At 38.4% G+C, this 144,179-nt stretch overlaps 5 protein-coding genes across 6 annotated transcripts in view; 3 read left to right on the top strand and 2 right to left on the bottom strand.

Annotated features, from left to right (window-relative positions):
• Positions 1-19,676, bottom strand: part of LOC138316218 (probable D-lactate dehydrogenase, mitochondrial) — a 24,708-nt gene extending 5,032 nt beyond the window's left edge. The window contains exons 1-11 of one of the 2 annotated variants that reach the window (XM_069257805.1): positions 19,526-19,676; positions 18,523-18,647; positions 17,434-17,575; positions 17,058-17,199; positions 16,728-16,887; positions 16,224-16,329; positions 14,005-14,098; positions 13,655-13,783; positions 12,300-12,427; positions 6,220-6,310; positions 1,173-1,287 (exon numbers count right to left, since the gene is read on the bottom strand). In XM_069257805.1, the coding sequence (XP_069113906.1) occupies positions 1,173-1,287; positions 6,220-6,310; positions 12,300-12,427; positions 13,655-13,783; positions 14,005-14,098; positions 16,224-16,329; positions 16,728-16,887; positions 17,058-17,199; positions 17,434-17,575; positions 18,523-18,647; positions 19,526-19,612 (1,319 nt within the window). In that variant the 5' untranslated portion in view covers positions 19,613-19,676. Of the gene's footprint in view, positions 1-1,172; positions 1,288-1,313; positions 1,426-6,219; positions 6,311-12,299; positions 12,428-13,654; positions 13,784-14,004; positions 14,099-16,223; positions 16,330-16,727; positions 16,888-17,057; positions 17,200-17,433; positions 17,576-18,522; positions 18,648-19,525 lie in introns of both variants that reach the window. The other variant, XM_069257806.1, reaches the window with a different exon arrangement.
• Positions 19,677-27,806: 8,130 nt separating this feature from the next.
• Positions 27,807-35,986, top strand: LOC138316217 (large ribosomal subunit protein eL14-like). The gene is made up of 5 exons (XM_069257804.1): positions 27,807-27,852; positions 31,318-31,413; positions 31,715-31,909; positions 34,233-34,286; positions 35,843-35,986. Exons 1-5 carry the CDS (start codon positions 27,838-27,840, stop codon positions 35,936-35,938), a joined length of 456 nt encoding a protein of 151 aa, XP_069113905.1. The 5' UTR covers positions 27,807-27,837; the 3' UTR covers positions 35,939-35,986.
• Positions 35,987-41,188: 5,202 nt separating this feature from the next.
• LOC138317058 (cilia- and flagella-associated protein 90-like) lies at positions 41,189-47,661 on the top strand. Its single transcript, XM_069258681.1, has 4 exons — positions 41,189-41,399; positions 42,062-42,202; positions 45,665-45,781; positions 47,439-47,661. Exons 1-4 carry the CDS (start codon positions 41,304-41,306, stop codon positions 47,595-47,597), a joined length of 513 nt encoding a protein of 170 aa, XP_069114782.1. The 5' UTR covers positions 41,189-41,303; the 3' UTR covers positions 47,598-47,661.
• Positions 47,662-63,355: 15,694 nt separating this feature from the next.
• LOC138316792 (adhesive plaque matrix protein-like) lies at positions 63,356-65,435 on the bottom strand. Its single transcript, XM_069258449.1, has 2 exons — positions 65,070-65,435; positions 63,356-64,189 (listed from the first exon to the last, which is right to left on the bottom strand). The coding sequence occupies exons 1-2, from the start codon at positions 65,433-65,435 to the stop codon at positions 63,356-63,358; spliced, it is 1,200 nt and encodes a 399-aa protein (XP_069114550.1).
• Positions 65,436-70,151: 4,716 nt separating this feature from the next.
• On the top strand, positions 70,152-139,903 carry LOC138316216 (sodium- and chloride-dependent transporter XTRP3A-like). Its single transcript, XM_069257803.1, has 9 exons — positions 70,152-70,428; positions 81,353-81,825; positions 82,381-82,491; positions 121,597-121,838; positions 122,353-122,506; positions 125,859-126,066; positions 128,119-128,278; positions 128,639-128,801; positions 130,233-139,903. The coding sequence occupies exons 1-9, from the start codon at positions 70,230-70,232 to the stop codon at positions 130,551-130,553; spliced, it is 2,031 nt and encodes a 676-aa protein (XP_069113904.1). The 5' UTR covers positions 70,152-70,229; the 3' UTR covers positions 130,554-139,903.
• The last annotated feature ends 4,276 nt before the right edge of the window (positions 139,904-144,179 follow it).

Here is a 144,179-nt window from a genome sequence, read left to right as displayed (position 1 = left end):
TTAGCATATTTGACCTCTGTGACCTTGAATGAAGATCAAGGTCATTCACTTGAACAAATTTGGTAGCCCTTCATCCCAGCATGTCAAAGGCCCAATATCAGGTCTCTAGGCCTCCTAGTTATTCTCAAGAAGTCGTTTCAAGATTTTAACCTATTTGACCCCTGTGACCTTGAATGAAGGTCAATGTAATTCATTTGAACAAACTTGGTAGCCCTTCATCTCAGCATGCTGAAGACCCAATATATGTATCCTGGGCCTTTTGGTTCTTGAGGAGAAGTCATTTAAAGATTTTAGCCTATTTGACCTCTGTGACCTTGAATGAAGGTCAAGGTCATTCATTTGAACAAACTTGATAGCCCTTCATCCTAGCATGTCACAGGCCAAATATCAGGTCTCTAGGCCTTTTAGTTATTCACAAGAAGTTGTTTAAAGGATTTTTAGCCTATTTGACTCTGTGACCTTGAATAAAGATCAAGGTCATTCATTTGAACAAACTTGATAGCCATTCATGCAAGCATGTAATGGGCCCAATATCAGGTCTCTAGGCCTCTTAGTTATTAACAAGAAGTTGTTTAAAGGATTTTTAGCCTACTTGACTCTGTGACCTTGAATGAAGGTCAAGGTCATTTATTTTAACAAACTTGGTAGCCCTTCATCCAAGCATGCTACAGGCCAAATATCAGTACCCTGGTCCTTCTCGGTCTTGAGAAGAAGTCGTTTGAATGAAAAGTTTATGCACGGCGGACGACGACGGACGGTGCATGATGACAATAGGTCAGATGACCTAAAAAGCTAAAGCTTGTATCTTTTGTAAATAACTTGTGTGGAATAAATTCCATATCTAGCAACCACTTGTTGTTTTGAAACCTCTATATAATCAGCATTTTTTCATCTAAATTAGTATTAAAGCTTTTCTGTCTAGGTACTATTATTTTAAAGAAACTGTTTTGACCGTCTTTTTCGTCCAGTGTATTTACATATTAGATTATCTGACTTCACAGGTAAACACCGATTGTTGCATCAAGACTGTGTGAGCCTGTTACATCCTTTTTCTAAAAGAAACTTACAAACTGCACATGATGATGTCACATTGTGTACTATGGAAACCTCATCCTGTTTGCATGATTTCAAAATGATGTTTCGAGTTTAAATCAATCTTTCTTTTAACTTACTTAGCTATGGTATCTGCCAAGTCTTTAACCAAATCTATTTCCCCTTTATTTTCAGTGTCGATTGTAAACAGTGTATGAAAATTACCATCTCCAACATGGCCGACCATGGAAGCATCTACAAAAGAGATAGTTGACACTTACTCAGCCATATACACGGAAACATCGCTGATCTTCTTCACTTCCTCAGGATTGGAGCGATCCGTGGGGAAAAACACATGGAAATTACCGTCCCCAACATGGCCGACAATTGGACCTGGTAATGAGAAAACACTCGTAATCCAAAGGAGGCCACGGAGGGGAACGTCAACAGAGGCAATATGGTACACCGTATTCGAACCAATAAGCGCCCAGGGCGTTTAAAAAATTGAAAAAAATGAAAAGGTGCTAATAAGACGAAATCATTGCAAATCTAGACAGTATTTTGTAGTTTTGGTCTTTATTTATGCGTGGACAATTGAATTCGAGGCCTCAAAATGGGGGAGGGCGCTTATAGGGACATGGGCGCTTATTGGGTCGAATACGGTATATCACTTTGTAATACGGTATATATCACTTTTTATCCTGCAACTGTCCCACATACTGACCGATAACTACTGCCGGATAAACTTGTACTTTATCCGTCAATACGAAATGCTTTATCCATCAATACGATCACGTGAATTTGTTCCATATCTAACGGAACTTTTTCTAACTTGAACCAAAACTTGAACCTTCTAGTGAATGAAACGTCATTCAGTCCTGCTAAAATGTGACGTCACATTCATCGGAATGACGTCATTTTACGATATCGAAAATCTCGAATGGTGGTGTCGTCTTTTTCTTGGCTCATGGCAAATGTATGTATTGTAAAGTAATTCTTTCATGGGTATTTATTGTTTTTTGAGTGTTTTTATTTTGTTTCAGCGATATATCACGCTGAATAGGATTACGGTTACTGTTTGCGAATGCGCTTATTTATTTCCCATTGCAGTAAAAAGGAGTACACTCTCATTCAGTTTAGTGAATGAATCTTTACCTCCGCATCAAAGAAGTGTCTCGATTCGAACGAAACCAAGTAAATAACTGTCACTTTGCTTTCATTTGAATGGCATAATGGTTGCAGGATAAAAAGAATACACGGTTAGTATCTTACAATACAAGGTTTATTTTGGTGCTCGTCACGGAAAGCCGAGATGACTCAGCAAAGCCTCGTCATCTTGGCTTTCCTAAGTCTCGCACCAAAATAAACCTTGTATTGTAAGATACTAACCATGTATTCTCTATGTAATACGGTATATATCACTTTGTAATACGGTATATATCACTTTGTAATATGGTATATATCACTTTGTAATACGGTATATATCACAGGATAATAGCTGAAAATATTATATTTCCTCATATATAAATTGATGTAAACAAATTATGTAATAAATCACTTTATAATATGGTTTATTATATTTCTGGATTTTTTGTCACTTCTCATTGGTCAAATACATGCCACGTGATCACCGATAAAAAACTATATTGCACGATTTTTCCGGAAGTAGTTTATAGAAAAAGTATATATCACTTATTTTTAGATACCGTATACGTTACCAAAACCCTTTGTAATCCTGGCACTTTGACTTTGTAATACGGTATATATCACTTTGTAATATGGTATATATCACTTTGTAATACGGTATATATCACTTTGTAATATGGTATATATCACTTTGTAATACGGTATATATCACAGGATAATAGCTGAAAATATTATATTTCCTCATATATAAATTGATGTAAACAAATTATGTAATAAATCACTTTATAATATGGTTTATTATATTTCTGGATTTTTTGTCACTTCTCATTGGTCAAATACATGCCACGTGATCACCGATAAAAAACTATATTGCACGATTTTTCCGGAAGTAGTTTATAGAAAAAGTATATTACACGGTTATTTTTAGATACCGTTATCGTCTACGTTACCAAAACCCTTCGTGTTCCTGGCACTTTGAAACAAACGCTTTGATGACCTGAGTTTGAAGCGTAACCACAAAATGTGACAACGTTGCATTGATTGTTTCGGTTTCTAACAACGATGATGATGACTTCCAGCTGATGACTACAGTTTAAGTTTTTAAAGTTTCAATATAAACACGGTAGGAGAGTAGGAAATAATCGAATAACATTCACTAAGCGTCTGGAGCCATTTAATAGTGAATACGTTTGATATTTATTATTAAAATTCCACCTAGGCTACTTACAACATTAGGCCTAGGCTAATCCTACTGTATGTATACAATTTTTATTTTACGGAATGTAGTACTAAGCATAAGATAATGTATCTTAATGTCAATCTGAATCTGTTTATATATGTTTGACGTCGAAGTGTATTATTTCAACGCAGAACAAACTGTACATTTAACTGACTGTGTCCTTAAGACATGAAGCTACATGTATAATGGAGTACATGTACATGTATGCAATTTACAAACACGCATGCACTGGGTTCATGTAATAAAAGCTTGATGTGCATCAATTGATACTGTTTTCATATGTTGTTTTTGAATTATACTTGTTACTAAATCATTTTGTAAGGGGGCGAAGCCCGAGAGAAAATAACTTTTTCCAGGGAGACAATTGTATCCCGACACATAGGGACATAACTATTTTATAATAGCGAACAAAATTAAAAGAAAAAAATCTCTGGTAAAAAAACTCATGAAGATATTTTCAAACAACATTGCTAAATTCGTCGGGCTGCAAATAAATAAGCAACAGCATTGCCATTGTTGGTTGACGTTGCAGATGACTTCAACTTCCTATCATATGCGGAGCTTCCAAGGGGTTATTTTCCTGGGGTTATTTCCCTCAGGGGTTATTTTCCTGGTGTTATTTCCTTCGCCTTCCAATCTCGGTGAAACATTAACTTATTCAATTTCATGTGATCAAGTTTAATCCAAGCAGAACATTCCAAATGAAAGTGAGGTATAATAATTCACTATAATACATTTTTCAGTGAAATATATGGTTTTATTGAGAAAATATATGTGGTATTTTTCACTCGAGTGAAAATATCAGTTTTGAAAATATCAGTTTTGATATTTTCATTCAATGTTGACCAGTCAGAACACAGCATTTATAGTAAAAATATCGTTTTGGCCGAGTTACCATTTTTTAAAAATATTAAACAAATGTTACATGCATCTTTCCTATTTATATATCCTTAATATCGTCTCCTGGGGGATGTAAGGGCAGCAATGACAATTTAGCTTAAAACAAGGGTTGGGCTAAGCAGGTTTCCATGAAGTGAACTTCATCAGCATGCTCAGCAACAGAAATGCTTCCTTGATAAGATCAAACATGGAACAAAACAAGAGGCCCAAAGGGCCTGTATCGCTCACCTGGTTTGTAATGCCAAGTAATGTACTGAATACAGGTTCATTGTTTCTTTTCTGAAGGAATTTGAATATTTCCCTCGAAGTCCCCTATTGGGCCCCACCCCTCCTGCCCCCAGGGGGTCAGAGCCAAAATTTATACAAGTGATGTGCCCCTTCTCCCAAGGATGTTTGTGGCCAAATTTGGTTACAATCCATGCAGAGCTCTAGAACAAGTAGCGATTTATAAGATTTACCTCTAATTCCCTTATTGGGCCCCGCCCCTCCTGCCCCTGAGGGGTCAGAGTCAAAATTGATACAAGTTCTGTTCCCCTTCTCCTAAGGATGTTTGTGGCCAAATTTGGTTACAATCCATACAGAACTATAGGACAAGTAGCGATTTATAGGATTTAACTCTATTTCCCTTATTGGGCCCCACCCCTCCTGCCCCCAGGGGGTCAAAGCCAAAATTTATACAAGTTATGTTCCCCCTCTCCCAAGGATGTTTGTGGCCAAATTTAGTTACAATCCAAGCAGAACTCTAGGACAAGTAGCGATTTATAAGATTTATCTCTACATGTATTTCCCTTATTGGGCCCACCCCTCCTGCCCCCAGGGGGTCAAAGCCAAAATTTATACAAGTTATGTTCCCCCTCTCCCAAGGATGTTTGTGGCCAAATTTAATTACAATCCAAGCAGAACTCTAGGACAAGTAGCGATTTATAAGATTTATCTCTAATTCCCTTATTGGGCCCCGCCCCTCCTGCCCCTGAGGGGTCAGAGTCAAAATTTATACAAATTCTGTTCCCCTTCTCCCAAGGATGTTTGTGGCCAAATTTGTTTACAATTCCTGCAGAACTCTAGGACAAGTAGCGATTTATAGGATTTACCTCTATTTCCCCTATTGGGCCCTGCCCCTCCTGCCCCCGGGGGGTCAGAGCCAAAACTTATACAAGTTCTGTTCCCCTTCCCTCAAAGATGTTTGTGGCCAAATTTTGTCACAATCCATGCAGAACTCTAGGACAAGTAGAGATTTATAGGATTTACCTGTATTTTCCCTACTGGGCCCCGCTCCTTCAGCCCCCTTGGGCGTCAGAGCCAAAATTTATACAAGTTATATTCTCCTTCCCCCCAATGATGTTTGTGGCCAAATTTGGTCACAATCCATGCAGAACTCTAGGACAAGTAGTGATTTATAGGATTTACCTCTATTTCCCATATTGGGCCCTGCCCCTCCTGCCCCTGGGGGGTCAGAGCCAAAACTTATACAAGTACTGTTCCCCTTCCCCCAAAGATGCTTGTGGCCAAATTTTGTTATAATCCATGGGGAACTCTAGGACAAGTAGCGATTTATATGATTTACCTCTATTTCCCCTATTGGGCCCAGCCCCTCCTGCCCCGGGGGATCAGAGCCAAAATTTATACAAGTTCTGTTCCCCTTCTCCCAAGGATGTTTGTGGCCAAATTTGGTTACAATCCATGCAAAACTCTATGACTAGTAGCGATTTAAAGGAAATTTTGATGGACGGACGGACGATGGACGACGGGCCAGGTGAGCTAACAAAAACAGTTATAAATTGTTTCAGACAACTTAAGTTATAAAGAACAGATCACCATATATTGCAATAGAGTGCAGGTAGCACTTATTTGAACAAAGCATAAAGAAAGCTTATCCTAACTCAATAAGAGAATGAACAGACCTATGACCCCAGCCTTCTGTATAGCTTCTTTTGACCTCACCACGACCTCTGGTAAGCTGGAGATAGGTACACAGACATCTGTAGAGTATGGCTGAAAAAGACAAATTATCTGTAGAGTACGACTGAAAAAAAAATCAAATTATCAGTTGAGTATGACAGAAAAAGAAAAATCATCTGTAGAGTACAGCTGAAAAAGAGTCTAATTATCTGTAGAGAATGGCTGAAAAAGAGTCTAATTATCTGAGGGCCATAGAGGTATACATAATGTCATTGTCATGTGTACCTTATACCAGGTGTGAGAGCCATACAGGTGTACAGAATGTCACGTGTACCTTACTGCCAGGTGTGAGGGCCATACAGGTGTACAGAATGTCATGCCTACCTTACTGTCAGGTGTGAGGGCCATACAGGTGTACAGAATGTCATGTGTACCTTACTGCCAGGTGTGAAAGCCATACAGATGTACAGAATGTCATGCCTACCTTACTGCCAGGTGTGAGGGTCATACTGGTGTACAGAATGCCATGCCTACCTTACTGTCAGGTGTGAGGGTCATACTGGGTTACAGCATGTCATGTGTACCTTACTGTCAGGTGTGAGGGTCATACAGGTGTACAGAATGTCATACCTACCTTACTGCCAGGTGTGAGGGTCATACGTAGGTGTAAAGAATGTCATGTGTACCTTACTGCCAGGTGTGAAAGCCATACAGATGTACAGAATGTCATACCTACCCTACTGCCAGATGTGAGGATCATACAGGTGTAAAGAATGGCATGTATACCTTACTGTCAATGTCATGCCTACCTTACTGCCAGGTGGGAGGGCCATACAGGTGTACAGAATGTCATGCCTATCTTACTGCAAGGTGTGAGGGCCATACAGGTGTGCAGAATGTCATGTGTACCTTACTGCCAGGTGTAAGGGCCATACAGGTGTACAGAATGTCATGCCTACCTTACTGCCAGATGTGAGGATCATACAGGTGTAAAGAATGGCATGTATACCTTACTGTCAATGTCATGCCTACCTTACTGCCAGGTGGGAGGGCCATACAGGTGTACAGAATGTCATGCCTATCTTACTGCAAGGTGTGAGGGCCATACAGGTGTGCAGAATGTCATGTGTACCTTACTGCCAGGTGTAAGGGCCATACAGGTGTACAGAATGTCATGCCTACCTTACTGTCAGGTGTGAGGGCCATACATGTGTACAGAATGTCATGTGTACCTTACTACCAGGTGTAAGAGCCATACAGGTGTACAGAATGTCATGCCTACCTTATTGCCAAGTGTGAGGGCCATACAGGTGTACAGAATGACATGTGTACCTTATTGTCAGGTGCAAGGGTCATACAGGTGTACAGAATGTCATATGTACCTTACTGCCAGGTTTGAGGGCCATACAGGTGTACAGAATGTCATGCCTACCTTACTACCAGGTATGAGGTCATACAGGTGTACAGAATGTCATGCCCATCTTACTACCAGGTGTGAGGGCCATACAGGTGTACAGAATGTCATGCCTACCTTACTGCCAGGTGTGAGGGCCATACAGGTGTACAGAATGTCATGCCTACCTTACTGCCAGGTGTGAGGGCCATACAGGTGTACAGAATGTCATGCCTACCTTACTGTCAGGTGTGAGGGCCATACAGGTGTACAGAATGTCATGCCTACCTTACTGTCAGGTGTGAGGGCCATACAGGTGTACAGAATGTCATGCCTACCTTACTGTCAGGTGTGAGGGCCATACAGGTGTACAGAATGTCATGCCTACCTTACTGTCAGGTGTGAGGGCCATACAGGTGTACAGAATGTCATGCCTACCTTACTGTCAGGTGTGAGGGCCATACAGGTGTACAGAATGTCATGCCTACCTTACTGTCAGGTGTGAGGGCCATACAGGTGTACAGAATGTCATGCCTACCTTACTGTCAGGTGTGAGGGCCATACAGGTGTACAGAATGTCATGCCTACCTTACTGTCAGGTGTGAGGGCCATACAGGTGTACAGAATGTCATGTGTACCTTACTGTCAGGTGTGAGGGCCATACAGGTGTACAGAATGTCATACCTACCCTACTGCCAGGTGTGAGGATCATACAGGTGTAAAGGATGACATGTATACCTTACTGTCAATGTCATGCCTACCTTACTGCCAGGTGGGAGGGCCATACAGGTGTACAGAATGTCATGCCTATCTTACTGCCAGGTGTGAGGGCTATACAGGTGTACCTTACTGCAGGTGTGAGGGTCATACAGGTGTACAGAATGTCATGCCTACCTTACTGCCAGGTGTGAGGGCCATACAGGTGTACAGAATGTCATGCCTACCTTACTGTCAGGTGTGAGGGTCATACAGGTGTACAGAATGTCATGCCTACCTTACTGCCAGGTGTGAGGGCCATACAGGTGTACAGAATGTCATGCCTACTTACTGCCAGGTGTGAGGGCCATACAGGTGTACAGAATGTCATGCCTATCTTACTGCCAGGTGTGAGGGCCATACAGGTGTACAGAATGTCATGCCTACCTTACTGTCAGGTGTGAGGGCCATACAGGTGTACAGAATGTCATGCCTACCTTACTGCCAGGTGTGAGGGCCATACAGGTGTACAGAATGTCATGCCTACCTTACTGCCAGGTGTGAGGGCCATACAGGTGTACAGAATGTCATGCCTACCTTACTGCCAGGTGTGAGGGCCATACAGGTGTTACAGAATGTCATGTGTACCTTACTGTCAGGTGTGAGGGCCATACAGGTGTACAGAATGTCATGCCTACCTTACTGCCAGGTGTGAGGGTGTATACAGGCATGTACAGTCAATGTCATGCCTATCTTACTGCCAGGTGTGGAGGGCCATACAGGTGTACAGAATGTCATGCCTACCTTACTGCCAGGTGTGAGGGCCATACAGGTGTACAGAATGTCATGTGTACCTTACTGTCAGGTGTGAGGGCCATACAGGTGTACAGAATGTCATGCCTACCTTACTGTCAGGTGTGAGGGCCATACAGGTGTACAGAATGTCATGTGTACCTTACTGCCAGGTGTGAGGGCCATACAGGTGTACAGAATGTCATGCCTACCTTACTGCCAGGTGTGAGGGCCATACAGGTGTACAGAATGTCATGTGTACCTTACTGCCAGGTGTGAGGGTCATACAGGTGTACAGAATGTCATGTGTACCTTACTGCCAGGTGTGAGGGCCATACAGGTGTACAGAATGTCATGCCTACCTTACTGTCCAGGTGTGAGGGCCATACAGGTGTACAGAATGTCATGCCTACCTTACTGCCAGGTGTGAGGGCCATACAGGTGTACAGAATGTCATGCCTACCTTACTGCCAGGTGTGAGGGTCATACAGGTGTACAGAATGTCATGTGTACCTTACTGCCAGGTGTGAAAGCCATACAGATGTACAGAATGTCATGCCTACCTTACTGCCAGGTGTGAGGGTCATACAGGTGTAAAGAATGTCATGTGTACCTTACTGCCAGGTGTAAGGGTCATACTGGTGTACAGAATGTCATGCCTACCTTACTGCCAGGTGTGAGGGCCATACAGGTGTACAGAATGTCATGCCTACCTTACTACCAGGTGTGAGGGTCATACAGGTGTAAAGAATGTCATGCCTACCTTACGGCCAGGTGTGAGGGCCATATAGGTGTACAGACTGTCATGTGTATCTTACTGTCAGGTGTGAGGGCCATACAGGTGTACAGAATGTCATGCCTACCTTACTGCCAGGTGTGAGGGCCATACAGATGTACAGAATGTCATGCCTACCTTACTGCCAGGTGTGAGGGTCATACAGGTGTAAAGAATGTCATGCCTACCTTACGGTCAGGTGTGAGGGCCATACAGGTGTACAGAATGTCATGCCTATCTTACTGCCAGGTGTGAGGGCCATACAGGTGTACAGAATGTCATGCCTATCTTACTGCCAGGTGTGAGGGCCATACAGGTGTACAGAATGTCATGCCTATCTTACTGCCAGGTGTGAGGGTCATACAGTGTACAGAATGTCATGCCTACCTTATTGCCAGGTGTGAGGGCCATACAGGTGTACAGAATGTCATGTGTTACCAGTTTTGCCAGGTGTAAGGGTCATACAGGTGTACAGAATGTCATATGTACCTTACTGCCAGGTTTGAGGGCCATACAGGTGTACAGAATGTCATGCCTACCTTACTACCAGGTATGAGGTCATACAGGTGTACAGAATGTCATGCCTATCTTACTGCCAGGTGTGAGGGCCATACAGGTGTACAGAATGTCATGCCTACCTTACTGCCAGGTGTGAGGGCCATACAGGTGTACAGAATGTCATGCCTACCTTACTGCCAGGTGTGAGGGCCATACAGGTGTACAGAATGTCATGCCTATCTTACTGTCAGGTGTGAGGGCCATACAGGTGTACAGAATGTCATGCCTACCTTACTGTCAGGTGTGAGGGCCATACAGGTGTACAGAATGTCATGCCTACCTTACTGTCAGGTGTGAGGGCCATACAGGTGTACAGAATGTCATGCCTATCTTACTGTCAGGTTTGAGGGCCATGCATGTGTACAGAATGTCATGCCTACCTTACTGTCAGGTGTGAGGGCCATACAGGTGTACAGAATGTCATGCCTACTTACTTACTGTCAGGTGTGAGGGCCATGCAGGTGTACAGAATGTCATGCCTACCTTACTGTCAGGTGTGAGGGCCATAAAGGTGTACAGAATGTCATGTGTACCTTACTGTCAGGTGTGAGGGCCATACAGGTGTACAGAATGTCATACCTACCCTACTGCCAGGTGTGAGGATCATACAGGTGTACAGACTGTCATGTATACCTTACTGTCAATGTCATGCCTACCTTTCTGCCAGGTGTGAGGGCAATACAGGTGTACAGAATGTCATGCTATCTTAGTCATGTACCTTACTGCCAGGTGTGAGGGTCATACAGGTGTACAGAATGTCATGTACCTTACTGCCAGGTGTGAGGGTCATACAGGTGTACAGAATGTCATGCCTACCTTACTGTCAGGTGTGAGGGTCCATACAGGTGTACAGAATGTCATGCCTATCTTACTGTCAGGTGTGAGGGCCATACAGGTGTACAGAATGTCATGCCTACCTTACTGCCAGGTGTGAGGGCCATACAGGTGTACAGAATGTCATGCCTATCTTACTGCCAGGTGTGAGGGCCATACAGGTGTGCAGAATGTCATGTGTACCTTACTGCCAGGTGTGAGGGTCATACAGGTGTACAGAATGTCATGCCTACCTTACTGTCAGGTGTGAGGGCCATACAGGTGTACAGAATGTCATGCCTACCTTACTGTCAGGTGTGAGGGCCATACAGGTGTACAGAATGTCATGTGTACCTTACTGTCAGGTGTGAGGGCCATACAGGTGTACAGAATGTCATGCCTACCTTACTGTCAGGTGTGAGGGCCATACTGGGTTACAGAATGTCATGTGTACCTTACTGTCAGGTGTGAGGGCCATACGGGTGTACAGAATGTCATGCCTACCTTACTGTCAGGTGTGAGGGCCATACTGGGTTACAGAATGTCATGTGTACCTTACTGTCAGGTGTGAGAGCCATACAGGTGTACTGAATGTCATACCTACCCTACTGCCAGGTGTGAGGATCATACTGGTGTAAAGAATGGCATGTATACCTTACTGTCAATGTCATGCCTACCTTTCTGCCAGGTGTGAGGGCAATACAGGTGTACAAAATGTCATGCCTATCTTACTGCCAGGTGTGAGGGCCATACAGGTGTGCAGAATGTCATGTTTACCTTACTGCCAGGTGTGAGGGTCATACAGGTGTACAGAATGCCTACCTTACTGTCAGGTGTGAGGGCCATACAGCCTACCTTACTGTCAGGTGTGAGGGCCATACTGAGTTACAGAATGTCTTACCTACCTTACTGTCAGGTGTGAGGGCCATACAGGTGTACAGAATGTCATGTGTACCTTACTGCCAGGTGTGAGGGCCATACAGGTGTACAGAATGTCATGCCTACCTTACTACCAGGTGTGAGGGCCATACAGGTGTACAGAATGTCATGCCTACCTTACTGCCAGGTTTGAGGGCCATACAGGCGTACAGAATGTCGTGTCTAGCCTTCCAAAGATGGTTTCTTGCCTCAGGATCTGATGCCCACTTAAACTCAGATCCGCCGTTCATGGATACAATATCCTCTGCAAAGCGATACATTTACAGTTAAATAATCATTCAGGTTCCTGATCTTAACTTATTACAAATTTGCTTTAGTGACAATAAAGTGTTGCAAGGAATAAAATTGTTTGGTGTGTGTTATATATAGACAAAATAGTGATTGTATGCAACATCCGATCGGTGTGTGTTATATATAGACAAAATAGTGATTGTATGCAACATCCGATCGGTGTGTGTTATATATAGACAAAATAGTGATTGTATGCAACATCCGATCGGTGTGTGTTATATGTTATATATAGACAAAATAGTGATTGTATGCAACATCCGATCGGTGTGTGTTATATATAGACAAAATAGTGATTGTATGCAACATCCGATCGGTGTGTGTTATATATAGACAAAATAGTGATTGTATGCAACATCCGATCGGTGTGTGTTATATATAGACAAAATAGTGATTGTATGCAACATCCGGTCGGTGTGTGTTATATATAGACAAAATAGTGAATGTACGCAACATCCTACCTAAATCTAGTGAATGTATCCAACATCCTATCTCTAAACCTAGCGAATGTATCCAACATCCTATCTCTAAACCTAGCGAATGTATCCAACATTCTATCTCTAAACATAGGGAATGTATCCAACATCCTATCTCTAAACCTAGGGAATGTATCCAACATCCTATCTCTAAACCTCGCGAATGTATCCAACATCCTATCTCTAAACCTAGCGAATGTATCCAACATCCTATCTCTAAATCTAGCAAAGGTATCCAACATTCTATCTCTAAACCTAGCAAATGTATCCAACATCCTATCTCTAAACCTAGCGAATGTATCCAACTTTCTATCTCTAAACCTAGCAAAGGTATCAAACATTCCATCTCTAAACCTAGTGAATGTATCCAACATCCTATCTCTAAACCTAGCGAATGTATCCAACATTCTATCTCTAAACCTAGCAAATGTATCCAACATCCTATCTCTAAACCTAGCGAAGGTATCCAACATCCTATCTCTAAACCTAGCAAATGTATTCAACATCCTATCTCTAAACCTAGCGAATGTATCCAACATCCTATCTCTAAACCTAGCGAATGTATCCAACATCCTATCTCTAAACCTAGTGAATGTATCCAACATCCTTTATCTCTGACCTGTTGTTTATAACTAACATGGAAAAAGTTCAAGATCTTTTCATCATTCGATAATACTTGATCACTCAATTAAGCTGGACTAACTTACTGACAACCTCTGCCTGTTTATCCAGTGTGTCAGGACTTCCTGTGAACTCGAAGAATAAAGATGGCGCCACTTTCATGTCCAGCTTGCTGTACTTATTACATGCATCGACGGACACCTCATCCAGGAATTCTACGGCAAGGAAACATACACATATATAATATAAATCCTTTTTTTATCAGCTCTTCTCCTCAATGTCAAAATATTTTAACTAATTAAGAATTGAAACATCAGAAGGGCCCTTCAATGACTGTTAAACTGAAGCTTTAATCTAGAGTTGATTTTATTCTGGAATATAAAAATTAAGCTGTTAAGTAGAAATAAGGAATTTCCTTTACAGATTTTATAGTTACCTATCCTAGCTATAGGAATGCCCATCTGTAGGACCTGAACTGTAGAATCTACAGCCTCTTGTATAGTATTGAAGGAACAAACGGCTGATATTGTCTGAAAAAAATATGTATTTGTGAAAATAAGTGATATGTGATAATGTATTCTATAATCAAAGTTGTCAAATACATTACAACATCATATAGCAGCAGTGAATCAAAGTTGTTTTAATGGAAACATTACGCAATTGTTTTAATGGAAACTTTACGCAATTGTTTTAATGGAAACATTGCTCTATATTTTAATGTAAACATTACTCTATTGTTGTAAACATTACACAATTGTTTTAATGTAAACATTACACAATTGTTTTAATGGAAACATTACGCTATTGTTTTAATGCAAACATTACACAATTGTTTTAATGGAAACATTACGCTATTGTTTTAATGTAAACATTACACAATTGTTTTAATGGAAACATTACGCTATTGTTTTAATGTAAACATTACACAATTGTTTTAATGTAAACATTACTCTATTGTTGTAAACATTACACAATTGTTTTAATGTAAACATTACACAATTGTTTTAATGGAAACATTACGCTATTGTTTTAATGGAAACATTGCTCTATATTTTAATGTAAACATTACTCTATTGTTGTAAACATTACATAATTGTTTTAATGTAAACATTACACAATTGTTTTAATGTAAACATTACACAATTGTTTTAATGTTAATATTACGCAATTGTTTTAATGGAAACATTGCTCTATATTTTAATGTAAACATTACTCTATTGTTGTAAACATTACACAATTGTTTTAATGGAAACATTGCTCTATTGTTGTAAACATTACACAATTGTTTTAATGTAAACATTACACAATTGTTTTAATGAAAACATTACGCAATTGTTTTAATGGAAACATTGCTCTATATTTTAATGTAAACATTACTCTATTGTTGTAAACATTACGCAATTGTTTTAATGGAAACATTGCTCTATTGTTGTAAACATTACACAATTGTTTTAATGTAAACATTACTCTATTGTTGTAAACATTACACAATTGTTTTAATGTAAACATTACACAATTGTTTTAATGTAAACATTACTCTATTGTTGTAAACATTACACAATTGTTTTAATGTAAACATTACACAATTGTTTTAATGTAAACATTACACAATTGTTTTAATGTAAACATTACTCTATTGTTGTAAACATTACACAATTGTTTTAATGTAAACATTACACAATTGTTTTAATGTAAACATTACACAATTGTTTTAATGTAAACATTACACAATTGTTTTAATGTAAACATTACACAATTGTTTTAATGTAAACATTACTCTATTGTTGTAAACATTACACAATTGTTTTAATGTAAACATTACACAATTGTTTTAATGTAAACATTACACAATTGTTTTAATGTAAACATTACACAATTGTTTTAATGTAAACATTACACAATTGTTTTAATGTAAACATTACACAATTGTTTTAATGTAAACATTACACAATTGTTTTAATGTAAACATTACTCTATTGTTGTAAACATTACACAATTGTTTTAATGGAAACATTGCTCTATTGTTGTAAACATTACACAATTGTTTTAATGTAAACATTACACAATTGTTTTAATGGAAACATTACGCAATTGTTTTAATGGAAACATTGCTCTATATTTTAATGTAAACATTACTCTATTGTTGTAAACATTACACAATTGTTTTAATGTAAACATTACACAATTGTTTTAATGTAAACATTACGCAATTGTTTTAATGGAAACATTGCTCTATATTTTAATGTAAACATTACTCTATTGTTGTAAACATTACACAATTGTTTTAATGTAAACATTACACAATTGTTTTAATGTAAACATTACACAATTGTTTAAATGTAAACATTACACAATTGTTTTAATGTAAACATTACACAATTGTTTTAATGTAAACATTACACAATTGTTTTAATGTAAACATTACACAATTGTTTTAATGTAAACATTACGCAATTGTTTTAATGGAAACATTGCTCTATATTTTAATGTAAACATTACTCTATTGTTGTAAACATTACACAATTGTTTTAATGGAAACATTACGCAATTGTTTTATTACCACATGGTAAACACATATGCATTTGCTAAAAAAATGGAAAAGGGCCAATAACTCTATAAAGAATCCTTTGGTATGGGTCTTCTTGCTACACTTACAGCCTCTGGAATACCGTGGAGACGAAGTGTTGCCTGGGTGATAATTCCCAGTGTTCCTTCGGATCCAACAAACAGATTGGTGAGATTGTATCCTGCTGAGGTTTTTCTGTAAAATCACAGAAATGTATCATATCTATTCATCCATTCCATGTATAGGAAAATGTATAAAATGTAAACTTAATTATTTTGAAATATTTTTACTTTATAATACGACTATGTTAGCTCAATGATGAATTTTCACAATCACCAAAATTGTTCATATATCAGCAACATACAGAAAAAGAGCCATGTTAATTTTACATTATATTGAAGTTGGGATACTTCATTGCTTTAAAATGTCATGCAAATAAAGAGATTCTACAAGATGCTCAGAAAAATTCAGCCTTTTATATTGGAAACTCCTATAACTGAGCTTATGATATCTATAATGACCTCTTTCAACCAAACTCTTTGAATATTGCTATAACTCATTTCACAACACAAACCCTAAATACTGTATCTTACTTGGTACGCCTCCCTTTGCCAGCTGTGTGGATGATGCGGCCATCAGGGAGTACAACTTCCATGTTGAGGACATTTTCTCTCATTGTTCCATATCTCACTGCATTTGTACCAGAGGCACTCGTGGCACACATACCACACACAGAAGCATCTGCACCAGGGTCTACCAAAAACAGAAAAAAACCTGGCTCAAACTTGTGGTCCGATTTAACAGAATATTTGCCTGATATTGGAATACCTTAAATTATCTGTAGAGGTTAACTTGTCGGACAGCTTACTAAAAGATCAGTGGTACATAAGAAATATAAAGAAAGATAAGACAAGATAATTTACCAATAGGAAACGTAAGTCCAGTGTCCCTTAGGTAGTTGTTGAGCGTTACCCTGGTTACACCAGCCTCAACAGTACAGTCAAAATCTTCAGCATTCACCGACACAATCTTATTCATTTTGGAAAGATCTAGGCACAGACCTCCCTATAACATCAAGGTCAAATTTTTTAAATCATGTGAGAGAACATGTGTCTGTAGAATCTATGTTTAGTAGCTAAATATCAATGTAACATAAAGCACAAACCTGTTTAGACAAGACATTAATTCTAAAGATAGTCTGCATGCAACGATATGAATATCAAGTGAATCTACATTATACAATTTTAGAAACTCTATCCTAGTAGTAAAACATCCTAATCTTTTACTGTTCATACTCACCTTCAATGCATTGATGCCCCCTTCTAGTCCCGTACCACTCCCAAACGGGATGAGAGGTACCTCGTGGTCGTTACAGAGTTTGGCCACCTGACTCACATGTTCTGTACTCTCAGCAAAAGCAACGATATCAGGTGGGGAGGTGCTGAAGTCAACAATATCACCAATGTAAAGGTATGTACAACACAGTAATTTTTAGTCATCACCTTTCCATAGCATGTTCTTTACTTCAACTACTTCAACAGTCAGCCACGCTCAAAAATATAGGTCAAAGGTTACACTGCTTATTGATATATATATTTACATTTGCTTGCCACTTCTACTATATAAACTAACTAAGGCAAAGTGAAGTATATGACAGCATAACTGACACCCAAAACTTGACCATTATGACGTCACTAACGCTGACGTGATGACGTCAACTGATCACTGTCAAAATGGCTGTTCATTCTTGTGGATTAAATCGTCGTTGATAAACGGTTTTCCTGGTCTAGCTTAAACAATGTTAATGCAGATATCCTAAAGTGTGTTGATAATGTAAATATAAGCATTAAACTATCTCCCTATGGCATCTATGGTCTATATAGATGCCAGAGCTTTGCAGACAATCATCTAACGCACTTTATGAAGATTGTCTGCAAAGCTCTGGCATCAATATAGACCATAGATAGTTAAAAGCTTAAATAGATTCGCATGAATGGAAACTATCCAAGTTTCCACCTCACGAGGTGAAATATTATTGTTATTCATCAAGAAACAAGGAACATTCTATTTATTACATTTGTTTTCTTGTTTCCATTTACAGAAGACCATCACTACTACTTCTGTCATTGTATTTCACAGAGTTCTTTGCCCATGCAATATTACATCGCATTTTTATTTGCATAATGTCACATTTCTACACAAATCAGTGTACAAACTAATGACATAACAATCAAAATGATATTTTCACTGTCAATGCAGCATTCCGATTGGTCAAAAGCGAGTGAATATATCAAAATTGATATTTTCACTGGCGTTAAGTATATTGCATTAATAGGTTCACCGTAAAAACCTTATATTTTACTGCGAAAAAATGTAATAAATACTTACTCATGGTAGGACTCGTCATGACCATGCTGTTCCCTAACGGCATCTGTGGTGGATACATTTCCATCACCAACCACATCAATCACAGCCTGTACAAAACGATCTGGAATCTTGGCCTTTGTTGCTGTCTGACAAAGAAAGGACTTAATTTTTATATACACGCGTCGTTCTCAGTCCGGGTAGCACGGCTGTAATTGTGTAACTCAGACTGGAACTCCCTATACTATCTCTAAACATCTCCTATGATCAACTCAAGCTTTTGTCAGCAGTTATCTGCGATGTACATACAGTATTTAGTTGATAGCTTTTGTTTTTTGTTTTATTTCTCTCTTTTGTCTACAGCTCACACCATTTGACATACATGTAAATCACAGGAATTTGGTGCTACAATGTACATGTGCATGTCTGTTAAACAACAATATACATAAATATCCCTGTATAATTAAACGCCTGAGTACTTTAGCTTGATGAAGTTGGTCAATATTATAAACAATGGTTATCTAAATCTCTGATTACATTATGTAAATCTGTGGGATTGCTAACTAAAATCAAGATTTTTTTTCAATTTGAAATTATAAGTTTTGGAACGGATTTGTATAGGTTTTGCATTTTACTTTATTATATTTATGACCTATATCATAATTATATTTATTGTATAACCAATAAATATATTTTGAAATTGAAAATTATAAGTAAAATCGAAAGTTATTGATGACAATCGTTGTTATACAATGTACATGTACTTGTATCTGAAATGAGACAGGTGCAGGCAGCAATGGAAATCATAATAATTAGTTATAAAATATATAAAGACAGCCACGATCGCGAGGAGTAAAGTTTGAGGACGTGTTCTTGTCTTAGACTGCCGCCATGTGGAGATGTTACTCCAGCAATGTTAGATATCATGGAGATATAGCACGACGAGATACTAATTGATCATTACGTCGGTATTGCCCATCAGAAGTTTCTCAATATCGACGTCTAATATTATTGGATTATGGCCAACCTGTGCATGCGCGTTTAAAACAGCAGATCGGTGATACAGTCGCTGAGTCTGTCGACAAACCGAGAGGAGAAGTGTTCTACAATACATATTGGAGGTCAGTATATCGTTATCAGCTGAGCAGAACAGCTGATAAACATCCTTTCGGAACTAATCTAGATTTTACAGGAAATCAACTTCCGGGTAGCTAATTCCTACTTTCGATTTGCCTATTGAACACACATGGCCTTAAATTATCCGACCTAGTCCGGTGGTCAAGTGACCTCATGTTATCAAAATGAGATTTTTACAATACAATATTTGTACTCACTGTTATCTAAAATCCAGGAAATAGTTAAAGGTCAGGGCAGTCAAGTCTGCCGAAATATACATATGTAACTAGTACTGTCCCGATACACAACATGGCATGGGACCAAAATATAGAACTATTACATCTAAATCAGCTGTTTACAGTTTTGTATCTACAGAACATTAACAACACACATAAAAGCATGTACATGTTGTTATTAAGCATTAAGTGATTATTTAAGTTAGATTTGACCTCAACAGATATTGGTGGGCTATGAATGGGTTGTACTGTCAAACTCCCCAATTACAAACTATCGACACTGAGGTCTGACATGTCCATTGTACATTTATGTCATTATTTGTCTAAAATAAAGATAGCAAGTATCATACGACATTCTAGAAGTATGCTTGTCTTAATTGATAATATAAGTATTAAAACAAGCAAAATATCCCCTATTTCATTAATCAAAGGCCCATAACTCTGCCAAAGGGTCGATGCAAATTGGCCAAGCCCCACCCCCACCCTCTCCTCCGAGACATTTAACCATGTTACAAAGTTTCGAGAAAATCCGGTAATATTTGTGAGGGGTATTAAACGGAAACAGCCAAAAATAAACGTCTATATTTATAGACAATTTTTGCACAATTATTCGCTCCCCTTTATAATATCTATTTGATAGTTTAACAAATTTAAATTTCGTCTTTTCGCGGCGAAAAGACGAAAAGACGAAAAGTGAAAGTGATACATGCTAATTAGTGACTTTGATTCTCGTCTTTTCGCCTTCAAAAATCTCGTCTTTTCGTCCCGAAAAGATGAAAACAAGAGGCCCATATGGGCCTTAGCGGTCACCTGATATCAGATACAGAATGAAACAAAGACATGCATATAAACACTATATATTTGCCCATCAGGCCCTTGAAGTCAGTCAGTGATTTTATAAATTTGACTTTTTAATCTATGAAGATTATTTGGTTACATCAAATCTGTGAATTCAGAAGTAAGATTTTTGAAATGTTATCCATTTTGACCCCTTTTGGCCCCACCCCTCTGGCCCCTCTGGCCCCTGGGGGTCGGCCAGGATCAATTTGGATATGATGTAAAATGCTATCTCAGGCTAATAATTCTAACCCAGATTGACTAATTTCCTATGAAAACTAAGCAAATAATGTTCCTAAATGTGTTTTTCCTTTATAAACTATAGTAAATTTGGCCCCCTCCCCAGGGGAAAATCTGAAATCCCAGGGCCATGAAATTCACAATTTTTTGTAAAGGGCCTTAAGACCTTCCAATCTATCAAGAGTATCTGGTTCCATCAAATCTGTGAATTCGAAAAGAAGATTTTTGAAATTACCATTTTGACCCCTTTTGGCTCCGCCCCTCTGGCCCCTGGGGGTTGGCCATGACCAATATGGATATGATGTTAAAATGCTATTTCAGACTAGTAATTCTAACCCAGTTTGACTAATTTCCTATGAAAAATAGGCAAATAATGTTCATAAATGTGTTTTTCCTATATATTTAAAGTAAACTTGACCCCCTCCCCAGAAGGGAAAAATGAGACCCCAGGGTAATATTATTCACAATTTTTGTAAAGGACTTTAAGACCTTTCCATCTATGCAGAGTATTTGATTCTACCAGTTCCAGAATTTCAGAAGAAGATTTTTGAAGTTTTAGCCTATTTGACCCGTTTTGGCCCCGCCCCTAAGGCCCCTGGGGATCAGTCATGGAAAATTTGGTAATAAGATTCAATAGGCATAACATAGGGATAATTCTGACAACAATTGACTAATTCCCTATTATAATGACAAAATAATGCTCAAAAATGTGTTTTCCCTATATAAACTACAGAAAACTTAACCCCCTCCCCAGGGGGAAATGTGAGACCCCAGGGCAATATAAATCACAATTTTTATAAAACACCTTAAGACCTTTCCATTTATGAAGAGTATGTGATTCTATCATTTCCAGAATTTCAGAAGAAGATTTTTGAAGTTATAGCCTATTTGACCCCTTTTGACCCCGCCCCTAAGACCCCTGGGGATCAGTCATGGAAAATTGGTTAATAGGATTCAATGGCCATCTCATACTGATAATTCTGACAATATTTGACTCATTTCCTATTACAAATGATCAAATAATACTCAAAATGTGTTTTCCCTATATAAACTATAGTAAACTTAACCCCTTCCCCAGGGGGAAACCTGAGACCCCAGGGTCATATAATTCACAATTTTTGTAAAGGACCTTAGGACCTTTATATCTATGAAGAGTATTTAATTCCATCACATCTGTGAGTGGAGAAGAAGATTTTGAAATTTTATTCAATTTTATCCCTTTTGGCCCCTCCCATAGCTCCCTGGGGGGTGGGGACCATATAATTCACAATTTTGATTGGCCTTATGCCTTAGAAGGTTTGTGCAAAATTTCATTGAAATTGCTTCAGCGGTTTTGGAGAAGAAGTCGAAAATGTCAATTGTTTACGGACATACGACGGACGACGGACGACGCACGACGGACGACGACGGACAAAAGGCGATTAGAATAGGTCACTTGAGACGAATTAACAAACCTTAATTTTCGTATATTCGTCTTTTCGCCTCGAAAAAACGAAAATTAACAAACCTTAATTTTCGTCTTTTTGTCTTTCGGTCCGATGTGGAAGTCATTTTGAAATCTTTTTATCTTAATATTGACTTAATTGTTCAATATGGAAGCATCAAAGTAGTTTATGATAACAATCGATTTATTAAATTGATAGTATTACAAGTATCTTCATCAATAACTAAGATTAGAAGTTTTAAAACAGAAGACAACATGTATGTTTACAGCAGTTACGTAGATTTCTCACACGTGGCATATGCCACGTGCCACTAACAGATTCATCATTCCGCAAATCTTTTAGCGTGATTGATACATTTTCTAAAATTCATTAATATCTTATTTTTTTGTGTTCCAATCGCCCTATTTAGCAATAACGCTAATCAAAACATTGCCGTGTATATATGTTAGGACCATAATGAATTTAAAGGGACAATTCAGTCTAAGAGAACATTAAAATTTGTACATATATCGGAAAAAACAGTTCAAATGGAATTAGATCAGTCCGTTTCACTGTGATATGCCTGAAAAGCCCATGGTGGCGACATGTGTGTGAAATGTTCATACTCGCTCGCTGTCCGCCATTACAGACTGTGGTCAAACTTCTTGTATGCCGAACCCTGTCCCTTGCTCGTAGAGTAATGCAACTTTTGTCTAGAACTGCTCATATCGCTCTGACAGTAGTGTATTTACCTTATTAGGTGAATTGTCTTGCATAAAAATCATTTTATCACCTTCTCAGTGGTTATGTTATTCATTTGTTTAACGTGCGTGACTTTGGCTCGGGTATGGGTACAGCGTCCATATTGTACCTGCTTAATCGTATTGATCAACGATTTGATATTTCAATTATATTAATTAAAATACTTAACAATGTCGTGGAATTTGTCAATGTTTTACGTTATATGTTTCATAAGAAATGTAGAACAATATGCTATATTTTGCTTCTTGGTTATGTAAAAGAATTAGCCTGAGTGAATTGTCTCTTTAAGATGCTAAACATAGCACTTATAGGAGTTGCCTCCCCTACACAACTTGAAAAAAAGGTTTTCGGCGGGTAATATTTGAAAGCGTTTGAACCACGGATCAACTTGTTAACAAAATAATTCAAAGACAACTCGTGAAGACTTTGAGTTTAAAGGAAGGACTTGTACCAAGAAAATTCTCAAATACAGTTAATTATAACAGTCAATCAGTAGGTACTGTGTATTATTTGAAAAGAAAATTTGACTACATGTACATGACATGGTCTTCATCATAATTGTACATTAGAAATTACATTACAATCTCCGTCATATATGAAAGATGACAGAGTATATCTGTAATTTGTAATTTTTCGGGGCGAAAAGACGAAAAGACGATATTTTTGAAGGCTAAAAGACGAAAATTAAAGGCGCTAATTAGCGTGCTTCACTTTCGTCTTTTCGTATTTGACATTTCGTCTTTTCGCCGCGAAAAGACGAAATTTAAATTTGTTAATTTTCGTCTTTTCGGGGCGAAAAGACGAAAAACAGAGAATTAAAACAGCCACCGTAGGACGATAATGAATGATTACAGCATTGATGATGGGTGGCCATGATGATGAGTGATGAAAATGATGAATTACTGTAAAAATTATCAGTAAATGTAAATGATGAAAGGATTAACTGATTGGTGAAAGTGATGATGAATGGCTATGACTTTTGAGAATGATAATTTTGAGTTTGTTGATGAGGATCAATTATGACTGATGAGGATGAACTTTTAAATGTGAATGAAAATTTGGTGACTGACTAGAGATTTAAAATTATAATAATCTTTGGTGAGAATGATAATGATGATAAGAAATAGTGTGCATAATTAGAAGGAATATGATAATCTATATGATTTTAAAATAATTAATTGAACTGTTTTTTTATTGGGATCGCAATTCCGGAACTAGCTTTTTTACCCCCCCGGCTGGTGTCGTGAAGAATAAACTGAATAACCACACATTTGTGGTATATGTTAGTTGTCATTTGCACCCAGATACAATATAAACTAGTTTAGAATCATTCTGTAAACTTATTCAGCAGCATCAATATCATTTTAAGTGGATTGCGAAGAAAATAAGAAAATATAGTGAACTGCATTTCATTATTAAGTTAATGATATTCACAAGACAATTAGCAGATATAAGTGGTGTCGTGGTAAGTCCAGAGCTTTCAAAGCTGACGGCCCGGGTTCAACCCCTATCGTCGGCAGATTAATTTTATTTTTTTTTTATTTCATATTTTTATTTGTTGTTAATTCACCATGCTTGAAAATATTCTTTTATTTTGTCTTTTATTTATTTTTGTTTTATTTTATTTTTATTTTCCAAAAGTTTATTCCAAACATAGACATGTATAGCATATACACTAAATTACGAACATCCCACTATTACGGCCACTTATTTTCAGTTCCGATTTTTTTTCTCTTCAGAAATACAATCACAACCGCTATTCCGTTTTACGACCAATTTTCATAGTCCCAACGACCACTAAATTAACACTAATTGACCCTTTGATTATGACCACAGGCACATGTGACTTCACACCTCGCTGTGCCTCACCTTCCCGCACGCAGCAACCCGTGAACAACTACCCGCAGGTACATCAGTCAGTCTTTTGTTTCCGTCGACCTAATTATCAGATTATCTACCTGTACTAGGAGAGTGTTAATCGCCATCATTTGCAGTTGACGTGATCGAAACCACAAGTAATGCAACGTTCTAACGATTTAGGGCAGTTCTTTCTCATACGTGTAACGCCAATGGAATTAAAATTCTTTAATGCATGAGAAATAGATATATTGATCTTATTTCAGATATTTATGAAGTACCGTACGTCAATCATCTCATTTCAATAGATGTGTCATCTATTTTGTTGCGGTAAACAATCGGTGTTTTGCATTAGTTAAAAGTACGCTTGACTATTGCACAGTAGTCTTTCAAAACACTTTACCGATTGTAATCGTAAGTTATTATTTGACCAATCATTGCACATGGCGGGATAATTAAAATCGATTTACGTAAATATTAATAATAATTTAACACAGATCAATACTAATTTTAAAAAACACATAGATTCTCATTTACCTCAGGTGATACTATGTGATAATTAAACCAGAGACATAGATAATTTAATAACTATCTAAATCTCTGATTAAACTAACGATATGTATTTGAATTATAATTAAAACATAATAGAAAGTAATGTCTAGAAAAAGTATTTTCATTTAGATTGTCAACAATTACTTCAGTGAAATTCAGTTTAAGATTTAAATAAGCACACACCATTAACTTTTTTTAATGAAAAAAATATGTTTATGCTCTAGAAATAAATGGTATAGTCATTATATGTCCCTAATTTATCAAACTTTAAAAAATATTTGTAAATTATTGGTTTTGATTAGATACGCATGCATTAAAATATCGATATGATTAAGATTCTAATGGCCGACAAAACTAATTGATCAAATATAGTAAATTTGCAAATTTTATCTTAACCAAAAATATATCAAACTGGTTTTTCCCCACACGTACATGTACATACTCAGCATGCTATGTTATGTTTCTTATGGTTTTTTTTTTATATAAATGTAATGTATATGTCATGTCAAGTTTATGTTGATGTCCCATGTATTTGTAAATGTGTTAAATGCAAAAAATTGAACAAAAAAAATTAAAAATATATATTACATATAATATACATTTATATATACATGTATATTGCATTTTTCATAAAATTTCAATTTTGAAACAAAAATTACAGTGCATATATTATGTACCGGTCAGCTAGGATACAGAGTTTCTGTTCTTGATCGTCATGATCATAGAAGAAACCTGGTCCACCTCAGAATTAAGACCACCTCGCTATTAAGACCACTTTTACTCAGACCAAAGGGTGGTTTTAATAGATAGGTTTTAATGTAAATACTGTTATACATATTCTCAACACATGTTATATAATGTTTCTGACGTCCCTTGCTCATCTCACATTTTTCATTTTGCTCATACACATGCTTTTACATGATTACAGCGGTTCGGAGCGGTAGGGAGCTGGGTTTTCGAGAAAAATATTTCAAAGATTAAAGGGATAGATAACCATATACATCTCTTTCGTATCTGTAGCAGTGTGCAGCCAAGCGTGCAGGTGTGATACATTGTTCATGACCACATCAAAACAATAAGTTTTCGGTGATCTAGAGTTGGCTGTTCTATTGTTTAGAGGATTAAGTGTCATTTCATAACGAAATCTTATCGTTTGGTTGTTTATCATGCAAATTAAATGAAAAATTCGGAGGTGTTTTCTTGGTTATGTAAAAGAATTAGCCTGAGTGAATTGTCTCTTTAAGATGCTAAACATAGCACTTATAGGAGTTGCCTCCCCTACATACAACTTGAAAAAAAGGTTTTCGGCGGGTAATATTTGAAAGCGTTTGAACCACGGATCAACTTGTTAACAAAATAATTTAAAGACAACTCGTGAAGACTTTGAGTTTAAAGGAAGGACTTGTACCAAGAAAATTCTCAAATACAGTTAATTATAACAGTCAATCAGTAGGTACTGTGCATTATTTGAAAAGAAAATTTGACTACATGTACATGACATGGTCTTCATCATAATTGTACATTAGAAATTACATTACAATCTCCGTCATATATGAAAGATGACAGAGTATATCTGTAATTTGTAATTTTTCGGGGCGAAAAGACGAAAAGACGATATTTTTGAAGGCTAAAAGACGAAAATTAAAGGCGCTAATTAGCGTGCTTCACTTTCGTCTTTTCGTATTTGACATTTCGTCTTTTCGCCGCGAAAAGACGAAATTTAAATTTGTTAATTTTCGTCTTTTCGGGGCGAAAAGACGAAAAACAGAGAATTAAAACAGCCACCGTAGGACGATAATGAATGATTACAGCATTGATGATGGGTGGCCATGATGATGAGTGATGAAAATGATGAATTACTGTAAAAATTATCAGTAAATGTAAATGATGAAAGGATTAACTGATTGGTGAAAGTGATGATGAATGGCTATGACTTTTGAGAATGATAATTTTGAGTTTGTTGATGAGGATCAATTATGACTGATGAGGATGAACTTTTAAATGTGAATGAAAATTTGGTGACTGACTAGAGATTTAAAATTATAATAATCTTTGGTGAGAATGATAATGATGATAAGAAATAGTGTGCATAATTAGAAGGAATATGATAATCTATATGATTTTAAAATAATTAATTGAACTGTTTTTGTATGTAATTATTACTGCTGTTGGAAAAATTAAAACAATTACGCAAAAATTCTCCCGGAAGGCCTCGTGATTTTACCAACAATCAATAAACTTTACCCAGAAACCATTGCGTTTTGCTTCGTTAGAAAGTTCCGTTTCCGCTTCAGCCTCTTTCTCGCAAGTCCGCCATGGTGTTGAGCCAGGTACTTTCCTTGCTGATCTAAATGTCGATATGTTGGTGAATTAGTTCAATAAACAATATCAATGTTGTAAATGTTCATACTTCAGGATTAATGTTACGTGTTTTTGAAAAGTTAGTTCACAAAATAAGTTGAAAATGCTTTAATTTCATCTATCTTTCTTGGTGACTGGTGTACCTCGTGGAAACAAAAATGGCAGCCTCCATGGCGAAGCACGAACACATCAACACATTGATCAATAGTTCCCTTAGTTTTATACTTTGACCAATGTAGAATACTTTATTTTAAATGGCCTGGAATGATATGTATCTTTGGTTACCAAGACATCCATTGTGTTTGCAAATAAATCTTTTTGAACGTGTAAGGGAAGGGAGGCGACTCTTGCCTATCATAGTGTTATACACCGACTCTCGATAAAACAACAACGGGCATTACAAAATCCTCAATCATAATATATTGAAGCTCACAATACATTTATAAAATTGCAATAGAAATAATATATAGAAAATATGAAATTACTACATACTGAAATTAGTGGTGTTCCGATCAATCAAGTTCGTCAATTGTTGGTTTGGGGTGTTTGACCAATTAATTGAGTAAGAAAACTGTAATCGAGTTCTTCGGAATTGTTCGACATCACGATAAACGAAGGTATATAAATAGCCGATCAGTAAAACATGCAAGAAATGTCATTGAAAACTTGTCACAATCAATTGCTTGTGTGTGTTGTCACTCATATCATTTCAAATATCAAGCGTTTAAATGAATTGAGCGCATTAGCACTATGTAGTAATGTAAACGTTCAGAGGAGCATGATTTTATTTGTGAAAAAAACATAAGTGACCCAAGACCATGGCAACATATGTAGAAGAAAGTTTGTGCGATTTTCCTGGAAAACGAACGGGATCATCAGTGGGACCAAAGAAAAATATAATTGATTTGAATCGATCATCGATTGGTTACACAAAACTGATGATAGATCATAAAATTTCAACCAATTCTCAACACTAATTGAAATTGATAGGTTTTCTTCGACACATGGAGGTTGATAAACTAATAATACCATTGAGTCCGGTAGCACTGCTAAATCTGGCTATATAGCCAAATCTGACAACAAGTATAGTGGACAAATGTAAACAAAAGTGACATACCTGGTCAAAAAACCAGTGTACACATCCAAAAATTGAATGACAAATCTTGCAAATTGTCAGAACGAAATATTTTTGTCATCCAAGATCATTTCCGGTGATTTTTAAAACCATTGATGCATTTGTTGATATTCATATCCATTCATCCTCATTTTCCTATGAAAAAATTATTTTCATTTGAAATATGCCATATTGTTCGTTGTTGACGAGCCAATAGAGCACTTTTTGCACATGGTCAATTTTGCACATGATCTGCATGCTCCAAGGGCATCTGTTGCCCAAATCTTCATTAGGTGGATGCTTATCTGCAGACGACATCACAACACCATATTGGATCGACTCACTATAGTTTTATTACCTGGAGAGATAATGGATACTTGATTATTGTAACGATAGAATTTAAAAAGTCGCCTGAAAATGAGCAAATAGGCTAGTGTTTCCCACAGGAAAAAAAAGGGCATGGTGCTGGGTTTTGAAAAGGGCACCTTGACCGCGATAAATAACCATCAGAGGGGCACAAAGGTTATATCGGCAACTTCCAATACAAGGGGAAAACTTTAAAACTGTCTTGTTGTTTATTAATTCTGGTTCAACTTAATATCATTTTAATGCTTTAAACTCTCTGTGTTGCTAAGTAATATCAGGACATCTATTTAATTATTCTGAGTGAAAAAATGATTTTGAAAATTGTAATCTGCAGATCATATGATCATGACTATAATTGATTCACAATAAAGATCTAAATTTCATTTATATTAATTAAAAGAATGGGAAAATTCAAAATGTATTCCTTTATTTCAATCCAATTACCTTTATTTTAATATATATCTTTATTTAAATATTAAAAATACTGTATTGATTTGAATAAGATAACATGTTTCATAATAATGGACAATTAATTAAAATAATGTTCTAATTTTACAAGCACTAAATTAAGAAAATACAGATAAGTGTTAGAGTAGTATGCAAAATATTTCAATTTAATCTGATAGAGAAAAAAGTTGATTTCTTTTTAATTTGATTTATTTTAATTACTTTGCTATTAATAATTTTATTATTATTAAGATATCTTTTCTAAAAATAAATTCACACCGAAATTCTAAAAAAAATAATACCGTTTTCATTTTTAAAAACGTGAATATTAGTAAAATCCTGAAATTCAATACCTCCGGATCTACTATTACAATACACCCAAAATGGCGGCCATTACGATTGCAAATCTTGTGACATCCATCAGATATAGATAGGCCTATTTAACATTAAAAACGTGAGTAAATCATTTACAGTTGTAAGCAGTATTTGTTTTTGAAGTAATGCTCACTAGCTGTAGTCATAAAACTTATTGAAAGGCCAGCTGATTGTTTTCTAGGCTGCCGATCGGCTGCTTGACTTCAGCTTACGTAATACACAGACCTGAAAGTGACACCACAAGCCAAGGTGGAAATAGCCCAAGGCTGCTAATTAGGGCCACTGGGGTGTTGGTCAGGGGGTCAGGGAGTGGTCACACTTCTTTTGTTTACTTAATTATCAAGCCACTACCTGGTATTTTGGTAGTTTAGTAGAAGTGTACTGGGGACAAACAGGGCACGGCGTTATGTCATAGGGGCATGGCGTCGGGTAAAAAGGGCACGGCGCGGCGCCATGCTAATCGGGGCTGTGGGAAACACTATAGGCAAACATTATTCATATCACAGACTTTCATGTTTCGCCACCCATGCTTTCATACTGCATGAAGAAAATGTGACCAGACCTCACCCATTTGTTTACGTGCAAACAGATTTAGCTTTATAGCCAGACTTAGCGGTGCTACCAGACCTGACCATTAACATTTCTATACAAAGATCTTAAGCAAATTTGGATTATTAATCAACATTTAGTGAATTACCCAAATGCAGGATTCAAGGGGGGAAAACCCATAAAGATGTTTGAATAATTTTGTCAATAAATAGTGTTAAAAACATTATAAGAAATGGACTGAATTGGTGAACCAGCTAGCATTTCATATTGTGTAAATGTTGAATTTGTTACTAAATGTGCAATGGAAAACTGTCACAAAGACATGTTAGTTGATAAACCAGCTTAAAGATAAAGAGAAAGGCTGACAAAAACTTTCAGACAATAAGATGCAGTGAATTTTTTTCTGTATTATCTATTCCCTTTTGTATTTCATATAAAATAAATGAATGTTGAATTTGGTTCGATGACCTGGTACTCCATATAAAAGTGAAATTGTCCAGTTTTATTTAACAACTTATATAAAATAATAATGTGAGATCTCCAGATGCTCTATATACTAATTAAATAATATTACATTTTTCAGTTCCACTTCGTAGAAATTGGGCGGGTGGCCCTTTTTGCCTATGGCCCAGATAAAGGCAAACTCTGCGTCATCGTAGATGTTATTGACCAGAACAGGGTAAGATTTGTAAATTTGTTCACTTCATGTGTAGAAATAATTAAGAGTTTATTCTCATTTAAGAAGGATGTATTATAAATACATCAGATATTTTGAATTAGCAACGATGTTACCCTGGTATTTGTCTAAACCTTACTTGCATTATTTTTGGAGGTTCTGCTCTGTGATCATTGTTGCATAGTATATAGAGACATGCATTTCCATCTTTACTGTAGAATTTTGTATAGCATTTGTATATTGCCAATAGAAAACTAATTTGTTAGATTTACTAGGATGAAAACAATTTTCTCATTTGTAACAGGCATTAGTTGATGGACCAGCCACAGGCGTTAAAAGGAAGCAGGTCAACTACAAATCTCTACATCTCACACAGTTTAAGTTAAACATCGGTAGAGCCATGCGTACAGGAAACCTGCTGAAGGTCTGGAATAAAGAAAGCATGCAGTCCAAGTGGGATGCTACATCCTGGGCCAAGAAGATTGCCAACAAGTCTCTTGTAAGAATCACTATTTGTATAGATCTAACTCTACCATTAGGTACACCAGACAATAAGTGTCACCATCCTCAGGATTTTCCTACTCTTAATTTCAGAGCCCTGTACTTTTTAAATAGGGAAAAATTTACATTGTATTATTCTTGAAATATGTAAATTTTAGAGTTTTTCTTTATTTCAAATAAAGAAAAACTCTAAAATTTACATATTTCAAGAACAATACCTAGTGAAATTTTGCTGTATTTCCATATTTTATTTTGATATTATCCCAAATAATTTGGGAAAATATCTCAATAAAATTGGGAAAATACAGCAAAATTTCACTAGGGGAAATGACCTTTGAACTTAAAAAATCCCTGCTATAATAAATGTAACTGTAAATAATGAAAGCTAGTATTTTGGTATCATTGGAAATAGTAGAGAAAAACGAGAATATCCTCTTGTTCCACAAAGCATGGCTGATGAACCTGTGTTCTTGATAGGAATTGCCGTCTGAATTAATTGGATGACAAACACCAGTTCTGACATGCTATCAATTAACCCTTTAAGTGCCATTGCGCCCTACACCGCCATCGCTCGTATAGAGTTGAACCGGCCGAGGCCGCCTCAGTTTCCTTGCTTGTTTACAGTGGAGACTACTCCCACCTAATTCTACATCCCGTTATAGTCTCACGAGATCTCGCTAGAGCACTACTTCCTGTTTATTTACATAGCATGGCTGCTGTCTGTACCATGCAATTCAGGTTGAATTTTCGATCGCAAACAAAATGATGACTGAAAAAACGAAAGTGACAAAAAGATGGCGGACCTACGGGACTCAAGTGATAAGTTTTTTGACATTAATAGCAAATATTTTTGACAATTTTAATGAGAAAGGCATCAAATAACAAATCAGAAATTTAGAAATGACATGGGATGGTATTGCTTTGTCCTTTGATAAAATCTGAGACCATACCCATAACCATCGGTAGTCTCGGGACTGATCGTTATATCCGGGAACACTGCCAATTTATTTAATAGTTTTAATGCTTAAAAGCTATAAATTATAAGACTATAAGAATCAATCTTCAAATTTAGCATATTGTTAAAAAATTGATGCCATTCAAAATCTGTTTATTTTTAACTAAAAAGCCTAGTGATAGAAATGTTGTAAATTGTTATCAGTATTTATATGGGAAACAAGTGTATCAGTATCTATATTAGATAGCCTGGAGAAGAAATTAAATCTTAGAAAACAAGTTTGAAGATGTTTTCATGACGAGGTAAAGCATGGATGATGAACCCGAGTTCTTGATAGGAATTGCCGTCTGAATTAAATTGGAAGACAAACAACAGTTCTGACATGCTTTTCTAAATAGCATAAAGTTCACAAACAGATTGGATTCCGGCCCAATTTTGTCTAGACTGGATTTATTGGTATGCTCTTCAACCGTGGGTCTATACAATTTCAGAATGCATATACCAATCAATTGTTGTGTAGAACAAAACATCTTGAAGGAATTTTTCAAACAGAAAATTTTAAAATAGATTCACTTATAGGATTTGGGTTACAAATAAAACAAGCTAATACCGGACATTAAACACACAAATATTTGTGACACCCATAAAAATGAACAAAATATTGTAGTGTATGTTTAGCAATCTAGTAGGATTTTTTAAGGCGAGTCCAGAACACTAATTGTAATGAGTCCCATCAAAAGGAAATCTAGAGGGTTCCCAAAATTTGGCAAGTGTGTAAATCACTGATGTTTATTTTCAAATTTCCCTACCTAATAACCTTGGTTATTGTCTAGTCTTTTGATCTATGCACTTGATTTTTACCTAGACCTTCTGATATTGTCTTGGCCACAGTCTATCAGTCCATCTTTACTTCAACACACTGGTAATTGTAGTCTTTAGATAATGCATAAAGTTTGTGGCTAAGGTGATTTCCTGCTGTGTTAGCAGGAGTTTGCTTACAGATGCAATGGTTAACCGAGTGCTAAATAAAAATTATGAAGGAATCTTAAATACACCTTAAATTGACTGTTTTCAAATAAACCAGGAAAACAAAATTAATGAAGGCAAGTGGACAGGGCAATATTTTGAATAAGTTCACAGAATTTCAATGTATTTCAGTCAAATTTAAGCAGGTTTTTGTATGAAATTTCTTTAGGTCAGTGTGGACTTGAAGAGAGCATAAATGATGAACCTATGTTCTTGATAGGAATTGCCGTCTGAATTTTTTGGATGACAAACACCAGTTCTGATGTGCTTTCTTGACCTGTTTATTTTGTCGTTTTAGATTTGTTTAGATCAATTTTAATGAAAATGTGTTCTGTTACAGAGAAAATCACTATCAGACTTTGACCGCTTCAAGTTGATGAAGGCCAAGCAAGCAGTAAGTATCACAGTGATGTAAACCTGTTATAGACTGTGTATCGCTTTGTCAGTCTGTAGTTATTGTCATTATTGTACATATATATAATCTTAAAACATGTTCCATACATAGACAGAAATTAAAGCTGGTATTTCCAAATGGTTACTTTTGGAATCAGAGTTATTTCCCTTTACTTGCAAAATTCAACAAGTGTTGGGGGTGTCGCTGATGTAATAGCTCGCTCACTGGGCCAGTAGGTAACACAGCAGGTGGATGATGCTGTGAGGCTCCCAGCGCCATTAGTAACAAGGCCTCTCATTGGTTATCATGGCGACTGAAAGGCGGGGCATATGTTACCTTACTCTGCATTTTCTGAGTCAGATCTAGTGTCAGGCTGATACAAACACATTTTTCGGATAATATCCATATATAAATATATTGTACTAACAACTATGATCAATTTTCAAATAACAAATCTGCTGATTATAATGTTTCCTCAACTATAAGTGACAAAATTCAAGGCAAACACAACACACACATAGTTCTTTTCAAATACACCGCCATGATATACGGAAACCGTGACCAAATGAAACAATCAACAGGTAAAAAGTTTTGAAGTTAAAAAAAGTCAACAAACTCAGAATAAACATTGTGAAACACCAGAATCATTTGGATTTCACCCTGAATTATTTTTCGAACTCGAGTTAAAAAGACTGAAATCATCTTTCGTAGTAAAAATTGTATGCAAGTAGGTTATTCCAAATATGGTAAAGCAATATGAGCATCATGATGGCGGCCAAGTGAACCGTGTCGGAGATGCGAGTTGAAATGTGCTTACAAACATAATTTGGACATAAAGGTGGGTAAAAATATAATCAGTTTGTTTTAGAAATGTTGGATATTGTTGAATTTAATTGCAAATTTACATGACACATGTGTATTGTATCATTTTCACGGCTGGATGTTTTGGGATGGAATGGTAGCACTGACAACGAACATCTGTCTGAAGTCCTCCGTTCGTCGTTCAGAGCTACGTTGTTGCAGCCAGGTGTTATATAACTATCAGTCTCCGGATTTAATGTACCGGAATATATATTTTGACTCATGAGTCATGGATTACAGAAAAACTCACGGCTAACGTACAACTTTACTGAATAACCCAGTTACAACTTCACAAACCAAAGATTCATTTCTTTTTAATCTGTTGGAGGGGAAAATGTGGATATGCGTGAATTTATTTGCTGGGGAAAAGACTGTTGTGACTGAGACTTATATAGATACGTTGATAATACCGATTAAAAAGATGTGGCAGTGTTGTATGTTGTTGCTTTCTTATCTCTAATCTCTTGTGAAAGATTGTTCTTCGTACCGTAGCCACGCCCACGGATTACATACTTCAATTTTCTAATTGCTGTATAGGCTCGCACACCTATCACGGTAGCTACTGAGCTGCGACATCAGTTTATAGGTCACGACCGATACAAACACTTGTTGTATTTTGTCAGTGAATGTTATACGCTCTATAATAAGGGACCATCTTAGACTTGTTTAAAACCATTGTTTGTTATTTTTAACAGAGAAACCGCTTGATAGCTATTGAGTGTGGAAAACTGAAGAAGCAGGCCAAGAAGGCACCAGCGAAGCCCCTGAGGGTCAGGAAGCGCAAAAGTTAAACTTTTTTATACAGAGGACTTGTACATTAAAAAGCTGGTGTAACATCATTTCTTCTTGTGTCTTGTAAGATATTCTATGGGTATTCCATCATTTCTTCTTGTGTCTTGTAAGATATTCTATGGGTATTCGAAGTTAACCACATACCACAGAACAGAAACATTTTATACCTAGAGGGAGGAAAGGGAGGCAATGTTTCTGAAGATGTTAGTGGTCAATAAATGTTTCATTTGATTTCTATGAATTTCGCATGTTTTAAAGGGACAATTCATTCTACAAGAACATCAAAACTTGTATATATTAGAAAAAAAACCGTTCTAATGGTTTTACTGTGACATGTCCAAAAAATCCCATGGTGGTGAAACGCGTGTGAAATACTCAAACTCACTCGCTGTCTGCCATTACACATTGTGGTTGAATATCTTGTATGCCGAACCCAGTCCCTTGCTCGTAGAGTAATGCTACTTTTGTCTAAAACTGCTCAAATTGCTATGACAGAATTGTGTTTACCTTATTAGGTGAACTTGCCTAAAAAATCATTATATCATTTCCACTGTGGTTATGTACATGTAGTTCATTTGTTTAAGATGCGTGACTTTGGCTCGGATATGGGTACAGCGTACATATTGTACCTGCTTTATCGTATTGATCAACGATTTGTTATTACAACAGTATCAATTAAAATACTAAACAATGACGCGGAATTTGTCAATATCTTATGTTATATGTTTCATAAGAAATGTAGAACAATACATTTATGCCATATTTTGCTTCTTGGTTATGTAAAAGAATTAGCCTGAGTGAATTGTCCCTTTAAGTTTGTCAGAAGTTTTAGTCATTTGGAGAAAACAAAGTTATTAAGTACAAATATATCTCTTTTCACTTTGGCGGTGGCCAAGTGGTTAGGATGTCCTGATATAGTACCACTAGCCTTCCACCTCTGGGTTGCAAGTTCAAATGTCAAGTAGAGCAGGTGCATTAGTTTTGTATTTGCATATTACAGAGTTATCTGCCCTTGCATGTAGTTATTGATTACAACTTCATGTGTTTTCGAGCATAACGTCATAAATTTCGGAGAAAACAACTTGAAATGCCCTCACAAAATCATGACGTAACAATCAATACCTACCCGCAAGGGAGCTAACTGTAATATGCAAAGACGGATTAAGAGGACCTGATACCACCCATTTTGGTGTTGTGTTCTGGTGAATCTGAAGATTTGCCTGAAACTTTTCCTGATTTAGATTTGGGTAAAATCATGTAAAGCTTAGATTAAATTGATAGTAAAACATTCAAAGCTTTTGATAATAAATCAAAATAGAGTATAGAATCAGGTGGGGAAAACAAAGGTGGGTAACATTATTGATGTCTTGTTGAAAATACCATATGATGGGTTGCAGTACCTGTATACTGTAAAATCCAGATTACACACACTTCACAAGTTAGATCTATAGTACCTGTATAAATTCAACAGCTCTACAGTACACCACAAAGTTATCTGTGTAGGTGATAAAGTGCATTTCTGTCCTTATACAGTCGTTGCCAAAGAAATCACAGAAAGGTACGTTGGAAGTGTTAAAACTAAAATTTGTGATCTCATTTCCAGTAAGTTACTAAAAAAATGGCATTCTATCCCCTAATAATGCTGTACGTAGTTTTACATAACCACACAAGTCGCTTCATCCCAAGAAGCATGCAAATATTGACATGGGGTGAAATAACGTGCTGCATGTGACAATGTCAATTTAGCCTAGAGAATGAAAAAGCAATTACATCATGACATCTCACGAGTGTTCTGATACACCCATTTGTAAAAATCCTTAACTTTTTAATTTGTAAGCCGACTTTGACTAAAATAAGACAGTTAGTTCAATATTCACATATATTTCCATATCTTTCCGTTGTGTGTAACTGGAGAAACTTCAAACAGTTTTGCTGATACCGACTTTGGTAAGCAAATATAGGAATGAGGGCCATGAGTGAAGACAAGATCGTTCACGAGGGAAATGACTAAACAAAAATTCAATTCAATTCAACTTCATTACTTCCTTACATCCATACAAAAGGGATCGATAGCCAAACATGCATGTACATAACACAATAGATCAAAACAACAACTTAAACAATTATCAAGTCAGCTTTCCTCAGTTCAAATGACTTTTTAACAAAGAGGCCTAAATCCTTTAGAAGTTTTAGATCATTAGACGACAAGAGTCGTATCGAATTTTCAAAATCTGTTAGATGGTTAATTACATCTTAATGACTATTAAAGAAAATTGTTCTCACTGTAGAGAATATAGTTAGTAAACCCGGCATTACGCATCATCATCGTGCCGTTTCAATTCAGTCAGATTGGTGGTTAATGCTTTTGTCAGCTGACTGTACTGACTTTGGATGAATGGTGAAATTATATTAAAAATGCAGCATAATAAGCGTGGGCGGGAAGTTGAAGAGGTTAACTGATACGAGTCTAAAATTTGTCTCACAGTACAAAGGATAACCATGTCTACCCTTTATTGTCTTAATTATTTAAAAGTAAGAATTGGAAATTAACAGAAATCGCCAGTCATCATCCGAAAGGGAGACGAGAGGCCCGCTGTTCTGAACGATGAACAAAGGGATGTATGGATGATCGGACGGTCACGGGAGGGGTGTAACGATTTACCCAAAACTACTTTGGGTAGTTTGGGTAAATCGTCGTGCCGCACGGGGAGAACCTAGTAGCAAAGCAATTTTTATTTTGACGGTATTAGGGGATACAATATCCTATTCCAGAATGAAACGTGATCCAGGAAAATCCAGATGATTGATCTTAAGAGCAATCGGTGACAAGAAAAGTCACCTATTGAAAGAGAAGAAAATTATGAACTATGGTACGACGGTAGTTTAAAGGACTCCAAACAACAATTGTAAGTGGAGCAGCGGCAAGATTGTGAAGGACTGGTGAACATCGTCTGGTCCACAGGATAACTTCCAGCTGTGGGTATTCATTCAGACAAGGTCTACTGTCTTGACTGTCATGGCCATGGATGGTTTATTAGCCTATATGTGATGTCCCTACCAACAGTAGTGGGACAAGATAGACGTACCAGAAGATGGCTTCGGGTTCCCTAGTGCATTAATGGGTATCAAACCGGCATCTGCCATTTACATCTTCGGATGATGAATTCAAATGGGGGTTTGGGGGTGATACTTACCATGACACTAAAAGGACAAGCAGAAGTAAAGAGGTGACATCAGTACGAAGGTGGTTACTCACCAAGTCCATTGTCCGGGGCAGAGAGCAGATTACGTTAACAGGACATCGAAGGAACAACCTGTATTGCAAAAAGGTTTGGTCATCCAGCCACAAATTAATAGAATTATACCTGCTGCCCCATTGCATAATTGTAAAAGGCGGCTAAATTTAGGATCTTATCTTTTCTCTTCTTTCTAACTGACTTTATACTTCCAAACGTCTCCCTTGACACCGCCTCACTTTTGGCCTTTTGTTGAGCGCTCGCCTCACAGGGACCTGGCACGATTTTTTAAACTAACAGTATACATATATACATATTATAGTATCAAGGGTGTTTAAATGTAGTTTCTACAAAGTACTGGTCATGACACCTTCAAATGAGATTGTGGATGAACCCAGTTATGGGTAATGTTTACCACCACAAGCGTAGATTTTGGCTTGGTTTTTGAGGTACCCATTAGAGCCGAGACGACATTTCGACCGGACAGGGAAATGTCTACCTAGCATATTTTTCGTAAATTTCACGATTCATCAAGCCATAACTTCGTCAATACTTGGCCAATTTTGTTCATCAAGCACTCAATGGAAAGATAAATTATTTCTCTTTAAGGTAAAATATCCGTCAATGTTGTATAGAACCCATTTATTAAAATAATCATGGTTTTAAAAAAATAGGTCCGTTTTTCTCGACCGCCGAGTTCATACCCTTGATACTATAATATATGTATGTATACTATTGGTTAAAAATTTTCGTGCCAGGTCCCTGTGGCTCGCCTCTGTGAGGTAGGCTCTGGGTGCTGTCCCCTGGCCGAGACACAGCAAAGTCTATAAAAGTGGTAGTTTCTGCTTAGCGCTCAGCATACTGGGATTGGAACGAGTGTGTTCGCCCGTTGTCAGTATAATATGACCGGGTGGGGTGTGTTGCCAGGTGTCTTCGGCGGCATGCTTCAGTGATATAGCACTATAAAAAGGACAGTAATTTCACTATACAAGAAGACAACAGTAATAAATCGCAGTATCCCAAAACAGGTACACGCAATACACCGCATACATGGGAGTCCGTACTTACATGACCCTAGCAGTTAAGAGGATGTTAACTGAATCAAACAAACAAACACAAAGAATTGGGATTGGACAACAAAAAGAATATGTCAGGAAAGTGAAGGCGCTGAAAATGGAGATAAAGAACGATTAGTGTGACTGCAGATAGGAAATTCCCGGAAAGAGATCTAGAAACATGATGTCCTGTCATCACCAAAACATGCAAAACAATTGGGAGTAGTGGACGATCATGCATGCCAGTGTAACAAAACCGGAAGCATACGATATACATAGGGGCTTAGATGGCTCGCAGACACATGAAACATCATTTATCCAGTTTCAGAGAGAGAGAGAGAGAGAGAGGGGGGGGGGGGTGTTAAGGCTAGTTAACACCAATGACGTGTTGGTGAGTGGGGCGTTGAGAGGTGGACACAGCAATACGGTTAGGTATAGTGCTATCACATAAGAAGGGTATAAATGTGATAAATTGGGGGAGTCTGTTTGAGGATGTCCAGATCCCGGGGGGGGGGGGGGGGGGGGGGGGGGGGGGTCAGTCCCCACTGAGTCTAGCGGACTACACTGAGTCGACTCGTGTTTGGGGATGTCTAGAGCCCTGGGGGAGTCGGTCTGCACTGAGTCATGTTTGGGGATGTCTAGAGCCCTGGGGGAGTCGGTCCCCACTGAGTCATGTTTGAGGAAGTCTAGAGACCTCGGAATCTCGGGGGACTTCCCTTATATTTCATGGTTAATATCACTGTCGATATATCTGTCGTGGAAACACAGGACGGCTGGCGTAAGAGGGTTGAGGAAGGAGGCACTATGAAATGAAGATGGCCATTTTTTTTTTATTTCTCGTCGAAACATTTTCTGTTAGAAACAAATTGAAAAATTCTGGCATTCGATTTGTAACAGGAGCCCCTAACTGGAACCACATGACAGTATTTCGTTCCAATGCGCTTATGACGTCATAGTCACATTCCTTTTCGCCCATAATTGAATGACGTCATAGTTATTTATCCTAGAGACGGCGAGTAAAGTTGGAGCACAAATATAAAATATTAAGAAAACGAAGGAAGAATTAACTGAAGATGTCTGAGAGATTAATGGAAGGAAGGATGTCCCTTTATGGGAAGAGTTCGCCGTCCCCTGGGGAATTAGCTGGTTTGTGGAAAAACGTCTTACAGGTACAAATAATACATAGATACATAGATTTATTCTGACAACATACATGTTAACATGTACAGGATTTTTTATAATCCTATAATAGTCAGCTCTTAGAAATTCATGGATTTATTTTTTCAGTGTATAAATACTTTAGTGGCTGATTTTTCCAATGTGAATCGAGTTCATATTCAAATTGCTTAACTGTCCTAGACTGAACAACATTTGATGGGAGACTGTTCCAAGTATTCACGACTCTCTGGGTAAACGAGTGTTTTCTCACGCACAGCCTTGAATGCTCTTTGTACACTTTCAAATCATGTCCGCGGGTACTTGATCCCTGGTTGATTGAAAACAAATCTGCGACTTCTTTATCGTATAATGTTGCTTTACTTCTTAAATTGAGAATATTATCCTAGAAAACAACCAATTGTTTTATTGTCCAAGCAATATTTATCATTCATTTGAAATTTTGAATATCTTTTGATGGAAGCGACTAAGTCATGAAATCATGATTATACATGTACCGAATATTTCTCTTCTCCTTTTGATGTCATTCGTTAATGAACGCTAGAATTTATCAAATACCCTGTCAAAATATCGGCTGGTAAATACATCTTAAAAAGGGTGGATGTTTCTGTGACCATAGTAGATGCCATTGTAAGAGCAATGTTTACTCTATCAGAGAAGGGATAGGATCAGCAAGCGTCACCTGGCCACTGTTGGAGATGGATCAAAAACATGGACTGGCATCAAACAGTGGTCCCGGCAGATGATTGATGAAGGCAGGGATACCATTTACGGTCCCCGCACGCGCAACACCGTGGTAAGTATACAGTAAAGCATCGTTCAATGATAACGGAACACTTATAATCAATTATAACTTATTAGTTTTCGTTCCCGTCAAGAGTCTTATAAGTATCTGTAATACGTGTAAGACAAATTATGTATGTTACTAACGAAGTGGTTTTGTTGGTCCCCAGATGTTAGTTATAACAAAGCGATTTTTTGGACCCAGATGTTCGTAATAACGACGCGATTTCGTTGGTACCAAGATGTTCGTTATAACGAAGTAATTTTATTTGTACCCAAATGTTCGTTATTATTTTGTTGGTGCCCAGATGTTCGTTATAACGAAATGATTTTGCTGGTCCCCAGATGTTCGTTATAACGAAGTGATTTTGTTGGTGCCCAGATGTTCGTTATAAGGAAGTGATTTTGTTGGTGCACAGATGTTCGTTATAACGAAGTGATTTTGTTGGTCCCCAGATGTTCGTTATAACCATGTTTTACTATGTACGGTCCATACACACGGAATACCGTGATAAGTAACTAACCTGAACCTATGTGACCTCCACAAACGGAACACGTATTTCTACAATACTTTTTCCACATGTTGGACAGGCATATGTAAGTTTCCTGCTTAGTATATACTTTCGTCATATGGAATGACATAATTAATTAATATTTAATTAATACAATTTTACCACGTCACTATTGGAGCCACCTCGCCAAGCTTAGACTCGGTTGTCTCCCTTTACTATCAGAAACTGGGCAATACACTAACTTGCCGATGGAGCAGCGTAAATCGGTCGTTTTTGTCCAGATAAAGTGGAAGATGAACCTCATTTTCTCTGTTCATTTTTAACTCACTTCAATTGAAAATGTGTTGTATTTAATCTGTAATAATGGACTTCAATTTCTATTATCTAAAACAATTTATCAAATGATGAAACGAAGAAGGCTTATTTTAAGAATGTAAAGAAATATTTTAAATGATAACATGATGAAATTACTTCTGTACTTCCAATGTGATTTTAAACATAGTTTTATTATTTAAAACAGCGAGGAATGTTTAACTCTATACCTTTTCATAAGTGTCTCATAAGCCGATATCGGCTGGGCATCAAAAATTACTTGGCTGTATATTTTTACGATGTGTGACACTGAAATAAAAAATATTGATTGATATTGATTAATCCACACCCCCGTGCAGGACACCATTGGTAAGAGACCATATACCACGATGCCCGGGGTGAAAAACTGGTAAATTTAACTTTACTGGGATTCTACTAGTAGTCGTAAAGGACCAGTAGTCATGATTTGGGGAAAATTTAATTGATTGCATCTCACGAAACACTTTATTTCCACTTAAACAAAACAACACCATCACGAAGTATTCGTCAGCAGCTCCGGACATTCAGAAATCTGGACACACAGTAGAATATACACACAATCACGACTGCTGTTCCTTCACGACTGCTGGTTGGGTCCCAGTATCTGTAACCTGCGTAAAGCCCATACCATTCCTCATTGGTTGGGTCCCAGTATCTGTAACCTGCGTAAAGCCCATACCATTCCTCATTGGTTGGGTCCCAGTATCTGTAACCTGCGTAAAGCCCATACCATTCCTCATTGGTTGGGTCCCAGTATCTGTAACCTGCGTAAAGCCCATACCATTCTTCATTGGTTGGGTCCCAGTATCTGTAACCTGCGTAAAGCCCATACCATTCCTCATTGGTTGGGTCCCAGTATCTGTAACCTGCGTAAAGCCCATACCATTCCTCATTGGTTGGGTCCCTGTATCTGTAACCTGCGTAAAGCCCATACCATTCCTCATTGGTTGGGTCCCAGTATCTGTAACCTGCGTAAAGCCGATACCATTCCTCATTGGTTTGGTCCCAGTATCTGTAACCTGCGTAAAGCCGATACCATTCCTCATTGGTTGGGTCCCTGTATCTGTAACCTGCGTAAAGCCCATACCATTCCTCATTGGTTGGGTCCCAGTATCTGTAACCTGCGTAAAGCCGATACCATTCCTCATTGGTTGGGTCCCAGTATCTGTAACCTGCGTAAAGCCCATACCATTCCTCATTGGTTGGGTCCCAGTATCTGTAACCTGCGTAAAGCCCATACCATTCCTCATTGGTTGGGTCCCAGTATCTGTAACCTGCGTAAAGCCCATACCATTCCTCATTGGTTGGGTCCCAGTATCTGTAACCTGCGTAAAGCCGATACCATTCCTCATTGGTTGGGTCCCAGTATCTGTAACCTGCGTAAAGCCCATACTATTCCTCATTGGTTGGGTCCCTGTATCTGTAACCTGCGTAAAGCCCATACCATTCCTCATTGGTTGGGTCCCAGTATCTGTAACCTGCGTAAAGCCCATACCATTCCTCATCTGACGCTCCGAACATTGTTAGGAATTTGTGCGAAAAGTGAAAAAAAAAAGTTTATTATCAATTAAACAATTGCTAACGGAATAGCTGATATGCCCATATGGCTATGGAAAAAAATAATTCAATTCCCTAGTCGGACCAATTTTGACGTATAACTGAAATTTGGTATGCAGATTATTATAGCAAGATAGCGAATGTGAGTAATAGAGCTTGCTCGAACAAGACATGGTTTGATCCATTTTCCATAATTGATAAAACACCATTCGAGTAAATTAATTTGAAATTCTGCAAAATGGCTTAGTATGCGGTGAATATAGCTTCCAGGGCTAAATCATATATAGTTTAATATACAAGCTTTATGCTATTTAAGAAGGATTTCACAAAAAACATCAATGTCCTGGTGAAAGAAGCACCGACTGTCAGTAAAAATATACATGCAAATGGAACGTATCCGTGGGTTTCCTATGTTTCAAATATTATAAAAGAAAAGAAAATTTCTTACAACTTTGAAAATGACAATTCTAGTAGGATGTTAAAACGTAGTCTGAAACTATTATTCTAGAAATCGATACAAGGTACATTCAAGGCGATTTGTACAACTAAGATAAATCAGTCAGATAACAATAGTAATTTTTTTCTGTGTAGTAAACTCAAACAAAACTCTAAGGAAGAACCCTATGTTTCTATAAAGGATTTTGAATTCAGAAAATTGCTCGCAAAACTGCGAATTAGCAAACAGTCTAGAAATCGAGGCGGGTAGGGTAAAAAACATTCCCCGTCATCTGCGTTTCGCTGTAATGACGTGGAGAATGAAACCCACTTTATTTTTAAGTGGCCCGTTAACTCTACAGTGAGAATTTACATAAAGATGAAATTAACCATCATCTAACAGATTTTGAAAATTTTATACGACTCTTCGATTTAGGCATCTTTATTGAAAAGTCATTTGAACTGAGGAAAACTTGATTGATAAATGTCTACGTTGTTGTTTTAATGTATATGTTCTGCTTTCGATCCCTTTTGTATGGATGCAAGAAAGCAATACGTTGAACTGAATTATGATATTGTTGTTCTCTGTATCCAAATTATATTACCTTTCTTGTTTGCAGGCGGATGTGTCGACCAATTACAAGCGTCTGTTCCATATAAAGTATGATTACGACAGTAAGATTCATAGGGATGACCGCAAGCCGATGTCCACCACCGGACAAGCCATGCATGAAGAGGTAGATATATATTTCATGCATTATAGTGATATCGATTTAAACATAGTTTATTTGTAAATTCATACACAAAAAGGATTGGGCAAAAGTTCACAAACTTATATTAAGCCTGCTCCAATTATTATCTATTATATACAACAACAAACGGATGACCTTAACTATATACAAACATATATACAGAGAGAGAGAGAGAGAGAGAGAGAGAGAGAGAGGAGAGAGAGAGAGAGAGAGAGAGAGGAAAGAACCTTATTAGCATATATAACATATATATATATATATAATAAAGTAGATGGTCCATCCCGGCTCAGGTGACAATCATCACATACCGTAGCTGCAATATTGTAGCTCAAAAGACTTTTTGACAGAAAATTGTGTCGTCTTTAGAGCTACAATTGGTGCCTATTACTACTAATGGAGCAAAGTAATGATTATGCAAAGCATTATAAAACGTTTGTTTGCATTTTATCGTACTTGTTTGATATCGCTTACCTTCTAGGGAATAAAACTGAACCACATAAAATATCAAATTCTCATCGAGGCATTATTTTTTACATAATACATATGAAGGTCTTTCTGAAGGAAATTTATACGGCAAGTCCACAAATTTGACGTCTTGTGAGCGGTACGGTAGGTATTAAGAATGGTAGTTATGTTTGTTTTGGACAAAAATCATATGTAAACGCATGTATACGCATAAAATATCTGAAAACCTACAAAAAAGTAAAGAAAACGATGCCCGAGTGATTTTCGGAGGCAGTGCTCCACTACGACACATAGGGACCAATTCGTACCTGGCCGAAAGGTATAGTAGGCCGGGTACGTATTCGTTCAACACATACCGTGCCTTCGATGTCTTTCTCCTTTTCGTTCGCTGATTCTTCTATAAAATCTTATCACAAACATATTTGTCACCCGAGCCGGGAAAGACCAGAATGATGTAATATATTAAAACAAACAAAGCTATATTCTAATTAAATCTATTAGTATCTTTAAGTTTCGTTATCTTGCTTGGATAAAATAGAATTACCGAATAGAAGTAGGTGCAGGTCTAACGGGATGAAATCATTTAGCTCACGAAATAGTTTTAGGCGTTGATTAGTATAATTGTTGCATACGAAAAAGAAATGATGTGCATCTTCGATAGGATGTCCTCATTGACAGTGTTTGTAATTAATTAAATTAGCTTGAAATAAGTCATTATTAAGACTTAAGAGTGCTGGATTTGTTTCTTAATCTGGCATGCAAAATGTTATGTTTTCTATGATATGATTTGATTGGTTATTTTGTGTAGAATGACAACAGTAAAGACATCTTTTTTTTTGCACAAAACTAGTTTGCCTTTTGCATGAGGGGAAACCAATTTCCAGTGAGGAATTTATGAAAAGGTTCCGTGTATTATTTTGATATTGTTTTTAATGACGCAAGGAGACTAACAAATAAATGCTACAGTCTCCCATATGTATGTATGCCATTCAGGTAAGGTCCTCCCGGAACATAAATGTTCACTAGAAATTAAGGAGAAGACTTACATGTAGATGATAGGCTTTGCCTACTGTCTTATCCTTGTGACTGTATATATATATGTCAATAAAATTTATATCGTATGTAACATTAACACTGCATGGAATCGGTTGTATTAATTATTTTATTTGGTTTTCAGGAAACACGCCGGACAGTTCCGGTTCTGAGCTCATCCCAGTATGGAAACCGTGTGTACAAGCCACTGGAAACATTCAGTCGTACACACGTTTGTATTGAACACATCCAGAAAGGTTTCTACCACAAACGGGGGACAGGGTTACCTCCCCTTGATCCGTAACACTATGCTAAATATCGACAGTATCAGGCGAGGAAGTGGACATATAAATAAATCTGAAATTTAACCAGTAATTCATTGTTGCTATCAAAACAAAACAAATAATCACATGAAAAAGAAACTTTATATTACCGAATGTCTTGGGGTTTAGTACACCGTCATCCTCGATAATCCAGGAATTACTATCACTGACGTTAACGTTAGTGATAGTAACCCCTTGAGTTTCGAGGGTATTTATCTTATCCGCAATATAACCAAAACAACCTTCTTTAAAAAAAATAGATGTAGTTTTCAACCTCGATACGTGAATTACTCCCGCAGAATAACGTACACGCCACACTTTATCTTTGCTACGTCTTATGTTGTCCAAAAAACTACTCTATCTTGAAAGAAATCGTCATATACATGCAACCTTTAACGTTTGTGAGATTAAGGTTCATGTAATGGCTTTAACCAGTGATATTTTGCAAGCCTAAAACGCATTACTGTGCTGCAATTGAACAGAACTAATTTAATTAATTGTTGGTATATACCCTGGCTAACTGTCAGTCTTACTGTTGATAAGTAATTTGTGAAGCTGCTTGTAAATTTCAGTAAAATAAGAGAAAAATGTATATTTCTGGAGAAGACATAGAACTCGTGTGAATTGCATTGATGGAACCAAATAAAGATGCTATCGTGTTCAGTAGTGACTATGCCAGGTACTCCAACAGTTTGTGTGGCAAAATCGGACCAGCGAATAGCGCAGGAGCCTATTGTTGTAAATGCAAATGGCTGCTTTAAATGGCGGATCACAAATATAGCATATAAAAAGACATTTTAATTGATACAAGTGCTCTTATATACACTATAAGGTACTCTGAACATGACAAGAAGAATATTTACGAAAAAATAGTTAAAATGTGGACTTTGAGGCTCTTTCCGGAAATTTGCATTTTTCGCCCCAAACAGATTGTTTGAACTATTTTTTTCGTGAAGAGTCTTCTTGTTAAGTTCAGACTACCTTTTGGTGTCTATAAAAACATTTGTATCAATTGAGATGGCTTCTTATATGCGATATTTTCGATCCGCCATTTATAGCAGCCATTTGCATTTACAACACTAGGCTCCTGCGCTAGTTGCTGGTCCGATTTTGCCAAACAAACTGTTGGAGTACCTGGCATATTCACAACTGAACACGATGGCATGATTATTTGGTTCCATCAATGCAATTCACACGAGTTCTATGTCTTCTCCAGAACTATACATTTTTCTCATATTTTACTGTATTTTACACGCAGCTCCACAAATTACATATCAACAGTAAGACTGACAGTTAGCCAGGGTATATACCAACAATTAATGAAATTAGTTCTGTTCAATTGCAGCACAGTAATGCGTTTTAGGCTTGCAAAATATCACTGTTTAAAGCCATTACATGAACCTTAAGGATAGTAACTCATAATTTAGTCACTTGGCAGTCGTGTTGAGTTCGTGCTGAGACGCCTACAATGAATTGACGATCGAAACGTGACCAATTGTGTATAAAATATTCCTGTTATGGCATGACTTGACAACTGCTTTTCCATACCTGGCAGATACCGCCAGGTGAAGCGTGACACACATTTCCACATGAAAGGGTAATATACATGTTGACTTTTAAACTTCGGTTTTATGAATGAAATTTTCCACGAGTTATCTTGAGTCACTAGACAGCGTGGCCTAGTGCCCTACTTCACAGGTACGCATGTACAGACACAACTCAGATCGAGTGACCCCAACTGCAAGCGGCAGGGTTGCTTCCCCTTCCCTATCTCCGAACTACATGGGTTAAGGAATTTCTCTTTAGGAAAGCATTGAAGATTTTATGGAAGGTCCTTTCATTTAATTTTAGAAATTAACTTCTTTATGGGAAATTCTGAACTTCATGTTTAAACATTACGGTTTCATGTTCAAGATATTTGCCCGACGATGTACAGCAGTTCGGTGGAAGTCCTATTGCTATTTATGATGTAAGAAAATCAGCCATTGCTCTTGGATAGGTAGCGGGTCTAGACCACAGGGTCTGAGGATTCATTGCAGTTCATATGGACGTACCGGAGTAGAAAATCAGTAAAATATAATACTGTACAATTGTATATGACCAGGAAATTCGTTAGCCAAGGATATTCAGCCCGATACTCTACTCCCAAGGATATTCAGCCCGATATTCTACTCCCAAGGGTATTCAGCCTGATACTCTACTCCCAAGGGTATTCCGTCCGATACTCTTCTCCCAAGGGTATTCAGCCTGATACTCTACTCCCAAGGATATTCAGTTCGATACTCTACTCCCAAGAGTATTCAGTCCGATATTCTACTCCCAAAGGTATTCAGTCCGATACTCTACTCCCAAGGGTATTCAGTCCGATACTCTACTCCCAAGGGTATTCAGTCCGATACTCTACTCCCAAGGATAGGTATTCAGCCTGATACTCTACTCCCAAGGATATTCAGTCCGATACTCTACTCCCAAGAGTATTCAATCCGATACTCTGCTCCCAAAGATATTCAGTCCGATACTCTACTCCCAAAGGTATTCAGTCCGATACTCTACTCCCAAGGGTATTCAGTCCGATACTCTTCTCCCAAGGATATTCAGTCCGATACTCTACTCCCAAGGGTATTCAGGCCGATACTCTACTCCCAAAGGTATTCAGCCGATACTCTACTCCCAAGGGTATTTAGCCCGATATTCTACTCCCAAGGGTATTCAGTCCGATACTCTACTCCCAAGGATATTCAGTCCGATACTCTACTCCCAAGGGTATTCAGACCGATACTCTACTCCCAAAGGTATTCAGTCCGATACTCTACTCCCAAGGGTATTCAGCCCGATACTCTACTCCCAGGGATATTCAGTCCGATACTCTACTCCCGAGGATATTCAGTCCGATACTCTACTCCCATGGGTATTCAGCCCGATACTCTACTCCCAAGGATATTCAGCCCGATACTCTACTCCCATGGGTATTCAGCCCGATACTCTACTCCCAAGGATATTCAGTTCGATAATCTACTCCCAGGGATATTGAGTCCGATACTCTACTCCCAAGGGTATTCAGCCCGATACTCTACTCCCAGGGATATTCAGTCCGATACTCTACTCCCAAGGATATTCAGTCCGATACTCTACTCCCATGGGCATTCAACCCAATACTCTACTCTCAAGGGTATTCAGTTCGATACTCATACTCTTTCGGAGTGGATTATCGGACTGTCTCAGCATTTGCTACTACAAAACTGGCTATCCATTCGTTCACCATCCTCACTATGGCGATAGTAATTAACCCCTGGATTATCGAGGAGGTTCGCTAGTTGTCAGTTTATTAGCAGTAGCGCAAATGCTAATGTATTTGCTATGACAATAGTTTTTGTCGTGATCATGGAGTACACTGTGTATATATATTGACACTGTCTTGATAGTTTATCTAACACGTTAAGCGATGTCGCTTTCCTCTTTGTCAAACTGTTTACATTTCAAAACTTGATTTTAGAATTAAAGATCACGAACATAGTATAGAATTTCACAGCCTTTGAGAACGTAATACAAGTTTTTAATAACCTATTAAATGTGCCTCTCTCTTGGCTATTGTCGGGGGATTGTACCAGTTTTGGAATTCTATAACTCAAATTAAGCCCAGGAAATATTGCTATTCGGTCTGCTATGACTATGTTCTGTCTGTTGCATGGATGCAGACCATTAGTAAAACTTTACCGTGCTTTTTGTACTTCCGGTGAAGGGTCTAACACAGGTAGACTCATTAGAACGTAACATATGATCCTTACGTCTTCCTGCTATCACACAGGTGCTTTCTCTATAACTACACGTGTTGTGATGAAATAACAAGCAAATGTGACGGATATAACAATACAGTATGTCCAACAAGTGGAATCCGTCGAATATATAACATGTTTATGTTAGTTTAGTTTAACTTTATTTCAGATCGTTTATTTACTATTGTACAGTTAATGGAAAAAAGGATATTGAGCCGATGTTAATATCCCTTTTTTTCCATTTCGTACCACATCATATTTACCAGAGCAAAAGTTCACGACTGTTTTATTATTCTGACTCTCTGCCGTATGTTTCATCTAACAGGAACGCATATAAATTTACAAGAACTAACAATACATTTTGAGAATGTCAGGGCGGTTATAGGTATTTACGGTAATCGCCGGTAATCATTTTGTGGATGTCAGAGCGTTTATGGGTATTTACGGTAATTACCGGTAATCATTTTGTGGATGTCAGGGCGGTTATGGGTATTTACGGTAATCGCCGGTAATCATTTTTGTGGATGTCAGAGCAGTTATAGGTATTTACGGTAATCGCCGGTAATCATTTTGTGGATGTCAGAGCGGTTATGGGTATTTACAATAATCGCCGGTAATCATTTTGTGGGTGTGAGAGCGGTTATGGGTATTTACGGTTATCGCCGGTAATCATTTTTGTGGATGTCAGAGCGGTTATACGTATTTACGGTAATCGCCGGTAATCATTTTGTGGATGTCAGAGCGGTTATATGTATTTACGGTAATCGCCGGTAATCATTTTGTGGGTGTCAGAGCGGTTATAACTATTTACGGTAATCGCCGGTAATCATTTTGTGGATGTCAGAGCGGTTATAGGTATTTACGGTAATCTTCGGTAATCATTTTGTGGGTGTCAGAGCGGTTATGGGTATTTACGGTAATCGCCGGTAATCATTTTGTGGGTGTCAGAGCGGTTATATGTATTTACGGTAATCGCCGGTAATCATTTTGTGGGTGTCAGAGCGGTTATATGTATTTACGGTAATCGCCGGTAATCATTTTGTGGATGTCAGAGCGGTTATGGGTATTTACGGTAATCGCCGATTATTATTTTGTGGGTGTCAGAGCGGTTATATGTATTTACGGTAATCGCCGGTAATCACCTTGTGGGTGTCAGAGCGGTTATATGTATTTACGGTAATCGCCGGTTATCATTTTGTGGGTGTCAGAGTGGTTATATGTATTTACGGTAATCGCCGGTAATCATTTTGTGGGTGTCAGAGCGGTTATATGTATTTACGGTAATCGCCGGTAATCATTTTGTGGATGTCATAGCGGTTATGGGTATTTACGGTAATCGCCGGTAATCATTTTGTGGGTGTCAGAGCGGTTATATGTATTTACGGTAATCGCCGGTAATCATTTTGTGGGTGTCAGAGCGGTTATATGCATTTACGGTAATCGCCGGTAATCATTTTGTGGGTGTCAGAGCGGTTATATTTATTACGGTAATCGCCGGTTATCATTTTGTGGGTGTCAGAGCGGTTATATGTATTTACGGTAATCGCCGGTAATCATTTTGTGGGTGTCAGAGCGGTTATATGTATTTACGGTAATCGCCGGTAATCATTTTGTGGATGTCATAGCGGTTATGGGTATTTACGGTAATCGCCGGTAATCATTTTGTGGGTGTCAGAGCGGTTATATGTATTTACGGTAATCGCCAGTAATCATTTTGTGGGTGTCAGAGCGGTTATATGTATTTACGGTAATCGCCGGTTATCATTTTGTGGATGTCAGAGCGGTTATGGGTATTTACGGTAATCGCCGGTTATTATTTTGTGGGTGTCAGAGCGGTTATATGTATTTACGGTAATCGCCGGTAATCACCTTGTGGGTGTCAGAGCGGTTATATGTATTTACGGTAATCGCCGGTTATCATTTTGTGGGTGTCAGAGTGGTTATATGTATTTACGGTAATCGCCGGTAATCATTTTGTGGGTGTCAGAGCGGTTATATGTATTTACGGTAATCGCCGGTAATCATTTTGTGGATGTCATAGCGGTTATGGGTATTTACGGTAATCGCCGGTAATCATTTTGTGGGTGTCAGAGCGGTTATATGTATTTACGGTAATCGCCGGTAATCATTTTGTGGGTGTCAGAGCGGTTATATGCATTTACGGTAATCGCCGGTAATCATTTTGTGGGTGTCAGAGCGGTTATATGTATTTACGGTAATCGCCGGTTATCATTTTGTGGGTGTCAGAGCGGTTATATGTATTTACGGTAATCGCCGGTAATCATTTTGTGGGTGTCAGAGCGGTTATATGTATTTACGGTAATCGCCGGTTATCATTTTGTGGATGTCAGAGCGGTTATGGGTATTTACGGTAATCGCCGGTTATTATTTTGTGGGTGTCAGAGCGGTTATATGTATTTACGGTAATCGCCGGTAATCACCTTGTGGGTGTCAGAGCGGTTATATATATTTACGGTAATCGCCGGTTATCATTTTGTGGGTGTCAGAGTGGTTATATGTATTTACGGTAATCGCCGGTAATCATTTTGTGGGTGTCAGAGCGGTTATATGTATTTACGGTAATCGCCGGTAATCATTTTGTGGATGTCATAGCGGTTATGGGTATTTACGGTAATCGCCGGTAATCATTTTGTGGGTGTCAGAGCGGTTATATGTATTTACGGTAATCGCCGGTAATCATTTTGTGGGTGTCAGAGCGGTTATATGCATTTACGGTAATCGCCGGTAATCATTTTGTGGGTGTCAGAGCGGTTATATGTATTTACGGTAATCGCCGGTTATCATTTTGTGGGTGTCAGAGCGGTTATATGTATTTACGGTAATCGCCGGTAATCATTTTGTGGGTGTCAGAGCGGTAATATGTATTTACGGTAATCGCCGGTAATCATTTTGTGGATGTCATAGCGGTTATGGGTATTTACGGTAATCGCCGGTAATCATTTTGTGGGTGTCAGAGCGGTTATATGTATTTACGGTAATCGCCAGTAATCATTTTGTGGGTGTCAGAGCGGTTATATGTATTTACGGTAATCGCCGGTAATCATTTTGTGGGTGTCAGAGCGGTAATATGTATTTACGGTAATCGCCGGTAATCATTTTGTGGATGTCATAGCGGTTATGGGTATTTACGGTAATCGCCGGTAATCATTTTGTGGGTGTCAGAGCGGTTATATGTATTTACGGTAATCGCCAGTAATCATTTTGTGGGTGTCAGAGCGGTTATATGTATTTACGGTAATCGCCGGTTATCATTTTGTGGGTGTCAGAGCGGTTATATGTATTTATGGTAATCGCCGGTAATCATTTTGTGGGTGTCAGAGCGGTTATATGTATTAACGGTAATCGCCGGTAATCATTTTGTGGGTGTCAGAGCGGTTATATGTATTTACGGTAATTATTTTGTGGGTGTTAGAGCGGTTATATGTATTTACGGTAATCATTTTGTGGATGTCAGGGCGGTAATCGCCGGTAATCATTTTGTGGATGTCAGAGCGGTTATGGGTATTTACGGTAATCGCCGGTAATCATTTTGTGGGTGTCAGAGCGGTTATAGGTATTTACGGTAATCGCCGGTTATCATTTTGTGGATGTCAGAGCGGTTATAGGTGTTTACGGTAATCGCCGGTAATCATTTTGTGGATAAAGTGGTTGTGTAAGAAGACCGAATGCAATACTTCTCTTTCTTGTAATCTTAGATCAAGGTTAATATTCCGAACAAGGCGTTGGCTTTTATTTAAACCTTATTATAAACTTGAACCAAGTATAAACATTCCTAAACGCAATGAAAGCAAAACAAAACATAGATACGGATACACTAAAACATAGATACGGATACACTAAAACATAGATACGGATACACTAAACCATAGATACGGATACACTAAAACATAGATACGGATACACTAAAACATAGATACGGATACACTAAACCATAGATACGGATACACTAAAACATAGATACGGATACACTAAAACATAACTAAAACATAGATACGGATACACTAAAACATAGATACGGATACACTAAAACATAGATACGGATACACTAAACCATAGATACGGATACACTAAAACATAGATACGGATACACTAAAACATAACTAAAACATAGATACGGATACACTAAAACATAGATACGGATACACTAAAACATAGATACGGATACACTAAAACATAGATACGGATACACTAATGCTATAGTATGATAATATGTTGTATAAACTGGTTTTATTTTAGAGGTTCTTCCATCAGCTGTTCATGACCTCGGCAATTTGCTATCAATGGCCTACCGTGTAGCCTATTTTTGCGCCATTGAAAGAACAACATTTGCTGTAAAGTGATGTCATATGTCCGATTAAGCTGAATAAACTAATCATAATTCAAACTTATTTATGGCTATCCACTTTATAAGGTATCACATACTCGATACTTCGATGTTAACAAAACCCACCTTGACATTGATTCGCTATTTTTATAATTGTAGAAAATGATCATTCTCATTATTCTGGACCTTCCATTGTCCGGACCCGTTGGAATATGTAGTAAACACATAAAAAAATTGCCTGTGTCTTTGTTAATTTGGACGAAAACGCTTCATTGACAACAATAGGTAGACTGCAGTACCAAGGATGACATTTGTAATACTGTATACTGTTAGGCGCAAAAAATGTCTGTTTAGGGTAACATTGGCAAAAAAATAGGGTCGGGAGGAATCTTTTTTCAAGTGTCCTGCACTATAAAATAATGGCCGGAACCGTTGTCTGAGATCGAAATCCCGACTTTGATTTGTTTTTCGTAGAAAACTGGAAAAAGACTTAGGGTCGGGGTAAAAAAAAATAGGGTCGGTCGAGTGACTCTAAAACAGATTTTTTTGGCCTTATATATCCATTTTAGCTAGACGAAGAGCTACCACTACGACCGCTGGAACAATGAAACACGAAGTAAGAGTCAGGTTTGGACAGGGGATACATGTTTTCACTGCAGCTGATGCGCTCCTAAGTGTCTGACAAACACTCAAATGGACCCGATGCCAACTCGTTCTCACAACGACTTTTGTCCAACACATTTTTTTCTGCCTGTGATGAGAGAACAACACTTTCTCAGTGGGACTTAAAGTCAACATTTTCCTCCTGAGACAAGAGACCAACACATATAAAATACTATTGCACACGGGGACAGTTACCGGTAACATACACTATGAACCAAATCTTCCAGTGTTGTCAGGAACTTGTCGCCCATCCAAACACATTACACTCGACCTGCAGTGCAGTCTGTCAGAATGCCAATTCGCCGACTGAAGAGTGACCAACTATTCATAACGGAATGTTTCGCTTGCAGGTTCTACACTTTGTTGTGTGATTAACGGCCATGTCAGAAGAAACATTCCATCTTCACAATACTCACAGTTAGCCGTGAGTCGGGCGTAGATTAAACCATGCCCAGGTGGAGACACTCCAGTGAGATCACACTTTAAATAGGTTTTTGTTGATTTCAAACAAAAACCTCATCTGCAACCCAATGTCTGAAAGCATACGCTTCTCTTGCCCTGCAAGTAGGGCGTTAGAAATGTATTTGCTGATATCAATGGCGAAAATGATAGTTTCTTTTGCTGAATAGCGCTAGGTAAAAAGGGAGTGGGGTTGACTGGTTTGCCCGTTGTCAGTATAATGTGACCGGGTGGGGTGTGTTGTTCGGTATCTTTGTCAGTATAATGTGACTGGGTGGGGTGTGTTGTTCGGTATCTTTGTCAGTATAATGTGACCGGGTGGGGTGTGTTGTTCGGTATCTTTGTCAGTATAATGTGACCGGTTGGGGTGTGTTGTTCGGTATCTTTGTCAGTATAATGTGACCGGGTGGGGTGTGTTGTTCGGTATCTTTGTCAGTATAATGTGACCGGGTGGGGTGTGTTGTTCGGTATCTTTGTCAGTATTATGTGACCGGGTGGGGTGTGTTGTTCGGTATCTTTGTCAGTATAATGTGACCGGTGGGTGTGTTGTTCGGTATCTTTGTCAGTATAATGTGACCGGGTGGGGTGTGTTGTTCGGTATCTTTGTCAGTATAATGTGACCGGTTGGGGTGTGTTGTTCGGTATCTTTGTCAGTATAATGTGACCGGGTGGGGTGTGTTGTTCGGTATCTTTGTCAGTATAATGTGACCGGGTGGGGTGTGTTGTTCGGTATCTTTGTCAGTATAATGTGACCGGGTGGGGTGTGTTGTTCGGTATCTTTGTCAGTATAATGTGACCGGGTGGGGTGTGTTGTTCAGTATCTTTGTCAGTATAATGTGACCGGGTGGGGTGTGTTGTTCGGTATCTTTGTCAGTATAATGTGACCGGGTGGGGTGTGTTGTTCGGTATCTTTGTCAGTATAATGTGACCAAGTGGGGTGTGTTGTTCGGTATCTTTGTCAGTATAATGTGACCGGGTGGGGTGTGTGTTGTTCGGTATCTTTGTCAGTATAATGTGACCGGGTGGGGTGTGTTGTTCGGTATCTTTGTCAGTATAATGTGACCGGGTGGGGTGTGTTGTTCGGTATCTTTGTCAGTATAATGTGACCGGGTGGGGTGTGTTGTTCGGTATCTTTGTCAGTATAATGTGACCGGGTGGGGTGTGTTGTTCGGTATCTTTGTCAGTATAATGTGACCGGGTGGGGTGTGTTGTTCGGTATCTTTGTCAGTATAATGTGACCGGGTGGGGTGTGTTGTTCGGTATCTTTGTCAGTATAATGTGACCGGGTGGGGTGTGTTGTTCGGTATCTTTGTCAGTATAATGTGACCGGGTGGGGTGTGTTGTTCGGTATCTTTGTCAGTATAATGTGACCGGGTGGGGTGTGTTGTTCGGTATCTTTGTCAGTATAATGTGACCGGGTGGGGTGTGTTGTTCGGTATCTTTGTCAGTATAATGTGACCGGGTGGGTGTGTTGTTCGGTATCTTTGTCAGTATAATGTGACCGGTGGGGTGTGTTGTTCGGTATCTTTGTCAGTATAATGTGACCGGGTGGGGTGTGTTGTTCGGTATCTTTGTCAGTATAATGTGACCGGGTGGGGTGTGTTGTTCGGTATCTTTGTCAGTATAATGTGACCGGGTGGGGTGTGTTGTTCGGTATCTTTGTCAGTATAATGTGACCGGGTGGGGTGTGTTGTTCGGTATCTTTGTCAGTATAATGTGACCGGGGGGGGTGTGTTGTTCGGTATCTTTGTCAGTATAATGTGACCGGGTGGGGTGTGTTGTTCGGTATCTTTGTCAGTATAATGTGACCGGGTGGGGTGTGTTGTTCGGTATCTTTGTCAGTATAATGTGACCGGGTGGGGTGTGTTGTTCGGTATCTTTGTCAGTATAATGTGACCGGGTGGGGTGTGTTGTTCGGTATCTTTGTCAGTATAATGTGACCGGGTGGGGTGTGTTGTGTTCGGTATCTTTGTCAGTATAATGTGACCGGGTGGGGTGTGTTGTTCGGTATCTTTGTCAGTATAATGTGACCGGGTGGGGTGTGTTGTTCGGTATCTTTGTCAGTATAATGTGACCGGGTGGGGTGTGTTTGTTGTTCGGTATCTTTGTCAGTATAATGTGACCGGTGGGGTGTGTTGTTCGGTATCTTTGTCAGTATAATGTGACCGGGTGGGGTGTGTTGTTCGGTATCTTTGTCAGTATAATGTGACCGGGTGGGGTGTGTTGTTCGGTATCTTTGTCAGTATAATGTGACCGGGTGGGGTGTGTTGTTCGGTATCTTTGTCAGTATAATGTGACCGGGTGGGGTGTGTTGTTCGGTATCTTTGTCAGTATAATGTGACCGGGTGGGGTGTGTTGTTCGGTATCTTTGTCAGTATAATGTGACCGGGTGGGGTGTGTTGTTCGGTGTCTTTGTCAGTATAATGTGACCGGGTGGGGTGTGTTGTTCGGTATCTTTGTCAGTATAATGTGACCGGGTGGGGTGTGTTGTTCGGTATCTTTGTCAGTATAATGTGACCGGGTGGGGTGTGTTGTTCGGTATCTTTGTCAGTATAATGTGACCGGTGGGGTGTGTTGTTCGGTATCTTTGTCAGTATAATGTGACCGGGTGGGGTGTGTTGTTCGGTATCTTTGTCAGTATAATGTGACCGGGTGGGGTGTGTTGTTCGGTATCTTTGTCAGTATAATGTGACCGGGTGGGGTGTGTTGTTCGGTATCTTTGTCAGTATAATGTGACCGGGGGGTGTGTTGTTCGGTATCTTTGTCAGTATAATGTGACCGGGTGGGGTGTGTTGTTCGGTATCTTTGTCAGTATAATGTGACCGGGTGGGGTGTGTTGTTCGGTATCTTTGTCAGTATAATGTGACCGGGTGGGGTGTGTTGTTCGGTATCTTTGTCAGTATAATGTGACCGGGTGGGGTGTGTTGTTCGGTATCTTTGTCAGTATAATGTGACCGGGTGGGGTGTGTTGTTCGGTATCTTTGTCAGTATAATGTGACCGGGTGGGGTGTGTTGTTCGGTATCTTTGTCAGTATAATGTGACCGGGTGGGGTGTGTTGTTTTCGGTATCTTTGTCAGTATAATGTGACCGGGTGGGGTGTGTTGTGTTCGGTATCTTTGTCAGTATAATGTGACCGGGTGGGGTGTGTTGTTCGGTATCTTTGTCAGTATAATGTGACCGGGTGGGGTGTGTTGTTCGGTATCTTTGTCAGTATAATGTGACCGGGTGGGGTGTGTTGTTCGGTATCTTTGTCAGTATAATGTGACCGGGTGGGGTGTGTTGTTCGGTATCTTTGTCAGTATAATGTGACAGAGTGGGGTGTGTTGTTCGGTATCTTTGTCAGTATAATGTGACCGGGTGGGGTGTGTTGTTCGGTATCTTTGTCAGTATAATGTGACCGGGTGGGGTGTGTTGTTCGGTATCTTTGTCAGTATAATGTGACCGGGTGGGGTGTGTTGTTCGGTATCTTTGTCAGTATAATGTGACCGGGTGGGGTGTGTTGTTCGGTATCTTTGTCAGTATAATGTGACCGGGTGGGGTGTGTTGTTCGGTATCTTTGTCAGTATAATGTGACCGGGTGGGGTGTGTTGTTCGGTATCTTTGTCAGTATAATGTGACCGGGTGGGGTGTGTTGTTCGGTATCTTTGTCAGTATAATGTGACCGGGTGGGGTGTGTTGTTCGGTATCTTTGTCAGTATAATGTGACCGGGTGGGGTGTGTTGTTCGGTATCTTTGTCAGTATAATGTGACCGGGTGGGGTGTGTTGTTCGGTATCTTTGTCAGTATAATGTGACCGGGTGGGGTGTGTTGTTCGGTATCTTTGTCAGTATAATGTGACCGGGTGGGGTGTGTTGTTCGGTATCTTTGTCAGTATAATGTGACCGGGTGGGGTGTGTTGTTCGGTATCTTTGTCAGTATAATGTGACCGGGTGGGGTGTGTTGTTCGGTATCTTTGTCAGTATAATGTGACCGGGGGGGTGTTTGTTCGGTATCTTTGTCAGTATAATGTGACCGGGTGGGGTGTGTTGTTCGGTATCTTTGTCAGTATAATGTGACCGGGGGGGTGTGTTGTTCGGTATCTTTGTCAGTATAATGTGACGTGTGTGTTGCTTGTCATATAATGTGAGTGGGGTGTGTTGTTCGGTATCTTTGTCAGTATAATGTGACCGGTGGGGTGTGTTGTTCGGTATCTTTGTCAGTATAATGTGACCGGTGGGGTGTGTGTTGTTCTTTGTCAGTATAATGTGACCGGTGGGGTGTGTTGTTCGGTATCTTTGTCAGTATAATGTGACCGGTGGGGTGTGTTGTTCGGTATCTTTGTCAGTATAATGTGACCGGTGGGTGTGTTGTTCGGTATCTTTGTCAGTATAATGTGACCGGTGGGGTGTTTGTTCGTATCTTTGTCAGTATAATGTGACCGGGTGGGTGTGTTGTTCGGTATCTTTGTCAGTATAATGTGACCGGGTGGGGTGTGTTGTTCGGTATCTTTGTCAGTATAATGTGACCGGGTGGGGTGTGTTGTTCGGTGTCTTTGTCAGTATAATGTGACCGGGTGGGGTGTGTTGTTCGGTGTCTTTGTCAGTATAATGTGACCGGGTGGGGTGTGTTGTTCGGTATCTTTGTCAGTATAATGTGACCGGGTGGGGTGTGTTGTTCGGTCCAGTTCAGTGTCTTTGTCAGTATAATGTGACCGGGTGGGGTGTGTTGTTCGGTATCTTTGTCAGTATAATGTTGACCGGGTGGGGTGTGTTGTTCGGTATCTTTGTCAGTATAATGTGACCGGGTGGGGTGTGTTGTTCGGTATCTTTGTCAGTATAATGTGACCGGGTGGGGTGTGTTGTTCGGTATCTTTGTCAGTATAATGTGACCGGGTGGGGTGTGTTGTTCGGTATCTTTGTCAGTATAATGTGACCGGGTGGGGTGTGTTGTTCGGTATCTTTGTCAGTATATGTGACGGGGGGTGTGTTGTTCGTATCTTTGTCAGTATAATGTGACCGGGTGGGGTGTGTTGTTCGGTATCTTTGTCAGTATAATGTGACCGGGTGGGGTGTGTTGTTCGGTATCTTTGTCGGTATAATGTGACTGGTGGGGTGTGTTGTTCGGTATCTTTGTCAGTATAATGTGACCGGGTGGGGTGTGTTGTTCGGTATCTTTGTCAGTATAATGTGACCGGGTGGGGTGTGTTGTTCGGTATCTTTGTCAGTATAATGTGACCGGGTGGGGTGTGTTGTTCGGTATCTTTGTCAGTATAATGTGACCGGTGGGGTGTGTTGTTCGGTATCTTTGTCAGTATAATGTGACCGGGTGGGGTGTGTTGTTCGGTATCTTTGTCAGTATAATGTGACCGGGTGGGGTGTGTTGTTCGGTATCTTTGTCAGTATAATGTGACCGGGTGGGGTGTGTTGTTCGGTGTCTTTGTCAGTATAATGTGACCGGGTGGTGTGTGTTGTTCGGTATCTTTGATGGCATGTTTCAGTGAGATAACACTATAAAGGTAAGGGTCCCGCCATTACAAGGAAACACAACACGAACACATTTACACACATAACAATTCCACACAGGGGAGATCTCCTCAAATGATGACTATTGATTGACATTAAGTCAGATCATCCAACCCACCCAGTATCTTAGAGACAGAAAACCAACATTTCACTATAGAAAGCACAGCGAATTACCAACACAATCTCTTAAAGATCAAAGCCAACAGTCAACCAGTCATGGAGAACATTTTACGAACTACCACATAGTCCTGGGTTAACAGACACATATTGGAGTTGCGGAATTTTAATGTGTTTATCGATGAAGCTATGAGACTTTTTGCTTTGAAACACATGCCCCTTTATACTTTATATTTGTTACTTTTCAGACGCCCCATTATACTTTATATTTGTTACTTTTCAGACGCCCCATTATACTTTATATTTGTTACTTTTCAGACGCCCCATTATACTTTATATTTGTTACTTTTCAGACGCCCCATTATACTTTATATTTGTGATTTTTCAGACGCCCCATTATACTTTATATTTGTTACTTTTCAGACGCTTCTTTAATACTTCAAATTTTTGATTTGTCAGACGCCCCTTGATTACCTCATATTTTTTATTTGTCAGACGCTTCTTAATTAATTCTTCATATTTTTTATTTGTCAGACGGCCATTGTTTATCGATAAAATTAGCACTGGTTGTTTCGTTATGTGGCCCTTTTTGAACTGTACGCCCAAACTGGAAGATCCTGTCACTAAAGACAACATTATTACATAGGGGCTCAAACTGTCAGTTTTATGTAAAACATATTCCATTGTTTGTGTAATGTCAGTGTAAGTAAATGTAGAACAACAGACTGGGGGTGTAACACATTAACACTGTAGTGCTGACATAACAATATGGGCACGCCAATGACCATAAAAGGAGCTACATTAAACTAAATAGGTGCTATCAGTAAAGGTAAAAGCTATCGTAATGCTCTGGTCGTCAGGGATTATCTGGAATGCATCATTACGACTTAGAATTATGAGGTTTGGATGTAGATACTCTGACATTACGAGGATTGGATGAAGATACCCTGACATAACGAGGGTTAGAAGTAGACATCTTGACATAGCGGGGTTTGGTTGTAGACACCCCAACATAAAGAGGTTTGGATGCATATTCCTTGACTGAACGACGATGGGATGTAGATACCCCGACATAACGGGGTTTGGTTGTAGACACACCGACATAAAGATTTTTGGATGCAGATACCCTGACTGAACGACGATGGGATGTAGATACCCCGACATAACGGGGTTTGGTTGTAGACACCCTGACATAAAGAGGTTTGGATGCAGATACCCTGACTGAACGAAGATGAGATGTAGATACCCCGACATAACGAGGTTTAGCTGTAGATACCCCGACATAACGAAATTTGTATGTAAATACCCCGACACAACGAAGTTTGGATGTATATACCCCGACACAACGAAGTTTGGATGTATATACCCTGACATTGAGAGTTGGATGTAGACACCTCAACATAACGGGGTTTGGTTGTAGACACCCCAACATAACGGGGTTTAGGTGTAGATACCCTGACATAACGAGGTTTGAGTGTAGACACCGCAACATAGCGGGGTTTGGTTGTAGATACCTCGACATAACAAAGTTTGGATGTAGACACCGCGAAACAACGAAGTTTGGATGTAGATACCCCGACATAACGAAGTTTGGATGTGAACTACATAGTTTGGATGTAGATACCCCGATATAACGAGGTTTGGCTGCATAAACCCCGACATAATGAAGTTTGTATGTAGATACCCGACACAACGAAGTTTGGATGTAGATAATCTGACATAACGAAGTTTGGGTGTAAACTAAATAGTTTGGATGTAGATACTCCGACATAACGAGGGTTGGATGTAGACTCCTCGACATAACGGGGTTTGGTTGTAGACACCACGATGTAACGAAGTTTGGATGTAGACACCGCGACACAACGAAGTTTGGATGTAGATACCCGACATAACGAAGTTTTGATGTAAACTACATAGTTTGGATGTAGCTACCCCGATATAACGAGGTTTTGCTGCAGATACCCTGACATAACGAAGTTTGTATGTAGACACCGCGAAACAACGAAGTTTGGGTGTAGATACCCCGACATAACGAAGTTTGGATGTAAACTAAATAGTTTGGATGTAGATACCCCGAAATAACGAGGTTTGGCTGTAGATACCCCGACATTACGAAGTGTTAATGTAGATACCCCGTCACAACGAAGTTTGGATGTAGATACCCTGACATAACGAGGGTTGGATGTAGACTCCTCGACATAACGGGGTTTGGTTATAGATACCATTATGTAACGAAGTTTGGATGTAGACACCGCGACGCAACGAAGTTTGGATGTAGATACCCAGACATAACGAAGTGTGGATGTAAACTACATAGTTTGGATGTAGATACCCCGATATAACGAGGTTTTGCTGCAGATACCCCGACATAACGAAGTTTTCATGTAGATACTCCGACACAACGAAGTTTGGATGTAGATACCCTGACATAACGAAGTTTGGATGTAAACTAAATAGTTTGGATGTAGATACCCCGAAATAACGAGGTTTGGCTGTAGATACCCCGACACAACGAAGTTTGTCTATATTGATACCCTGTCACAACGAAGTTTGGATGTAGATACCCTGACATAACGGGGTTTAGGTATAGATACCCTGACATAACGAGGTTTGGATGTAGATTCCCCGACATAACGGGGTTTAGGTGTAGATACCCTGACATAACGAAGTTTGGATGTAGATTCCCCGACATAACGAGGTTTTGATGTAGATAGCCTGACAAAACGAAGTTTGGATGTAGCAACCACGACGTAACGAAGTTTGGACGTAGATACCACGACATAACGAGGTTTGGTTGTAGACACTCCAACATAACGAGGTTTGAATGTTGATACTCCGACATAACGAGGTTTGGATGTAGATACTCCGACATAACGAGGTTTTGATGTAGATACCCTGACATAACGAAGTTTGAATGTAGACATCTCGACATAAGGACATGGCTGAAGATATTCCGACATAACGAGATTTCAAAAGGCAATCGGATTTAATAATGCTTAACAATACCTTTTATAAAAATGATCGACAGCGAAAGTTGCTCAACCCGCCTGGTTAATTAAATGGTGTTAATCAACGGTATACAACTCTTGTTAGACTATAGGCCTGACCATACCTATATAACGGTCTGTACCGTAGACACAAAGACACTACTTCATTTATGATATATCAAGCACCCTACGAGAGCTAGCCTATTTTTCTCCACTATTATCAGTTTATATGGTGGCTGATATGTGCCATTTCGTTATTTCGTTATTTTGCCTTACAAAGGCGATAATCATCGTCTTTTCGCCCCGCTAATCATCGTCTTTTCGCAGCGCCAGAACGAAATAACGAAATTATTTCAGTCGCTAATTAGCGACGCGAAATATTTCGCCCCGCTGTTTATCGTTTTTCAATCCGCTAATCTTCGTTTTTTCGCCTTCGCCCCGCGCGCGAAAAGACGATAATCTTCGTTTTTTCGCCTTCGCCCCGCGCGCGAAAAGACGATAATCATCGTTATTTCGCCTTCGCCCCGCGCGCGAAAAAACGATAAACTTCGTTATTTCGCCTTCGCCTCGCCCGCCTGTTTTTGCAGGTACGTTTATTCATACATAAGAGTATTGGAAATTGTTGTTGATTTCTGAGTAAGTGTTTAGTAAGTAATTATATATATCCACTACTGTCCTGGTTATATGAAGTTGATTACTGGTTCATTAATTCTAATACATTAGACTAATTAAGATTTTATTGAGTTTTATTGAACCTCTTTTTAAAAAGGCCTCACTATACATATATATTGTGTTGATTTCATCACAAAAATGACCACAATTTACACAGAATAGAACTATATATATATATTACATCTACATATATATGAGTGTTGCCCAACTGTCCCTAAGTTAAGTTTCTGTGATGTCTTTTCATAACCCCCGTAACGAAAATAGGGTGGTATACTGGAATCAGCTTGTCTGTCTGTCCGTCCGTCCGTCTGTCTGTCAGTATAAAAAATGTCCGGACAACTCCTCCTATACTACTAATCCGATTTCAACTAAATTTGGCAGTATTGTTTGGGACCATGTGTAGATGTGCATGCAGTTTTTGTTTGTCGATATTTTGGTTGCTTTTGTAATCGGGTTACTATGCACAGGTTCCAAAATGTGTCCGAACAACTCCTTCTAAACTACTGTATTTATTTCAATGAAACTTGGCTGTAATGTGTGGGACAATGTGTAGACATGAATGCAGTTTCATGCATCTTTTTATATTTTGGTTGCAATGTTAACCAGGTCACTATACACAGGTTTCCCAACAACTCCAACTAAACCACAAGATCAATGAAACTTGACAGATTTGGGATTGTGTCAATATTTTACTTGTAATCGTAACCAGGTCAATATACACGGGTTCTTTATCCGGACAACTTGTAAATTTCCTATGACCATGATATTTTTTTCAAGAACAAGTCAGACTATGGTGGCTGATTTGTGCCATTTCGTTATTTCGCCTTACAAAGGCGATAATCATCGTCTTTTCGCCCCGCTAATCATCGTCTTTTCGCAGCGCCAGAACGAAATAACGAAATTATTTCAGTCGCTAATTAGCGACGCGAAATATTTCGCCCCGCTGTTTATCGTTTTTCAATCCGATAATCTTCATCTTTTCGCCTTCGCCCCGCGCGCGAAAGGCGATAATCATCGTTATTTCGCCTTCGCCCCGCGCGCGAAAAGACGATAATCATCGTTATTTCGCCTTCCGCATTGACATGCGCAGATATAAGTGCAGAAGTGTCTGACTTGTTCTTGAAAAAAAATATCATGGTCATAGGAAATTTACAAGTTGTCCGGATAAAGAACCCGTGTATATTGGTTACGATTACAACTAAAATATTGACACAATCCCAAATCTGTCAAGTTTCATTGATTTTGTGGTTTAGTTGGAGTTGTTGGGAAACCTGTGTATAGTGACCTGGTTAACATTGCAACCAAAATATAAAAAGATGCATGAAACTGCATTCATGTCTACACATTGTCCCACACGTTACAGCCAAGTTTTATTGAAATAAATACAGTAGTTTAGAAGGAGTTGCTCGGACACATTTTGGAACCTGTGCATAGTAACCCGATTACAAAAGCAACCAAAATATCGACAAACAAAAACTGCATGCACATCTACACATGGTCCCAAACAATACTGCCAAATTTAATTGAAATCGTATTAGTAGTATAGGAGGAGTTGTCCGGACATTTGATGATTATCGTCTATAATCTTATTATAATCTATCGATTATAGATGATTAGCGGGGCGAAAAGACGATGATTATCGCCTTTGTAAGGCGAAATAACGAAATAACGAAATGGCACATATCAGCCACCATTAGTTTATGGAAATTATGACATACTTAGCACGAAACCCTGATTTCAGGTATATAAAAGTATTGACAAAGTGGAGTATACTGATAAATGATTTTCGGATAAACAAAATAAACAAAAAGTGATTCAATCATATTATGTACTGAAAATCAAATTGACGATTTTACAATGGCGATAGTAACCCCCATTCTCGATACTACGGCAGTGATAGTAACCCATGATTATATATCAGCACTTTTAAAAAATACTACAAAATTCCTTATTTTGACTTCTAAATGACCCATAAAAAGTAATGCCAACAAAATAAAGAAAACAGTTTCTTGTGTCCCTGAACCTGCAAATGATCCTATCATTGAATCATTTCGTTTGACCACAGACTAGATTAATTTTAGTATTTAGAATGTGATTACTATCTATCATCATCGTGATAAGGACTGTGATAGTTTTCAGTCATTTTTGACATCGTTTGAACTCCCGTTCTTTGTTATTGGTGTGTACCCGGTCACGCCTTAAAGCTTATACTCACGTTCAAGTATCCCCCATTTGTTGTCGGAGTGGACCGTTTTGTGTCGCGACCTCGGGATAACAATACGTTTCCTTATTGGACTGACCACGGCTATTTTAATAGATCGGTATATCTCTATAATGACTCCTATGCCAGATCGTCTCGTTAAAGCCAGGGAACTTCATGTCAAAGCTAATATAGTAGGGTTTTTTTCCGGTTAATCCGTTTTCTTTTTACCCCTTTCAATGATGCATTGTTCTTCCTACTAAGCACACGGTCGTATGGTTGATTGGGCCTGGTGTCCTGTTGACAGGTAAATCATTCAAGTATACGATTCTATGTAAGCCATGTTTGTGTCCATTCTCCACTGTATGGGTGCAGTGTCCTGTATGTCAATCATATTTGTAGGAGATTATCATCATTTGTGGAAATAAGTTGAAAAACGTAATCCAATAAAATAATTTGAATTTATGTTTGGGAAGCTGCGGTACGCGTTAATTGTTAGTCATATATGAACACGACCTATTCTTTCTATATGTAATAAGTACAATGTCGGTGCATTCATGTAGGGATACAAAACAAACGTTCGCTTCCATTATGCCTTTTTGTCATTTGTCTGAACGTATTGACAGATTATAAATAAACCAGTAATTGATACTTCCTGGTTTTGTTATTTACTCAAAAAAACCAACAACAAAACATTGTGTTCATAAGTTCGCGTCCAAAATTGATGTCAGAGGGTAGTAACCAAATAACTTTTATGTGCACTGTGCATTTCTTAATTTCTGATTGTACATGGCAACTGACCTATCTTGACATATGTGTAGCAGGTTTTAATTGTAAATAATAATACGGTCGCCTTCTAGCTTCGCTTTAGGGGGATTTCCCTTTAGCTCAGTCGGTAGAGCGGTGGACCGGTAAGTCCGTGATCGCGGGTTCGAACCCGTCTGGCGGCACCTGGACACCCCGTCCAGTTTCATATGTAACGATCACATTGACCATCAAATATTTATTGTCTCGGCAAAATAATGCACGAGACGTAGCGGTTTACATTTGTGAATTCTCTTTTTAATGAATTCGGATCTCATGTGTGCTTAGCTACTTTGTATGTCTGAAACGGATAAAACCTTATCTTTCTCACCCACATAAACAATTCGCATGATGACATTTCAACTGATTAACGATCTGACATGGATGCAATCGACATCTTTAAGCTTCTGAAGCGTCATCGTACAGACATCGATTTCACGTGTGCACTCCACAACGTGGTGCAGGGTAGTGGCCTGGTATTGATTGGGCATATCATTGCCCTAATATCACCTAAAACTCACAGCCGCTATCGTACTACTATCACTCACATCCTTTGCAATATTCATTTACATTGGCTTCAAAAACGGGAGATTATGTTCGCAAATAGTGCACAGCAAATCGACGTTCTACTGAAATTGATAATTTTCCTTTGAAACGTTGATTTGCTGACTGTTCAAAATATTCCTCTTTCTAAAACTAAGTGTTCAAAATTGACTGTCATTTTTCAGAACGCTCCCAGTGACAATTGATAACATTTCTATTGGAGTTTAACCTATTGATCTATCAGTCACTATTACCATCATGTAGGCATTGCAATGTTTTGGTTCCAAAAGAGACGAGTTCTGAACTGTAAAGATTGGGCGACAATAGACATTCAGGTGTATACATAAAGTTCATACAACAGGCATGTACTATTCATAAAATGTACAAATCGTATACATTAAAAAACCATGTGATACAATTTATATACATGAATCTTCCAGAAGGCTTACCTCCCCTTACTGACTTGGTATCGCCCGTAGTAAACCACGCTCTCATTCATACCTTACTACTACGGCCGTGTGTAAACAGCGTGAAGGCGAAATCGTATCATGACCAAGAAAAATGTTTTAGAGGAAGAGGCAAATGGCGAACTGACTGTGCCTCTGAATACAGATGAGATTGGGGCAAATGGAAAAGCACGTGCAAAATGGGATAGCAAATTACAATATTTTTTCATGGTGATCAGTTATGCTGTGGGACTTGGAAATGTTTGGAGATTTCCCTATCTTGTCCAGCAGCATGGTGGAGGTAAACTTATAATACTGTACTGTTGCCATTTTTGTCGTATTTGATTGTTTTCATTACGTGTTATTCCCCCACCATATGCCGAGTACACGAGTGTAAACAGGCATTGTTTAGTGTATATATCATGTTTCGTGTATGTTCTGTTGTTTCTAGGACTGCCTGACTACCATGTGCTCGTCATCGTATACATATTGGTTCTATCCCCAAATTAGGCGAACAAACGACTTTGGTTAGTGACGCGTTTTAATATGTAAACGAGAAATAAAATGTAAATATTATACAGTCTTGGTACGCGCCACTTCATCCCGTCCAGACACAGATGTAGCATACACACATGTATATATCGATCTCTACCTCAGACTTCCTCGTCCATTCCCAGCCTATACACTTTCCCGCGCAAAATGGAATGGTCAAAACTAGGCCATGATGGACATGTGAATAGAATTGACCGCGATAATTTCATTTGTAATGGTATGTTTGTTGACTTGTATTGAGGACGATAGAACGGTAGCGCCTCGCATGGCTACCATAAAGAGACCTCGTGGCAGTTCGGTTCAGTATCATGTTACGAGATACCATGTGCTCGCTCTCGATTTTATCTGTTTTTGTTGTGTACAGGAAGAGAGAATCTAAAAATATAAACACTAACTTTTGGTCATTGCGTAAAATACTGGAGGAATGTCTAGGAAAGGCTAGAATCTAAATACAATCCTATTCTATTCCTGGTTTGGTGGGCGATGTAAACATACACGAATTCCAGACGAGGTTCTCATTATTTCTACGTTACTCACACATTAGCATTGAATATATTTTTTTTGAAATTCGTTGTATCGAGCCACGAGAACTATTAACTTTTAAGCCCGTGTTAATACGTTACACAGTACACCTTAGTTGTTGGTCAGTAACACTACGTAAGGTCAGCTTTAGGACAAGCGTACAAAACAAGGCCAGAGATTTGTACCAGTAGAGGATTAACCTCCCTAGTCCACCTCTTTGTGGTTTAAGTATTGTTTGTGTGCATTGTCAAGGTTTTTATGCGAGTATTGAAATAGATTTATGTTTTTTCTTTATCCTCGATCGTGTTTTGTCAACGTCAATAAGTAAATACACCAACCAGTACTACTTGGCCTTTATACGGGCGTTTTTCCGGTTACGGGCGATTGGCCACAGTAGATAATGTATTTTACAAGTGTTTGTGACGTAAGTGCAGTGTCTAATTTCGTGTCCTATTTGCTTTATTGGACATGGCCAGTCTAGAAAGGTTTCTTCAATCACGACCGATCAAAGGTGTCTTCAATCACGGCCGATCAGTGTCGATGTTTTGGCTAACAGAAACTAATTTAAGGTCATCCTGCATCTATCACTAAATATATCAAAATTGAAACAACTTCGTAATTGTTAGTTATTGGTTTTATAAATAGAATACATGATTTCTTGCTCAATTTTATTTTAGACTTGGCAAGGATCAATGGATCATTAAACGCCATTCCTTTGACATAAAGATCGGTGAACTGTCCAACTTACTATGTAATCAAGGTTTCATCGGCAAATCTATAAATACAGCATTACAATCATGAGGTGTTAATGAATACATGTCATTATCGTCCTATTGTAGAATAGCATGTCACATCTTGTGGTGGTGCCACCATGACGTAATCAGGAATACTGCCAAGTTGTAATAACATGGGGGTAGGGGGATGATTTTTACGGTTTTTGTTAACGTTCATTAAACAATTCTTAAGAAAATATATACAGAATCTTCCAATCGGGAGATATCGGACGGTAAATAAACTTGATGTGGCACTTTATTTTTGATTATAATTTGATTTCAATTTACACAGAGCGAAATGATCAGGAATCTTGTCTAAATTCCTAACATAAAATACATGACAGGTCTGGGTTTGATGACGCCTTGACCCACTTCTACTGGTATTATTCAATAGTGTTATGTAAGTTAAATCCATGTGTTAAGTCGTTTTGTTGGTCACAGCTGTGTCAAGAAATTCAAAATACAAAATCTTTAGCCAATACATATATTGTAACAAGTAATTCTTCAAAGAGTGGTAATCGTCGTTAAAAACAGTAATGTCCAGTTCATATACACTGTTTATCTTAACATTATCGACGAACACTTGGGAAAAAAACATGAAAACTCGAACTTTGATTGAAGCCCATGCACCAGTCCATAAACAAATTAATACACAATACTAAGCTTAACTGGTATGGATTGCCTTTTAGACTTTTTTTCTTTGGAGGCAGAGGAATACTAGTAAAACCAAAGACCAGGGTTCTAACCCTGGGACCCGGAACGTGCAACTCTTCGGCGTAGAATTTTGTCCTGTTTTGTGGTAGAATGTCATGTCACCTTCGTAGCTCCATAATGGTACTATTGTCAGAGTACTTACATTACCAGTAGATGTCAAAATTAACCAACTATGAAAAATATTTGGAACTGGAATATGAAACACATAACAACTTAAGGTTGCAGCAGATACAATATCAGAAATCTCACGAAGTCCTACCAAAACTATTCCAAATGACGTTGCATTTGAAAAGCAAGCAAGCGCCTATGGCAGAACATTGTATCAGTCGTTGACCTGATTCTGGTCATTAATCAACGCCTAGTCCACACATTCAGGTCAGTCTGTTGGCTAATGTCCGAGTCTGATCGATCGTCTGCTCCGCTGACCGCCCCTGCAGACGACAGCTCGCCCGTACATGTGGCCTGCAGTGACCTTGACGATGGCATCTGATACAGCAAACGACAGTTTTGGATACGAGATAAGTTATTTCTGCTCCTGTCCGACGTGGGAGGTTGTGACAGTCTCAGGTTACGGCGTCCGTGCAGTGTCCGCTCGGACAAGGCTGGTCATAATTCAGATGGCGCCATTCCATTGACGCGTACATCCTCATTGTACTTCACCTTAAACAGTGGGGTAAACCAGATTGCTAATATTTTATCACGATGACACGTGGATCTGTTGCTCTAATAGACAAATGGCACTTTGGCTATCATCCTACACCCGTATACTGCAATCGCATGTTTTCAAAGAAGTTGAATATCCAGAAAAAATGATATATGCTTTTTTATTACAAAGGTAAAAAGCTATCAAATATTCAAACAAAATTGCAGAGGTTGGAATATGTGTTCCATTATAGCATTGACTGCAGAGGTTGGAATATGTGTTCCAGTATAGCATTGACTGCAGAGGTTGGAATATGTGTTCCATTATATCATTGACTGCAGAGGTTGGAATATGTGTTCCAGTATAGCATTGACTGCAGAGGTTGGAATATGTGTTCCATTATAGCATTGACTGCAGAGGTTGGAATATGTGTTCCAGTATAGCATTGACTGCAGAGGTTGGAATATGTGTTCCATTATAGCATTGAATGCAGAGGTTGGAATATGTGTTCCATTATAGCATTGACTGCAGAGGTTGGAATATGTGTTCCAGTATAGCATTGACTGCAGAGGTTGGAATATGTGTTCCATTATAGCATTGACTGCAGAGGTTGGAATATGTGTTCCAGTATAGCATTGACTGCAGAGGTTGGAATATGTGTTCCATTATATCATTGACTGCAGAGGTTGGAATATGTGTTCCAGTATAGCATTGACTGCAGAGGTTGGAATATGTGTTCCATTATAGCATTGACTGCAGAGGTTGGAATATGTGTTCCAGTATAGCATTGACTGCAGAGGTTGGAATATGTGTTCCATTATAGCATTGAATGCAGAGGTTGGAATATGTGTTCCATTATAGCATTGACTGCAGAGGTTGGAATATGTGTTCCAGTATAGCATTGACTGCAGAGGTTGGAATATGTGTTCCATTATATCATTGACTGCAGAGGTTGGAATATGTGTTCCAGTATAGCATTGACTGCAGAGGTTGGAATATGTGTTCCATTATAGCATTGACTGCAGAGGTTGGAATATGTGTTCCAGTATAGCATTGACTGCAGAGGTTGGAATATGTGTTCCATTATAGCATTGACTGCAGAGGTTGGAATATGTGTTCCATTATAGCATTGAATGCAGAGGTTGGAATATGTGTTCCATTATAGCATTGACTGCAGAGGTTGGAATATGTGTTCCAGTATAGCATTGACTGCAGAGGTTGGAATATGTGTTCCATTATATCATTGACTGCAGAGGTTGGAATATGTGTTCCAGTATAGCATTGACTGCAGAGGTTGGAATATGTGTTCCATTATAACATTGACTGCAGAGGTTGGAATATGTGTTCCAGTATAGCATTGACTGCAGAGGTTGGAATATGTGTTCCAGTATAGCATTGACTGCAGAGGTTGGAATATGTGTTCCATTATAGCATTGACTGCAGAGGTTGGAATATGTGTTCCAGTATAGCATTGACTTTCCAGATATATTTCGCTCATCCTTGCTGTCCTATATTAATGACACATGTAGAAGTGGAAACAGCTGTTAAAGAATTCATTCAGTTTATCTCCCATTGTTGTCTCCTTTAACAGGCAGGAGACGCATACATATTCAAAGCGAAATTTATCAGTCCGAAACTGGCTTCTGTCATTGGCTTTCTATTGTCAACTTCATGTTTAATGGAAATATGCGTGATGGTTTTGCATTTGCTCGCATACTTATTCACAAGTGAAATGCTTACACGTAACGATTGAAACACAATTACAATATCATTAAAGATAGACTATGATATCAAGTTTTCTCTCGCTTAGTACAAAATGAAACACGATTGTTTAATATCTACAAACCCCAACATCGCAGGCGCGAGACTCGTTCGTTTTCCTCCATAAAAATCTTATTCAACTGTTTATCCTTGATCAATAATTGGTGTTCACTCATGTAAATAACATAAAATAAGTTATTTGTGCTTTTGGTGCATGCGCAATCAGTACTTCATTTCATTTAGGGTATAGTGCGATAGACTTTTTTAGGGATGAAAATAATTGTTTTTACAGAAGCTCCACCGCCGACAGAGCATAAACGATATTCATCAATTTAACAATAATTAGTATTTAATCATGTATATATATGTCTAATTAGCACAAACAATAATATAAAATAATTCATTTTGCTTTTGGTGCATGCGAAATCAATACTTCATTCCATATAAGACAGAGTGCCAGAGATTTTTTCCGGGATGCAATTAATTATTTTCAATATTTTTTTCTTGATGTAAAATTAGAAGCTCAAACTTTTCAATGGTGGTAATGGTGTAAAGTAAGTAACTTTGTTAAATGAAGAAAAATACTAATTCGTCTGCTCCTGTTTCTGATAGCGAAAAAATGTCATTTGTCTAAAGTAAGTAACTTTGTTAAATGAAGAAAAATACTAATTCGTCTGCTCCTGTTTCTGATAGCGAAAAAATGTCATTTGTCAGGATGGAGCATCTTTAATATTCTTGTACTGAAAATCAAAAATATACGAATAGGAAGCTCAAACTTTTCAATAGTGGTAATGGTGTAAAATAAGTAAATTATGTAACTGAAGTAAATACTAATTTGTTTGTCCCTGTTCTAGAAAGGAAAAAACACCATTCGTCAGAAGTGTAACCTCTTTAATTCATCATGGACCGTGTGTTGAGCAATGATTAGCACAATTAGTTATACATACAAATAGCATACACAAGTATGCAGTATGCTATTCCTTGTGTATGCTATTCCTCGATTTGAGTTGTTAGAGTGTGTTAATGTATTTAGTATAAAGTTTTACCTTTGAACAACTTGACCCCGAACGACGAACGGAACAAATAGGAATGTCTTGTTACATTCATTACTCATGTCCAGCTAAACAAACAGGACTTTTACATCAAAATTTTTAATCTGAAGAGTATAACCAATTTAATTCGATATGATTTATCGTGTATTTGTGTGTGGTTTGTAGAATCGTGCTGAAAGGGATCGACCAGTTGGGTTCAAGGTACTCTAATGTCAATGACGACTGTAAGCAATAACAGTTCGTTTACACGGTCTGCGATATTGTATAATCCGATTGTAATATTAATGTTGTGATGAAAAGTGCACGGCTCGGTCAACAGGTATATACCGAGAACAATGGCGGAGTTTGTTAGTTGCGACAGGCGATGGTAAATTAATGGTGCTGCAGATCTGGTCGATTCATAGCTGCAATATTGTAGCTCAAAAGACTTTTTGACAGAAAATTGTGTCGTCTTTAGAGCTACAATTGGTGCCTATTACTACTAATGGAGCAAAGTAATGATTATGCAAACCATTATAAAACGTTTGTTTGCATTTTATCGTACTTGTTTGATATCGCTTACCTTCTAGGGAATAAAACTGAACCACATAAAATATCAAATTCTCATCGAGGCATTATTTTTTACATAATACATATGAAGGTCTTTCTGAAGGAAATTTATACGGCAAGTCCACAAATTGTGAATTTGACGTCTTGTGAGCGGTACGGTAGGTATTAAGAATGGTAGTTATGTTTGTTTTGGACAAAAATCATATGTAAATGCATGTATACGCATAAAATATCTGAAAACCTACAAAAAAGTAAAGAAAACGATGCCCGAGTGATTTTCGGAGGCAGTGCTCCACTACGACACATATGGACCAATTCGTACCCGGCCGAAAGGTATAGTAGGCCGGGTACGTATATTCGTTCAAGTCGATTCACTGTTTCAGGTTATCTTATCAACTCGCGAAGACAAAGCGCCCAAAAATTAAAATAGAAACAGAACCAACTAAAGATCACAGATCCCGAAGGCAGTTTGGTTGGAGGAGTTGATTATTACAGATAATCACTGTTTGTCTTTACGCTGCCAGAACAGGCGTATTTTGTCTTTACGCTGCCAGAACAGGCGTATTTTGTCTTTACGCTGCCAGAACAGGCGTATTTTGTCTTTACGCTGCCAGAACAGGCGTATTTTGTCTTTACGCTGCCAGAACAGGCGTATTTTGTCTATAACAGGCGTATTTTGTCTTTACGCTGCCAGAACAGGCGTATTTTGTCTTTACGCTGCCAGAACAGGCGTATTTTGTCTTTACGCTGCCAGAACAGGCGTATTTTGTCTTTACGCTGCCAGAACAGGCGTATTTTGTCTTTACGCTGCCAGAACAGGCGTATTTTGTCTTTACGCTGCCAGAACAGGCGTATTTTGTCTTTACGCTGCCAGAACAGGCGTATTTTGTCTTTACGCTGCCAGAACAGGCGTATTTTGTCTTTACGCTGCCAGAACAGGCGTATTTTGTCTTTACGCTGCCAGAACAGGCGTATTTTGTCTTTACGCTGCCAGAACAGGCGATTTTGTCTTTACGCTGCCAGAACAGGCGTATTTTGTCTTTACGCTGCCAGAACAGGCGTATTTTGTCTTTACACTGCCAGAACAGGCGTATTTTGTCTTTGCACTGCCAGAACAGGCGTATTCAAAGGGTCACACTTGTCTATTTCCCGAGGCGGAGCCGAGGGAAATCGGCAAGTTCGAGGGACACCAGAAACTCAATATATCACTCAACCCCATACCTTTAACTGTTTTAATATACCGATACATACAAAAGCTAAGATTAGACTATGATTTCTCAATATTTCAACATTTTATACCACTAGTCATAATACTCAATTTATATACATGTGTTGTTGAAATTCCGAGACGTTAACCACTTACAGGTAGCCTAAAAATGTACATAACAACTGTACGTACATGTACATATAATTTAGATTACACGATGGCACGAGTTGAAGAATAAAAAAGTTGCTTGTTTAAAGATTGGAGCCAGGATTGGGATTAAGCAGTGTTAAGCACTACTACATTACAATGGCAATGGCTGGGATTTTATAATTATGTTGATAACTTGATATCAAAGATAAGATTATATTATGGCTGTCACAGGGTGAAAGTGTTCTGTGGACAAGTGGAGGGGCTGATGTTAAAGATAGAGATAGCCTGGAGGATTGAACAAGACTGCCGCCAGCTGTCGGCTACCTACGCCTTGGTCGATATATCTGAAGACAATTGTGAAGCTGTAGGAAAGGTTACAGTTCCACTTGTTTGTGTTTGACGGTACACGATGTCGCGAACATAATGCGTACACAGCATATATACAGGATAAGTCGTCCATTTCCGTTCGGTGGCTAAAGACAGAAGCCAAACACTCACAATTGATCCCGACGATTTGATTATCAGCTCTTCTTGATTTTTTTCGGGAATTACATAAAGATGTATTGGAAAATATTAATTTAGTTTAGTACGATCAAATTACCATAACAACGATACAAAATTAGATAAGTCATGTTGCTAGTGTCGATAGACTATCTTTATTAGAGGTCCTGTTACGCTAAATCGCGACAGATATTAGGGTAGATATTATATTCATTTGTTGTATAGACTAAGGTTAGTGGTGCTTCTCGGTGGTCAGTCTGAATCGGAGAGTACCTGGCCCGATACCAAACGGTGTCGGCTTATTCCAGGTTTTCGAGTACTACTGCGCTCTGGCCCTAAACCAGACATCTATCTGTCATAATGTCGAAGTCTGGTGTCAGGGCCAGAGTATCTCGGGCTACTTGGTCAGGGGACATCCGTATGTCTTGTTCGGTGATTCAGCTCTTTTGAAATCTCATTGAGTTGGATAAAGTTTCAGACACTGTGGGTCTGGGAGCAAATCAAAGTTCAAAACAGCATTGGAGTCCATCGATTTGGGAACTGGCTAGTTTCTATTACTGAATGAATAACACCTTTATGGTTATCGCAATTCACCTGACCGAATACTTACGGGGACAAATTCAAATGTAAGGTAATGTTCACGGTTGACCTTGCTATCATAGACAAAACGAAGGAACAGGAATAAACAAAACATATATCCTGTTGTTTATTTGTTGTTGTTTTTCTTGTTCCGTTAGAGTATCTGGTTGCTAGGAGATAAGAACAGTGCTATAGGGGGTTCATTCATAAACAGCCAATGGCAGTAGAGTTTGAATATCTACCATTGTCCAGATGTGCTTTGGCACGGGAGAGGTACGTCGATGTGCCTAGACACCGGATCACGCGCGTAAACAATGCACGCGCCATGTTACGTGTTTAGATATATCTGACGTAAACTGGACTGATATTTATTGCCCTGGTTTCCTGAGAGAGACATAAATACCTCCTCTTCAGAAACTTTTTATATATGTGTTATATGTAGAAGATACAGCCTCTAGTGTACCTGTACGGGTACAAAACGCTTTTCTACAGTACAAATTTCTTCTATATTTGTAAATCGGAATTTAGACTGGGCGTTATTGTACACGAACCAGTCAACAATACATGTAGATACAAACTGTACGAAAATTACTTAAAAAGTATAAAAAGAGGATATAAGCGTCCCACAAGCAGGTTTATAGTGACATGCATATAAAGTTTCCTGAATATAAACTGTTTGCACTGTTTAACGATAAGCATTTGCAGAATACAATTTTATTACTTACAATATGTTAATTGCGATATGGGAGCAATTTCATATAATATGCCGGTGCTTGTTCACGGCAATATTGTGATGTTTTAAAAGCATGGGGCGTTGAACTTGACACGAATTTGTACAGCTAAGGTCAACTACAATTTATAAATTATGCATTCGGATGTCTGGAATTATCTTATGCAATTCCTGACATCCGAATTTCTTCAAGCCTCCATTTTGTTTTGGGCTGTAGCGGTAGGACTAACCCTAAATATAGAATTAGATATCCGACGCGTAGGGACTTACTATGGTATCGACGCGCAATATTGTGCTGACGTGAAACACACGATTATGTCTACTGGTATAGACTGATCCGTTATTGACGTTATAAAGTATGTCAAACTTCAAGTACCATATGACGTCAGAAACGCACTATAAAGGGCGACTGTTGGTCCAGCATCATTAAACCTTTGTCACTCATTGTACGGGATGCATGTGTACACAAACTAGATTTTATTCACAAATCAACTTTCACAAAATATCAAAGTGAAAAATAGCGTTTGCGCTATAAATTCATCAATAGACGGTGCGTTGCGGGGGCCAAAGCAAATACGAAACATCCGGTTCTCGAGTAGACAAAGTCGTGATACGTGTTTTATATTATATACCACTGTACACTTTAAAGCTGCTACGTCAATAAAGTCGTGATATTTCTAAGGTCTCAAAAGTTGTCATGGCGCGCATACCCCAAGAGACACATACGTGTGCACAATATATGGACGAATTCCGATTGGTTAGTTTCTCCTTCTTGGCCTCGCTCTAAATCCTATCCGGTTTCCTTCATGTCATCATTAAATAATGGCACTCCAGATCAGGTCAATGTTAACTTACAACAATAACTACCAGACAGTATACTACAAGGTCAAGGTTAATATACAACAATAACTATCAGACAGTATACTACAAGGTCAAGGTTAGCTTACAACAATAACTATCAGACAGTATACTACAAGGTCAAGGTTAGCTTACAACAATAACTACCAGACAGTATACTACAAGGTCAAGGTTAACTTACAACAATAACTATCAGACAGTATACTACAAGGTCAAGGTTAGCTTACAACAATGACTACCAGACAGTATACTACAAGGTCAAGGTTAACTTACAACAATAACTACCAGACAGTATACTACAAGGTCAAGGTTAACTTACAACAATAACTACCAGACAGTATACTACAAGGTCAAGGTTAGCTTACAACAATAACTATCAGACCCCCTGGATTGTTACTATAAGCCTTTATTTGGGAGATTTGTTGTCATTGAAGTAAAGGCCTTATTTAGAGAGGACTAGTATAACCAAGAACAAATCTGTTGTTTATCAATGTGAATATTGTACTCTCTGGAATACCAACTGACCTTACCTAGACTTATTATTGACTTATTTCCATCGTGTGCCCTAGTACTACAACCTAGCTTTGCTAAAATCTTGATACCAATTTACCAACTTTGACCTTTTCATTTCCAGGAGCATTCCTCATCCCCTACCTCATCATGTTGTTTGTCGAGGGTATGCCACTACTGTACCTTGAGTTTGCCGCAGGACAGCACTTCCGTATGGGCAGCATGGGGACATGGAATAAAGTGCATCCTTTCCTGGGCGGTGTGGGTATCGCCAGCGCGGTGACCTCTTTCATGGTCGGTGTGTATTACAACGCCATCATAATGTGGTGCTTCTACTACATATTTCATTCCTTCCAGAGCCCGTTACCATGGGCAACGTGTCCCACAGAGATCAAAGAGGGCACCAATATATCCGTCCCTATTGAGGAGTGTGACATATCTGGACCTACGTCCTATTTCTGGTACAGAAACGCGCTGGATATTTCTGGGAGTATTGAGGAGTCGGATGGTATTAAATGGAAGATGTTATTGTGTCTGATATTTGCCTGGCTTATCATATATGCCTGTATTTGGAAGGGAATCAAATCCTCTGGCAAGGTATGTTGGAAGGACAGTGGTTCTAACACAACTAGGTATTGGCCATTTTGTGGGACAGCGTCTTTGCTGACCATGTTGACTGACTGTACTACAGTCTTGTCATGGAGTGGAATGCTATCAATGTCTTCATTTGTAAAGAGCAGAAGCATAACATTGGACAGATGGTCTTACATAACATCGGTGTATCAAATTGTAGAACTTTAAAGGCTTCAAATTTAATTTTGTGATAAAAATATAAATGTGTCTTTACCTGTATAGACTGTGCAGTTACTCAAACCATTAACCATATAATTGAAAACTCCATCAAACATGAATTAATCGTTGATATTTTAACAGAATACGATATACACTCTTATCAGTACGTTTCTGTATACTGAAATCTAAACAGAGTTACAGCCCTTTCTTGATACTTTTTTCACTTTTATCCACAAAACTTTCATTTACAATTGTAAATCTTCCTCTGTATCAATTTTATTGCCTGTTACCGATTAATTTTGATGTTTTAATGACTCCATTGTTTGGTATTTTAAATATTTTAATGGTTTGATGTTTTAGGTTGTGTATGTGACTGCCACTTTCCCCTATGTTGTCCTTCTGATCTTCTTCGGGCGTGGCATCACACTCAAAGGCGCTACAGATGGACTTATACACATGCTCAGTCCCAAGGTAGGTCACTGTGACACGGCTAAATAAATCACTGACAAAAAACATTGACGACAACACCAGATGGCCTTGTGGGTGTAACACCACCACCTAATGAAAAACATGACAGCACGTATTGTAGAGGTTAATAGGAACCTAAAATCCAGACTGAATCCCCAGAGATAGATTATCATCTAATGTTATAAACTTGATTATATATTTCGTTTGTGTAACTATCCAAAGCTAAAGTAAGCTATACAACTTCTAATAAATTGTTTCACTGTGCTGTAGTAATAAATGTGTTCAAGGACGATAATGTAATCACCCAAAGGTGGCTTCGTAAACAGGAAGGAAGATAATATAATCACCCAAAGGTGGCTTCGTAAACAGGTAGGAAGATAATGTAATCACCCAAAGGTGGCTTCCTAAACAGGTAGGAAGATAATGAAATCACCCAAAGTTGGCTTTGTAAACAGGTAGGAAGATAATGAAATCACCCAATAGTGGCTTTGTAAACAGGTAGGAAGATAATGTAATCACCCAAAGGTGGCTACGTAAATAGGTAGGAAGATAATGTAATCATCCAAAGGTGGCTTTGTAAACAGGTAGGAAGATAATGAATTCACCCAAAGGTGGCTTCGTAAACAGGTAGGAAGATAATGTAATCACCCAAAGGTGGCTACGTAAACAGGTAGGAAGATAATGAAATCACCCAAAGGTGGCTTTGTAAACAGGTAGGAAGATAATGAAATCATCCAAAGGTGGCTTTGTAAACAGGTAGGAAGATAATGTAATCACCCAAAGGTGGCTTCCTAAACAGGTAGGAAGATAATGTAATCACCCAAAGGTGGCTTTGTAAACAGGTAGGAAGATAATGTAATCATCCAAATGTGGCTTTGTAAACAGGTAGGAAGATAATGTAATCACCCAAAGGTGGCTTTGTAAACAGGTAGGAAGATAATGAAATCACCCAAAGGTGGCTTTGTAAACAGGTAGGAAGATAATGTAATCACCCAATAGTGGCTTTGTAAACAGGTAGGAAGATAATGTAATCATCCAAATGTGGCTTTGTAAACAGGTAGGAAGATAATGTAATCACCCAAAGGTGGCTTCGTAAACAGGTAGGAAGATAATGTAATCACCCAAAGGTGGCTTTGTAAACTGGTAGGAAGATAATGTAATCATCCAAAGGTGGCTTTGTAAACAGGTAGGAATATAATGTAATCACCCAAAGGTGGCTTTGTTAACAGGTAGGAAGATAATGTAATCACCCAAAGGTGGCTTTGTAAACAGGTAGGAAGATAATGTAATCACCCAAAGGTGGCTTTGTAAACAGGTAGGAAGATAATGTAATCATCCAAATGTGGCTTTGTAAACAGGTAGGAAGATAATGTAATCACCCAAAGGTGGCTACGTAAACAGGTAGGAAGATAATGAAATCACCCAAAGGTGGCTACGTAAATAGGTAGGAAGATAATGTAATCACCCAAAGGTGGCTACGTAAACAGGTAGGAAGATAATGAAATCACCCAAAGGTGGCTTTGTAAACAGGTAGGAAGATAATGAAATCACCCAATAGTGGCTTTGTAAACAGGTAGGAAGATAATGTCATCATCCAAATGTGGCTTTGTAAACAGGTAGGAAGATAATGTAATCACCCAAAGGTGGCTTCGTAAACAGGTAGGAAGATAATGTAATCACCCAAAGGTGGCTTTGTAAACAGGTAGGAAGATAATGTAATCACCCAAAGGTGGCTTTGTAAACAGGTAGGAAGATAATGTAATCACCCAAAGGTGGCTTTGTAAACAGGTAGGAAGATAATGTAATCACCCAAAGGTGGCTTTGTAAACAGGTAGGAAGATAATGTAATCACCCAAAGGTGGCTTTGTAAACAGGTAGGAATATAATGTAATCATCCAAAGGTGGCTTCGTAAACAGGTAGGAAGATAATGTAATCATCCAAATGTGCTTGGGATTGTAAACCAGGTAGGAGGAAGATAATGTAATCCCCAAAGGTGGCTTCCTAAACAGGTAGGAAGATAATGTAATCACCCAAAGGTGGCTTCCTAAACAGGTAGGAAGATAATGTAATCACCCAAAGGTGGCTTTGTAAACAGGTAGGAATATAATGTAATCATCCAAAGGTGGCTTTGTAAACTGGTAGGAAGATAATGTAATCATCCAAAAGGTGGCTTTGTAAACAGGTAGGAATATAATGTAATCATCCAAAGGTGGCTTTGTAAACAGGTAGGAAGATAATGTAATCACCCAAAGGTGGCTTTGTAAACAGGTAGGAAGATAATGTAATCACCCAAAGGTGGCTACGTAAATAGGTAGGAAGATAATGTAATCACCCAAAGGTGGCTTTGTAAACAGGTAGGAAGATAATGTAATCACCCAAAGGTGGCTTTGTAAACTGGTAGGAAGATAATGTAATCACCCAAAGGTGGCTTTGTAAACAGGTAGGAAGATAATGTAATCATCCAAAGGTGGCTTTGTAAACAGGTAGGAAGATAATGTAATCATCCAAAGGTGGCTTCGTAAACAGGTAGGAAGATAATGTAATCACCCAAAGGTGGCTTTGTAAACAGGTAGGAAGATAATGTAATCATTCAAAGGTAGCTTTGTAAACAGGTAGGAAGATAATGTAATCATCCAAAGGTGGCTTTGTAAACAGGTAGGAAGATAATGTAATCACCCAAAGGTGGCTTTGTAAACAGGTAGGAAGATAATGTAATCACCCAAAGATGGCTTCGTAAACAGGTAGGAAGATAATGTAATCACCCAAAGATGACTTCGTAAACAGGCAGGAAGATAATGTAATCAGGTAGGAAGATAATGTAATCACCCAAAGATGACTTCGTAAACAGGCAGGAAGATAATGTAATCATCCAAATGTGGCTTTGTAAACAGGTAGGAAGATAATGTAATCACCCAAAGGTGGCTTCCTAAACAGGTAGGAAGATAATGTAATCACCCAAAGGTGGCTTCCTAAACAGGTAGGAAGATAATGTAATCACCCAAAGGTGGCTTCCTAAACAGGTAGGAAGATAATGTAATCACCCAAAGGTGGCTTTGTAAACAGGTAGGAATATAATGTAATCACCCAAAGGTGGCTTTGTAAACAGGTAGGAAGATAATGTAATCACCCAAAGGTGGCTTCCTAAACAGGTAGGAATCACCCAAAGGTGGCTTTGTAAACAGGTAGGAATATAATGTAATCACCCAAAGGTGGCTTTGTAAACAGGTAGGAAGATAATGTAATCACCCAAAGATAGCTTCCTAAACAGGTGTGTAGAAATATGATAGCTGTTACAAAATTATAGCCACATCCAATACAAAGTTACAAACACGTAACACTAGAATGGGACCTCTAAATGTACATGTAATTCACAGGACCTCTAAATGTACATGTAATTCATAGGGCTTTGTAGCTATTTGCTACAGAAGCACTTGCCCTCAAGAACAGTATGCCCCTGTGATTGGAGGGAGGATCAAAGAATGCTCATTTTCACACACATTACAAAGATTCTATATTTGTAGTCAATTACTATATAATCATCCTCCCAATACAATATTACATGCCCCTGTGATTGGAGGAGGGGACATTATCTTCACACTAGATACAAGGATTACGATACTGCTATTCAGGTGTACTTCTGTAGAAAATGTACTTGTAAGGGCAGTGAACCAAATATTATGTTATTAATAATTTGTTTAGGAAAAGTAATGTTGGACACAAGTCATTGCCATTAGTTAGATTTGTCCTTAAGAAAATTTGTGATTTATTTATTGCCTGCTAGGCAAACATTGTCCTTGGTATAAATAGTCTTAAACAAGAAAATGAGCTATGTCATGTCAGGTTGTGATTGTCTGAATTCTTCTTACCTGAACACAAACAAATATGGTTTAAGCTAATGCCCTATGCTGTTATAATTATATGCTGTTAATATTATATGCTGTTATAGTTCTATGCTGTTATGATCCTATGCTGTTATTGTTCTATGCTGTTATGGTCCTATGCTGATATAGTTCCATGCTGTTATAGTTCTATGCTGTTATGGTTCTATGCTGTTATGATCCTATGGTGTTATAGTCCTATGCTGTTATAGTTCTATGCTGTTATTTATGCTGTTGTAGTCATATGCTGTTAAAGTCATATGCTGTTATGGTTCTATGCTGTTATAGTTATATGCTGTTATAGTTGTATGCTGTTATAATTATATGCTGATATAGTTGTATGCTGTTATAATTATATGCTGATATAGTTCTATGCTGTTATAATTATATGCTGTTATAGTTCTATGCTGTTATGGTCCTATGTTGTTATTAAGGTGAGCTTATGCCATACCGTGGCGTCCGTTGTCTGTCCTTCCGTCCGTCCGTCAATAATCGACTTCTTCTCCATAACCACTGGTTGGAATTCAACAAAATTTGACTGGTAGCATCCTTATGGGTTACTGACTGAAAATTGTACAAATGATGGGCTGACCCCCCCAGGGGCCTGAGGTGGCGGGGCCAAAAGGGGTCAATTTGGCTATTTCCATATTAACAACTTCTGTGAAACTAAGCATGGGATAGCACCCATGATGCAATGGTAGCATCCTCATATGGTGGGGATTCAAAATTGTACAAATGATGGGGCTAACCTCCCGGAGGCCTGAGGGGCAGGGTCAAAAGGGGTCAATTTGGCTATTTCAATATAAATGACTTCTTCTATGCAACTGAGCATGGGGAGCACTCATAATGCAATGGGAGCATCCTTATAGGGTGGGGATTCAAAATAGTACAAATGATGAGGCTGACCCCCCCGGGGGCCTGAGGGGTGGGGTCAATTTGGCTATTTCTATATAAATGACTTCTTCTATGCAACTGAGCATGGGGAGCACTCATAATGCAATGGGAGCATCCTTATAGGGTGGGGATTCAAAATAGTACAAATGATGAGGCTGACCCCCCCGGGGGCCTGAGGGGTGGGGTCAATTTGGCTATTTCTATATAAATGACTTCTTCTCTGCAACTAAGCATGGGATAGCACTCATAATGCAATGTGAGCATCCTTATAGGGTGGGGATTCAAAATTGTACGAATGATGAGGCTGACCCCCGGGGGCCTGAGGGGTGGGGTCAATTTGGCTATTTCTGCATAAATGACTTCTTTTCTGCAACTTAGCATGGGATAGCACTCATAATGCAATGGTAGCATCCTTATAGGTTGGGGATTCAAAATTGTACAAATGATGGGGCTGACTCCCCTGGGGCCTTAGGCGCAGGTCCAAAAAGGTTAATTAGGCTACTATTTTCATATAGATTAATTCCCCTCCGAAACTAAGTATTGGATACCATATTCGAATGGTATCTAAAGCATCATTATATGGTTGGAATTTAAAATTAAACAAATTGTGGGGTCAATTTGTCTTTGTGATTTTTGAATCACTAATTATTAAATTACAGAATTACTCAGAAAAATACCAGGTGAGCGATACAGGCCCTCTGGGCCTCTTGTTTTTAGTAGCTGGCATACAAATGTACATGTGTGATTGTATGTCTTTGCATGTAAAATATCCCGGCAAACCAAGAAAATTGAGGAAAAGATGTACATCCGACAATATATATATATAAATAGGCCTATAGATCTCTTATGAAATAAATTTGTAATGTTTTGATTCTTATCTTTCATACTCTCGGTTAGGCCACCTTCTACATACTGGTCTATGGCCCTGTCACTGGTGCATGCTGTAAATATTCATTCAAACCAGTTATATTGCTGATTCTGACTTGTAGGATCATTATTTCGTCCAAAAGTGTATATATTATCCAAAACTTAACAGAAAAAGTAATTTCAAAGCTCATTTATCAACTTAAACAGACGCTGGCATAAAACATCACACTGTACCACCCGAGCCATGTGGGTTTGTTTGTATCCAAAATGCAAAATCACGTCAAATCTCGAACAATCTTGTGTCCAACTTCCCTATAATTCTATGTGTAATTATATAAATTCTCCACTGCCCTATGTATAATACTATGTGTATACCTAGGATAGCTGACCTGTGACTGGTACCAATGTTTGGGCTTCTGTCTTGTTTTCCATGCTTCTGTGAAAATCTTGGCATTCACTAAAACATGGATCATACTTCTTAATTCTGGTGTCCTGCTTAGAAACCAATAATCTCAGTGGGTCTGTCCAATAACCACAGTATTGTCACCGATATTCTGCAACATATAGCAATTGGATGACAATCTTTGTCTCTGTGAGAATCATCAGTGATGATATAAAGTGATGGCTGCCATTGGTGCAATGCCATGTGGTAATGGGTGTGAAGGTCATAATCAGACCAATGATAATTAGTGATAGAGGAGCATTACCATGGCAATGGCTTGTGATGTAATGCGCTGGGGTCATGGCAATATCCAGGAAGATATGGTCTAGGATTGTTACCATAACTTGTCATGTGATGTAATGAGCTGGGGTCATGGCAATATCCAGGAAGATATGGTTTAAGGTTGTTACCTTGGCAATGGCTTGTGATGTAATGTGCTGGGGTCCTGGCAATATCCAAGAAGATATGATCTAGGGATGTTACGATGGCAATGTCATGTGATGTAATGGGCTGTGGTCATGACAATATCCAGGAAGATATGGTCTAGGGTTGTTAACATGGCAATGGCTTGTGATGTAATGGGCTGTGGTCATGACAATATCCAGGAAGATATGGTCTAGGTTTGTTACCATGGCAATGTCATGTGATGTAATGAGCTGGGATCATGGCAATATCCAGGAAGATATGGTCTAAGGTTGTTACCTTGGCAATGGCTTGTGATGTAATGCAGTGGGTTCTTGGCAATTTCCAGGAAGATATGGTCTAAGATTGTTACCATAGCAATGTCATGTGATGTAATGTGCTGGGGTCAAGACAATATCCAGGACGATATGGTCAAGGATTGTTACCTTGGTAATCGCTTGTGATGTAATGGGCTGGGGTCATGGCAATATCCAGGAAGATATGATGTAGGGATGTTACCTTCGCAATGGCTTGTGCTGTAATGCACTGGGGTCCTGGCAATATCCAAGAAGATATGATCTAGGGTTGTTACCATGGCAATATCATGTGATGTAATGTGCTGGGGTCAAGACAATATCCAAGACGATATGGTCTAGGGTTGTTACCTTGGCAATGGCTTGTGATGAAATTGGCTGGGGTCATGGCAATATCCAGGAAGATATGGTCTAGGATTGTTACCATGGCAATGTCATGTGATATAATGAGCTGGGGTCATGGCAATATCCAGGAAGATATGGTCTAGGGTTGTTACCATGGCAATGGCTTGTGATGTAATGGGCTGTGATCATGACAATATCCAGGAAGATATGGTGAAGGATTGTTACCATGGCAATGTCATGTGATGTAATGAGCTGGGGTCATGGCAATATCCAGGAAGATATGGTCTAGGGTTGTTACCATGGCAATGTCATGTGATGTAATGGGCTGGGGTCATGGCAATATCCAGGAAGATATGGTCTAAGGTTGTTACCTTGGCAACGGCTTGTGATGTAATGTGCTGGGGTCATGGCAATATCCAGGAAGATATGGTCTAGGGTTGTTACCCTGGCAATGTCATGTGATGTAATGGGCTGGGGTCATGGCAATATCCAGTAAGATATGGTCTAAGGTTGTTACCTTGGCAATGGCTTGTGATGTAATGCAGTGGGTTCTTGGCAATTTTCAGGAAGATATGGTCTAAGATTGTTACCATGGCAATGTCATGTGATGTAATGGGCTGGGGCCATGGCAATATCCATGAAGATATGGTCTAGGATTGTTACCATAGCAATGTCATGTGATGTAATGTGCTGGGGTCAAGACAATATCCAGGACGATATGGTCAAGGATTGTTATCTTGGCAATGGCTTGTGATGTAATGGGCTGGGGTAATGGCAATATCCAGGAAGATATGATCTAGGGATGTTACCTTCGCAATGGCTTGTGATGTAATGTGCTGGGGTCCTGGCAATATCCAAGAAGATATGATCTAGGGTTGTTACCATGGCAATGTCATGTGATGTAATGTGCTGGGGTCAAGACAATATCCAGGATGATATGGTCTAGGGTTGTTACCTTGGCAATAGCTTGTGATAAAATTGGCTGGGGTCATGGCAATATCCAGGAAGATATGGTCTAGGATTGTTACCATGGCAATGCCTTGTGATTTAATAGGCTGGGTCATGGCAATATCCAGGAAGATATGGTCAAGGATTGTTACCATGGCAATGTCATGTGATGTAATGGGCTGGGGTCATGGCAATATCCAGGAAGATATGGTCTAGGGTTGTTACCTTGGCAATGGCTTGTGATGAAATGGGCTGGGGTCATGGCAATATCCAGGAAGATATGGTCTAGGGTTGTTACTTTGGCAATGGCTTGTGATGAAATTGGCTGGGGTCATGGCAATATCCAGGAAGATATGATCTAGGGTTGTTACTTTGGCAATGGCTTGTGTTGTAATGTGCTGGGGTCATGGCAATATCCAGGAAATATGATCTAGGGATGTTACCTTGGCAATGGCTTGTTATGAAATGGGCTGGGGTTATGGCAATATCCAGGAAGATATGGTCTAGGGATGTTACCATGGCAATGTCATGTGATGTAATGGTCTGGGGTCAGGGCAATATCGAGGAAGATATGGTGAAGGATTGTTACCTTGGCAATGCCTTGTGATTAAATGGGCTGGGGTCATGGAAATATCCAGGAAGATATGGTAAAGGATTGTTACCATGGCAATGCCTTGTGATTTAATGGGCTGGGTGATGGCAATATCCAGGAAGATATGGTCTAGGATTGTTACCATGGCAATGTTATGTGATGTAATGTGCTGGGGTCAAGGCAATATCTAGGAAGATATGGTCCAAGGATTGTTACTATGGCAATGCCTTGTGATGTAATGGACTGGGGTCATAGCAATATCCAGGAAGATATGGTCTAGGATTGTTACCATGGCAATGTAATATGATGTAATGGGCTGGGGTCATGGCAATATCCAGGAAGATATGGTCAAGGATTATTACCATGATAATCTTGTGATGAAATGGAATGGTCATTATTGTTGTAATACCTAGTGATGAACCCTATCTCCCTCTAGCCGGGAGGCTAACCCTATCTCCCTCTGGCCGGGAGGCTAACCCTATCTCCACCTGGCCGGGAGGCTAACCCTATCTCCCCCTGGCCGGGAGGCTAACCCTATCTCCCCCTGGCCAGGAGGCTAACCCTATCTCCACCTGGCCGGGAGGCTAACCCTATCTCCCCCTGGCCAGGAGGCTAACCCTATCTCCCCCTGGCCGGGAGGCTAACCCTATCTCCCCCTGGCCAGGAGGCTAACCCTATCTCCCTCTAGCCGGGAGGCTAACCCTATCTCCACCTGGCCGGGAGGCTAACCCTATCTCCCCCTGGCCAGGAGGCTAACCCTATCTCCCCCTGGCCGGGAGGCTAACCCTATCTCCCCCTGGCCAGGAGGCTAACCCTATCTCCCCCTGGCCAGGAGGCTAACCCTATCTCCCCCTGGCCAGGAGGCTAACCCTATCCCTATCCCCCTGCCAGGAGGCTAACCCTATCTCCCCTGGCCGGGAGGCTAACCCTATCTCCCCCTGGCCAGGAGGCTAACCCTATCTCCCCCTGGCCAGGAGGCTAACCCTATCTCCCCCTGGCCAGGAGGCTAACCCTATCTCCCCTAGCCGGGAGGCTAACCCTATCTCCCCTGGCCAGGAGGGGGAGCTAACCCTATCTCCCCTGGCCGGAGGCTAACCCTATCTCCCCTGCCGGAGGCTAACCTATCTCCCCTGGCCAGGAGGCTAACCCTATCTCCCCTGCCGGAGGCTAACCCTATCTCCCCCTGGCCAGGAGGCTAACCCTATCTCCCCTGGCCAGGAGGCTAACCCTATCTCCCCCATGGCCAGGAGGCTAACCCTATCTCCCCCTGGCCAGGAGGCTAACCCTATCTCCCCCTGGCCAGGAGGCTAACCCTATTCCCTATCCCCTCCCTGGCCAGGAGGCTAACCCTATCTCCCCCTGGCCAGGAGGCTAACCCTATCTCCCCCTGGCCAGGAGGCTAACCCTATCTCCCCCTAGCCAGGAGGCTAACCCTATCTCCCCCTGGCCAGGAGGCTAACCCTATCTCCCCCTGGCCAGGAGGCTAACCCTATCTCCCCCTGGCCAGGAGGCTAACCCTATCTCCCCCTAGCCAGGAGGCTAACCCTATCTCCCCCTGGCCAGGAGGCTAACCCTATCTCCCCCTAGCCAGGAGGCTAACCCTATCTCCCCCTAGCCAGGAGGCTAACCCTATCTCCCCCTAGCCAGGAGGCTAACCCTATCTCCCCCTAGCCAGGAGGCTAACCCTATCTCCCCCTAGCCAGGAGGCTAACCCTATTCATCCCTGGCCAGGAGGCTAACCCTATCTCCCCCTGGCCAGGAGGCTAACCCTATCTCCCCCTGGCCAGGAGGCTAACCCTATCTCCCCCTGGCCAGGAGGCTAACCCTATTTCCACCTGGCCAGGAGGCTAACCCTATCTCCCCCTGGCCAGGAGGCTAACCATATTTCCACCTGGCCCAGGAGGCCCCTATCTCCCCCTGGCCAGGAGGCTAACCCTATCTCCCCCTGGCCAGGAGGATAACCATATTTCCCCCTGGCCAGGAGGATAACCATATTTCCACCTGGCCAGGAGGCTAACCCTATCTCCCCCTGGCCAGGAGGATAACCCTATCTCCCCCTGGCCAGGAGGCTAACCCTATCTCCCCCTGGCCAGGAGGCTAACCCTATCTCCCCCTGGCCAGGAGGCTAACCCTATCTCCCCCTGGCCAGGAGGCTAACCCTATCTCCCCTCTGGCCAGGAGGCTAACCCTATCTCCCCCTGGCCAGGAGGCTAACCCTATCTCCCCTAGCCAGGAGGCTAACCCTATCTCCCCTGGCCAGGAGGCTAACCCTATCTCCCCCTGGCCAGGAGGCTAACCCTATCTCCCCCTGGCCAGGAGGCTAACCCTATCTCCCCCTGGCCAGGAGGCTAACCCTATCTCCCCTGGCCAGGAGGCTAACCCTATCTCCCCCTGGCCAGGAGGCTAACCCTATCTCCCCCTGGCCAGGAGGCTAACCCTATAACCCTATCTCCCCCCCTATCTCCCCTAGCCAGGAGGCTAACCCTATCTCCCCTAGCCAGGAGGCTAACCCTATCTCCCCTAGCCAGGAGGCTAACCCTATCTAGCCCCCTGGCCCTCCCCCTATAACCCTATTCTCCCCCTAGCCAGGAGGCTAACACTATCTCCCCCTAGCCAGGAGGCTAACCTATCTTCCCTGGCCAGGAGGCTAACCCTATCTCCCCCTGGCCAGGAGGCTAAACCCTATCTCCCTGGCCAGGAGGCTAACCCTATCTCCCCTGGCCAGGAGGATAACCTATCTCCCCTGGCCAGGAGGCTACCCTCCCTGGCCAGGAGGATAACCCTATCCACCCTGGCCAGGAGGCTAACCATATTATCCCCCTGGCCAGGAGGATAACACCATATTTCCACCTGGCTAACCCTATCTCCCCCTGGCCAGGAGGATAACCATCTATTTCCACCTGGCCAGGAGGATAACCATATTTCCACCTGGCCAGGAGGCTAACCCTATCTCCCCCTGGCCAGGAGGCTAACCCTATCTCCCCCTGGCCAGGAGGCTAACCATATCTCCCCCTGGCCAGGAGGCTAACCCTATCTCCCCCTGGCCAGGAGGCTAACCCTATCTCCCCCTGGCCAGGAGGCTAACCCTATCTAACCCTATCTCCCCCTGGCCAGGAGGCTAGCCCTATCTCCCCCTAGCCAGGAGGCTAACCCTATCTCCCCTTGGCCAGGAGGCTAACTCTGTCTCCCCCTGGCCAGGAGGCTAACCCTATCTTCTCCTGGCCTGGAGGCTAACCCAATCTATCCCTGGCCAGGAGGCTAACCCTATTCATCCCTGGCCAAGAGGCAAACCCTATCTCCCACAGGCCAGTAGGCTAACCCTATCTCCCCCTGGCTAGGAGGCTAACCCTATTCCCCCCTGGCAGCCTTCAACCATGCAGCCAAAATTGTCTACTTTACAGTTTGGTGCAGAAAGGTTTGAGAAATTAAGCCTAGCAATGGAGAGGATTGAAATCACATATATTATTGATTTAAAGTATCCTAGAGTTATAGGGTTTTTATCACAATTTTGGTTTGTATTCATTTTGACAGAGCACAAGCAGATGGAATTAATTTAAACTGTATGTTAACCTTTGGCTCTGACTGGTTTTGGAGCCTGCGAAGGTGACCAATATTAACCTGTTGGACAATTTTTTTATGGAATCCAAACCCAAAACATTATCTTTGTGGTTGGGAATATAAAATTTTGTAATTTCACACAGTGTGTGTTTTAGAAAGAGCAGTAAAGCTTGTTATACTTGGTGACAATAGGTCAGCGGTCCAGCTGCTGTTCAGTGGGGCAAACATAATAACAAAATGTCACACACGATTGTCTCATCCTCAACATTATTTACATTGGAGCCCATCAAATGATAAATATACAATGTTTGTTTAAAGATTTGATAATGCTCATGCTTTGGGAGTACAATGATTTAGTAATGATTACACATACATGTACCTAGGAATCTTTTGATGCTTATTCAGTTCATTAGAATTTTAGATTTTCAACTTATAAATCTTTGATACAAATTCAAACTTTATTTGTTAAAAAAGATGTTTTTGTATCAAAGTCACAATTCAATTCAAATATGTACCTTGATATAAAATCTAGATACCGAACCCATTCTCTGGTATGTAGGCTATCAACATGTGACCTTTAGCTGATGAATAATTAATGAGAAGGTCATAATAAACGAAAACCTGTCTCTGCAGGCATGTCTGAAATTTGCATTAAAAAATAATTACAAGCTCTGTGAATTAAGATTTAATACCTTGGAATGCAGAATAAGTATCCAAATTACAGACTAATCAACAAATCAGTAGATGTCTGAGGAACCTGGTGAATTTATATATTAGGTACCTAACAAATAATTGTATTAATTTTCTGGTTCTATTGGCTGTGTTTGGTTGAAATATAAAAGTATGGGTAATTATCCAAATAGTGTTTATTAACATAATTAATGTTTGGTAATTAAGCCAGGTGTACAATTATGTTTAATAAAAAGGACATTTACATGTGTAAGTATTTTAAATTAATTTGAAGTCTGAATTGTAATATAAACCGTAATTACAGTATATAATATGGGATGTACATATATGATATAGATATATGACAGTCAAATATAATATGGGATGTCATATGTAATATGGGTGTCAAATGTTATATGGGATGTCATATGTATTATGGGTGTCAAATGTAATATGAGATGTCAAATGTAATATGGGTGTCAAATGTAATATGGGATGTCATAAGTAATATGGGATGTCAAATGTTAATATGGGATGTCAAATGTAATATGGGATGTCAAATGTAATATGGGATGTCATAAGTAATATGGGATGTCAAATGTAATATGGGATGTCATATGTAATATGGGATGTCAAATGTTATATGGGTGTCAAATGTAATATGGGATGTCAAATGTAATATGGGATGTCATAAGTAATATGGGTGTCAAATGTAATATGGGATGTCATATGTAATATGGGATATCATAAGTAATATGGGATATCATAAGTAATATGGGATGTCAAATGTAATATGGGATGTCAAATGTAATATGGGTGTCAAATGTAATATGGGATGTCATATGTAATATGGGTGTCAAATGTAATATGGGATGTCAAATGTAATATGGGATGTCAAATGTAATATGGGATGTCATAAGTAATATGGGATGTCAAATGTAATATGGGATGTCATATGTAATATGGGATGTCAAATGTAATATGGGATGTCATAAGTAATATGGGATGTCAAATGTAATATGGGTGTCAAATGTAATATGGGATGTCAAATGTAATATGGGATGTCATATGTAATATGGGATGTCATATGTAATATGGGATGTCAAATGTAATATGGGATGTCATATGTAATATGGGATGTCATATGTAATATGGGATATCATAAGTAATATGGGATGTCAAATGTAATATGGGATGTCATATGTAATATGGGATGTCAAATGTAATATGGGATGTCATATGTAATATGGGATGTCAAATGTAATATGGGATGTCAAATGTAATATGGGATGTCATATGTAATATGGGATGTCATATGTAATATGGGATGTCATAAGTAATATGGGATGTCAAATGTAATATGGGATGTCATATGTAATATGGGATGTCATATGTAATATGGGATGTCATATGTAATATGGGATGTCAAATGTAATATGGGATGTCAAATGTAATATGGGATGTCAAATGTAATATGGGATGTCATATGTAATATGGGATGTCATATGTAATATGGGATGTCAAATGTAATATGGGATGTCATATGTAATATGGGATGTCAATATGTAATATGGGATGTCATATGTAATATGGGATGTCATATGTAATATGGGATGTCATATGTAATATGGGATGTCATATGTAATATGGGATGTCAAATGTAATATGGGATGTCATATGTAATATGGGATGTCATATGTAATATGGGATGTCAAATGTAATATGGGATGTCATATGTAATATGGGATGTCATATGTAATATGGGTGTCAAATGTAATATGGGATGTCAAATGTAATATGGGATGTCATATGTAATATGGGATGTCATATGTAATATGGGTGTCAAATGTAATATGGGTGTCAAATGTAATATGGGATGTCAAATGTAATATGGGATGTCATATGTAATATGGGATGTCAAATGTAATATGGGATGTCATATGTAATATGGGATGTCATATGTAATATGGGTGTCAAATGTAATATGGGTGTCAAATGTAATATGGGTGTCAAATGTAATATGGGATGTCATATGTAATATGGGATGTCATATGTAATATGGGATGTCAAATGTAATATGGGATGTCAAATGTAATATGGGATGTCATATGTAATATGGGATGTCATATGTAATATGGGTGTCAAATGTAATATGGGATGTCATATGTAATATGGGATGTCAAATGTAATATGGGATGTTCATATGTAATATGGGATGTCATATGTAATATGGGATGTCAAATGTAATATGGGTGTCAAATGTAATATGGGTGTCAAATGTAATATGGGGTGTCAAATGTAATATGGGTGTCAAATGTAATATGGGATGTCATATGTAATATGGGATGTCATATGTAATATGGGATGTCATATGTAATATGGGATGTCATATGTAATATGGGATGTCAAATGTAATATGGGATGTCATATGTAATATGAGATGTCATATGTAATATGGGTGTCAAATGTAATATGGGTGTCAAATGTAATATGGGATGTCATATGTAATATGACATGTCATATGTAATATGGGATGTCAAATGTAATATGGGATGTCATATGTAATATGAGATGTCATATGTAATATGACATGTGACAATAACATCATGTATACCATGAAATGTTTGTTGTATAGAAGCATTCGGTTTTTCATGTCAGACTTGATTACCAGGGAAACACAAATATAAAAAATTACATTTGTCTTATGGATTAATGGAATCACCATCCCACAACTATGAATATTTCTTCCTACGAAACACTTCAAACTTCTAACCTTGAAAGAAAGTAGCCACAAGTATTTCATGTTAATAAATACTGTATACATATTACCCCTGAAATATTTATCACATTTAATACATATGCACTTGGTATGACATACTGGTCAAGCTGACCATGGTTGACAGACATTGTAGAAAGGTCAAATAAATACTACCAGTAAAAGAAGTGGTCAGGAAATTGACCATTAGCTATATTGACCATTGAATATTAAGGTGACAGGAAGGTCAAACTTCATTAGAGATGTATCCTTTACCACTTTGTTATGTTCTGTGTCTTGGCCCGTTTTTAGTTTGGCAATCACATGTTTCTGTCAGAGATTCATATCTGATATTACTAAGTTAAAGTACTCATTTAAATTCTGTATATAGGTGTCCGATCTATACACACAATAAATAGATCATGAATTCTGCCACACCTAAACAGGTATGTAGCAAACGTCCATTGAAAAAATAGGGCCAGCCATTCACACAAAGGGAAATTCAGGTGTCAGACCAGAGACTTGTACTATAGTAACATACTCATGTTTGGTTCTATGGGTGCCGCTAACCTTTTCACTCAAACATTGAAACTAAATGAACTGATATGTACATCATAACACACTGTAATGTCAATGCTTTCCTACATCATGTAGGTAGAGAGCCATGATGTCAATGCTTTCCTTCATCGTGTAGGTACAGAGCCATGATGTCAATGCTTTCCTTCATCGTGTAGGTACAGAGCCATGATGTCAATGCTTTCCTTCATCGTGTAGGTACAGAGCCATGATGTCAATGCTTTCCTTCATCGTGTAGGTACAGAGCCATGATGTCAATGCTTTCCTTCATCGTGTAGGTACAGAGCCATGATGTCAATGCTTTCCTTCATCATGTAGGTACAGAGCCATGATGTCAATGCTTTCCTTCATCATGTAGGTACAGAGCCATGATGTCAATGCTTTCCGTCATCATGTAGGTACAGAGCCATGATGTCAATGCTTTCCTTCATTGTGTAGGTACAGAGCCAAGATGTCAATGCTTTCCTTCATCGTGTAGGTACAGAGCCATGATGTCAATGCTTTCCTTCATCGTGTAGGTACAGAGCCATGATGTCAATGCTTTCCTTCATTGTGTAGGTACAGAGCCATGATGTCAATGCTTTCCTACATCGTGTAGTACAGAGCCATGATTCAATGTTTCCTCACTGTAGGTACAGAGCCATGATGTCAATGCTTTCCTACATCTTGTAGGTACAGAGCCATGATGTCAATGCTTTCCTTCATCGTGTAGGTACAGAGCTGTGATGTCAATGCTTTCCTTCATTGTGTAGGTACAGAGCCGTGATGTCAATGCTTTCCTACATTGTGTAGGTACAGAGCCATGATGTCAATGCTTTCCTTCATCGTGTAGGTACAGAGCCATGATGTCAATGCTTTCCTACATCTTGTAGGTACAGAGCCATGATGTCAATGCTTTCCTTCATCGTGTAGGTACAGAGCTGTGATGTCAATGCTTTCCTTCATCGTGTAGGTACAGAGCCGTGATGTCAATGCTTTCCTGTGCATCGTGTAGGTACAGAGCCGTGATGTCAATGCTTTCCTTCATCGTGTAGGTACAGAGCCGTGATGTCAATGCTTTCCTTCATCATGTAGGTACAGAGCCATGATGTCAATGCTTTCCTTCATCATGTAGGTACAGAGCCATGATGTCAATGCTTTCCTTCATCGTGTAGGTACAGAGCCATGATGTCAATGCTTTCCTTCATCGTGTAGGTACAGAGCCATGATGTCAATGCTTTCCTACATCGTGTAGGTACAGAGCCATGATGTCAATGCTTTCCTTCATCGTGTAGGTACAGAGCCATGATGTCAATGCTTTCCTTCATCGTGTAGGTACAGAGCCATGATGTCAATGCTTTCCTACATCGTGTAGGTACAGAGCCATGATGTCAATGCTTTCCTACATCGTGTAGGTACAGAGCCATGATGTCAATGCTTTCCTACATCGTGTAGGTACAGAGCCATGATGTCAATGCTTTCCTTCATCGTGTAGGTACAGAGCCATGATGTCAATGCTTTCCTTCATCATGTAGGTACAGAGCCATGATGTCAATGCTTTCCTTCATCATGTAGGTACAGAGCCATGATGTCAATGCTTTCCTTCTTAATCTAGGTACAGAGCCATGATGTCAATTCTTTCCTACATCGTGTAGGTACAGAGCCATGATGTCAATGCTTTCCTTCATCGTGTAGGTACAGAGCCATGATGTCAATGCTTTCCTACATCGTGTAGGTACAGAGCCATGATGTCAATGCTTTCCTACATCGTGTAGGTACAGAGCCATGATGTCAATGCTTTCCTTCATCGTGTAGGTACAGAGCCATGATGTCAATGCTTTCCTACATCGTGTAGGTACAGAGCCATGATGTCAATGCTTTCCTACATCGTGTAGGTACAGAGCCATGATGTCAATGCTTTCCTTCATCGTGTAGGTACAGAGCCATGATGTCAATGCTTTCCTTACATCGTGTAGGTACAGAGCCATGATGTCAATGCTTTCCTACATCCGTGTAGGTACAGAGCCATGATGTCAATGCTTTCCTATTCATCGTGTAGGTACAGAGCCATGATGTCAATGCTTTCCTTCATCGTGTATTACAGAGCCATGATGTCAATGCTTTCCTACATCGTGTAGGTACAGAGCCATGATGTCAATGCTTTCCTACATCGTGTAGGTACAGAGCCATGATGTCAATGCTTTCCTACATCGTGTAGGTACAGAGCCATGATGTCAATGCTTTCCTACATCGTGTAGGTACAGAGCCGATGATGTCAATGCTTTCCTTCATTCGTGTAGGTACAGAGCCATGATGTCAATGCTTTCCCTACATCGTGTAGGTACGTACCCAGCCATGAATGTCCCATTCTTTCCTTCATAGAAATAGGCAAACTCAGAGCTGGACCCATGATTTCACAATGTACTGTTCCCTTCATCGTTGTGAGTGTTTTGACCTGTTGCAGAGCCAGATAATAAACATTAGATCAATGCTTTCCTCAGATTAATCACATATCCTTAACATGCTGTAGGATTTTTAACAGAGCAACTTGATTTCAAGTCTAGTACCAATTCACAGTACTGTCTATGTTGTGATTTTAAAGTAGACTTCTTAAATGTTTTCAACTTAATACTGTGTACCGTTTAAACAATTTAAAGAACATGCTCATGTTCAAATCTTAATTGATTAAAGCCATTTCTTAAGGAAACCTTGACTTTGAACTTTTTACGTGGTGTCCTACAGAGATTTCGGACCTATAATAAGCAGGTTACTTGCTGTTAACATCGCGCTCGGAACTGGATGACCATTCTTCTTCCAACATATTTACATCGTTTTTGGTACAAGCCATGATGTCAATGCTTTTTATCCTACATAACATATTGTAGGTACAGAGCTTTTTATCCTGATAACACTTGTTTTTATCCTGAGCCATGATGTCAAACATCTTTTTATCATATCCTGTAGGTACAGAGTATGATGTCACCGCTTGTTTTTATCCTTCATCGTGTAAGGTACAGAGCCATGATGTCACAACATCAATTTGTATGGTCACAAGTTTTTTTATCCTGATAACATCTATGTACAGAGCCATGATGTCAAACATGTTTTCCTGTGGTGGTATTTGTAGTACAGAGAAAACCATGATGTTTTTATCTTTCCTTGTATGGTCATCTTTATCCTGGTACAGAGCCATGAACATGTATGGTCACAATGCTTTTGTACAGTACATTTTAGGTAAAGCCTTGTTAACATCTTTTTAGGTACAGAGCCATGATGTCAATGCTTTTTATCCTTACATCGTGTATGGTCACAACATCTTTTTATCCTTGTAACCTTTGTATTGGTCACAACATCTTTTTACACTTAGTGGCAGCAGTTCAATGTGGGACAGTAGTTTGTTTTTATCTATGCGATAATCATATGTTATTTGGTCACAAACATCTTTTTATCTGATAACCTATGATATGGTCACAAACATCTTTTTATCCTGATATAACATATGTATGGTCACAAATTTTTTTATCCTGATAACATAGTATAGTCACAAACATTCCTTTTTTATCCTGATAAAACATATGTATGGGTCCCCACAACAGCTCCCTTTTATCTGATAACCTTTGTATGGTCACAACATCTTTTTTATTTTTTTGTATGGTCACAACATCTTTTTATCCTGATAACCTATGTTATGGTCACAACATCTTTTTATCCTGATAACCTTTGTATGGTCACAACATCTTTTTACACACCAGTGGTTAGTGTGACAGTAGTTTGTTTTTATCCTGATAAACCTTTGTATGGTCACAACATCTCTTTTTATCCTGATAACCTAACACAACATCTATGTATGGTGGTCACAACATCTTTTTATCCTGAAACCTTTGTATGGTCACAAACATCTTTTTACACACCAGTGGTAGCAGGTAGTCTAGTATAGTCAATGTGACAGTAGTTTGTTTTTATCCTGATAACATATGTATGGTCACAACATCTTTTTATCCTGATAACCTATGTATGGTCACAACATCTTTTTATCCTGATAACCTATGTATGGTCACAACATCTTTTTATCCTGATAACCTTTGTATGGTCACAACATCTTTTTACACACCAGTGGTAGCAGGTAGTGTGACAGTAGTTTGTTTTTATCCTGATAACCTTTGTATGGTCACAACATCTTTTTATCCTGATAACCTATGTATGGTCACAACATCTTTTTATCCTGATAACCTTTGTATGGTGATAACCTATGTATGGTCACAACATCTTTTTATCCTGATAACCTATGTATGGTCACAACATCTTTTTATCCTGATAACCTTTGTATGGTCACAACATCTTTTTACACACCAGTGGTAGCAGGTAGTGTGACAGTAGTTTGTTTTTATCCTGATAACCTTTGTATGGTCACAACATCTTTTTATCCTGATAACCTATGTATGGTCACAACATCTTTTTATCCTGATAACCTATGTATGGTCACAACATCTTTTTATCCTGATAACCTATGTATGGTCACAACATCTTTTTATCCTGATAACCTATGTATGGTCACAACATCTTTTTATCCTGATAACCTATGTATGGTCACAACATCTTTTTATCCTGATAACCTTTGTATGGTCACAACATCTTTTTACACACCAGTGGTAGCAGTAGTGTGACAGTAGTTTGTTTTTATCCTGATAACCTTTGTATGGTCACAACATCTTTTTATCCTGATAACCTATGTATGGTCACAACATCTTTTTATCCTGATAACCTATGTATGGTCACAACATCTTTTTATCCTGATAACCTTTGTATGTCACAACATCTTTTTATCCTGATAACCTATGTATGGTCACAACATCTTTTTATCCTGATAACCTATGTATGGTCACAACATCTTTTTATCCTGATAACCTATGTATGATCACAACATCTTTTTATCCTGATAACCTATGTATGGTCACAACATCTTTTTATCCTGATAACCTATGTATGGTCACAACATCTTTTTATCCTGATAACCTATGTATGGTCACAACATCTTTTTATCCTGATAACCTTTGTATGATCACAACATCTTTTTATATCCTGATAACCTATGTATGGTCACAACATCTTTTTATCCTGATAACCTATGTATGGTCACAACATCTTTTTATCCTGATAACCTATGTATGTCACAAATTCTTTTTCTACTGATAACCTATGTATGGTCACAACATCTTTTTATCCTGATAACCTATGTATGGTCACAACATCTTTTTATCCTGATAACCTATGTATGGTCACAATATCTTTTTATCCTATGTATGGTCACAACATCTTTTTATCCTGATAACCTTTTGGTCACAACATCTTTTTATCCTGATAACCTATGTATGGTCACAACATCTTTTTATCCTGATAACCTTTGTATGGTCACAACATCTTTTTATCCTGATAACCTTTGTATGGTCACAACATCTTTTTTTATCCTGATAACCTTTGTATGGTCACAACATCTTTTTATCCTGATAACCTTTGTATGGTCACAACATCTTTTTATCCTGATAACCTATGTATGGTCACAACATCTTTTTATCCTGATAACCTATGTATGGTCACAACATCTTTTTATCCTGATAACCTTTGTATGGTCACAACATCTTTTTATCCTGATAACCTATGTATGGTCACAACATCTTTTTATCCTGATAACCTATGTATGGTCACAACATCTTTTTATCCTGATAACCTATGTATGGTCACAACATCTTTTTATCCTGATAACCTATGTATGGTCACAACATCTTTTTATCCTGATAACCTTTGTATGGTCACAACATCTTTTTATCCTGATAACCTATGTATGGTCACAACATCTTTTTATCCTGATAACCTATGTATGGTCACAACATCTTTTTATCCTGATAACCTATGTATGGTCACAACATCTTTTTATCCTGATAACCTATGTATGGTCACAACATCTTTTTATCCTGATAACCTATGTATGGTCACAACATCTTTTTATCCTGATAACCTATGTATGGTCACAACATCTTTTTATCCTGATAACCTATGTATGGTCACAACATCTTTTTATCCTGATAACCTATGTATGGTCACAACATCTTTTTATCCTGATAACCTATGTATGGTCACAACATCTTTTTATCCTGATAACCTTTGTATGGTCACAACATCTTTTTATCCTGATAACCTATGTATGGTCACAACATCTTTTTATCCTGATAACCTATGTATGGTCACAACATCTTTTTATCCTGATAACCTATGTATGGTCACAACATCTTTTTATCCTGATAACCTATGTATGGTCACAACATCTTTTTATCCTGATAACCTATGTATGGTCACAACATCTTTTTATCCTGATAACCTATGTATGGTCACAACATCTTTTTATCCTGATAACCTTTGTATGGTCACAACATCTTTTTATCCTGATAACCTTTGTATGGTCACAACATCTTTTTATCCTGATAACCTTTGTATGGTCACAACATCTTTTTATCCTGATAACCTATGTATGGTCACAACATCTTTTTATCCTGATAACCTATGTATGGTCACAACATCTTTTTATCCTGATAACCTATGTATGGTCACAACATCTTTTTATCCTGATAACCTTTGTATGGTCACAACATCTTTTTACACACCAGTGGTAGCAGGTAGTGTGACAGTAGTTTGTTTTTATCCTGATAACCTTTGTATGGTCACAACATCTTTTTATCCTGATAACCTATGTATGGTCACAACATCTTTTTATCCTGATAACCTATGTATGGTCACAACATCTTTTTATCCTGATAACCTATGTATGGTCACAACATCTTTTTATCCTGATAACCTATGTATGGTCACAACATCTTTTTATCCTGATAACCTTTGTATGGTCACAACATCTTTTTATCCTGATAACCTTTGTATGGTCACAACATCTTTTTTTTTATCCTGATAACCTTTGTATGGTCACAACATCTTTTTATCCTGATAACCTATGTATGGTCACAACATCTTTTTATCCTGATAACCTATGTATGGTCACAACATCTTTTTATCCTGATAACCTTTGTATGGTCACAACATCTTTTTATCCTGATAACCTATGTATGGTCACAACATCTTTTTATCCTGATAACCTATGTATGGTCACAACATCTTTTTATCCTGATAACCTATGTATGGTCACAACATCTTTTTATCCTGATAACCTATGTATGGTCACAACATCTTTTTATCCTGATAACCTTTGTATGGTCACAACATCTTTTTACACACCAGTGGTAGCAGGTAGTGTGACAGTAGTTTGTTTTTATCCTGATAACCTTTGTATGGTCACAACATCTTTTTATCCTGATAACCTATGTATGGTCACAACATCTTTTTATCCTGATAACCTATGTATGGTCACAACATCTTTTTATCCTGATAACCTATGTATGGTCACAACATCTTTTTATCCTGATAACCTATGTATGGTCACAACATCTTTTTATCCTGATAACCTTTGTATGGTCACAACATCTTTTTATCCTGATAACCTTTGTATGGTCACAACATCTTTTTATCCTGATAACCTATGTATGGTCACAACATCTTTTTATCCTGATAACCTATGTATGGTCACAACATCTTTTTATCCTGATAACCTATGTATGGTCACAACATCTTTTTATCCTGATAACCTATGTATGGTCACAACATCTTTTTATCCTGATAACCTATGTATGGTCACAACATCTTTTTATCCTGATAACCTTTGTATGGTCACAACATCTTTTTATCCTGATAACCTATGTATGGTCACAACATCTTTTTATCCTGATAACCTTTGTATGGTCACAACATCTTTTTATCCTGATAACCTATGTATGGTCACAACATCTTTTTATCCTGATAACCTATGTATGGTCACAACATCTTTTTATCCTGATAACCTTGTATGGTCACAACATCTTTTTATCCTGATAACCTATGTATGGTCACAACATCTTTTTATCCTGATAACCTATGTATGGTCACAACATCTTTTTATCCTGATAACCTATGTATGGTCACAACATCTTTTTATCCTGATAACCTTTGTATGGTCACAACATCTTTTTATCCTGATAACCTATGTATGGTCACAACATCTTTTTATCCTGATAACCTATGTATGGTCACAACATCTTTTTATCCTGATAACCTATGTATGGTCACAACATCTTTTTTTATCCTGATAACCTATGTATGGTCACAACATCTTTTTATCCTGATGACACTAACTGATCCTTGTATGGTCACAACATCTTTTTATCCTGATAACCTATGTATGGTCACAACATCTTTTTATCCTGATAACCTATGTATGGTCACAACATCTTTTTATCCTGATAACCTATGTATGGTCACAACATCTTTTTATCCTGATAACCTATGTATGGTCACAACATCTTTTTATCCTGATAACCTATGTATGGTCACAACATCTTTTTATCCTGATAACCTATGTATGGTCACAACATCTTTTTATCCTGATAACCTATGTATGGTCACAACATCTTTTTATCCCTGATAACCTTTGTATGGTCACAACATCTTTTTATCCTGATAACCTATGTATGGTCACAACATCTTTTTATCCTGATGACATATGTGGTCACAACATCTTTTTATCAGATAACCTTTGTATGGTGACAACATCTTTTTACACACCAGTGGTAGCAGGTAGTGTGACAGTAGTCTTGTTTTTTGTCCCATCAGTTGTTACTTCTTTTTATTGTGTCTTAGTTTACATGTCAAAATGGAAATACCAGTAGCTCTGATTTTAGGTTTTATTTCTTGGCCATGATTACTGAAACTACAAAAGGAAAATGTCAGAGGAGTTACTGGTACCTTGTCAGTATTTCTTTTTATAATATTAAGGGCACAATCTAAGTGTGAGAGTATCTTTCTGAAAGCAGGTCACTGTGACATGAAAAACACATATCTAGGTCACTGTAGTGACATGAAAAACACAGTCTCATCTCAAAACTAGGCTACTGTAGCCTGGTATAAAAACAATTGGCATACATCATGGTGGAATGATAATGTAAAATATATGATAAACTTTGATTGAATATAACTATAAAATCTCGGTCATCGATGAGATGATAAAGTGAGGTACAGGATTGATAGTAAAAGTAGGTCACAGTGAACAATGATAGTTGATACTCCATAGTATAACGAACAGGCTTAGTTATTGCTCCTTGTAAAAAGACAAAAAAATTTATCTGAGTTTGAAGTGAAATAGACCAACAAGGCTTTATTTCAATGCTCTATATGACTGTGATAATTCATACGGAAGGACATTTTTCATCTTACACAATGTAAACATGGAAGATTCTATTGGTGTATAAAGGGGCTGTAGGTGTATTTTGACGTGGAATATAAACATCATCCCATTAACTGTGTTTTATGAAACATTTTTAATGCTCCATCAACTTGTGTTAACATGTTTAAACTTGTTTGTCAGACTTGTCTGCAGTCTAGACAATATCATGTGAGGAATATTCATGGAGCAGACGTACCTGTCAGAGGGACGGAGGCTCCCAAGAGACCTGAGTGATGAGACTGGAGTCAATGGTCAGAACTGACGGACAGTTAATTAGGACAAGTCAACATTTCCATCATAAAAATAACAATATAATACTACAGTATATATGCCCAGTTCATTAGGTGAACTAAGGCCTCACTTAGTTTACATTTTAGAGTAATTTCTATGTTGTATCTTTCTTTTTCAGTAATGACAGCAGGGCCCCCAGACCCATAGTTGTGGTTCTGTGATTTTTGAAGTAAAACAAACTCCCTAATTATCCGGACCAGAGTGTTTGCTTTAAAATGAACGACCAGAAAGCAATCTGTTACACTACTTTTTTATGACAATGTATAAATACTTCTGGATCACATAACTTGAAAAACTTAAAACAGCTTTGATTTGGTGTAAATATTTTAAGGAGTGGCATGTACTGCAGTTTTAGGTTGGTTGATAACCACAAGTGCCCGGAGTCCTGTTTGCTTTACTTATATTTGTGGGTCCTGTTTGCTTTACTTATATTTGTGGGTCCTGTTTGCTTTACTTATATTTGTGGGTCCTGTTTGCTTAACTCTTGTTTTATACTCTGTTGCATGTAACAGCTATGGTTATTTGTGTGGGAGAATGGCGACATGTAACAGCTATGGTTATTTGTGTGGGAGAATGGCGACATGTAACAGCTATGGTTATATGTGTGGGAGAATGGCGACATGTAACAGCTATGGTTATTTGTGTGGGAGAATGGCGACATGTAACAGCTATGGTTATATGTGTGGGAGAATGGCGACATGTAACAGCTATGGTTATATGTGTGGGAGAATGGCGACATGTAACAGCTATGGTTATTTGTGTGGGAGAATGGCGACATGTAACAGCTATGGTTATTTGTGTGGGAGAATGGCGACATGTAACAGCTATGGTTATTTGTGTGGGAGAATGGCGACATGTAACAGCTATGGTTATTTGTGTGGGAGAATGGCGACATGTAACAGCTATGGTTATTTGTGTGGGAGAATGGCGACATGTAACAGCTATGGTTATTTGTGTGGGAGAATGGCGACATGTAACAGCTATGGTTATTTGTGTGGAGAATGGCGACATGGCTATGGTTATTTGTGTGGGAGAATGGCGACATGTAACAGCTATGGTTATTTGTGTGGGAGAATGGCGACATGTAACAGCTATGGTTATTTGTGTGGGAGAATGGCGACATGTAACAGCTATGGTTATTTGTGTGGGAGAATGGCGACATGTAACAGCTATGGTTATTTGTGTGGGAGAATGGCGACATGTAACAGCTATGGTTATTTGTGTGGGAGAATGGCTACATGTAACAGCTATGGTTATTTGTGTGGGAGAATGGCGACATGTAACAGCTATGGTTATTTGTGTGGGAGAATGGCGACATGTAACAGCTATGGTTATTTGTGTGGGAGAATGGCTACATGTAACAGCTATGGTTATTTGTGTGGGAGAATGGCGATATACTCTGTTACATGTAACAGCTATGGTTATATGTGTGGGAGAATGGGGAAGGGGACAGAAAATCAGAGTTCTTATAGAAAACCTCCACCTACATGTATATAGACTTTGTGACCAAAGTATACTGTTAAGACACCTTATTAACCTCTCAGCCAATTCAGCCCTTATCTGCTCTAGTACATTAAAGACATGTGAGTCTCATGAGAATAGTTTTCCATTTCTGGAACCTTTTTTCTATCAACAGCAAAATCGGTTTACTACAATACTTAAAAGCTACATACACATCGACCCATGGTCACCAATCCATTATAACTTATAAATAGTTACAATGTCATACAAATATACTCTATAGATCAATTCTATTTTATTGACAAGATTAATGGTGACGCCTTTGGAGAATCCATTCCAAAACCAAAATACCTTTGTCTTCCATTCATTGAGTATTGGCCCAGAGATTGTCTGATCTGGCACCTGGTGAGAATTATGATGAAATACTTGATACTGACCCTAGCAGACATTCCTAGTATGTAACCTGAGGTGTCTGTTGACAGGGGCACTGTTACAATAAAAGTTATTAGATTATAGGTATGGTGGTGTAAACACATATAGGGGTTAGTATATATGTAGGTTTTTAACAGTCAATGAATTTGTTTGGCAACTCGACTAGCCTTTTGAATTTAAAGTCTTGTTTCTTAAGCAAAGAAGAGATACATAAATACTGAAGTAAACAATTAAAAAAAAAAAATCTGTGTGAAAAGTTGAAAATGTGTATTGTAGCAGTTAGTATGACCTGACTTTGATACTGTTGACAAATAGTGGTGTGACACCAAGTGTCTATGGCCACAAATGCTTACAGAGTGCTACAACAAATTGTTAACCAGCAGTTATGATCAGGCCCAAAAAATAATATGTCTGTTAAGGGTTACCCGAACGACCCTATTTTTTTACCCCTGACCCTAATTTTTTTTCTCCACTTTTCTACAAAAAAAATAATTAAAAGTCTGGATTTTGATCTCAGACTCCGGTTCCGGCCATTATTTTAGAGTGAAAGACACTAAAAAAAAAAAAAAAATCATCCTGACATACCGAACCTATTTTTTTTGCCAATTGTAACCCAAAACAGACATACATTTTTTTCCTCATTAATTGATGGTCTGAGAGTTTGATAACACCCATTTATTGTGTTAGAATAAAATTTGGAGCAATGAACAATTTCACATTTGGAGCAATGAACAATTTCACATTTGGAGCAATGAACAATTTCACATTTGGAGTTTTCTAATGATAAGGTAGTGTAGTTCTGACTGCTGGATTGCCAGCCGTCAATCAAACCACTCCAGAAGTACCACATACGTTTGCTCGGACATGGAATGAGAGTGTGTAAGCATGAGATGTAGCTACTTATTGGCTGGCATTTGGTCATTTTCAACCCTGTCTTCAACATTCAATTCTCACTGGACATAGTAATCATTGATGTCTACTGATATAGGTGGTTTTGTTCAATTATCTAGATATATTCCTAGAAGTAATTTTATTGAAACAGTATTTTAGGAAACTTGGTCGCAGATTTCATGGCCAGATATTTTATGTGTCATTGAGTTGGTATGTAAAACCCAGTATAATTGTGCAGGTAAAAATTATTATAGATATGATCATCATTGTATAATGATGTCTTCCACTCTTATAGTGTTGTATGGGAGGAAGGGGGAGGGACAATGTTATTGCATAGTTGATGTAAATTGGGGTGAGGTAAAACGTGATGAGGTAAGTTTGTTTCGGGGATTCTGTATTTTGAGGTTCATGTATTTAAATAATGATGTAATCCAATATTGATTTAGAAGGTGATAATGAGTGACATGCAGGTAATTAGGGGATATTAATGTACATTATGTGGAGGTGTTTGTGTAATTGATGGGTGGAGAGACTGTAGATAGCATGGAGCCCCTGCACTGATTATAAACTCACCGCTGCGCAGTACCATCTGCCCCTGGTTGCATCAGCTTGTATATTCTAAGCCCCAGACTGGTGCTCCTTGTGTTATTCTAGTGTATATAAGTCAATATCCTGTGTTTGGAGGTGATCATGGAATGTTTTATCAGCATGTTGCCAATTATTGACCTGCTAAGAGAAAACCATTGTTTTATTAACCATTTGTCTGTTTTCAGTAAAGAGAATACATGTACTGTTGTTTCATTAACAGTTTTAACTGAACTGCTTAGCTTATACCATTGTTTTATCAACCTTTTACCAAATTATCAACCTGCTAGCTTTTATATCATACTTACCAACTTTCCTGATTCTATAACATACAGACTTGACCAATTTCCTTTCTAATACTTATACATTACTTAATAAGTATAGGTTTTTGGTTTATGTTACATCCTATTATCAGTCTGTGTTATTTAGTAAAGATATACCATGCATGTTTGGGAGATGGGGAAACCCAGAGCACCAGAAGAAAAACCACATATGAAGTCCTGATCAGTACCTGGCAAATGCGTCATATGAGTTTCCAACTTGCAACCAAGAGGTGGATGGCTATTGGTAATATGTCAGAATGCCTTAATCTCATGGCTTTTGCATGCAACCCCTCTTAATAGATACAAAGTCTCATTTTGTTTCTCCTGTAGTAGCTGAAGGCTTGTGCATGCAGCCGCTCCTAATAGATACAAAGTCTCATTTTGTTTCTTCTGTAGCAGCTGAAGGCTAGCTCCATGATCGTTTCTCCTGTAGTAGCTGGTGGCTAGCTCCCAGATCAACATAGCTCTTTAGGAGTGTAAAGTGTGAGAGTTAGTATTCAAGTCCTAATATACTGTTATGTGCAATATAGACATCAAAATGGGTTTGAAGGATTAGTTTTCAAAATGCTTCATGGAGAACTCTGGATGTATTAAACTTAGCTGCATGGATAACACTAATCAGTGACTAGGGAGGCAAATTGTTCTGATTGCTGAGCTCACTAGCAGCAGACATGAATTATTCTTCATCAGATCTGACATGACTAATTAGCACCACCTGGTCAGAAAAAGCCTTGTGTAAACTCCATTATACTGCTGTTCCTTAGTTCTCAGTTAAAGTCTCGGCCATTTACTGGTCAGCTGCTGGTGACCAAATGGGTCCTTACTCTTACACTATAATGTCAGACATGTTCAACCTCTAGTGTGATACGTAGGGGTCTAAAGGAAGGAAGACCAGGCCAACTATTGGTGGCCACAGCTCTGTTTGGACTTGGGATAGCATTTGTCTAGAATTCCGAGACCTCAGTGTACTGTAGTTGCTATGTTTGACACGTTTTCCGTTACAATGATATGATAACTGCTCACAAGTATTTATGGTAGAACATCTAACCACTAGGGGAGGGGTAGTGGTTGAGGTGTCTGACAATTTACGTTATAGCCTTTATATTTTGTGTTTGAGACCATTGTTGGTTGAGCTGTTGCCAGGTATTCAATGTAGTTTTTCTTGGGAAACTCTGGCTTTTCTCTACAGTGACATGGCAGTAAACAAAGCATGAAACAAAACAAAGCACAGCATACAACTAGACTTAGGACGTTCCTTGTTGCTGGAAGTAGTTGGATGACATTATTTTGTTTTCTATATTATCAGTATGTTTAAATGTGATAACCTTAAAGTTTCTAAGAATTTCTGTGGAAAAAACCCACAAAAGTACAGTGACCTTGTAAACACAAAATATTCCACTAAATGTGTGTTATAAGTAGGTTAAGAAGTAAACAATTTACATAATCCACAGACAACATCTCGTTGTAGGGTATTAGAGGGTTATATACCTCCATCTGTCGCATGTCAACACACAATGTTATAAGGACATGTCCATCGATCAATGGTTAATCTATCACCACCAACATCTGTCTATCAATGGACTTTCTGTTCACTTGATGAGAGGTATGTCAGCCTTATAACCATCAAACACAGTATAAATTTGATGTGGATTAAACCTAGAGGGAAACAAAGACAAAATACCTATAAAGGTTAACATTACACCGACCCCAGTACAGATACATGTATTGTTTACACCGACCCCAGTACAGATACATGTATTGTTTACACCGACCCCAGTACAGATACATGTATTGTTTACACTGACCCCAGTACAGATAATGTATTGTTTACACCGACCCCAGTACAGATAATGTATTGTTTACACCGACCCCAGTACAGATACATGTACTGTTTACACCGACCCCAGTACAGATACATGTATTGTTTACACCGACCCCAGTACAGATACATGTATTGTTTACACCGACCCCAGTACAGATACATGTATTGTTTACACCGACCCCAGTACAGATACATGTACTGTTTACACCAACCCCAGTACAGACACATGTATTGTTTACACCGACCCCAGTACAGATACATGTATTGTTTACACCGACCCCAGCACAGATACATGTACTGTTTACACCGACCCCAGTACAGATACATGTACTGTTTACACCGACCCCAGCACAGATACATGTATTGTTTACCTGACCCCAGTACAGATAATGTATTGTTTACACCGACCCCAGTACAGATAATGTATTGTTTACACCGACCCCAGTACAGATAATGTATTGTTTCACCAACCCCAGTACAGATACATGTATTGTTTACACCGACCCCAGTACAGATACATGTACTGTTTACACCAACCCCAGTACAGACACATGTATTGTTTACACCGACCCCAGTACAGATACATGTACTGTTTACACCGACCCCAGCACAGATACATGTATTGTTTACCTGACCCCAGCACAGATACATGTATTGTTTACACCGACCCCAGTACAGACACATGTATTGTTTACACCGACCCCAGTACAGATACATGTACTGTTTACACCGACCCCAGCACAGATACATGTATTGTTTACCTGACCCCAGTACAGACACATGTATTGTTTACCTGACCCCAGTACAGATACATGTACTGTTTACACCGACCCCAGCACAGATACATGTATTGTTTACCTGACCCCAGTACAGACACATGTATTGTTTACCTGACCCCAGCACAGATACATGTATTGTTTACACCGACCCCAGTACAGATACATGTACTGTTTACACCGACCCCAGTACAGATACATGTACTGTTTACACCAACCCCAGTACAGATACATGTATTGTTTACACCGACCCCAGTACAGACACATGTATTGTTTACACCGACCCCAGTACAGATACATGTACTGTTTACACCGACCCCAGCACAGATACATGTATTGTTTACCTGACCCCAGTACAGACACATGTATTGTTTACCTGACCCCAGCACAGATACATGTATTTGATTATTTTGTCATTATCTCACAATTTGTCATACAAGTATACATAAAACATTGTACTACAAAAGTCATCCTATTATGGTACTATTACAGTATACTTATACGGAAAGGTTTTGTCACTCCCAGTATGCTCAGCTTAGCTAAAGAGATCTGTGCCATGTAAGGGTGATCATTTGTTTCGTTCCCCCTCCAACACAATCCTCAGTTTTAAGCACCTGATCTATCATCTCTAGTGCTGGTATGTTAATGGCTGCTGAATGAAAATTCATGAATGGAAAAGATAGTACCAACGATAACATACACAGTTTTCATGAGGGTTCATAAAAAAGTCATTTGAGAAGCTTCTTTGTTTAAGAGGATTTTGATGATAAATCATTAAAATTAGATGTATCATAAAAGTATTGTATGTCCGTGTGGTTGGGTCAAATACTTGATATCCATTTGGACAATTAGTTGTTGTCATCAATTTATCTCTAATTTAATTTGGAAGCTGTGTATTACTGTATCAACTTATGTATGATTTTGCTGCTTATGGTTTGAATAGATTCAGAATTTGAGGTACATGTACCAGGTAAATCCTTTTCAGTTATTTCTTTTTAGAAAGGGGAAGTAACTTGTGTAATACATTGTCCATAAAATGGAAGGTAACTGGGAATACATATTACTAAATGATAAGTACAGGGTTACTATGGTTAGATAACTAACATGGTAAGATCACTAGAGAAGGGGAAGTAATTCTAGGGAAGGGGACATAATTATAAGAAAGGAGGTAATTCTAGGGAAGGAGAGGTAGATCTAGGAAAGAGGAGTAATTCTAGGGAAGGAGATGTAGTTCTTGTGTAGGGGAGGTAAATCTAGGGAAGGATGGACTGTAATTCTTGGGAAGGGGAGGTAGTTCTAGGAATAGGGAAGTAATTCTAGTGAAAGGGAAGTTATTATAGGGAAGGGTGGACAGTAATTCTTGGGAAGGGGAGGTAGTTCTAGGAATAGGAATGTGATTCTAGTTAAAGGGAGGTTATTATAGGGAAGGGTAACTGACACTAAAAGATCATTAATGAAAATTCACCTGGGGAAAATTAAGTAATAGAAATTTAGAAGAACAAGAAAAATACACATTCCATCGAGGGCCCGACCAGAACCCAGGTCTCTGGTGAAAAAAAAAAAAAAAAAAACTGTAGCTCTACCAACTGAGCCAAAGAGTAAGTTGTCATCAGACAGGACGCACTATAGCAGTGGTGTAGGAAGATGAAACGTAATGGGGGGGCAAAGGTCCTCAATATTTTGTAACACCTTCAGGAGGAGATAATTCAACTCCCAACCATATATGCTTTATGTACATTTTTCATATATCATTAAATTTAATCATTGTACACATATATAGACAGTGGGTCGCTGAAAGGAAATTAAAGAATACGCAAATTGGCCAAATTAGCGTGTGAGCGTCGAAGGCGCAAGATTTTGGTATTGTAGGGGTCTGAGGGTAACCCCTGGGAAAAATATTGTAATTTAGAATGGCTGAGATGAGTTTTACAATGTATTTTGATGATTTTGCGAGCGCGATATTTGGGTGTTTGGGGGGTCCGGGGCTTTCCCCAGGGCAAAATATTACAATTTATAATAGCTTAAATGAGTTTTGATGAATTTGCGAGCGCCCGAAAGCGCGAAAGGTGGTGTCCCCGGGGAAAAAATTACAATTTAGAATGGCTGAGATGAGTTTTAGGATGTATTTTAATGAATATAAAGCGTTCTTAACATGGTAATTTTTCGATTTAAAGCTACCTGCAATTAGAAATGATAATTGTGTCGTCAAAAAAAAATTATGCAACCCTACTCGATCTGAATATACCGGCTTCACACCATCGGCACATTGTTGTGTAACATAAAAAAATGAATTAATTGTCTCGCTAAGACATATAAACAAATTGATCTTTTAAGAGACATTTTTTAAATAGTACATAGAATCCCTAGATGGACATTTTTAGTCTAGTTCATGTGTATTGAATTTTTACTATTTGAGGTTTGACATTATATGCTTGAACGTTTTAGGAAATGCGCCGCGCAGCGGAAAATTTTCTAAAATGGAGTAGGAGGACCTTTTTTCTTTGAAATAAGCATTTTTAGAAAATTTCAGTTGCCGAAAATGGGGGGGGGGGGGGGGCAAAACATGTTTGCCCCCCCCCCCCCCCCCCTCCTGGGGAACGGGGGGGGGGGGGGGGGGGGGAGCAGTTGCCCCTGCTATAGTATAAATTCAATCTCCAGGTTGACATGTACCCCCAACACTACCTTGCTGTAGTTCATAATGCCACACAACCTTTGTATGTTTTATGTATTCTGAATCCTCTACCTATATTTACTTTCTTCTCAGTTTACATTTGTCTGTTTAAACAGACCACAGTGTCTACTATATGGGTATCTGAGGAGAACACCAGTACTAAGTGTATGTGACTTTGTACATCCAACAACTGGATGTACATATTCTAAATAACCTGTTAATGGAGCTGTAATGTACACTACAGTAAATATCCTAAATAACCTGTAAATGGAGCTGTAATGTACACTACAGTAAATATCCTAAATAACCTGTAAATGGAGCTGTAATGTACACTACAGTAAATATCCTAAATAACCTGTAAATGGAGCTGTAATGTACACTACAGTAAATATCCTAAATAACCTGTTAATGGAGCTGTAATCTACACAACAGTAAATACCCTAAATAACCTGTAAATGGAGCTGTAATTTACACTGCAGTAAATATCCTAAATAACCTGTAAATGGAGCTATAATGTACACTACAGTATATATCCTAAATAACCTGTAAATGGAGCTGTAATGTACACTACAGTAAATATCCTAAATAACCTGTAAATGGAGCTGTAATGTACACTACAGTATATATCCTAAATAACATGTAAATGGAGCTGTAATGTACACTACAGTAAATGTCCTGAATAACCTGTAAATGGAGCTGTAATGTACACTACAGTAAATATCCTAAATAACCTGTAAATGGAGCTGTAATGTACACTACAGTAAATATCCTAAATAACCTGTAAATGGACCTCTCATGAATGCTACAGTAAATATCCTAAATATCCTGTAAATGGAGCTGTGTACACTACAGTTAATATCCTAAATAACCTGTAAATGGAGCTGTGATGTACACTACAGTAAATATCCAAAATAACCTGTAAATGGAGCTGTATGTAAATGGAGCTGTAATGTAAACTACACCAGTATATATCCTAAATAACCTGTAAATGGAGCTGTAATGTACACTACAGTAAATATCCTAAATAACCTGTAAATGGAGCTGTAATGTACACTACAGTAAATATCCTAAATAACCTGTAAATGGAGCTGTAATGTACACTACAGTAAATATCCTAAATAACCTGTAAATGGAGCTGTAATGTACACTACAGTAAATATTCTAAATAACCTGTAAATGGAGCTGTAATGTACACTACAGTAAATATCCTAAATAACCTGTAAATGGAGCTGTAATGTACACTACAGTAAATATTCTAAATAACCTGTTAATGGAGCTGTAATGTACACTACAGTAAATATTCTAAATAACCTGTAAATGGAGCTGTAATGTACACTACAGTAAATATCCTAAATAACCTGTAAATGGAGCTGTAATGTACACTACAGTAAATATCCTAAATAACCTGTAAATGGAGCTGTAATGTACACTACAGTAAATATTCTAAATAACCTGTAAATGGAGCTGTAATGTACACTACAGTAAATATCCTAAATAACCTGTAAATGGAGCTGTAATGTACACTACAGTAAATATCCTAAATAACCTGTAAATGGAGCTGTAATGTACACTACAGTAAATATCCTAAATAACCTGTAAATGGAGCTGTAATGTACACAACAGTAAATATCCTAAATAACCTGTAAATGGAGCTGTACATGTACATATCCTAAATAACCTGTAAATGGAGCTGTAAACTACGTAAATATCCTAAATAACCTGTAAATGGAGCTGTAATGTACACTACAGTAAATATCCTAAATAACCTGTAAATGGAGCTAATGTACACTACAGTAAATATCAAATAACCTGTAAATGGAGCGTACACTACAGTAAATATCCTAAATAACCTGTAAATGGAGCTGTAATTGTACACTACAGTAAATATTCCTAAATAACCTGTAAATGGAGCTGTAATGTACACTACAGTAAATATTCTAAATAACCTGTAAATGGAGCTGTAATGTACACTACAGTAAATATCCTAAATAACCTGTAAATGGAGCTGTAATGTACACTACAGTAAATATCCTAAATAACCTGTAAATGGAGCTGTAATGTACACTACAGTAAATATCTAAATAACCTGTAAATGGAGCTGTAATGTACACTACAGTAAATATCCTAAATAACCTGTAAATGGAGCTGTAATGTACACTACAGTAAATATCCTAAATAACCTGTAAATGGAGCTGTATTGTACACTACAGTAAATAACCTAAATATCCTATAAATGGAGCTGTAATGAACGCAACAGTAAATATCCTAAATAACCTGTAAATGGAGCTGTAATGTACACTACAGTAAATATCCTAAATAACCTGTAAATGGAGCTGTAATGTACACTACAGTAAATATCCTAAATAACCTGTAAATGGAGCTGTAATGTACACTACAGTAAATATCCTAAATAACCTGTAAATGGAGCTGTAATGTACACTACAGTAAATATCCTAAATATCCTGTAAATGGAGCTGTAATGTACACTACAGTAAATATCCTAAATAACCTGTAAATGGAGCTGTAATGTACGCAACAGTAAATATCCTAAATAACCTGTAAATGGAGCAATAATGTACGCAACAGTAAATATCCTAAATATCCTGTAAATGGAGCTGTAATGTACGCAACAGTAAATATCCTAAATAACCTGTAAATGGAGCTGTAATGTACACTACAGTAAATATCCTAAATAACCTGTAAATGGAGTTGTAATGTACGCAACAGTATATATCCTGAATAACCTGTAAATGGAGCTGTAATGTACACTACAGTAAATATCCTAAATAACCTGTAAATGGAGTTGTAATGTACGCAACAGTAAATATCCTAAATAACCTGTAAATGGAGCTGTAATGTACACTACAGTAAATATCCTAAATATCCTGTAAATGGAGCTGTAATGTACACTACAGTAAATATCCTAAATATCCTGTAAATGGAGCTGTAATGTACGCAACAGTAAATATCCTAAATAACCTGTAAATGGAGCTGTAATGTACGCAACAGTATATATCCTAAATAACCTGTAAATGGAGCTGTAATGTACACTACAGTAAATATCCTAAATAACCTGTAAATGGAGCAATAATGTACGCAACAGTAAATATCCTAAATAACCTGTAAATGGAGCTGTAATGTACGCAACAGTAAATATCCTAAATAACCTGTAAATGGAGCAATAATGTACGCAACAGTTAGTATCCTAAATATCCTGTAAATGGAGCTGTAATGTACACTACAGTAAATATCCTAAATAACCTGTAAATGGAGCTGTAATGTACGCAACAGTAAATATCCTAAATAACCTGTAAATGGAGCAATAATGTACGCAACAGTTAGTATCCTAAATATCCTGTAAATGGAGCTGTAATGTACGCAACAGTTAATATCCTAAATAACCTGTAAATGGAGCTGTAATGTACAGTACAGTAAATATCCTAAATAACCTGTAAATGGAGCTGTAATGTACGCAACAGTAAATATCCTAAATAACCTGTAAATGGAGCTGTAATGTACACTACAGTAAATATCCTAAATAACCTGTAAATGGAACCCATCTTGGACCGTCTAGTGGATCCTTATGAACATTTGAATAGTATCCTGTATTTCTATCTGTAGATGGACCGTCTAGCAGATCCTTATGAACATTTGTACAGTATCCTGTATTTCTATCTGTAGATGGACTGGCTAGCAGATCCTTATGAACATTTGAACAGTATCCTGTATTTCTATCTGTAGATGGACTGGCTAGCAGATCCTTATGAACATTTGTACAGTATCCTGTATTTCTATCTGTAGATGGACAGTCTAGCGGATCCTTATGAACATTTGTACAGTATCCTTTATTTCTATCTGTAGATGGACAGTCTAGCAGATCCTTTTGAACATTTGTACAGTATCCTTTATTTCTATCTGTAGATGGACAGTCTAGGAGATCCTTATGAACATTTGTACAGTATCCTTTATTTCTATCTGTAGATGGACCGTCTAGCAGATCCTTATGAACATTTGTACAGTATCCTTTATTTCTATCTGTAGATGGACCGACTAGCAGATTCTTATGAACATTTGTACAGTATCCTGTATTTCTATCTGTAGATGAACTGGCTAGCAGATCCTTATGAACATTTGTACAGTATCTTTTATTTCTATCTGTAGATGGACAGTCTAGCAGATCCTTATGAACATTTGTACAGTATCCTTTATTTCTATCTGTAGATGGACAGTCTAGCAGATCCTTATGAACATTTGTACAGTATTCTTTATTTCTATCTGTAGATGGACCGACTAGCAGATCCTCAGGTTTGGCTAGATGCAGCCACTCAGATTTTCTACTCTTTTGGACTTGGCTTTGGTGGACTGATTGCATTCTCCAGCTACAACCCCCGGAACAACAACTGTGAACGAGATGCCATTATTGTTTCCCTTACCAACTGGTTCACCGCCATCTTGGCTTCCACTGTTATCTTTTCTGTACTTGGCTTCAAGGCTACGACTATGTATGAAAACTGTGTGGAAAGGTTGGTATTAAATAGATCAGTTTGAAATACTTTAAAGGTCTTCTAATGAAGAAGGATGTTATATTTGTACTTGTTCCTGCAGTTCTTGATTTCCAACTGAAGATATCTTGACATAGCATATCAGTCTTTGTATCTGCCATTGTGAATTTAAGGCGAGTAAATATTTTTGTTCTTAAAATTAAATCTGTAGTTACTATGGAGAGTTCTTTCAAAAAATTTGCACAAGTGGAGAAACTTTGTGAAATTATTTGTGTAATAAGTGAGTTAGTTCATAATTAAAATGTTGCGTCATGCGATTAGATTATTTTTGCATGGTGATAAGGGAGACCACTCATATGAAGTTGAAGTGTGCTTATTGATATTCAGGAATCTCTAGAAAATATAAAATTGCTATCAAGATCAAATTAAGATGTGTGAGTGAAAGATTAGAGTATACAAAGTTAATTGTATAGTTAAACATCATTGATAAAACTAGCCTACCATAGTAACAAATCTATTCTATTCTCCGTTTCAGGAATATGGAGAAATTAATAGAAATATACCCAGAATGGAATACAACAACATTGACTATGGAAGTGTATAAAACTACGTTTGAAAACAATGAGACTCTAATGAATTCCTCACTGGCCCATTTCCGATATTGTAACTTCCATGATGATTTAGATAAAGTGAGTACTTCAAATCTCTACATCTATTTATAAAAAATGAATCCCTTCTAAAGACAACAGGGAATACTATAGTGAGACCTATGGTCAGAACAGAACCTGGCAGCTGTCACATGTGCGATTTGAACTAAGAGGGACAGTGCTAGTGGTAAGATGTGGGATCACCTTGGTAACCTCTCTAGGAGTGTGGAGGATATAAGGGGGTGACAGAATAATGTCAGTATGTATATCTGCCATACAGACTATGGTGTTGCATCATCTTACTTTACGCTCTGGTTATTTATATCTCGTCTTCACTATCTGTTCCAAACTCAACTATATTTAGACATCGGCATGTCATTCTTTCGTCATATTTACGACAGTTCTCTGTTTCATGGTTTTGTTTGACAGATCAATTTGTAATCTGTCTGTGTTGAGAGTTACAGTTTCATTCATGCCTCCTACATCATCTCAGACAATAGTCATCTGTGTCACGACATGCAGAATCCTTTCTCTATATTAGATCGGTATGCAGAACCTATTTATAGTTAGTTATATACACACGGAAATACCTAGTCAATGACAGTGAGAATTAACAATTGAAGTTAAAATTCATGATCTTGCAATTAGTGGAATCTCGGGTAAAAACCATGAAGTTTTAATAAGGTAACTTTATAGATGTGTTAATTATGGTAATTACGTGCCTATTTATAACTGTAAACAATTCATGTTTTGTGATATCAATGCTAGCCATGTCATTAATGACTAAGGAATGATATTCAAGTCCAGTTATACTAATTAAATATTAAACTTAGGAACTTCTACATGAGTTGAGGGGGATATTTCATAGATAAAAATACATTTCAAACTTAAAGTTTGCAGATATTCATATTTAGTATGTTACTCGAAACCCTTTCAAGGAGAGTATCATACTCAATACCGTTGACAAGCGAAGTTTACTCGAACCTGACTTTTATAAATACTGACTTGCACAACATCTTGTATGATCAGATGACATCAATTGCGTCATACCACGGTACTCCAATACCATTAGTAACCCTGATTTTATTGACTCTCTGCTCCACCTTACAATTTTACTTTGTTGTTTATAGAAATGTTACACTCCTCTGAATTTCAATATGAATTGTTAACTGCCAGGATATGCTGGCTGATAGGTAAAGGTACCATTATAGTCCTACCCTGAATACAGATACCTACTGTAGGTAAAGGTACCATTATAGTCCTACCCTGAATACGAATACAGATACCTATTATAGTCCTACCCTGAATACAGATACCTACTATAGGTAAAGGTATCATTATAGTCCTACCCTGAATACAGATACCTACTATAGGTAAAGGTATCATTATAGTCCTACCCTGAATACAGATACCTACTATAGGTAAAGGTATCATTATAGTCCTACCCTGAATACAGATACCTACTATAGGTAAAGGTATCATTATAGTCCTACCCTGAATACAGATACCTACTATAGGTAAATGTATCATTATAGTCCTACCCTGAATACAGATACCTACTGTAGGTAAAGGTACCATTATAGTCCTACCCTGAATACAGATACCTACTATAGGTAAATGTATCATTATAGTCCTACCCTGAATACAGATACCTACTATAGGTAAAGGTATCATTATAGTCCTACCCTGAATACAGATACCTACTATAGGTTAAGGTATCATTATAGTCCTACCCTGAATACAGATACCTACTAAGGTAAATATCATTATAGTCCTACCCTGAATACAGATACCTACTATAGGTAAAGGTATCATTATAGTCCTACCCTGAATACAGATACCTACTATAGGTTAAGGTATCATTATAGTCCTACCCTGAATACAGATACCTACTATAGGTAAAGGTATCATTATAGTCTACCTGAATACAGATACCTACTTAGGTATAGTCCTACCCTGAATACAGATACCTACTATATAGGTAAAGGTATCATTATAGTCCTAACCTGAATACAGATACTCTACTATAGGTTAAGGTATCATTATAGTCCTACCCTGAATACAGATACCTACTATAGGTAAAGGTATCATTATAGTCCTAACCTGAATACAGATACCTACTATAGGTTAAGGTATCATTATAGTCCTACCCTGAATACAGATACCTACTATAGGTTAAGGTATCATTATAGTCCTAACCTGAATACAGATACCTACTATAGGTAAAGGTATCATTATAGTCCTACCCTGAATACAGATACCTACTATAGGTTAAGGTATTATTTAAGAGGTACAGGGAGCTGACTATATATACGGAAAAAAAAAAAAAAAAAAAGCCTAATAATATAGGCAGGTTTAGCAGACTAGTTACACACGTCTGTAAGTCAGAAAGCAAAGACTTGTAGAAAATGTCATTAAAAACACACATTATACAAAATAACAATTATGTAAGTTCCTAAAATGTTCACAACTATTTTCTATCATAGTTTTTTTTTATGCCAAGAACGTAGATAATATTGATTCTTGGTTAGGCAATTTGCCGTATGTCAGATCAAGAGTGGGATACGTTTGTTTGTTTGTTTGTTTGATTTATTAACGTCCTATTAACAGCTATGGTCATGTAAGGACGGCCTCCTATGTATGCGGTGTGTTGCGTGCATGTTGTGCGAGGTGAGTGTACTGGGAGACTGCGGTATGTTCGTGTTGTGTCTTCTTGTATAGTGGAACTGTTGCCCTTTTTATAGTGCTATATCACTGAAGCATGCCGCCGAAGACACCAAGCAACACACCCCACCCGGTCACATTATACTGACAACGGGCGAACCAGTCGTCCCACTCCCTGTATGCTGTATGGGATACGTAGCTATATGCATACATAGTATACAATTAACTATGGCTTTAGGTTTCGTATTTTGAAAAAGACGTACGTTTATTTATCATTCTTACCTAATGATATATAAATACCTATAAAACAAAACAAACAAAGTATTAATTATAATACACGTATATTACATAAAAGCCTGTCATTGATTACAAGGTCAAGGGGAGTAACTCGTACGTGACAATTTAATTGACTAAGAGCACGGAATTCGCAAATCCAGAACGAAGGTGTCCGGTATATAGAGGGTCCACTGTATTAATAATACCATTTAGTGAAATATAGTAAGAGATAAATAAACAGTTTTTCTTTAGGTATGAGACAGGGTAGATGTCAACCTTTTAGGGCAAGATTCTTAACCTGTCAAACAAGTGGCTTAAGAATCTCATCCCTCCGGCTGAGATTCCCCTGTCTCATCCCCAAAGGGGGGGGGGGAATTTTATTAGTCCTCCACCTCTTTGCAGCACAAATATATTGATTTCCTGGATGTTAGAAGTATTCACTCTGGTATTTCAGGCAGCAGAAGGAACAGGTTTGGCGTTTATTGTATTTACCCAGGCCATTAATGAATTTGGACCGTCTGCTCCGTTCTGGTCCATCATTTTCTTCCTCATGCTCCTGTCCCTCGGGATCGGCAGTGAGTTTGGAACGCTGGAGGGTGTAACAACATGTATCTACGATCTGGAAAGTCATCCCTGGCTCAAGAAAAAATGGCTCGTCTCTGGTACGTAACAATAGCCTGGAGGTACTGCTGGTAAATCACTTACACACTAGTCTGGGCTATATATAAAGTTACTTGTGTACTTTTTGTTTTAGAAGTAGAAATGTCAATAAAATGTTTAGTGTTACTATAGTTACTATTTGATCTATGTGTGATGTATTAATACTTCAATGTCATAAACCATGTCATATAGTTTAATGCTACAAGGTATGTGTACCTGTATGCCATGTACAATGTACTTTTGGCCCATCATATTAACACATAATTAAATTACATGTAGCAGAGACAGGTATTAAATTTATTGTAAATCCTGCACCCTGTTACATACATGTAAATATTTGTATCTCCCATTACCTTACAGGTGTTTTGTGCTTTGTCCACTGTTTCTGTTACAGCAGTATTTACCTGTATCCCTCATTACAGGTTACAGGTATTTTGTGCTTTGTTAGTTGTGTATGTTACATCAGTTTTTACCTGTATCTCTCATTACAGGTATTTTGTGCTTTGTCCGCTGTTTCTGTTATAGCAGTATTTACCTGTATCCCTCATTACAGGTATTTTGTGCTTCCTCAGTTGTGTATGTTACAGAAGTTGTTACCTGTTTCCCTCATTACAGGTATTTTGTGCTTCGTCCGCTGTTTCTGTTATAGCAGTATTTACCTATTTCCCTCATTACAGGTATTTTGTGCTTCCTCAGTTGTGTATGTTACAGCAGTTTTGACCTGTATCCCTCATTACAGGTATTTTGTGCTTCATCAGTTGTATATGTTAAAGTAGTTTTTACCTGTATCCCTCATTACAGGTATTTTTGCTTCATCCGCTGTTTCTGTTACAGCAGTATTTACCTGTATCCCTCATTACAGGTATTTTGTGCTTCGTCCGCTGTTTCTGTTATAGCAGTATTTACCTATTTCCCTCATTACAGGTATTTTGTGCTTCGTCCGCTGTTTCTGTTATAGCAGTATTTACCTATTTCCCTCATTACAGGTATTTTGTGCTTCATCCGCTGTTACTGTTATAGCAGTATTTACCTATTTCCCTCATTACAGGTATTTTGTGCTTCATCCGCTGTTTTTGTTATAGCAGTATTTACCTATTTCCCTCATTACAGGTATTTTGTGCTTCATCCGCTGTTTTTGTTATAGCAGTATTTAACCTGTATCGCTCATTACAGGTATTTTGTGCTTCGTCAGTTGTGTATGTTACAGAAGTTGTTACCTGTTTCCCTCATTACAGGTATTTTGTGCTTCATCCGCTGTTTCTGTTATAGCAGTATTTACCTATTTCCCTCATTACAGGTATTTTGTGCTTCATCCGCTGTTTTTGTTATAGCAGTATTTACCTATTTCCCTCATTACAGGTGTTTTGTGCTTCATCCGCTGTTTTTGTTATAGCAGTATTTACCTGTATCCCTCATTACAGGTATTTTGTGCTTTGTCAGTTGTGTATGTTACAGAAGTTGTTACCTGTTTCCCTCATTACAGGTATTTTGTGCTTCGTCCGCTGTTTCTGTTATAGCAGTATTTACCTATTTCTCTCATTACAGGTATTTTATGCTTCATCCCCTGTTTTTGTTATAGCAGTATTTACCTGTATCCCTCATTACAGGTAATTTGTGCTTGGTCAGTTATGTTTGTTACAGCAGTTTTTACCAGTAACCGGTTTACCGTACAGGTATTTTGTGCTTCGTCAGTTGTGTATGTTACAGTAGTTTTTACCTGTATCCCTCATTACAGGTATTTTGTGCTTCGTCCGCTGTTTCTGTTATAGCAGTATTTACCTATTTCTCTCATTACAGGTATTTTGTGCTTCATCCGCTGTTTTTGTTATAGCAGTATTTACCTGTATCCCTCATTACAGGTAATTTGTGCTTGGTCAGTTATGTTTGTTACAGCAGTTTTTACCAGTAACCGGTTTACCGTACAGGTATTTTGTGCTTCGTCAGTTGTGTATGTTACAGTAGTTTTTACCTGTATCCCTCATTACAGGTATTATGTGCTTCGTCAGATGTGTATGTTACAGCAGTTTTTACATGTATCCCCCTTTATGTTACAGGTGTTTTGTGCTTCATCAGCTGTCTGATAGGAATCCTGTTTGTACTAGGGAGTGGATCCTATTGGGTGGCTCTCTTTGACTCCTATGCCGGCTCCTTCCCATTGATTAGTGTAGCTCTGACAGAAGCCATTGCCATTGGCTGGGTCTATGGCGTTAACAGGTGAGTAATAGTTTGGGTTTCAGGATTAGTTTGATTAAAAAACATTAACTGCATCTCAACCAAACTCTTGTTGACTGTGTCTCATTCAACCAAACTCTTGTTGACTGTGTCTCATTCAACCAAGAATGAATGTGCCTAAATGATGTAAAACAAACTATTAAACTAGCATACCAGGGTATTGTCAAAACACCTCTGTGTTAAAATTCAAACAAAGAGTAGACCCACACTCCTTAGTGGTAATGGTTACAATACTTTTCTTTTGACCGACACTATACTAGTCATTACTTCCGGGGTATATACAGTTAAACAGTGTTTTTTGAAATGCTCCATTTGAGTCCTCCATTTTCTCTGCCTTTGTAGGTTTGGAGATGACCTTGAGACAATGATAGGACACCAGCCTCACATGTACTGGAAGGTGGTGTGGAAATTCATCGCTCCGTTTTTGATTGCTGGTCTTTTGACTTCTACCCTCATCAGTAAATTTGTTAAGCCAATCACCTACAAGGCCTATGACAAAAACGTAGTAAGTGGATCAATTGTTGTTATGTTCTTATCTAAACACATGTTATATACTGTAGTAACTGTTACATTAAATACTTTAATTTTAGTAATAATAATACTTAATATGTACCTTGAAATATGAATGGCGGCCATCTTGGATTTTGATAGTTATAGTTTGTTACCGCTATTTCTCAGAAAGTACTGGAGGGATCTTTCTCAAATTTCATATGTAGGTTCACCTAGGGCTTTAGTTGTGCATATTGAAATTAGAGACTGATGGGTAAACAAGATGGACGACGGGCCGCCATCTTGGATTTTGGTAGTTGAAGTTTGTTACCACTATTTTTCAGAAAGTATTGACAGGATATCTCTCAAATTCCATACTAGGTTCCCCTTAGCCCCTAGTTGTGCATATAAGATTTTGGGACTGATAGGTCAACAAGATGGCTGACAGCCCGCCATCTTGGATTTAGTTTGTTACCGCTATTTCTAAGAAAGTACTGAAGGGATATCTCTCAAATTCCATGCATAGGTTCCCCTTGGGCCCTAGTTGTGCATAGTACCTTTGGGACTAATCTGTCAACAAGATGGCCAAGCAGCCACCATCTTGGATTTCACCACTGTTTCTCAGAAAGTAATGAAGCGATCTGTCTTATATTTCATATGTAGTATGTTTGAAAAAGTTTTGAAAAGCAAGGAAAAGATCCATCTTTCCTTTGTCAGACATAGATCATTCTTTGGTGGGCGCCAAGATCCCTCTTGGATCTCTTGTTTGTTACCGCTATTTCTCAGAAATGACTGAAGGGATCTTTCTCAAATTCCATATGTATGTTCCTCTTGGGCCCTAAGTGTGCATATTGCATTTTGGGACCAATTGGTCAACAAGATGGCCACCAGGCAGCCATCTTGGATTTTGATAGTTAAAGTTTGTTTCCGCTATTTCTCAGTAAGGGCTGAAGGGATCTGTCTCAAATTATATATGTACTGGTAGGTTTCCTAGAGCCCTAGTAAATTGTGTGTATTACATTTTAAGACTGATCGATCAACAAGATGGCGGACAGGCCACCATCTTGGATTTTGATAATTGAACTTTGTTACCACTATTTTTCAGAAAGAACTGAATTCATGTGCAGGTTCCCCTAGGGGTCTAGTGGTGCATATTACATTTTGGGACTGATCGGTAAACAAGATGGCAAACAGGTAGCCATTTTGGATTTTGATAATTAAAGTTTGTTACTGTTATATATCTCAGAAAGTACTGGAAGGATCTTTCTGAAATTTCATATGTATTAATATGAAGTAAAAGTTTGAAAAGCAGAGAAAATATCCCTCTTTCCATTGTCGGACGTAGATCACTCTTTGGTGGGCGTCAAGATTCCTCTGCGATCTCTTGTTGTTTACATAAAGCAGATTATAACAATTCTCATATCATACATGAATGATTTTGTTCCAGGCGGAGATGACAGACAGATTTTATCCTTGGTTTGCTGGTTTGATGGCTGCCTTCCTCGTACTAGTGTCTGTACTCTGTATCCCTGGTGTGGCCATCTTACGAAAGTTTGGCATTTTACGATACAAAGATTACGCTAAAGGTGCTCAAGCACAGACAGGAGGACACACGACCTCGACCGTGGCATTCATGAGAACTGCTGCAGAGGATAACGACTCCGGTCATAACTCTGATGAAATCAACGAGGATCCAGAGCGAGGCACAAGTTGTGCTGTCATAGATGAACATGTGACATTTGGGTTAGGGACAGATAAAGATGTCTGAGACAATCAGAAGCATTCTTATCATTCTCAATCAATTTTCATTGATGTATTAAAGAAAATTCTGAAATTAGTTAATTTATGTCTGGGTCGTATTCAGCTGTTATGCCTTTTAAATCCACAGCATAAATTCATGAATGAAATTTTCATTTAATTAAGTTGTCCGTGAATTTCAGATAATTTATTCTGATATATTTTGTTGTTATGTATTAATTAGCATTAAGTGGAGTCAGAAATGTGGTCAGAAACAGTATTAATGAGTATCAAAATTGTAGCCTAAAAGCATTTGGCCAAATAATCCCCCTATCACCAAAACACACCTCACCCTCTCACCCCATCCCTACTCTCCCCTCTCCCTAACCTCAAGTAGAGTGACTTCCCCTTTGTCTTTTCCTGAGTTTAGAAATGCCTGGTATAGCATGTCACACTGGATGTTTTTATCATGTAGCACAGCCCTCCTCCCATAGCTTATACCTGTAGCCTTACATCCCTTTATCCAGCCTGTGACTGCATGCCCCCCCCCCCCCCCCCCCCCCCTCTGTAATCTATAGTCATGGCCTATAGCTTCTCCATAGCCTTCCATTAACATACCCATACCTCGCTATTCAGTTTGGCTGATCAACCTTCTTTGCTACTATGTTAATTTCCCCGCATTCTGTAACATTTTCATACTGAAGTGTTGTGTTTTGGATGTTTGTATCACAGATGAATCCATGATGAAGTCTTTCACTGACATTTTGTTTTTGTGATTTGTTGTGATATCTTTTTTTACTGTTTGTTCACTTGTCAAATTCCATGCATCATTTGGATATTTTAGTTAAGTTCTCGGTATAGATCAATTCAAACCAACTTCTCCACCCCTGTAGTTTCAAAACAGAACAGTTCCAGTCATGAAATTGGAAGAGTTCAAATTTATCTGCAGGGATGAATGAGTTATCACTTATTTACCTGATTCTGCAGGGATGAATGAGTTATGACTTATTTACCTGATTCTGCAGGGATGAATGAGTTATGACTTATTTACCTGATTCTGTAAGATTTGATTTATGTTGTTAATTAGTTTTTTCTAAAATGGTTTAACTGTTGCAAAAAAAAAAAAAAACCTGAAAAGAAATACATTAATGAATTAATTTATAAATGAAATATTGATTGCCAAATCGTGATGAAAATGAATTACATACATGTATGTGATATAAGCCTGTTATGCATAGTAAAAGGGCAGGTCACATTTTACCTCATTGCTTAATGTTGCAGCATACTCCTTACCCAATATTAACACTAATTTTAAATATTTTTTGAAGATTTAAATATATTTTGAGGATACGTTTATTTGCCAAAGAATCTAATACTTCAGGCTTGACAGACTTTTTATAACAGATTTTTGTCTACGATGGTGAGGCCTCCCTCCTTGTGGATTTAAACACCTTATGATAAAGCCAGGATGTATTTTTATTTGCTATACTGAATGTGTACTAACTATAGTGCTCTAATTTGTTTTAAACTTAACCAGATTTTTAGCCCACCATTATCAGATGGTGGGCTATTCAAATCGCCCTGCGTCCGTGGTCCGTCGTCCGCTGTCCTTCGTCTGTCGTCCGTCCGTAAACAATGCTTGTTATCACTATTTCTTAAAAACTACTGCAGGGATTTTGTTCAAACTTCACATGGAGGGTCCCCTTGGTCCATATTTGTGCCATACAGATTTTGTGGCTGATCGGAAAAACAAGATGGCCGCCAGGCAGCCATCTTTGATTTTGGCAGTTGAAGTTTGTTATCGATATTTCTTGAGAACTACTGAAGGGATTTTGTTCAAACTTCACATGAAGGTTACCCTTGGTCCCTAGTTGTGCCATACAGATTTTGAGGCTGATTGGAAAAACAAGATGGCCGCCAGGCAGCCATCTTTGATTTTGGCAGTTGAAGTTTGTTATCGATATTTCTTGAGAACTACAGAAGGGATTTTGTTCAAACTTCACATGGAGGGTACCCTTGGTCCCTTGTTGTGCCATACAGATTTTGAGGCTGATAGGAAAAACAAGATGGCCGCCTGGCGGCCATCTTGGATTTTGATAGTTAAGGTTTGATATCCCTATTTCTCAAAAAGTGCTGAAGGGATCTTTTTAAACTAAGGCAAATACTTAATCTAAATTATTTCCAAACAAAGCATTACAGAATCTTCTAAATTCTTTTCATTCTTCCTAATGGAAAAACATTCAAAGTAAGTGACATTGACACATATCAGGTACATGTAACACATGTATGATATGAGGGTTCTCAGATACTCAAATATGTGGGCTGGGCACGATTAGATCCACTTTCTGTCGATTTGTGACATCACAAAATTACATAAAAAATATGATATCATGAGAAAGTGGGACTTCCCAACTCTGTTTTAGTATCTTGAAACCAACGTATCGATCAGCATCGCAGATCTATAAAAAGGAGATACAGAAATTTGTGATTCAGAATTTGTATACTTGTTATTTGTGGAATCTCTATTGTGTTTTACAATTGTGTTTTACTTTGTATATGAACTGGCTATTCCACTTAAAACATCAGTGTTAGAAAGCTGTACCATAATGTGATCTCATTTGCTTGTATTTCTGTCACATTTATGAATCTCATTTACATATTTCAGAAGTTAGATTTCATACCTATATGGTTTGCAGGTATAGATGGTGGTATAGGTAGAATGTACGACTCTTATTTGATGATTGTGGAAAGTATCATTGTTACTGCTGTTAACAAAATGTCATTTGTTACTGGTATGGAAAGTGTGTCGTATATGGTTCATCTCGTACTTTTTTGCTCAGTACAACCAAATCAATGACTTAAATGGTTTACAAACCATAGGATTTCAGTAGATTAAGATGACTATATGAATTTCAAGCCATATAGCTTCAGAGGACCTGACAATTACTGGTTCTGTATGGTTGTCAAACTGTATGGTTTCAGTAAAATAAGACAAAGACAGACTCTATATGGTTTTCAGACTATATAGTGTTCAGTAGAATTATAACTGTGTGGTGCTTCAGTTGTTAACTGTGACACCATTTTATTTTTTATTTTCTTCGCATGGCAGCTAAGTATTATTCCCTGTCTTATACAGGCACCAAATGCAATGTTAGCCAGTTATCTGATGAAGTACAGGCTCATATTTATGTTGGATGGTTTTACCCATTATATTGCCTTAGCTCTTCCGTGCAGGCTGTCTTACCTTCTTTCCTCTTGTCATTCACCCCTGAAGACACAGTTAAACTCTTCTGTGCAGGCTGTCTTACCTTCTTTCCTCTTGTCATTCACCCCTGATGACACAGTTAAACTCTTCTGTGCAGGCTGTCTTACCTTCTTTCCTCTTGTCATTCACCCCTGAAGACACAGTTAAACTCTTCTGTGCAGGCTGTCTTACCTTCTTTCCTCTTGTCATTCACCCCTGATGACACAGTTAAACTCTTCTGTGCAGGCTGTCTTACCTTCTTTCCTCTTGTCATTCACCCCTGAAGACACAGTTAAACTCTTCTGTGCAGGCTGTCTTACCTTCTTTCCTCTTGTCATTTCACCCCTGAAGACACAGTTAAACTCTTCTGTGCAGGCTGTCTTACCTTCTTTCCTCTTGTCATTCACCCCTGAAGACACAGTTAAACTCTTCTGTGCAGGCTGTCTTACCTTCTTTCCTCTTGTCATTCACCCCTGAAGACACAGTTAAACTCTTCCGTGCAGGCTGTCTTACCTTCTTTCCTCTTGTCATTCACCCCTGATGACACAGTTAAACTCTTCTGTGCAGGCTGTCTTACCTTCTTTCCTCTTGTCATTCACCCCTGATGACACAGTTAAACTCTTCTGTGCAGGCTGTCTTACCTTCTTTCCTCTTGTCATTCACCCCTGAAGACACAGTTAAACTCTTCTGTGCAGGCTGTCTTACCTTCTTTCCTCTTGTCATTCACCCCTGAAGACACAGTTAAACTCTTCTGTGCAGGCTGTCTTACCTTCTTTCCTCTTGTCATTCACCCCTGAAGACACAGTTAAACTCTTCCGTGCAGGCTGTCTTACCTTCTTTCCTCTTGTCATTCACCCCTGATGACACAGTTAAACTCTTCTGTGCAGGCTGTCTTACCTTCTTTCCTCTTGTCATTCACCCCTGATGACACAGTTAAACTCTTCTGTGCAGGCTGTCTTACCTTCTTTCCTCTTGTCATTCACCCCTGAAGACACAGTTAAACTCTTCTGTGCAGGCTGTCTTACCTTCTTTCCTCTTGTCATTCACCCCTGAAGACACAGTTAAACTCTTCTGATTCACAGGCTGGTAACAGTTCATTGTGAATTTTCAGGGGTGAATGAGTTTAATTATCTCCCCTTATGACCTAGGTTTAATGTCATCATAGATATGAGGAAATTTTGATGTTTTCTCAGAAACCTAAAATCAAGTGACATAACAATCAACACCTGCCCACGAGGACAGAAAAAAAACGGTTAATGTAGATTAGAGAAAATATGGAACTAATGAGGATCTGCTGGGGGGAAACTTAGAAATGCTAAGACCGGATGGTGTTGAGATTTGTTCTTTGTGTAGACTAGAAACTATTAAATCTGTATGAAATCATAAGATTATTTCTCGTTGGTATTATTGGTGAAAAACTCTTTTATTTTGTAGACTGTGAAAGATTGATCACATGGGTATGATTTAATATACATGTATGTAGACGGGTGTGTACTCATATTATATATATTGTGTATTCATATCATAAGGCAGATATGATTTAAGTGCTTTGAAAACATGAATTGCATATGGAAAAATGTACAAGTGCTATGAAAATATAAACTTTGATAACATGAATGTGAAAATGAAAAAGTGCTGTGAAAACATGAGATTTAATGACTTGAATTGTATTCTGAAAGTGTATAATTAGTGCTGTGAATTTGTTGAATTATATATGGGAAAGTGCTGTGAATTTGTTGAATTATACTATATGGGAAAGTGATGTGAAATCATATAAAATGTGTTAAAGTGTATGAATGTACAAGTGCTGTTAATTGTGTTTAAGTGTACTGGGAAAATGTATTAGTGCTGTGAAAACATGTGAACTGCATTCAAATGTTTATGAAATATGTGAATTCATGCTGAAACAAGAGTACAGGAAAAAATGTCTTTGTTGTCAAGATATGTTCATTATTATGTCACCGTTTTCAGGGAAAACCTGAAGTTTTGGGATTATTGACAATGTACATATGGTTCATTATCCAAAGATACCATGTGTAAAAAATAAATTATGAATCTTTAGGTCACCTGACCACAGGTCATGGTGACCTATTGCAATAGTCATTTGTCTGTCGTCATATGTTGTCCATCGTGCGTCGTGTGACGTCCATTAACATTTCCTTTGGAACGGGATAACTTTAGTAAATATGAACCGAGCTTAATGAAATTTTGTATGAAGACTAACATTAGAAATATCTCGGACGAGTTTGATCAGCTTGATTCGACGATAATTTACAGAGTTATTGCCCTTTGCACTAATAATTATTATTTGACCTTGTGAATACAATAACTTGAATAAATATGCACTCTGCTTCGTGAAACTCTTTATTTAGACTAAAAATGGAAAGATCTTGGATAAGTTTGAAAAGCGACCTGATTAGATTGTAACTTACACAAAGTTATTGCCCTTTGCAATTATAATTATTGAATCTTGTGAACATGATAACTCGAGTAAATATGATCCGAGCTTAATAAAACTTGGCATATAGACTAACATTGGAAAAACATCTTGAACAAGATTGAAAAAAACTTGATTCGACTAACTTATTTACGGAGTTATTGCCCTTTGCAATAATAATTATTGAACCTTGTGAACATGGTAATGTGAGTAATTATGCACCAAGCTTAATGAAACTTTGTATGTAGATCTATTAGATGTATGTTCCTATTTCGTGAACAAAAGACATCAGTTAGCTAGTAAATTACATAACTAATTTGTATCAAATATCAGGTGACCATAAAGGCCCATGAACCTCTTGTTACACACATGCATTTACTGTCATGCCACGACCTTGTACATATAATGAAATATTAACTTTTAGTATGTTAGTATATATTGAAGAGAAGTTTAGAGATCTTTGTATTACAGAAGACTGGGAGAAGATGAGGTATTAAGGTAAAAATAAGAATTGTTGTTTATCTTACCTGTAAATACACCGTGTCATTCATCTGTAAATAAAAACATTTGTTTCTCTTCATCTGGGACACCAACTTACGTGTAGATAAAATCTTAATGATCTGAGAACAGAATATTAAATTATTTGAAATTTGTTTTTGGGAGTTTAGATAAATTTTACTTAGTATTCAGAATTTTAATGTACAGTAAGTTATATGTCAATGTCTTCACTCTTTAATCATAGATTTTTATTAAAAGAAAAAGCGGAAAACCTTTTTTTATTTGAAATGTAGTTTCATTTACATTTGGCTATTGTTCTCTTTGTACATAAAATGGTTATAGTAACATACATGTATCAAAGTGGAGATCAGTAGTATATTGGTGATGGCATATATGAAATATTTCTAAACCTGTTGTCATATACTGTTATTATAATCCCTTCTGTAGCCTATTGTCCTAATTAGCCATGCAAGCATTCAGAATATGGAGGGCTGAAGATAAATCTTTTCATTTTCTTCTCTAGACAGGCCCATTTTTAATTGTTCAACTAAATTCAACATACAATTCTATGATAAACAATACATATACAGTTTGCACTCACCTGCTCCCTATTGGTGATATATCCAGGTGAATTTACTTTGATCCTATTAAACAGAATCCAGTTCTTTATAACACCATTTCCCAGGTGTGATTTAATTGTCACTTCTTCTTAATCAACAATCAACTTCATACTGCCAAAATGTCTATTGACTAGTTTGTTAAGGACAAAAGCTTAAATTGTATTGTTAAACTGTTTCAGTTCTGCTTATTAACTTAAAAGCCAGACCAAATGATAACTTTGTGAAGGAATGTGATGATCCTATGACACATTTCTACAGTCATGCTAACTCATTCACCCCTGACCTTTATAATCTCCAAGCCTTAGAAAGAGTTGTGAGTTGAGGTATGAATGAGTCAGAGACTCTACCTAAGAGTTTGTTATTGTTTTGTTTCCCACCTTGGGTAAGTGGGTACATTTGTCTATTTGTGTGGGTCTGTGACCCTCTTCAGTATACTGTCAGTCAAAAACAGTAAAACATTAATTCAGATACACTGTAACCAACAGACAATATCTACACCGAGGTACCAAGTCTTTATATAGAGTTATCTACCCTTGTGAGTTGTATCGGTTGTATAGTCATTAATGTCTACAAGAATATTATCTGTTTTCACATATATTTTTTGATTTTCAAACTCACAAATGACATTCCTGTATACTCATGAGGGGAGATAACTCTGCATACCTACAAGAAGGTAGAAAACATCCAATAGCCATGATATATGGCTATGATTTTAATGTTAATTATCTTCCAACAATTTTTTTCACATTTTTCATTTTTTTATTTCCATCTTTACACCATACCTGACTGTATAATAATTGTATTGTAAAAAAACAACAACAACAACAACATTGACTCAGTTGAAGTACCACATTATTGTTTCTTGTTTTTATTTTGTGTATTTTACAACTGTCAGACATTGTCATTTTTAACTAGATGTGAAATCTATGCAATTTTGACTTTCAATTGAAGTTTTTTAAGTTGTATTTCAATACTGAAGACCTGATAGCATTACCTCTGTGAATTGAGACTTGCTAATACTACAAACTTTTGTTCCCTACAGATAGCTATCATTGATTTATTATGAGACTTTCATATTGTATATAGTGTACATAGCTAAGCTCACTCACACCGCATTGGTGAACTGTGTGTTCATTACACAAGTGAGCACTTTTTTAGGATTGAGAGTGAGCTATATCATTTCATCTTTTGGGTGATTATTTAGTGGTACTATTTTCCAGGGTGATTATCATAACATACATGTTTATTAGGGGAATTTATCAAGTTTATGATCCCAGGCTGAATGACCTGAGGAGAGTGTTTTCCAGGGTGAATATCCTGAGGCACAGTGTTCTTCCGGGTGAATATCCTGAGGCACAGTGTTCTTCAGGGTGAATATCCTGAGGACTGTGTTCTACAGGGTGAATATCCTGAGGACTGTGTTCTACAGGGTGAATATCCTGAGGCACAGTGTTCTTCCGGGTGAATATCCTGAGGCACAGTGTTCTTCAGGGTGAATATCCTGAGGACTGTGTTCTACAGGGTGAATATCCTGAGGTAAATATTTTCCATGTTTTCCAGGGTGAATATCCTGAGGCACAGTGTTCTCCAGGGTGAATATCCTGAGGCACAGTGTTCTTCAGGGTGAATATCTTGAGGACTGTGTTCTCCAGGGTGAATATCCTGAGGTACATATTTTCCATGGTGAATATCCTGAGAACTGTGTTCTCCAGGGTGAATATCCTGAGGTACATGTTTTCCTGTGTGAATGACCTGAGGAACGTGTTCTCCAGGCTGAATATTCTGAGGACTGTGTTCTCAAGGGTGAATATCCTGAGGACTTTGTTCTCCAGGGTGAATATCCTGAGGTACATGTTTTCCAGGGTGAATATCCTGAGGACTGTTCTCCAGGGTGAATATCCTGAGGTACATGTTTTCCTGTGTTAATGACCTGAGGAACGTGTTCTCCAGGGTGAATATCCTGAGGCACAGTGTTCTCAAGGGTGAATATCCTGAGGACTGTTCTCCAGGATGAATATCCTGAGGACTGTGTTCTCCAGGGTGAATATCCTGAGGACTGTGTTCTCCAGGGTGAATATCCTGAGGAAGGTGTTCTTCAAGTTAAATATCCTGCAACAGTCATTCTCCTGGGTGAACATCCTGAGGCACGTGTTCTCCAGGGTGAATATCCTGAGGCACATGTGCCCTAGGGTGAATATCCTAAAGCACATGTTCCCCAGGGTGAATATCCTAAAGCACATGTTCCCCAGGGTGAATATCCTGAGGACCTTGTTCTTCAGGGTGAACATCCTGAGGCATACGTTCCACAGGGTGAATATCCGGAGGCACATGTTCCCAAGGAGTAATATCCAGAGAAACATGTTCCCCATTGTGAATATTGTGAGCAATGTGTTCCTAAGAGTGAATATATTGAGGTATATGTTCCCAAGATGAATATTCCGTCATGGTCTTTTGATCTGTGGTACAAAATAAAGTGTCACCACAGAGCTGTATATTTACTTGATTTAAGTTTGCTTATCTAATTCAAAAGAAAATCATGTCAAATAAATAGAATGAAATAAAAAAAAAAAAAAAAAAAAAAATTATGTCAGTTTTACTTCATTCATTAACATCAATGCTTTTAAACCATGAAGGTAAATGGAAATAGTCTAATGCAATTTAATTCTGTTCATTTATAAAGTTTGCCATGTTAATGGACAATGGTTAATTATGAAAATATCTGTGGAAAAAAAACAAATTATCAATTAACAAATTACAAATTTTCATTACATTTAAAAGCAGATCCCAGAGGGATCTTGGCGGCCACCAAAGAATGATCTATGTCTCACAATGGAAAGAGGGATCTTTTCTCTGCTTTTCTAACTTTTTCAAACATACTACATATAAAGTTTGAGACAGATCGCTTCAGTACTTTTTGAGAAATAGCAGTAACAAACTTTAACTATCAAAATACAAGATGGCAGCCTGTTGGCCGTCTTGGTCACCGTTTAGTCCCAAAACGCAAAATGCACAACTAGGGGCTAAGGGGAACCTACATATGGAATTTGAGAACAATCCCTTCAGTAGTTTCTGAGAAATAACGATAACAAACTTTATCTTTCAAAATCCAAGATGGCTGCTTGGCTGCTATTTTGTTGACCAATCGATCCAAAAACACAATATGCACATCTTGGTCCCTAGATGAACCTACATATGAAATTTAAGAACAATCCCTTCAGTACTTTCTGATAAAGAGCGATAACAAACTTTAACTATCAAAATCCAAGATGACTGCCTTATGGCCATCTTGTTGAGTAATTGGTCCCAAAATGCAATATGCAAAACTAGGGCCCTAGGGGAACCTACATGTGAAATTTGAAATTTGAGAGTGATCCCTTCAGTGGTTTCTGAGAAAAAACGATAATAAACTTTAACTATCAGAATCCAAGATGGTTGCTTCGCATCCATCTTGTTGACCAATCGATCCCAAAATGCAATATGCACATCTAGGACTATAGAGCAACCTACATATGAAATTTAAGAACAATCCCTTCAGTACTTTCTGATAAATAGTGATAACAAACTTTAACTATCAAAATCTAAGATGACTGCCTGACGGCCATCTTGTTGAGTAATTGGTCCCAAAATGCATTATGCAAAACTAGGACCCTAGGAGAACCTACATATGTAATTTGAGAATGATCCCTTTAGTAGTGCATGAGGAATAACTATAACAAACTTTAATTATCAAAATTCAAGATTGTGTTTGGTGGCCTTTTTGTTCACTGTTCAGTCCCAAAACATAATATGCACAACTAGGGCCCTAGGGAAAGCTACATATGAAATTTGAGAATGATCCCTTTAGCACTTTCTGAGAAATAGCGATAACAAGAATTGACGGACGGACGGACCATGAATGAAAAGCAATTTGAATAGCCCACCATCTGATGATATCAATGAATATAATTATATATGTAAAATACATAGTTAAAGATGCTCCACTGCCGACAGAACATACATGACACTCATCATTTGAACAATATGGTGTTTAATTGTGTATATATATGTCTAATTAACACAAACAAGAGGCCCATGGGCCTTAACGGTCACCTGAGTTAGAATATATAATGAAACAAATAATGAAACAAATTAAAGACATATAAACACTATATGCTGGGCCTTGAAGTTGGTCAGTGGTTTATAAATTTGACCTTTTTAGACTATGAAGAGTATTTGCTTCCATCAAACCTGTGAACTTAGAGGTATTTTTTTAAATTTTAATCAATTTGACCCTGTTTGGTCCTGCCCCTCTGGTCCCCCAGGGAGGTCATCGAGGACGGATATGGATGTTTAAATGCTATATCTTAGGCTAATAATTCTAATCAAGTTCGACTAATTCCTACGAAAATTGGGCAAATAATGTACACAAATATGTTTTTCCTATATAAAATAAAGTAAACTTGACCCTTCCCCAGGGGGTAACGTGAGACCCCAAGGTCATTTAATTCACAGTTTTTATAAAACACCTGAAAACCTTTCTATCTATAATTATATGATTCTACTATATCCAGAATTTTAGAAGATTTTTGAAGTTTTAGCCTATTTAACCCTTTTTTAGCCCCGCCCCTCTGCCCCCAGGGGGTCGGCCAGGACCAATATGGATATGATATTAAAATGCTATCTCAGGCTAATAATTCTAACCAAGTTTGACTCATTTCCTATGAAAATTGAGCAAAAAATGCTCATTAATGTGTTTTCCTATATAAACTATAGTAAACTTGACCCCCTCCCCAAGGGGAAACAGGAGATCCCAGGGTCATATAATTTACAATTTTTATAAACAAACTTTAAGACCTTTTCATCTATAAAGTGTATTTGATTATACCATTTCCTAGAATTTTAAAAGAATATTTTTGAAGTTTAAGCCTATTTGACCTTTTTTGGCCCCGCCCCTCTGCCCCCTGGAGATCAGCCTGGACCAATATGGATATGATATTAAAATGCTATCTCAGGTTAATAATTCTAACCAAGTTTGACTCATTTCCAATGAAAATTGAGCAAAAAATGCTTATAAATATGTTTTCCCAATATAAACTATAGTAAACTTGACCCCCTCCCCAGGGGGAAACGTGAGACCCCAAGGTCATGTAATCACAATTTTTGTAAAGGACCTTAAGACCTTTCTATTTATGAAAAGTATTTGTTTCTACCATTTCCAGAATTTCAGAAGAAGATTTTTGAAGTTTTAGCCTATTTGACCCCTTTTGACCCCACCCCTAAGGCCTCTGGGGGTCAGTCATAGAAAATTTGTTAATAAGATTAAATGGCCATCTCATACTGATAATTCTGACAACATTTGACTCATTTCCTATTACAAATGACCAAATAATGCGCAAAAATGTGTTTTCTCAATATAAAGTATAGTAAACTTAACCCCCTCCCCAGGGGGAAACTAGAGACCCCAGGGTCATATAATTCACAATTTTTGTAAAGGACCTTAAGACCTTTCTATCTATGAAGAGTATTTGATTCTACCACATCTGTGAGTAGAGAAGAAGATTTTTGAAATTTTACTCAATTTTACCCCTTTTGGTCCCTCCCACAGCCCCCTGGGGGGTTGGGGACCATATAATTCACAATTTTGATTGGCCTTATGCCTTAGAAGGTTTGTGCAAAATTTCATTGAAATTGCTTCAGCAGTTTTGGAGAAGAAGTCGAAAATGTAAATTGTTTACGGACATACGACGGACGACGCACGACGCACGACGGACGACGCACGACGCACGACGACGGACAAAAGGCGATTAGAATAGGTCACTTGAGACTTCGTCTCAGGTGACCTAAAAATTATATGAAATACTTAAATTTACTTTTGGTGCATGCGCATCAGTCAGTACTTCATTTTATATAGGACATAGTGCCATGGGATTTTTTCAGGATACTTTTAATATTTTTATCTTTACTAAAAATCAGAAGCCCAAACTTTCCAATGGTGGTAATGGTGTGAGGTAAGTCACTTTTGTCACTGAAGGAAAATACTCAATCATCTGCTGCTGTTTTTGATAGAGGAAAAATAACATTTGTCAGCTGTGGAGCATCTTTAAATAAGTGAATTGAAAAATATAGGTAACATTTACCTTTAGGATGTGGCATTAACTCTTCAAGGAAATGAGAACTATCCTGGCTTACGTTTAGGACAAAATTCCCCTTAATATAAAGGTCATGACTGAGAATTATCACAGCAAAGGAAGTATGATTTCACATTTTAATTATCACTTTACACAAATTGTGGTCCCTAAGAGTTACAGTTTATCACAGTTATTGATAAAAGATATGCTTGTCATAATGCACTATTTCAGGCAACAAATATAATGTGGTATAATTTACATCAAATATCTATATAAACATATACATATTTGTAAAGATTCACATCAAATATCTGTATACAACATATACATATTTGTAAAAGATATCTATTAAATTAAAATGATTTATAAATATTAAAAATAATTAAACATTTTAGTGTTCCTTATATTCAAAGCCAAAATCTATTCTGATCTGTCCATTGCACAGCTTACAAAAACTAGAACACTCTGTAAAACACAAGCACCTAGCTTTCAGATGACAGTACTGGACAGGATGGGACAGACATGGCTGTATAAATGCAGTCAAAACAATTCAAGTAAACAAGGTTTTACCGTTCATATTGATGAAGTTTTACTGTATTATACCTGCCCATTTCATGACTGGAGCATAAAACAAACTTTTACAAACTTTTAAATGTGTTACTATGACCACACTATCCCCCACACCCTTTCCCGTCCCCTTCCCTACCCACTCTGAGTATGCAGAGAAAGACTTTCAACATCACAATTGTTC

Source organism: Argopecten irradians, chromosome 2, assembly GCF_041381155.1.
Source record: "Argopecten irradians isolate NY chromosome 2, Ai_NY, whole genome shotgun sequence".
Taxonomy (NCBI): Eukaryota; Metazoa; Mollusca; class Bivalvia; order Pectinida; family Pectinidae; genus Argopecten; species Argopecten irradians.
This window is presented reverse-complemented; position numbering and strand designations above follow the sequence as displayed.

Excerpts from the sequence above, each read along its gene's own strand:
- LOC138316217 (XM_069257804.1), top strand. Across the intron at positions 31,414-31,714 it reads ATGTTATTGACCAGAACAGG|GCATTAGTTGATGGACCAGC; the intron begins GTAAGATTTGTA and ends CATTTGTAACAG. Across the intron at positions 34,287-35,842 it reads TGATGAAGGCCAAGCAAGCA|AGAAACCGCTTGATAGCTAT; the intron begins GTAAGTATCACA and ends TATTTTTAACAG.
- LOC138317058 (XM_069258681.1), top strand. The coding sequence starts at position 41,304 with ATGTCTGAGAGATTAATGGAAGGAAGGATGTCCCTTTATGGGAAGAGT. Across the intron at positions 42,203-45,664 it reads CCCGCACGCGCAACACCGTG|GCGGATGTGTCGACCAATTA; the intron begins GTAAGTATACAG and ends TCTTGTTTGCAG. Across the intron at positions 45,782-47,438 it reads GACAAGCCATGCATGAAGAG|GAAACACGCCGGACAGTTCC; the intron begins GTAGATATATAT and ends TTTGGTTTTCAG.
- LOC138316792 (XM_069258449.1), bottom strand. The coding sequence starts at position 65,435 with ATGTCGGAATATCTTCAGCCATGTCCTTATGTCGAGATGTCTACATTC. Across the intron at positions 64,190-65,069 it reads CCAAACCTCGTTATGTCAGG|ATTATCTACATCCAAACTTC; the intron begins GTATCTATACCT and ends TCGTTATGTCAG.
- LOC138316216 (XM_069257803.1), top strand. The coding sequence starts at position 70,230 with ATGACCAAGAAAAATGTTTTAGAGGAAGAGGCAAATGGCGAACTGACT. Across the intron at positions 81,826-82,380 it reads GAATCAAATCCTCTGGCAAG|GTTGTGTATGTGACTGCCAC; the intron begins GTATGTTGGAAG and ends TTGATGTTTTAG. Across the intron at positions 128,279-128,638 it reads TGGGTCTATGGCGTTAACAG|GTTTGGAGATGACCTTGAGA; the intron begins GTGAGTAATAGT and ends CTGCCTTTGTAG.